The 144179-nt window shown below is 38.4% G+C and overlaps 3 protein-coding genes across 5 annotated transcripts in view; 1 reads left to right on the forward strand and 2 right to left on the reverse strand.

The window, feature by feature from the left end:
* The window catches only part of ints6 (integrator complex subunit 6), a 64857-nt gene extending 56397 nt beyond the window's left edge, over window positions 1-8460 (reverse strand). For all 3 annotated transcript variants that reach the window (XM_039745220.1, XM_039745222.1, XM_039745221.1), the window contains exons 1-3: window positions 8067-8460; window positions 7856-7933; window positions 6787-6936 (exon numbers count right to left, since the gene is read on the reverse strand). In XM_039745220.1, the coding sequence (XP_039601154.1) occupies window positions 6787-6936; window positions 7856-7933; window positions 8067-8177 (339 nt within the window). In that variant the 5' untranslated portion in view covers window positions 8178-8460. The remainder of the gene's footprint in view (window positions 1-6786; window positions 6937-7855; window positions 7934-8066) is intronic.
* A 16071-nt stretch (window positions 8461-24531) lies between these two features.
* On the forward strand, window positions 24532-120454 carry wdfy2 (WD repeat and FYVE domain containing 2). Its single transcript, XM_039745223.1, has 12 exons — window positions 24532-24839; window positions 40085-40152; window positions 48935-49008; window positions 58272-58326; window positions 67590-67740; window positions 67862-67974; window positions 70056-70182; window positions 77497-77602; window positions 78593-78694; window positions 110352-110482; window positions 114841-114949; window positions 118378-120454. The coding sequence occupies exons 1-12, from the start codon at window positions 24703-24705 to the stop codon at window positions 118405-118407; spliced, it is 1203 nt and encodes a 400-aa protein (XP_039601157.1). The 5' UTR covers window positions 24532-24702; the 3' UTR covers window positions 118408-120454.
* Window positions 120455-139870: 19416 nt separating this feature from the next.
* dhrs12 (dehydrogenase/reductase (SDR family) member 12) overlaps window positions 139871-144179 on the reverse strand; it is a 25299-nt gene continuing 20990 nt past the window's right edge. The window contains exon 10 of the mRNA XM_039745231.1: window positions 139871-140652. Within this exon, the coding sequence (XP_039601165.1) occupies window positions 140531-140652 (122 nt within the window). The 3' untranslated portion in view covers window positions 139871-140530. The remainder of the gene's footprint in view (window positions 140653-144179) is intronic.

Here is a 144179-nt window from a genome sequence, read left to right on the forward strand (position 1 = left end):
CTCACAATCTATTTATTTGGGTCTTCCAGATATGTTCAGCACTCACTCTATCAATCTCGGCCATCTCACCACCAAGTTGTGATAAGATGATTGATCAGCATCCCTCTTTATCCCAGAGTACAGAACATATGGCCACAGATCAGATGACACAACTCTGCCACAGGCTAAACTGGTAACAGGTATACTTGCAAATAATACAAGTACAGAGTCAGAAGATGGAACCTATCGTAACTTCTAAAGGTGCTTCTCTGCCTCTGAAAGGGGGACTTTATGAAACCTGTGCAATAAATAGTACGTTCTATGGAAATGAGATGTGTCTGATGAAGACAGTATGTGAAGCAAAGGCAGAAGGAAAAGTGATAGGCGGGCTCAGGTGAATGTGTAGAGTGTCAGAGGATGAGAGGAATATGAATGCTGAGTTAAGAGACAGACTTAGTGTGTTGGCGATAGTTATTGTGCTGAGGACAAACACACTATGGTGGTGTGGAGTGAAAGGCAGGTGACAAGTGACTGAAGATGTGCACCTGGCAGGACATGAAATGGACAAGGCCCTCAAGGATGGTGAAGATGACGTGGCTGGAGATGGCCTCAGATGATTAAAAAAAAAAAAACTGTATTAATTCTGAGCAATCAATAAACCTTGCAAGCTGAAATGTTAAAAGCTCTCAAATTACAATTTTTTGGGATGACATAATATTTTTACAGGAGACTCACCTATCAGTCTTGTCAGAAAATAGATCAGGTTGAATTTTTCTTATTAATCTAACCCACATAATTAAAAAACCCAAAAGACTACTAGAATTTTCTTGCAGTAATTGTTAAAATCCTTTCTTGCAGTTCATACTCATGCATTGTATGATTTAAACAACTTTCTCTTCGCTACTAAATGTTAATACTGCTATTGTATTAACAGGCCTTAACTGAAGAAATCAAAAGCAGATAATTCATAAAAGCTATAGACACAAACAGAATGCCAATTTTCATCACCAAATTTTATATAACAAATTTGCATTGCATCTGAATTTTTAAACAGCTACAATCTATTTTGAACATTTCAGTCTACATTTGTCTTTGTACATGATTAGTTTTTGTAAAATGTGTTAATACTGCTAAGTACTAATCCAAGAAATTACACAGCCATTATAATTCTTTAATCAAATGCACCTTTTGATACAGGTGTATCATGCCATAAAGCACTAACTTTACAATAGTGCATTTATAATAAAGTTAATCTTAGTTATCAAACGTTCTGCAGTATGTTTATAAATACGATCACAGTAAATAATCAGTCATGTCACATATCATACATAGAAACTTACAAAGATCAGTTCTTATGTGGATATTTTATCCATCATCATCAAACAATGTCATATATCAAGAAGATTAACATTTGCATTTGTATGTCGAAAGGAAGCATAACTTTGCATTTAACATTGCTGCTTTACAGCTGCAGAGTCTTAGTCTTTAAATCCTAGCGAAGACACTATTTGTGCAGAATATTCAGTACCCCAATATTTTTCCCATATCCCAAATATATGAATGTCATATAAAATGCAACTTTAAAATTGGTTCCGCACAAGTGAGTATAATTATGATGACAAGTGTGGCTTGCAATGGACTAGTGTCTTCTCCACAATTGTTTATGCTTTTCCAAGCAGTGTTGCTAGAATAGGCTACAGCTTTTACATGCCTAAATTGGATTAGGAAATGGATATATGTGCATATATCTGTGCTGATGACACCTAGTTCTAATTATTTATGAAACATTTACTCTTGAGAAAATTTACATTATATTTAGTGGGACGAAATTCTATAGTTGAAAACTGGGCATAAACGTTTAATAAATCTGTAGGAAATTAGAAGGATGTTTTTGACTTGGCTCTATTACATTATACTACTAGTTTTCAATCTCTTGCTTATAAACAAATTAATTGACAAAGCATTTACTGTTGTAATGATCTACTTTCAAACTGCTAAAATTTCCACCTACAGCTGACCTAATACCTGTAAGGGCAAGATGATACTGCTGGTACAAAATCATATAGTTTCATAAGCGGAGTCTTAGTCACACACAATTCACAGAAACCCATTCAACATTAAAGTAATGTAACATAACCTTGCAAATATAATCCATTCTATTCAGTAGGTGTATTACTCCTTGAGAATTGTTTTATTTTCTAATGTATTACTTCAGTAATATAGTCATATTCTTTCTTATTTACATTTAGGAAACATAGGAAATAATGATACAAATGATTCAAAAGCAAATGAGTCAGCTGAAGAGACTAAAGCAAAAGATGCTGCTCTGCCCAGCTTCCTCAGAGTATGAAATGCATTAACTAAGGAGAATATGGTAAATAATTTTTGTGCAAACACCCCCGCCATTTTCGAAACAATTTTATATGTTAAGGTAATGCAGAATGTTTAGCATCACTGCTTCACAGATCCAGGGTTCTAATTTCAAATTCCATGCCCAGTCATTGCCCGTGTGAAGTTTGTACTTTGTCACTGTCTATGTGTGTTTTCTTTTTTCGCACTTTGGTCATCCTTCCACAACCCCCAAGATGCCCTAGTTAAATTACTAAAACAAATTTGTGACTGGGTTGGAATGTGCATGTGCAGGCTAAGCAATGGACTGGCACCCTTATCCAATCAACATAAACAAAAACGTGTTGTAATGGGCTAATACCTCAAAAAGTTGAGCCTTGACTTTACTTCTTTTACATTCAGTAAATTGTATTATTAAATAACAAAAATTACTTTAGACTTACAAATATCTGAATGGTTTAGTTACCCTTTACATTACTTAATTGTTATACTTTACAATAAAAGGGCACCAGGCATTATTCAAATCATAATACTTCAAGACAAATTATTGGACAACAAAACTTTGAAATGAACTTCCAGGGAATGTCCCCTATAATACTTTCAGGGGCATAAAGATGAAAATTAGCATTTTAATGTAACCTACCCCCTTTAAAACCAACAGTTTTGTTGGCCATTCTGCATAATTGGTTGTCAAATTGTTTATCAAAATTGATTGCTGAGTGCCTCTAATATGTGCAGGTTCTACCGAACAGTGTCCCATAAGTGTGGGTACATCACGTCACACTGATTTTTTTTTTTTTTTATTTCCTCTATCTCTATCACAAATAGCATTGCATTTACAATAGATGTCTGAAGAACATGTACTTTAACCTCAAAATGTTCACTATGTCCATCTTCAATCCTGACCATTGTTTGTAATTCTTCACATGGACATATCAGAGCACATAAATGATTCATTCACATCTAACTTTCTGAACGTCCAACTTTCTTCAACAAAGGCATCTTATCTAAAGCTTTCCACATCTATAAATGTTTTAATGTGCACTCATTTGCTTAATTGGTCTTTTCTAAAAAATCTAGCTAAACTGGGTAAGAATGACCTGAGAAATAATTCATTTTGAAGGAAGCACTCACTTTACTGTCTTTACCACCTGCCTCAAAAACTTGATCACATGAAAAACAAACCTTTTCACTTTTTAACCAGACATTTTAATCACTTGAAATTTGCAGGAGACATTTATTAAAAACTTTCCTTAATTTGTTCTCTGTAAAAAACATCTTCTAGCCTTCAAAGTCCAGGCAAGTGCTCAAAATAAAGACAACTTTCCTAATTAAATAGATAAGACTCTGAGAATCTGTCTTTCTCATTTTACTGCAGAAAACAGCACACTTGTAACCACAGTTTAAAAGAACATAGGCAGAAATGTTTCTCCCACAGCAGTCAACCAGTGTTTTTATGTATGTCATTTTTGTGTCTGCAGCCAAGTCTATATTTCATTCCAGGTGTGTCTTTAGATACTTTTAAGTCTGAAACTGCTCAGCTTCTATTACCGGAGTTAAGACTACAATCAGAGCAGCCTGGTTCTTCCTGAAGTCCATTGGGTTACAGAGGGTTTAACCTACACCAGTCAATAAAGTTAGTTATCAGACCTCCATATAATCCTTTTCCTCATTTATAACACATATGATTTCAGAGTTGTGCAAGAACATTTTCAGGATACTATGCTACAAATATTTTAACAAAATGTACTAATAACCATGGGACAGTACAGTGGCTGTGCTGCTGCCTCACTGTAAGCAGACCACAGTTCATATCCCTGGTCCTCCCTGTGTGGAGTTTGCACATTCTCCCCGTGTCTGCGTGCTTTTCCTCCCACAGTTCAAAGACATGCAGGTTAGGTGGCTGGCGATACTACACTGGCACTAATTTGTGGTTGGTGTGTGTGTGTGTGTGTGTGGTCAGTCACCCTGTAATGGACTGGCACCCTGTCCAGAGTTTGTTCTTGCCTTGAGCCCTATGCTAGCTGGGATAGGTTCCGGCACCCCCTGCAACCCTGTTCATAACTAAGCATGTTAGACGATGATTGACTATTAACTGTCTTTAATCTCCATCTCCATGTTCTTGCTGAATAATTTATTACAACAGTCAGTGTAACTTCCACTGGCTCTCTTCGTCATTTTGAGCACTTCCATTAGGTCACCCTGCTTAAACTGAAAATATTTAAAATGCTCAAGTAAGTGTTTCCTGAAGTTTCTCTCAGGCTGTTATGTCCTTTTACAATATAAAGGCCAAAACCTATCAACTGCATTATAAGTCTGAGAAAAATCTTTGCTCACTTGTACTCAGCCAAGCATGCTATGTAACCAAATATCCCACTGGGTTTCTGTACATCCCCTAGTTATGTACAGTGGTGAATCCATTTTCACCACTAAATCTTCCTCATATGGTATATTTTCAAGTTTCAAAACCACAGAGTAATCATATCTGTTATTGTATTCTGTATGCAAAACTGTATACTTATGTACAAATATATGCGGGTTGGATAATGGATGGATGGAATTACTTACATAATTTCTGAAAAGATTTAGCCAATATTAGACCTAATAATTCACCTAAATTACCGGTAGTGGTAAACCAGATAGTTACATTGTATTTATTGATGCAAATTAAAAACATTAGTTGTCCCACATCTAATCCACAAGTACTAAATTTCCCTTTGTTACTTCAACTAATGTTAAAGAATATACTGAGATTTAATTCACCCATCATTTACCAAAATAACTTTTCATTTTCAATTATGAAACACTCATTTATCCACTTCACTACAAACATCTTGTCCCACGTTTTTCGGCCATAAGAGGATAACTGTCACATTAGTATCACTGTTCATCTAAAAGGAATACAATGTGTACTTTCTGACACTCCCATCAAGCATTCTAGTGCCTTTTCTCTTGCATCTTGGTTCTTACATGCAGAAAACAACTGTTCTCTTTCCGGGCAGCAATTCCACCATTTTGCCCAATTTTTAAAATCACACTGTCATATTTCAAGAACAAGCTAAAATATGTTTCTATGTCTACAATCTGTCCTACGCATTTTTTCTTACTTACTACCTCTTCTTGCCACAACCCGAACTACTCACAATGAATATTTTAAACATGACATGCCCAAACTGTAATGCAACAGTTTTTCTCTTACTTTGTCTTAAACAAACGGGTATCTGTGTAGTACTTTGCGATTTACCCTGATCATTTTTATATTAGTATTCTTTTTAAGAATATTTATTTAAGACCATCGATAGTTTGCATCCGCTATAAAGTATGCTGCAATAGCTTACAGTGTAAAAGTGGAATTTAATAAAATGCAGAAGCAGATCTCACCTTTCTATAACTTTAAACATATTTCTTTGGAATTCAGCAGATCCACAAATATGACCATCAGATCATCTGAAAACATTTTTTATTCACTTAACAACACACTTCTTTCAACTGTCCAACTACCACACATATATATATATATATATATATATATATATATATATATATATATATATAAAAGACTAGGAGAAAATATATTATTTTCACTAACCACAACATGTGGTTGCTGACAATAGTGCACTTTTTTTTTTTTTATCATTTCTGGATTGTCCAACTATGGTAACATTAGGAAGCTGGAACATTAGCCAGCAAACATACTCTTTTGGACTAGGAAATCTGAACACTTTTATATATTTAGTTGACAAAATGGACGGAAAAGAAGACCTCAGAAAATTGGGGACTACAGCAGAAAGGGGAAGAAACAAATCTAGTTTACAGTTGCTTTTAAACAAGACTTTAAAATTTCCTGAAAAACAAAATCCAAAATGTTACAGCTAGCAAAAGTACAAGAATATAACTTGAGTAATGAGTTGTATATACTATATGGTTAAATGTAGAGAAGAGCCAAGCAAAATGACACCTTTTATTGGCTAACTAAAAAGATTACAATATGCAAGCTTTCGAGGCAACTCAGGCCCCTTCTGTACATCTTGCCTGAAGAAGGGGCCTGAGTTGCCTCGAAAGCTTGCATATTGTAATCTTTTTAGTTAGGAAATAAAAGGTGTCATTTTGCTTGGCTCTTCTCTACATTCATAATGGCTAACACGGTACAACACCCTAGTACTATATGGTTAAAATAATATTAAAATGTGTATTCTGCAAGCAAATAATGCTATTTCAACCTTACAAAGAATGCCAAAAGAATGAAATGTATATAATTTACCATTATTGATTTACAAAGTCAAATATTATATTTAATGAAATGTTTTGTGTTGGTCTTGCTTGTTTGAACAGATTAGAAAATTAAATAAAAATATACAGTTGATGGATTATGTATGTTGGGGAGGGAAATGCTTGTAAAAACTGTAGGCTTTGGAGGGACTTGTTAGAAAATGCTTGACCTCACTGTGTATGACCTACCTGGCCATAGTTGTCTATTCCAGAAACTAATCTATTTAGATTTAATAAATCAAAAGCTGTCCTGAGAGATTGACCAATAGTTGTGAGTCCCACAGCCTGGAGGTTTTTCAATTCATTCATGAATGTTGCATGGTTTTCCTTCCATCCAGCCTGAAAATAAAATATGTCAAATGTAAATAAACATTTTTGAGACTTAATGTCAAAAATTATGATTGTAAAGCACAATTCCACAGGTTCAGTACTCACCACTGACTTCCTGTGTATGCCTGTAACAACTTTTAACGTGTGCAGAACTTGTTTAAATCTTAAGAGATCACTTGAGCTTTTTGGGGAACTCCACTTTCCTCTCATATCCCAAACTGTTTATACAGTATTAAGATTAATTGCCAACTTAAATTGGTCCAGTGTGGATAACTGTGAATGTGGCATCTAACAGGGAGCGGATTGCTATATTTTGTCCAATGCTGCTGGAACAGGCTTCTACATCATGAATACCATTTAACAGAAAAGGTTGAAGAAATGGATGGTGAATAGGTAAGTTGGAAAACTAGTCGATCATTCACTTCTTGAACCCCTTATATCCACCACAGGGCTGCAGGAGGCTGATGCTCACCTTAACAGCATACCAGTCCACAGACAATTTACCTGGTATGATGGAATATACGTGTCTGTTAAATAAGCATATGCAAAAAAAGTGCCATATGCATAAAGAAAACAATGTTACAGTAGTTGCCATGAAAATCCTGATATAAAGAATTGGTCTTCAAGGCAGTGATTTTACGTAAAACCTGTGCACCTTATAACACAAACAGAACTGGGTGCCTTATAGTGTCTGCTCCTTTAACATTCTTCCCCTTTAATGCAAAGTAAGCACCTCACCGGCTTTGACATTTCCGTCTGTATAAATACCACCCATAGTTCAGTGCGGTGCAGTCTAACAAAATGTCGGCCATATTTATTTACCGCTTGATGGTGTGCTGGTCGCTGCCAAACTAAGAAGCGTAATCGCGCCAGATCCCGATAATAAAATGTGCGATTAAAATAAGATCCGATCAGTAATTACGATTACCTTGATGCCGTAAGGCGGATCCTCAAACGTGACGAGCATGTACCTGTCTCCTCTACTGGCTGGATCCCTGGATCTGAGCTGTTGGAAACAAATAAACAAAATAAGACAGCTATGTTACACTTAGAAACATTTGCGAAACAATGAAAGGTTAGGTTCTTCGTGTAGGCTGATCGGACTGGAATCGCCTTTGTGCTGACATCCTTTACTGTACCTTCATAAAAGTCTCAACAGCGCCTTTAGCTATGTCCAGATAGGTAGTGCCCAGATAGGTGCGCTGATTCATAGAGGCGGACGTGTCTATCAGGAAAAGTAAAATGGGCATTGTGGTGGTAGTGAAACGTACTGCATGGACAAAAGGAGAAAAAGAAGCAATAAAGCCCCCAGACAGACAAACTTGTCTTTTGTTCGCCCCCTGCTGCTTCAGGAATCATGCAGGTTACACTTTTTAATTGGAGAAAAAAGTGAATATAGATGCCCCAAATCACTCTCTCTGAAAAGAAAACGCTGAACCCCTGGGGGGTGTTGGTTTATAAAGGGTTTGTTATTGTTGTTTGCAGCTGCTTTACAAAACTTTCCTGGATTATCTGACGTACTTTCCACCTCTATCTCTATCTCTCCCTGTACTGAAGGCTTGGTGCCTCACTCAGTGCTTTTAATCCCAGTTCGAGTTTTCGCACCGCCTTTGCTGGCCCGTGGGAATATCATGTGACGTAAATCTCTGAACTCTATTGGCCATCGTGATTTGTCTTCATTAACATACCTAAATAAGGCCTCTCCTCTGAGCAGTGAAGTGTTCAGATGGGTCTGACTGAAAAAGGCGCGCAGGCGCTGCTATAAAGGGTGAAGGGGTGGGGGCGGCTGTAAACGGATAACTTTTTTGTTTGCGTTTGCTGGCATTCTTTGAATGTTTTGTGCAAGTCTTAAAACCGTTAAAATACACAAAAACAAATTCTTCCGATAACGACTTGAGCTTTCAAATGGCAAACAAACAGACTGGGTAAACAGCTACCTGTTGTCGAGTAGGCCCTCGCACCTTCAGCCGCGGACTAGACACTCAACATCTGTAACTTGAGCAGACAGCATCGATGTCACAAGAATTTTTCGAAAGTGGCTCTTAAACCAGTGGTAATGGCGTGTGAAGTTGAGTAATTGCACTTAACACTATAGCGTTTTTGTGGTAGTTTTTTTTTTAAACGCGTCAACTTTGTTATCCTGTAAATCGTATATTTTTGAAGCTTACACCGAAGACTGAACGGTTTTTTACGTACGACACGTTACCTGCAATGGACTGGCGCCTTGTCCAGTAATCGATTTTGCCTTTTGGTTTGTGCTTGCTGGGATAGACCCCAGGTTCCTGCAGCCTTGTACAGGATTCAGCTGTCTTAAAAATTATATGGTATGTTATCAAACATTCAAAAAATATGCACATTGAGAATTTAATTTCACCAGTTCATTAAGTGCTAAGTGCGGAGAAAACACAGTGAAGCATCTCTTTGCCCCATTTCCCTTTTGTTTATCATAAAACTACATTGATTAAACCGGGAGTATCACAAAATAAAAAAAATCCCATCCCGATTAGAGTCCAGACATAGTTGTATTAACTAGCGCCCTTGATAGTAAACCAGTTCACTTTTACATGGACCTCCTCAAACTGATTTAAGGCAACACTGTCAGACCCACTTAGTCGTATTCATGGTTCCACTGGGCCAATTAAATTAACCAATATGTATTTGGGAGGAAAACTATATAGAAACGGAAAATGTGGCAACTTCAAACAGTCAGCGACTGGGAGTGAGAGAATGCTTGATTTGAGAGGTGACCTTGCTGCCCACTGTGTTGCCTCTAAATTATTGTTTATCACAATCAGTTTAGCAGAAAGAATATTGTTTTAAATGGACTGATTTCAGAATGATAAGTCTGATTTGGGAATTATAGACTGCCACAAGCTAGGTAAGTGTCAGTGGGACTTGGAAGACAATTAAGAGGCAATTGATCTGTACTAAATGTCAAATGCACTCATTGCCAGCTGCAAGTATATGGAGCATGTTACAGCCCAGGGACCCGGGGTGAGTCTGGATTGGTGTTGCCTTTTTTTTAAATTCAAGCAGAAAGCTAACAACATGCTTCAAATTAAGTACTGCTTCCCTGGTGCCATTTTTTACTTCTGATTTATTCATTAAAAGGCAACCATCATAGAAAATAAAACATCAATTAGAAAGGACTAATGCAATGTCTAGGATTGATTCTTTTTATGTGCCCAATGCAGCTGAGATAAGCTTTGGTCCTTTGCAACCCTGACGTGGATTAAGTGAAGGGAATGTTCTGTTATAAAAATGTATGGATGTATGAATGCCAAAGGGGCAGCATTAAAATGTAATGGTTAGTGCTGCTCCCTCACAGCAACAGGAGACTGTCTTCAAATCCTGGCACAACTACAATGCATTTGGAATTTGCACATTCATCACATTTTTTTAACATGTGGATTTCTCCTGGTAGACCAGTTTTCCTTCCTTTATCACAAAAGCACTGTGGTTAAGTTAGTTAGTTAGTCTGGGCTGGTCCCGTATGTATGAGTGTACATATGTGATAGACTTTGTCTGGGGGTAGTCAAGACACACTTTAATTGCCAACATGACATGGTTTTAACAAGATCTAGGAAATGGATGAAGGGATGGGAGGAGAGCAAAATTCAGACGAGGTACTAATTTACTCCAGTATATAAAAAAACTTGAAATTTCTAAGAAACTTAAAATATACATTGGATGAACCTTCTTTTTGACAGCATGAACAAGTAGCCTATTAAATGACAGATTACCTTTACTGCTACAGTTTGGGTCTAACTAAGGGATACTGCATTTTTGAATGAAAAATCTTCATCCTTGATGACTTTTCAGGGCCAGAACTGGCTTACATACTGTATGTTGTGGTAGCCGGCCCGGACACAGACAAGCGGACACGTTAATGTCACCCAACACACGTTTATTGTACATTATTTACATGTTCAAAGTACGCACAAACCCCAAAAGTCCCCAATGTCCTGGCCAACAACAATGCCTCGTTCCTTTTTCAGGCCGCCTTCTGCCTCCTGCCTACTCTCTCCTCCAGAGGCCTCGTCCACTCCACTCCCGACTCTCGCCATCATATGAAGGGAGGCGGCCCCTTTTATACACACCCAGATGTGCTCCAGGTGCTTCCCGGCAATCTCCCACCAACACGCCCCCGTGTGGCGGAAGTGCCGGCTGCGTACCCGGAAGCATTCCGGGTGTCCCCAGTCTTCTCCAGGGGTGTGGTGGAAGTGCCGAGGTCCAGGGTTTTCAAAGGCACCCTACAGGATTGAGCTTCCAAGCTCTGTACCCGTGGCCCCCAAAGGAACCAGGGTGGTCGCCCCCACATGGTCTGGGGAATGTATCAGCCCCCCTCCAGTCTTCCTAGGCGTCCCAGCCGGGTCGTCACCCCAGCCATCTCTGACAATGTTTAAATGCTATGAACGTGTATCACTAAGGTGCCTAGTCAAGTTCTGTTAAGAAGTAGGTCACAGTGATATAATCTCGAGCAAGACTATTCATTTTCTGAGCAATGCTAATTTTTTTGTTTGTTCATGATTATGTAATGTGGTTTATTAGTGTTTCAAGCATTATGCTATGCACAATTGCTATGCAGAATTTGTTGGATGTTCTAGGAAAATGCATTAATTCAAAGATCTCATCAGTCTATTTCAAAACATTATTTATCAATATATTTATAAAAACGTGAGTGTTAAGTATGATATCTAAAGCTTTTAAGGTTTATTAAATCATTTAGTAATATTTTTTGCTAAAGCAAGGTAAAGTCACTTGCAACTTCGTAGTCTCATGTTGTAATACAATTTGATTAAAATATGTTCAGCTATTAAGAGCTATACTTGTGAAAGTACAGTGGAACAAAGAATATTCATATATTGCCTTTTGTCCTTTTTCTATATGTTAAACTGTGTTTTCTTTCTAAATTCTGAACATTACATAAAAAGCAATTAATAGTCTGGAGCGAGGAACCGATTGCATCAATGTCTCAAATCCATTCTAATAGAAATGGCTCTTGTCTCTCAGATTAATTTTTCTTACCAATTAAACTTTTTTGTTTTTAAGATTAATTTAAGATGATATGGCCATGAAGTGCAAACTACAAAACAGTAAAAATTTACCAGTAGTTGTTTACTTTTTTAAAAGGATTTTATGCTTAATTTATTTATTAGCAGGTCCACATTACCTTTTAATAATTTGATAGGCAATGTAAATAATTAAATATTTCAGCACACTAGTAATTTCTTTGAATAGAAGTATCTCTAACCAGCTTGATTAATTTTGATCACTGTATAACTGTGTGCATCTTGCAGTATCTCAACACAGCCATATGACCTTGGGAAAATCAAGAAAGAAGCTGTGGGTTTGAAATTGAAAACATATACAATGTAGTCTTCCAATGTAGTCAACCAAGAAAATATGTCAGTCTTTACTTATATACTGTAACATTTCAGCAATAATATTATGACAAAATATTTTACAAGGGAGTTCATTAAGTGTGTGTAACAGTAGTTTCTACATATAATAGTAATCACCACATAAACCTATATTTTCCAGTGTATCCATACACTTCTCATTACCTTCATGTACTACTGCAATACTCGTGATTCTAAACTGAAATTTGATGTCAAGCACACACTGTATGAGTTGATTTCTCAGGGTTAAATTATGAGAACTCTGTTTTCTAATCAAATACTTTTAGATCAGTAAGGTACAAATGTCTATGCAAAATATTGGTATTGTTTAGAATAAATTAATGTTATTAAATTGCTTTAGGTTTCACATAAAGTGATACAGTATTTAAACTTACAAATGTTATTTGGAATCCTGTTAAGTGAAGCATTGGTGAATATCTGAAAAAGCAATAGTCATGATTAATTCAACTGTTTTTCTTCGATCATACAAACTTTGGATTGTTTGGAATTAGGATAATAAAATTTTCCTGACAAGGTGGCTATTTGCTGGTTATAAAACTGGCCATTTTGACAAATATTAAAATAGCATAAAATCCAGCTTTAATCTATTGACCCATTCATCACTTGCTTGTATCTGGCATATGTTCAGGCATGAGAAGTATGTAGGTGCAATACAGGACTGTTTATCTTGTTTTGTTTACATGAATGACCTCTAGTGGTTAGAAAGTGATTACTCAACCAGTTTTCTTTCTGAGATGTATGTATTAGATACAACTGTTATTGAAGTCTTGTTCCTGAAACAAGTCAACTGGTAATAGATAACAGAAGACTATGCTATGAAATCTGTAAAAAAAAATTTGTTCAGCATTTATAAAGCTGTGCAAATGTATTTAGTAAATAAGACATTGCAGGAGAAATATTGTACTACTTTTTAAAACTCTGCAGCAACTGTTGGATTCATTTCTGTTATCTTTCAGGTCACTGTCCATTTCGCTCTATTCCCACATCTCAATCAGGAAAGCAGTGTAATAATTTACCACAGAATTGCTTCAACATCTGAAATGTTTTGAAAACACTGATAAATGTTGTGTGTTGCATCTCATACACCTTTTTTTTTTAACAATTTCACATATTTTTGTTGACATCCAGCCAGTTTTGTCTTCCATTTTCTGTAATATATTTAGCTGTACTTACTCTATGTGATGAAAGACTAATTAAAAAAAAAAGTTTGTGATTTTGCTTTATTGTTAACACTGATTAAATAATGAGATATGGAGGTTATTTATTTTCATACAAGTTAATAACTAATATAGTAACAAAAGGTAGCAGTCATCTTGCACTCACACATTGGCCTTTAACAGTCTCAAAAATAACCAAGCCACAAAATGGTTCATTATCTCTTAATCTGTGAAAAAGAATTAGGCCAACTTAATCTACATCCATAGCCCTTCACATATTTATGGAAGGGTAACATTGTGCTCTGTGAATGTGAGGTTCAGCTTTTCAATTTTGTATTCGTTTTACTGGATAGATATGAATTGTCATAGCTTTACTTCACCCTCTTTCTTAAAGAGCGGGTGAAACAATAGCCCTGGACTGTTACTGCCTTTCTTTTAATAAAGCATAGGCGTGTGTCATGCACAGTGCATTACAAACATCTTCATCAAGATTTTACTAATCTCTCAAATCTGAAATGTACAGCATCATCAAACCACAGCAGCAAATTCAACCTCTTAATTATTTCTTTAATTTTCATCATAGTTTCATAGACTTTACTCAGTAGTGTTGTGGAAGAGGTCTGCATTTTTACCCTATTTTTGATATTTGGGAGCAATTTATTGGAGTATATGATTAAGGTTAGAAGTTGTCTGATTTAGAATATTTGTTGTTAGTAGTTCTTTTTTGCCTAATCAGATAATTACCTCTAGTGCACACTACCAAATATTTCATGGTTGGTATGACAACAGGCATCTTAAAATCTGAAATTATTCCTTCCTTTTTGGAAACAGATGATTCTATTGTGAGCGGAGGTGGAAACATTAGCAAAGTGCTAATATGCTTGCAGCTGATGAATTTATCTGTCATGTTTAAGCAAAAGCTTTTGACAGTGTGCTTGTTTTGATAGTCCATGTAACCCATCCATGTAGCTCTTAGTGATACTGCATCACTAATGGTATTCTGAGGAGACATTCAAATAAGAATTGTATTGTACCATGTGCCCATGAAAGTACACATGGACTTGTACTGGACTGTTGTCCAATGTTAGAGGATTGCTGAAGTAAGTCAGAAATGCATGTGATGTTACTGTTTTTACTCTTGTCTGACACTAAAACATTTTACCCTCCATCAGTGTCTCAAAAAGATTATTTAAGTAGAGTAGATACAGAGTGTTTAATATATTATGTATGTTGTACTAATATAAAAATATTTCTATGTGACTTTATTTTCTTACCAGCCCTTTTTTAAAGTATTTTTGAATAAATAAACACTTAACCAGGACAGGCAATAAAACAAAATACTATTATTATTGCTTTTGAAATATCACTTTTAAATCTGATAAATACTGTACTCATATCCATCCATCCATTTTCTAAACCGCTGAATCCGAACACAGGGTCACGGGGGTCTGCTGGAGCCAATCCCAGCCAACACAGGGCACAAGGCAGGAACCAATCCTGGGCAGGGTGCTAACCCACCGCAGGACACACACAAACACACCAAGCACACACTAGGGCCAATTGAGAATCGCCAATCCACCTAACCTGCATGTCTTTGGATTGTGGGAGGAAACCAGAGCGCCTGGAGGAAACCCACGTAGACACGGGGAGAACATGCAAACTCCACGCAGGGAGGACCCGGGAAGTGAACCCAAGTCTCCTTACTGCGAGGCAGCAGCGCTACCACTGCGCCACCGTGCCGCCCACTGTACTCATATTAAAAATGAAAAATTCACATTAATAAAACAATAAATCTTTTGTGTATGGTATACTACTTTTGATTCTTAGTACCTTATGGATTCTACTAAGAACATTTTGTGCTTTTCTCACATCCACATTACATAGTATGGTGCAGTTTGCTATACTTAATGATCTTTGGTTCCTGCCTTGTGCCTGAAGCTGCCAGACTAGAATCTGGCCTATTGCTGTCTTGTAAGTAGTGCGAAAAGGTGATTTGGACATTGTGGTGATATACAGATTCCAATTAAACTATTCTGGTGTGTTTGCAGAGACCAGAATAAAAGGACCATGGAGAGGGGTTTTGACCCTGCCTTCACCATTTAAATACAGTAGTTCCCACCATCCATCTTCTGTTACCTTTCCTTCAGACATCATTGTCTTATACAACATTTGCTGTCAGCACTATGCTTGCACGCATCTGTTAACAACTATCCAGTACATGGGGCTTTTCAAATTGGACCCCCCTCCCCTTTTTTTTTTGGATTCACACAACATAATGGAGATCTTATGCCAAGTACATGAGCATCATCCATCTATTGATTTTTCCAAACCCACTAATCCAAGGAACAGTCACATCATTTGACGTCTTTTTACTGGTGACAGATTTGTAAGGAAAGAATGTTTAATACCTTTTCAAATTATAGAGTAGATACAATCCATTTGAAAAGATTTACATTGCAACATTTATCAAACAGAAAAACAAAATCTATAACCATTGTGCTGTTGTCAGAGAAAAAAAGACCAGAATACTTACTGTAATAATTATTAAAATACTGTAAATCGCAAAAGTAAGTAATGAACATGGAATAAATACTAGTTACTATAACTTGCAAGTCAAACAAAAGGATAGATCAAACACCTACCACCCAATCATTCTCTTTCTTTTGTGTGCTGTTTTGAATCTTTGTAGGTCTTGGTGTTTGTTTTATCGTACTGGGGAGGAAAGGGGAAAGGTGTTTGGTTGGGGGGGAGGCACGTCCGTGCAAAGTGGATCACTAAAGAAGCACCCTGTCACCTTTTATGTGCATGAGGAAATACTGTTTTCTTGATCCTAATACACTTTTAGACTTAATCATTTGTACTTATCATCAGTTTTTTTGAATATTGGTGAAAATAGGAAGGGAGGAGAGGTGTCTAGGACCAATTATTTTAATGCTATTTTAATGCTATCTTTCAAACATCGCCCACCTCCCTTGCGGTGAAGTATGGCTATCATACCTGTTATAAGTCGATTGTTACAATTTCTTACTGTAACTTATACGTCATGACACATGCAAACAAATAATAAACACTGTACAAAACATGGTGTGACATCTGTGCAGGAGTAACACTATAGCTTTAAAACATGTACTTTAGTCTCAACCAAATGAAAGCAGAAAAAAATACAGTTCTTAAGAAGAAACTGGATAAAGAGAAAGAGGATGAAAATAAAGATGACGGTAGTAGCATTAAACCAAACCACAGCAGAAAGAATGGAAAAAAGGACGCTTTCTCTAAATAGTATAACATTGGCTGAGCAGCTAGAAGAGATGAAATCTAATAAAAGCAAACAGTCCTTCCCAGAATCCTCATGAACAAGACAACCACATATTGAAGGTAGGATTTAAAATGTTCAAGTATAATTACAAAAAATGTCTGACCTTCCAGTAACAGCTCAATGACCCAACCTACATGTAAAAAAATGAGGAAGAACACTGAAGCAAAGTGTGGTGCAACTAATTCCATGAGAAAGAAACAGCAAAGTCATCTAGTGAATCAGAAGGAATGTGAAAAAATATGGACAATGAAATGGTAAACTAAAGAGGAATGAATGCAGACTTCCTACATGATAGAATTAAACAAAAATAATTTTAAAATTGCAAAAAAGACAAAGAAACTGCAAAAAAGTTTAAAAGAAATCAAATGCCTTCTTATTAAAAACTCATGCGAGTAACATATGTTAGTGTTCAAATTATCAAAAATTACAAAGAGATATTTTTCACCTTCTCAAAAGACACTTGAGCAGACACTAAATTTCTGCTTGAATATGTATTCCATTTCCAAGAGTCCTGCTGTAAACTTTGGCCAAGGTTAAGGCTACAAGAAAGGCTTTTCTCAACCTAATAAAATACAGTGCTGAGTAACTGGTCAAGAATAATGTTGATGTAAAAACACATTTCAGAGAAGAGATAATGCAAATAAAACAGGCAATGATGGCATTTTATGCACAAAAAGGGAAAAAAATGAAGTTTCAAAGCAAGATACACAAAACAGAATAAAATGCAAAATGTACCTGTTATTTCTTTAAACAAGTAACAGAAGACTGTACCCCACTTTCTTGAGATATTAGGAACACATTCTTTATATATATATATATATATATATATATATATATATATATATGATGCAGAGGTATAAAGAAAATGCAGAGTTCAAAAAAGTTGCTGCTATAAACTGATTTATTTTCTGATTGTGGTTAACTGTTACCCAATAGGTAGATTCAATAATTAATTGCAGAGAAAGCTTTTTATGTGTGATAATTAGCAAATAAGGTTGCCATCACTATTCAACCAATTTCACCTCACAGGGCCCTGTGGCTGGAGCAGCTTGTCACTGGAAGATGATACAAATCAAGCTGGAGTCAAAACAAAAAAGAAGATCCATAAACAAACTTTTTAATCAAATGATGAAGCAATATCAAACATGCTGCCAAACCCTGGATCAAAACAGTATTTACATTTTGACACAGTTGTACATGAACATGATTGCTACATTGTTACCAACAGTTTGATTGTTAATATAAGAACGATTCCTTCAGCAATCTGAAAATGTCTGTTAAATATAACAGAAGCACAGTTCCATACAAGCATTTTTCTTTGTATACAACCACTCTGTCTATCATGTGAATTAAAATAGATTATTATAATTCTTAAATTCTATAAATCTGAAAGGCTGCTCTCAGGAAAACCTGAGCCCGTCACCATTAAGAAATTCATCTATGAGGTCAGGCTGACTCATTCTATTTAAATCAGTCACCGAACTAACATACATGAGTATAAGTTAGGAAACCTCACCTAACATAAGTGACTCCGTGCAACTCCAAGAATAGTAACAAATGTGATCAAACAGGCGAAGCCACATATACCAATGACAGAACAGGAACAAAAGTGAAAAGGTGTACATCATAGTATGCACATGCTTGTGAGTTTTTAAACCATGGACTGTCCATGCCCATGAGTTCTGCCTGTTTGTTGCACATTAAAACTGATCTAACAGAATCAAGATGCTTCAATATTCGCTGCAGTTGTACTTGGTTCAAAGCCTTTGTCTGTTTTACAATTACATCATTTTCAGCAGTCAAACAGTACTTATAGCCAGCAACTGCTCATAACTCCTTGCCGGCATCCTCATTATCATTCAGCAATCCCATATTACGGTGCAGTGGTAGAGCTGCTGCCTCACAGTAAGGAGACCTGGGTTCACATCCTGGGTCCTCTCTGCGTGGAGTTTGCATGTTCTCCCTGTGTCTGTGTGGGTTTCCTCCGGGTGCTCTGGTATTCTCCCACAGTCCAAAGACATGCAGGATAGGTACATTGGCGATCCTAAAAGAAAATTGTTCCTAGTGTGTGCTTTGTGTGTGTGTGTTTGTGCCCTGCAGTGGACTGGCACCCTACCCAGAATTTATTCCTGCCTTGCAGCCTGTGTTGGCTGGGATTGGCTCCAGCAGACCCCCATTACCCTATGTTAGGATATAGCGGGTTGGAAAATGACTGACCGACTATACCATATTACTATATGTTCTTTAATGTTGTCTTATATGTTCTTGTGCATAATTTTCTTTCTGTATGGTTTCACATTTAAACAGACATTTTTTTCTGGCTTAAAAATGGTTTAATTCAGAGGCTACACTGGGTTTATGTTTGAGTAATCATTTGATCTTCTTTTGAATGGCTACAGCTTCACAGAAAGACATATAACCAGAAATATAACTTTAACTGAGTTACTGGTATTCTCTGTTCCAGTCAGTACGTAATGAATGGTCCTGAAGTATCTTAACTCCTTTAACAGGCCAGTCTCTAAGCTTTGCATTTTCTGCTCTAGGTCAGTAAAAGCTTGATCATATTATGATCTGAATATCTGAACTCTAACAATGTCATTTAGAATGGTATCAATATTACCATAGCACTGACCTTCTGTAAGTGTTGCTTTTGACATATTCTATAGAGTCTGCCCCCTAAAATAGGTACAGAGACCTCCAGTAAATATATGTGAATGTGGAACTCCTCGGGAGTGGAAAATCAGCATTTTGAGACAGCAAGCTCTATTTCGAAAGCAAACTGCAATCAGCTTCATTAACAAGTTTGTGCTCAGGACTCTGAAGACCTGAAAATGAGCTCTTGGGACACAAAGCTGGGCTGTAAAACTCAGCAAGGAGCAAAGCAGTGGGCCACACTGTAAGAGACACAGTTCTAATGCAATGTATTTTATGCATTTTCCATTTTAAGTCTATGCACATTTTCTTTCATTGTTATGTACATTATAATCCTAGACTTAAAGTACCAAATACTACTCAAATACTAGGGAAAATTATTTTTATAAGGGAGCTACAGACACCACGGGAACTGCACAAAAACAGATCAAGCACCCTTGATAAGATGAAGTGTTTGACTTGTGTGATCAAAGCTTTTAGGCAGAGTAGCTAGCTAAATATCAGTGTGTAACATCACAAGGTATGGAACCGCACATCTTCTTTTTGGCATTTAGGATGAACAATCTGGGAAGAAAACAGAGACATCACAGAGTGACTTTCCATTCTATCAATGAGATTCCATTCACCTGGGGCCTCATGTACGCACAGAAATGTTGCGTAAGAACTATTCCACGTTCAAATCGCGATGTATAAAACCTACACTTGGCGTAAAGCCACGCACTTTTCCACGGTACCTCATGCCTTGTCGTACGCAAGTTCTTCGCTCGGTTTTGCAGACTGGCGGCACCCAGCGTCAAAGCAATGGTACTGTTCCTGTGTGATTACTCATTATTTTCCTGATGCGGCTTTATAAATACACTGAAACTAACCACATATTGTTTATTAGTGTAATGCATCTGATTGTAATTAACTTGTAACAAAATAATGGTCCAGGGAATAGCCATAATATTCCAAATACCATAACTGCTTTAGCGTTGTTACTCTCACTTTTCCTTCTTCTTCTTCTTCTTCTTTCAGCTCCTCCCGCTAGGAGTTGCCACAGCGGATCATCTTTTTCCATATTACTCTCACTGTAGCACTCGAAGTATTTATATCACTGTATCTAAATGTGAATCACAGCAGCAGCTGATCGGAAAGAGAATTATCGGTATGCAGCTTCATGGACACGCTGGCTCAGCCACTGCAAAACGTTTCAAAGCCTTTCCTGTATGGACCTTGCGGTTCAGAAACAGTTTCATCCCAAGAACTTTAAATGCACTCAATCAATTGCTCCTTGTAGAACTGTTTGTACTTATAAGTACAATCACCACACTGTAAACTTGCACTACAGTTATAATATCGCACAACCTGAGCCACTTTATAAAGCGCGTATTTTCATATGATGACGATATCATTTTTAAGGTGAAATGCAGCAAAATATGTTTATTAAATTATACAGATAAAACTTTAACTTCATTTAAATAATCTATATTCTTCACTGGGAGTGTCGTTAAGGATAGAATAATTAAACGTGTACTACGAAGATATTTCAATGTTCCTTAAACGTTTTGAAGAATCGGCGCTAAGCTTACAGATGGCTTAACTTCTATTACAGAGCTGATTGTATGGCGATCGGTTAGTTGGGGAAAGAAAAGCACTGACTGCAGTGACGGCTAAGCCAATATATATTGAATATAAATCAGAAAGAGAAAATAACAACACAGCTAAAAACGCAGCAACAAATTTCGGCAAAAGTTAAATGCTTGTGTCATGAGCACGAGGCGGCTACTATGCAGTGTCTGCAATGGACGTGGCCATCCACTGTGCATAAGCTACCTTACTGACATTGGCGGGCGAAGGAGCCACCAATTCTTCCTCTGCCCAGTACCACCACAAGCCTAGAGCCGCCCCGATACTGCTGCAATAAATTATTTCATCGAAGTGAAACACATGTTTAATAACGTGCTTTAACTCCTATCATCATGAAAATGATATCACGTATACATCTCAGTATTTTAGTTATTCAGAGCTGTAATATCACGAATGTAATGGATTCTGTGTCCAGTTGGAGGAAGAGAGCCAGTTTAAGAAGCAAGTAGTGATTCACACACATAGAGCACATAGAAGATCAAATACAAATCAAAGCATTTAACGTGCTACTTTAATTACGATGTGATTTGAGAAACTGGCTAATTAAACGATTTTAAGATGAAGTTTATGATGTTCTACTTTAATGACAAAATAAACTACGTGAATAAAGTGGAAATGTCGAGACTGAAGTTGACATTTCGTGCTTTTTCCCCACTGTGTACCTTTTTTTTCTCTGTACCCTAATAAGCTAATAAATTTTATGTACTGGTTACTGTTTGACATTAAAATTAATTTTCTAAACTACTGAGCATTATCTATCTGCTACTGCGATTTATATAGTCCTATATAATATACCGTATTATGTCATCAACATGTTTTAGTTGTCAGTACACAACGTTGCAGTGAAAAATTTTGTCAAAACTACCTTTTGCCAATTTCTGTTTCGATACTGCTACATTTCAGTTACCATATACAGTATTGCAATTTATTTGATATCATATCTAGTATTTAAATTCTAATAATTAGTTTATATTATGTATTATGTATTTTATTGTTCTCTGGTCATCGGTGTGAGCGATAATTAGTGGTTTTCAACTGCGATTATTAGTATGATGAAATAAAGTTATAAAGCACTGGACAGGAATTTTTCATATTGGAACATTTATAATTTATCGTTAAGTCAATGGAACATTTCAATCATGTGAGGTTTTCATTATAACCTTGGGTTATAATTTATTCCATTGTAAATGAGCAGTTTGATTATCGAGTTGAAAATAATTGTTTCATACCTGTAATCACTTACTTTGCTTTAGGCCGCCTAACCGCCTATATGGGTAATTATTTGCCATTGAATTAAGTAAAGTTGTATTAACAGGGCACTCGTCACAAATTTTAAGAAAATTGCAATGAATAATGGGCAGAGTGGGTCAACTTCATCACCTCACTCGTTGAAGGATGCCCAGGCCGGTTTTGAGACCCAGTCCGCTCCTGGTTATCAGCCTCCATTTGTGTAGGTTATTCTCGGGGATCAAGGTGCATCAGCCTTTAGGTCTAGGGTATATACAGGGACACCTGTGTGTTATTCATGCTAAAGCTAGAGAGTCCATATATAGAGTACTGAGGAATGACTGGCTATCCAGACATTACTCGATATTAGTGAGAGTAGCCTAACCCATAAGAAACGTTCCACTAACTCCACGATACTACACAGACTGAATAAGACCTGAGATAAAGTATACAACAAATATCACTGCAGGAGACTGAAGCAGCCCTAATAAACATTTGACATCATTCATCCATCCATTTTCTTATCTAGAGCGGGGTCATGGGGAAGCTGGAACCTATCCCAGCATGCACTCGACAAAAGTCTGAAACAAACCCTGACCAGGACAACAGTCCATCACAAAGTGAACACACACAAACACCAAAGCCTCTTTAGTATCACCAATCTACCTAATGTGTCTTTTGGACTATGGGTGAAAACCCATGAGAACACTGGATGAACATGCACACAGGGAGCACCCAGAACTTGAATCCCAGTCTTCGTGTTGCATCAGTCAAAAGTAAAATTATTCTTTTTTAAATGAGTGCAACTGGAACCTAGTTTTAAAAGGGTATTAACCCACCAAAAAAAAAAAAAAAAAAATCACAAAATTTAATAAAGTGGCTTCATCCTTGCCAACCTGTCTCTGCCCATTAAAAAAATTCAGGGTTTAAGAAAGTTGAAAAAGTGTGGAGGGGCCATAATGGGCTGCCATGTGGCTATGGATATCTCTCCTTATGTGCAGCCATTACTGAGCTCAGCCAGATCCATACCACACCTCACCCCAGCTTTTATGATACTGAAGGTGAACAGTAACTTGCCTGCTTATTTGCAAAGAATATGAGCTAGCAGTAAACTTGCACTTTGTGCACTGCTCAACAGTTTGAAAACAGTGCTTTTCTTAAGACAGAATGGGTTACATTTGAACTAGGCAGTGGTACAGCGGTGTCATGCTTTGGGGTGAGGAATTCACACCCTGCTAAGTATAAGATAAGCAAAACAAGAGAGTTTGTAATCAGATTACTTTGTATTCCTATGTGCTTTATAAAGAGCCATGTGACAGTGTTATATGTGAAACTAAATTTGCTGGATTGCCTCCTAGAAGACATTTATAACATGCACAGCTGAACTGATACTGGAAAAACCGGGTTTAGAATAAAAGATTAATGGCCGTCAACATAATCTGTTTTTTGTTTTTTTTTGGTAACAAAGGAATGTATTAAGAGGTGTTCTGTTAAACACGATGCTCATTCAGATCTAAGTGTTTGTAAATTCTGTGATCAGAACTATCATGATTCAAGAGGTTTTTTGTTTTTAACTTTCTTGAATTTTCCTTAATGTTACCTTATGTTTTACTAATCACTACTTTTACTCCTTACTAATAACACAAAGTGTAAAACAAACAAGGATCACGACCCCTGGCCAACGTAAATGTTTCTCTCAATTTCGAGGGATGCCTTTCTTGCTTGTTAAAATTTCGAATGCCACGTTTGCAAGGACTGTTATAATACAATAGACATCGGCTTTATAATTGGATTTGTAAAGTTATTTAAGATGCCCACAATTCCCGTTTCGTTCCTGCACCGGGTACTAATGAAAAAGCAGATCTTTTTCCTTCCTCTTTCTTTGAATTGGTTTACTTTCTTTTTTTATCTTATACAGGGCATATTAATAATCGTTTTCGTGCCGCCCATGAACGCCCCCTTGCACCCACGCCGATTATTGCCACTATAAAATATGGTGCACAATAATCTTGTTTAGGATCATCTTTCGCTGTTGATCATGTACCGCACCTTTCTATACTAAACCACAGCATTTACATCCATGACGGGAACTAGTTGAAAGTAAACAAAACAACACAGATTATGATATGAACTTGTCGTGTACGTTTACTGCGCAGACGCGGAACAGCATAGCCCACGCAAGCGCAGTTTATCCGCGCGAGGCTCTGACAGATCATGGACGCAGGCGAGTAAGCCGTCAGCTGACCAGTTCGTCACCCGTCAAGTAGAACCCTGTACAAAGGCGAGCGCCTACGTGAAGGAGAGTCGGACGCAGTGTTTGGGTGCTATGATCCCTTTATGTAGATGCAAGAAAAAGACTTAGTGCATCGCTATGGCAGCTGAAATCCATCCGAAACCACTGACGCGTCGTCCCGTATTGCTGAATAAGATCGAGGGGTCGCAGGACGTGGTTAACGCTGCGGTGATCATCCCAAAGGAGGACGGAGTGATTAGCGTTTCAGAAGACAGGTATATGGAGGATTATAGGCAGATATGTTACTGGGGGATGTATATTAAATGCACTATGTAATAATTGCTTTTATTTTCTAAACACAATATGATGATTAATACATGGCTCTTATAAGAAATTGAGATAATCACAACACAGTGGATGCACTTCTGTTTTTCTGTATGCGGCACGTTAAGTTAATGAAAGATCCAATGTTTATCGGTGAAAGTTATAAATGTTAAATGAGGGGAATGTTTATGGGGAATCATGTTTCTGTCGGTATGGTGATGGTGACAGTCAGCTAAAAGTTCGCTTCGTCAGAAATGAAACGTATGTCAGGTGACGCAACAGCAACCACGCACCGCTAAGGTGAGCAGGTGTCCGCTGTATGCAATACATCCCTGTCGGGCACTGCCACGGTCCACTTGAGGATGATCCACGCTTTTCGTCCACCGCAGAAGTTTACAGTGGGACCGATGAATCATGCATTTGACCCCTTACTCTCTAAACGTTTATAGGGTCAAAATATTACTTTACAATTTTGTCTTATTTTTGGTGTGCGTCTAAAAAGAAGAAAATGTAAACTGCCAAGGCTGTAGGGACCTTTAGTCTTTGTAGCAACACTGGCGGCGGCACAGGACTTGAGACCAGGACACTGTTGGTTACACACTTGCACTTGAATGGCATGATTTAGAGTTACCGATGTCATGCCCTTGCACTATAGGCTGATGCTAATCTCCCCTCAACAGCCCATTAACACTTTAAACCCAGTGTTGGGCAGGATGAATCACCGTGTCACTCTGAGTTGTACTTCTGGCTAAAACAAGCAGTGTAACAGAAGTCAACACATATATGTACTAATTAACAATAGAGACATGGCATAGCCATTAAGGCTCTCGTCTGCAAACCCTGAGATTGTGGGTTCCAATCCCACTACTGACACTGTGTGAAATCATGAGCAAGTCACTTCATTTGCCTCTATTTCACCTGGAAAAACAAAAAGAAATGTAGCTAAGATGTACATGACCGAATAAGTAAATACAGCAAGACTTTAGGGACTTTCAGAACTCAACTTGACTGAAACTCTGAAGCAAGAAGAAAGCAAATCTGAAAGGGAAAGTTTTTAACATAACATTCAGAATCCTGCCTTGATTCAATGTAAGGGCGTAGGGGGGCTGAATTCTATCATTGCGGGACTGAGTCCAAAGACTGGAAACAACCCCCCTGCAGGGTACTTGTCCTTTACATGAACAACTCACATATACGGGCCAGTCTGAAAAAAAACAATTAACCTAACCTGCATTTCTTTGAGGATGGGGGAGGAAAACTGGTGTACCTGGGAGAAACCCATGTATACTCAGAGATACTGTGCAAACGTCACAATGACTACGTGTGAGAGTGGGATTCTCACCAAGCATGAAGGAGCCATGCGGCAGGAGCATGACATCTAAAAATCTTTCATAACATTCCCAAATTGTACTGGGCAAACTCAGTTCTAGAAAGTAACAGTAGTTTTAAGTTTTAGTTCTTGCTAATCTGATGATCAGGAGCTTCCTTATACATGTAAGCAAACTACTTACAGTGCTTACCTGAAATACTGGCCTATTGATTTGTATGCCAGTCTTTAAATGGATACCATCCTACAATTTTCTTGTTGAATTCAGTCTTCTGTTTTTAGTCTTTACAGTTCCATTCAATCACTACTTTTAAAATGTACATATGCAACACAGATATGTTCAGATTTTGTAGAGCAAGCTTAAATTGTCCTTTGAACATCTTTTAAATGTAGAATAATGAAAAAAGCCCCTCCTTGAACCGTCACCTTATCGTGGTGGAGGGGTTTGCGTGTCCCAATGATCCTAGGAGCTATGTTGTCCGGGGCTTTATGCCTCTGGTAGGGCCACCCAAGGCAAACTGGTCCTAGGTGAGGGATGAGACAAAGAGCGGTTCAACAAACCTCTGATGAAGAATAAAAACCTTGGACGACGTTTTCTCTTGCCCGGACGCGGGTCACCGGGGCCCCCCTCTGGAGCCAGGCAAGACGTTCTGTCATATAATTGCCAATTTCCATCCTGGGTACATCATAGCCACAGTAGCCTTCCAAAAAGGATTATGCCAGCTCTCATTTTAAGTTGAGACTTACAGCATAGGCACAGATCCTACCACCAAGGTCTTTATTATGGGGTGACAGATTTGTAGTAACCATAGATGTTCTTCTTCTTTTGGCTGCTCCCATTAGGGGTTGCCACAGCGGATCATCTTTTTCCATATCTTCCTTTACATCTTGGTCTGTCACACCCATCACCTGCATGTCCTCTCTTACCACATCCATAAACCTTCTCTTAGGCCTTCCTCTTTCCTGGCAGATCTATTTTTAACATTCTTTTCCCAATATACCCAGCATCTCTCCTCTGCACATGTCCAAACCAACGCAATCTCGCCTTAGATAAGGGTGTCCAAAGAGGGCACTTTCCCCCGAAAAATATTGCCGGGCTAATCTCTCGCTTTATTGCACAGGATAGACAACTTACATCTTTCTTTCATATGTCCCTACAATCTCAAGCCCTCACCCTCCAAAACATTTTCATTAATGTTTGTGAATATCAGTCTAGAGTACAGGCAAAACATGTAACACTTAAAATATTACACACTGCACATTTTAAAGCATTGTACATGAAGTCGCATGAGTGTAGACTTATTTAGGTCCAATCAATCACCTTTTTTGCTGAAGGGACCCTGATACAGTATTTAGAGTCTGTCAAAACAGTAAAGGGTAAAACATGGAAACTGGCACTAAATTGAATGCCAGGCTATCATAGGGTAGTTGTGACATATTTTATCAAAGCTAATTTAAAGCGACTAATGAACCAGCAGAAAGCGTTTAGATTGTGTAAACAAACAAACTATAGAGCTCCAGCATACAGGGAGGAGAACATGTATGGTCTACACATCATGCACCCTAGCTGGACTGGACATCTAGCTAGGCGGCAAGTAGTTTGGTGGGTTTTGCTGTTTGTTGTGATTATTTTGCTTTCCTTGATTAAAATTCATTTGTTTTAAATGAAGTGGCGATTTTAAAGAAATAATGTTGCTTCTACTAAATGCTGAAGAAATGAAACAGCATTAAATTAAAAATAACAAAGTATTAAAAAGTAAGGCCTTTAATTTGCTGGGTCGCTGACTGTAGCATTTACTTTGTCCACCTGGGCCCCTATGGATTCTTCTCTGGCTACCTTGATCCCCCAAGTGATGTGCATAGTAGTGGGGCTCTAACATAGCACCAATGGAACTGCTCATTTGTAACTTTGACACTGTACCAGATAGACAGATAGATAGATAGATACTTTATTAATCCCAAGGGGAAATTCACAAATACCATACGCAGAGAGATGGGAGAGTCTTCTACTGCTTCCCCACTATGCAAGCACCTTTATTGCAGCTTTGTAATCCAGAATAGCACTTGTCCAACAGCCACCAAAGATCTAATACTTGGACAGAGACAATGTTACTGACTAGAAAATGGCCTCCACCAGCAGCAATGCAAAGTTCTATATGCCGTAACATGTTCACGAGAACAGACTTCAGTTTGTTTGTTGTGATAATCAACCAGTAGTACACCACTTTTTCACCAATTGCTGAATTGTGCACTTCACAGAATTACTTGCAATGGGATATTGTTCCACAGCTCCCTCACATATCTGCTCGAGTACACAGATCCACAACTGAAATATGCTTTTGTAATGAATGTAGCGTTTCTTCTCTCCAGCAAGCACTTGGATACAGCAGTGACAGAACTAGCAAAACAATCAATCCACTAGCGGGATGTCCAGCTAGCTTTACCTGACTTTGTTAAAGCTAAAACCAGTGTGGGGAACTTTTACCATGTGAGGAACTACGCTTGTGTGTCTCACACTATATTTCCTGCAATGGGCTGGTGTCTCATCCTATCTCAGTTCCTACCCTATACTTGATGCAGCTAAGATGCACTCTATCCCTGAGCGATAGGTTTAGTTGACGGATGAGAAATTTCTGTTTCTTACTTGATATTCTGTGATGCCTAAGTAAAAACACAGTAGCATATGGATAGAATTTTCCAAAAGCTCCTCATGTTATTATAGATTTAGGGGTTTAGTGTTTTTGCAGGTTTTATTTTAATAACCTTAGAATTTCAAAACCATATACTAAATAAGAATTAGCAGTCAGTACTTACCTTGTATTGCTTCTGTCTTCACACAGGAAGAATCCAGCTCTGCTGTAGGCATGTAGATAATTCTAGAACAAGCATGCGATTACCTAGTAATTTTAGGAAAGAATTTTAAGCAGCAGTAAAACACAATTCTGTGTCTTCATTTTGATCTGTCTTATTGTTTCATTCAAACTAGAGTACACATTAAGAAATAGTGTACTGCATAAAGAAGTGATTATTTGACACACATCACACGGTGAATATATAGCAATACTGTACAATGCGGTTGCCAGTTTACATAGAAGAAATGCAATAAATGAGTAAAAATACATTCTCACTGCATTACATTTTACTAAATACAGTAACCTCAAACTCCAGGATTTTCAAAATTATACTGCAGAAAGGAAATCACTTACTTTAAAATATTTCTGCTTTTATGTTTCAATTATTTTTAATCAGTATTATTTAGAAGTTAACTAACAACAATACAAGTTTTAATTTTTCTTTGAGTATACCAAAAAATATTAAGTTGTGAGTTCCGCAGGAATCATATCATATGAGCTCCACAGAAATGTTATCCTAATTTATTTAATGGTCAAAGCTTCTACCTTGAAAGATGTGAGCTTGTGGGGACCAGTCCTGCTGCTACCTGTCATACTGGGATTTGGCTCTCTCTCACTGCTGTAGATCAGTATTAATCTGAAGAGGCAGTGCTTCTGTGTGAATGTATTTTTAACATCCGTATGATGGGAAAACACTGTATACTGTCAAGCAGGTGCACAGATACGTCGTTCTTTCACTGTCTTTAAGATTTGCAATAGCTCTGATATGTCTAATTAAATAATCACACATACCTCTCCCAGCCAGATTCCAAGGCAAATATAAAATCCATTTGAAGAACATTCAAAAATTAGAATCACAATGTACTACATTAGTGATTTAGTATGCATTACATAAACATTACATTTACTATGCAAATTCAATTACTTTATGTAAGAAAACTAGTCTACTGAATGTGGCTGATTTTGTTTACTACATGGCCTTTTATTAGGGCCTTACTGAAATGATTTAAGAATACACAATTGAAACACTGACTTCTGCTTTATAATTCAAGCCCGATCCTTAATTAACGTTTCTTAATACTGAAATAATTTATATGCTATGTTCTAAATATTCAATTAATAAAATGTAACAATAGAACAAAATAAATTTAAATATGTTTCATTCAATTTATCAATTATATCCACAAAAGAAACGTTTACACCCGATAGGGTATACATATCACATCATATTACAAAAAAAATTATAATCCATGTATAAATATTTTTTACATCAGATGACAACAAGGGAACTGTGACATCCAATATAAAGATAATCATAATAATTTCTTGAAACAGGGAATGAAAAGATCCAGGGGACATTCCAATGAAAATGATCAATTGAGAATCAATACATTATAAACAGACAAAATGTGACCTAGAAGATCACCGTAAAAGAAGCAAACACATGAACAATGTGAGCCACAAATAGAGGTAATCAGTCCACAACAGTAGATACAATATCATAAAGTTTATAACCATATAACATCAGGAATATATTGGATTCCTGAGATTCAAAGATATGTGTAGATTTGGCCGACGCGTTTCAAGGACTCGCCTCTTCTTCTGAGCACAGCAACCAACTGAGAATTCTTTTTTGGAATTCTTTTACTTGTTTAGTGGTTGATTTTTTTTCTCTCACTTGGTTGGTATAACCATTCTTCTTTTTTTTATCAGTGTTTGAATGTGTGAAAATGTACTGGCAATACAGGCTGATAATCGTGTATTTCTCTACTAACTTAATAACAACAGTGTGTCCATTTGAACATCAACACTTTTTTTTCCAGATTCCCACTCTTTTATGCAGGATAACAGCTCTTCCTGTTTGACTCACAAAACAGGAAATGCTTCCTGTTAATGCAACATTTTGCCTTCAAAGTTTCTTCAAATTATACACTAGTAATGGAAAATGTAAAAATCTGCCTTATTCTTTATGTATCTTGAAGCATTTCAGTTAATTTACAGTAGTATATTGTTACAAAATATTAAAACAGGAAATTAAGATGGTTTTAATTTACTGTTAGTTTTCATCTTTTTGAATTACTACTGTAATTCGTAAAGGTAACAGCTAAAGGGTGGCATTTCTTTGTACTTCTGGGGATTTAAGTCCAATATTCTTTTGTACAACATAGTTTTGCTAATGCTTTGTCAGTCAGAAAGGGAAGCTTTGGTGAACTATATAAAACAGCTGTTAGATTGAACATTTTCTTGGATAGCTCGAGTGTTCTATGAATTCAATACCTTTTAATAATATACTACTGTAAAGAAGACAATATTCACATTTAATTTGTTCAGTCTAATCAACATTTCTTAGTTTTACACTTTACACTGTTCACATACATCCTCAAAGCAACTTAATGCAGTGCCTATCCCGAAAGCACAGGGCAAAGTGTGTCAGCTCATTACAGGATTATATTACTGTGGAAAGAGGTCAGTCCCTCGATATAACATGTATCAAAGTTTCTTTACAAAAAGCAGATATTCCAATCAAACAAACACCATTCAACTAACCCTGTGTTACGTTGCTGCTTACAAGACTCCAAGATGGCCTAAATAGTGTACACACAAAGCGGCTGGGGTTATGGCCTCAAATAATACATATTCTACTCACAAGACCACACTTCTATTACCCATCACCCAGGATAGCACTCAATATACACAATACTCTGAGGCATCCCTCCAATTTTGTCCTAGACTGACTTTCTTAGGAGACTGTTTTAATTTAAAGTGTGTTAATTTAAATGGCATAGTGCCATCCTTCACATCTTCTACAACTCTGTGATGGCCAGAGTGACTTTTCTATGTGTTGGGTTGGTAACATCACTTCAGGCCTATCAAATCAACTAGCCAATTAAAAGAGCAGATTTAGTTATGGGATATGCTCTCGACATAACGGAATTAGTGCTGGAGAAAAGAATGAAGCCAAAACCGATGACCATTATGAACACATACATATCCTTTCTGTGATAGCCTGTCATTGAGTACTTTTAGCCATCAAATTATACCATAAGAGCGTACCCAAAAACGCTATGGGGTTTCTTTTATACCTACAACAATACACTTTTAAAATGCACCTCTTATCATTAGACATTTTTTCTTCTTTTCATGTAATGCTTGTGTTTTTTATGGGGGGTTGTTGCTGTATGCTTGCTATTATATTTCTTCTGTAAAAGGTAAATTTGCTCCTGGGACAAGCTGCTCATCCAGCAAGAAACTACTGTATCTCATTGCTATAGTCAAGAGAGAGAGAAATTCTATAAGATCAGGACAGGTCAGTTTGGGGAGCATGCACCAGTACAGAGCATTGCTGTACCCTCCATATGATGAAACAACTTGGGATCCTGGTTGGCAACTCCGCCAGGCAGACACGCAGTCCAGTCCCACCCTCTGTAGCCAGGTGTTACGTGGGCATCCTCTTGCCCTGGTCCAGCCACTTGGGTCCTCAACAACAAGGATCCTGCGAGCCGGATCACCCTCATTGAATCGCACCACATGACCGCAGTGCCGTAACTGACACTCTCTCACAAGGCAGGTAATGTGCCTCCGTGAGCACAACAACAGCTGTGAAATTCCGTAAACAAAAGAATAAATGCAAAAGTTGCCATGAAAAGAACCTGGACAGTAGGCAGGAATCGGAGACGATTCATAGGTGGCTCAGAGCTTGTGTTGCACTAAAATAAATCTGGCAGTTCAGTCTCGCATAATAAGGTGCCACTCAGCATCCCTCTGCAAGAATCTTAACGTGTTAATGTGCCCAAGTTTCTCTTTTCTTCTCAGAATCAGAATCAAAATATCTTTATTCTCATTGTAACAAATACAAAGAAATTAGGTGCAGTTCCTGTGGTGTCAAAATATAAATAAATATAATTACAAAAGGATAACAAAAGATAAGAAGTAATAAGGTAGAACACAAACATTCAACATAAGACCTTCATTGCACATGAACACTATTGCACAAGATGTCATCTATTGCACTTCTGCATTAGAGGTGATTAGGTGGCATTCAGTGCCCTGATAGCAACAGGGTAAAAACAGTTTTTCAGTCTATTAATCTTTGGTTTGATGCTCCTATATCTTTTGCCTGATGGCAACAATTGGAACTTGTCATGAGTGGGGTGTGAGGAGTGTTTTAAGATGTTTTCTGCTTTCCTGAGGCAGCGAGAGCTGTGCAGTTCATCCAGAGAGGTTAAAGAGCAGCTGATGATCTGCTGGGCAGTCTTTACGATCCACTGAAGTGTTTTCCTCTGTGCTGTTGTGCAGCTGGAAAACCACACGCAGAGGCAGTAGCACAGGATACTCTCAATAGAACAGCGATAGAAGGACACCAGCAGTTTTTGGGGAATGTTATTTCTCCTGAGGGCTGAGACTTCTTCACCAGCTCAGCTGTGTTCACACCCCAGGACAGGTCTTCCATGATGTGGACTCCCAGGAAGCGGAAGTCTGACACCCTCTCCACACAGTCCCCCAAACCACCCCCCGCCCCCCGATGTTGAGTGGTTTAATCTCTGTTTTCTTTTTCCTGAAGTCCACAACGATCTCCTTGGTCTTAATTGTTTTCAGGAGCAGGTTGTTGTCAGTGCACCATGCTGTCAGCCGCTCCACTTTGTCCCTGTAGGCGGACTCATCCTCCCCAGAGATAAGCCCCACCACAGTGATGTCGTCTGCAAATTTGACGATGGTGTTGCTGTGGTGGGTGGGGGCACAATCATGTGTGTACAGCATGAAGAGCAGGGGGCTCAGCACACAGCCCTGAGGAGAACCGGCGCTGATGCTGATGGCCGAGGATATATGATGGCCCACCCTAACCCTTTGCGTACAGTCTGACCAATTCACTTGTCTGGGCTTAATGAGTGTTAATACTCTTTTGTCCCAGATTACTTTATCACCTGGGCTCATTCATTTCCTTCATTTTATGAACATTAAGGGAAGAGGAGATGCTATCCAACAGACATTTGACCAGGTTTCTGAAAGTATCTAGGGACAATAGATTTTATGCCTGTCCCAAGGTCTTGAAGCAGCTAGGCTCAGTAAATCTAATCTGCTGGCATTCTGTGATATGTGCTTGTGACAGCATCAGCAAGTTGTAAGTGGAGAACAGGCTAGGCTTGGATTGTTCTTCTTTCAGATGCCTCCTTACCCAAAAACAGAGCTGGTTAACCTTGAGTGAAGGTATGATGAGGGCATGCTCTGCAGCGGATAATGAGGCAAACTGACATAGCATCCACCACAAACCTTAGACATATACATTACAACTCTTAGGCCTCTGACAGCCGATAAAAAGAAACGGAACACCTGCATCAATCAGCAGCCAGATGGAATACAGCTGTTCCATCATTCATATCTGTAGTCTATTCAAAAGTTTCCTTAAAGCATGTAAGTTCCGTTCACCTGTGATTATTTTTACTAGTCAGTTTTGTCCTTTATCATACCTAACCTAACCTAACACACAAACGTAAAGGACCAATTTGGAGTCTTCAGTTAACATAGTCTGTGCATCTTTGGAGTTGTGGGAGCAAAACCCACACAGATACTGAGAGAGAGCAAGCAAATCCCATATGGGCAGTGACCAGACCCTTGATTCAAACTCAGGGTGCTAGATCCACTCTGCCACCCTCTTCTTCTTACGCTTTATATATTCTGTGTCCCTATCTTCCATTAAATGGTAATTTTCTTTATCTTATATTCTTTTTAACTAGCAAAATACCTGCGCTTCGCAGCAGAGAAGTAGTGTGTTAAAGAAGTTATGAAAAAGAAAAGGAAACATCTTAAAAATAACGTAACATGATTGTCAATTTAATTGTTTTGTCACTGTTGTGAGTGTTGCTGTCATCAAGGATTTGATTATCATTATTTCTTTCAATCAGGTTCGTATTTGGAGGATGTGCTGTTTTCAAGTTATATTCCGTGTTTGTCAACCGTTGTAAAGATAACAGGTTTCTACGATGTTGCGATGTCCACGGCTTTATTTAATGTTAGCTCAGACCCAGCACTTAAAAGTTTCTCTCGCACTTTCGCTGAGTTTGTGCCAAACACTAGTCTATCCCTGACCATCTCATCTTCGTTTGCATAAGCACAGTCTTTCACCAGCCATTTTAACTCTGTTACAAAGTGATGAAAAGTCTCGTTTATACCCTGCGTCCTCTCATTAAACTTGTATCTCGTGAATATCGTATTCGTCTTAGGCATGACAAAAGCCAGCAGCAGCGTGTTTATGAACCTAATTTAAAGTTAAGCTTTACACCTTGCTTTCCTATTCGTTTGCATAAGCACAGTCCTTTACCTGCGAATATTTAGCAGCAGCGTGTCTATTGGATTGCTGCCGACGGACGGCCTTATATGGGCAGGCACTCAATTACGTGGGAGGCGTGATGATGAGGGGCGCAACTCTGCCTCACACGGCGACCGAGCTGCAGGCTATGGCCGTATATATGTGCATAAGTAGGTTCCAGTTATGACCGTTATGCATAGAATTTCGAAATGAAACCTGCCTAACTTTTGTAAGTAAGCTATAAGTAATAAGCCTGCCAAATTTTAGCCTTCTACCTACACGGGAAGTTGGAGAATTAGTGATGAGTGAGTCAGTGAGGGCTTTGCCTTTTATTAGTATAGATTGTGTTCACTATTAAAGATTAACTGGTGGACTAAAATATTCCTACTAATTCATTTTCTTGCAGTCATTTAGCAGCAATAAATTTAGGTTCCATTTGTGCTATGCAAAAATCTGCAGTTTCTGGAAACACTGATTATAATACGGATTTCAATTTATTACTGTGTATGAAAAAAGATGATCAGCTGTGGTAATCCCTAATGGGAGAAGCTGAAAGAAGAAGAGTTGTGTCACAAAATTACACTTGTAAGCTCAGAATTCTGTACGTTTTTACAGATATACAGTAGTTTAGTTTGAATCCTGGCCCATTTACTATGTGTGTATTGGAGTTTTTTAGTCCTCCACTTGGGTGCCTGTCTTTTTTCTCCAGGTACTTTGCAAAGCGAGACAGGTGAATTGGCATCTTTAAAATTGTTTCTTTGTAGCATGTGTAAGCATTGGTTTGTGGATGAATGCACCCTATGATGGACTGGTGCCTCAACCAGAGTTGCTTTCTGACTTGCTTTCCGAGGCTGCTGAAGACTTTCCACCTCCTATGACCCTACTCTTTGTTTAAGGAGGCTCTAAAATGGATGGAAGATAAAAGCAAAAACAAATTAATGCAAAACAAGACACAAAAACACAGTAAAGAACATAAAACAGCATGCTTCTTTTTTTCCTTGCTATTGTACACAATTTCAACTTACCTTACACAATTTACTTACCTTGTCTCCAGCTAGAGGGAGTGATACAACAAAAGGCAAGAAGTCTGAAAAATATATAATGAATCCGATTATTATTGTTTACAAGCAAGCATCTACAGTACAGTGGTGTTTGTTTTGCATTTAGTCCCAAACATTTATATATTTTCAGCATAATTTTTACTTAAATTCTATAAAGTTGCCCTTTTTCATGTATGTGTCAGTATTATATTCCTTATTACTAATATTATTACTATTATTATCATTACCTATTGTATTATTATACATTCAACCTTCCCTCACTTATTTCTATTTATATTGAGTTTGTAAATTCAATTGTGTGAACAATGCAGAAAACAATGTTAAAGGAATACTCGCCCAAAAGCAATATTTTTTTTAATGAAAGAAAACGAAAAAACAAAAATGCAAATGGAAAACAACACCAGAAAAAAAATATAAAAAACAAATATGATTCAACTCCCTTCCAAAAGAAAGAGCAAAGGAAGAGAGTCTCAGGCAAAATGAAATAGCACCAAAACCATAATATCTTTTTAAGAGATGACGAAACAGGTTTTGACATTAGAGAGTCAATCATGGGCCCAGCATGTTTATTCTAAAATAGCAGTAATGAATTCTTACAATATTTCTAAAAAATAAAACAAAATGAACAGATCCTCTAAAAGAGAATTGGATTCTTTCTAATTTAAGGTAATATAAAACATTGTTTACCCACTGAGAAGGTAGGCTGGAATTTTTCAGCTGATTAGGATAAGACTGTGTGCTAATAGTGTGGTGTAGACCATTACAATCAGTTTCTCCTTAGGCACTTTAATGCCATCAGGGAGTACATCAAATATTGCTGCTGTTGCTGGAGATTGTAACAACAAGGCTGTTTCTGAAGTATGTAAAGATTTTGGTCCAAAAATTATGTTAGTATAGTGCATTCTCAGAACATGTGGCCTAGTGATGCTGGAGCTAGATGGCCGCACTCACAGGTTGGGTCTTAACCAGGGTACATTTTGGACACTTTTAATGGACATAAATGTGACCGATGAAAGACTTTTGATTGAAACAGAAATGAATGGTGCAGGCAGAACTACAGTATATTCTATGTATAGCGGAGTTCCACTTCTTTTTAAGTTGCCGATTGAGAGTTCCCATTCTCACCATTCCCTAGTATCTATGAGAGGTAGATTCTTTGAAATGTTTTCATATATTGTTGAGATACTGTCCAAGTCTTCATCAAGACTTGTCAATATGGACTCTGGGAATTCTATGGGTGTGAGATGTGGAAAGTTGGGAGGGTCTCTTTTAACAAAATTTCCAATTTAGCATATAGGAAAAAGGTGTGTAAGTGGGAGGATGAATTTGGAGTATTTTTCATCAACTGCAGATAAATTATCTATATAAAGATCTCTAAGTGCCTTAATCCCTTGTGGTTTCCTTGAGTTAAATACTGAGTACACCTGAGAAAGCTGAAACAGATGATTATTGTCTAAAGGAGCAACTGATTAAAGCTACTCTACCTTGAAATGTGTCCTGCATTGGTTCCATATTTTAAGTAACTGGTGGATGACTGATTTACTGCTGTACTAACGATAATTAGTATAGAGTGCAGCAGAACACAGGGCATGCAATTAAGATTTAGAACAGGATTTGTTTTCCATTGCAAGCCAGACTGATGTGAACTTATGAGTTTATGCTGATTTACGAGGTTTTATTATGTGTATATCTGCTGCCCAGTAGTAAAACTGAAAGTCAGGTAGTGCCATGCCATCTTCTGCTTTAGATCTTTATAGAGACACCTCTTGAATGCATAGTCAGACGAATCCAGACGAAGGTTGTTATAGCTGGGTCTAATTTTTTAAAGAACAATTTGTTTATGTATATAGGAATACTCTGAAATAAATATAGAAGGTTTAGGGAGGATGTCAATTTTGACAGTGTTAATTCTTCCAGCCAAGGTTAGATGGGTTTGGACCATCTATTAACATGTTGTTTGATTTTATCCAATGTACTTTCAAAATTACATTTAAAAAGATCTTTATATTTACTTATAATGGTTTTCCGCAGAGTTTTAAACTGTGTTGATATTCTGCAGAGAGTGTTATCCAGTCTAACATGATAAGCTACTGAGTTAATTGGGAAAAACACACTTTTATTCAGATAGATTTTAAATCCAGCTATTTTATGAAATGTTTAGAACTAATGGTAAACATGATTGTGTGCCTGATGAATAAAATACCATATCTTTGGCATATAGTGATTTTTTTTCTGTTCAACCCATTGTCTGATAATCCCCTTTACCTTGTGTTTCTTTCGGACTGAGGCTTCTGGACTGGTATAGAGTAATTTAATCCATGCAATCCCAAATCCGTGTGTTGTAGTAAACAGATAATCCCATTCAACTCTATCAAAGACTTTTTCTGCATCCAAAGATATTTAGCCTTCTGGTGAGTTGGATTTTGTGGGCGAGTATATTATCAGTTTGAGGCTGAGTGTCTGCCCTTAATAAATACAGTTTGATCTTGTGATATTATCAAGGGAAGCACTTTCTCAATTCTTCTAGTTAGAACTTTCATAATTCAGGAGTGAAATTGGTGTACAGTATATGATGCACATTGTAGTAAGTCTTCATTTTCTTTTGGAAAATCAGTTATTAATGTATGGAATAATGTATAGGGTAAATGTTTGTTTCTATAAATGGTTAGTTGATCATTTTTTTTAATCAAAACCCTCCTTAGCTTGTGTCATATCTTCTTTACACTGAGAAGAGTACAAAGACTTATAGTACTTCTGAAATATGTCATTTATCTCTTTATGTTTGTTGATTTTATTACTAGCTGTGTTGGTAAATTTGATTATAGAATTACAAACTTCTTGCTCATGGTTTTGTTGAGCTAGAATCTTATTACCCTGTTCATAATAATGATGTCTTGATTTACAGTGTGGTGCAGTGGTTAAGGCTTGGACTTCAAACTCTGAGGTTGTGGGTTTAAATCCTGCTACTAACACTATGTAACCATGAACAAGTCACTTGACCTGCCAGTTTTCAAATTGAAAAAAAAAAAAAGTACCATAAATGTATGATGCCATGAATTCCAATAGTGAGTATTGTTGCCCATTTCTTGTTAACTCCCATAGGCTTATTGCTTTTGGTATAACCATTGAATTATATCAAATTCCTTGTATATGGCTTGAGGAAGTCTAGTATCCAAGATACTGAAAGAATTCTGGTAGCATTGCCAATTGGGATTGCACAAAATAAGGTTAAAATGTTATTTAAAAGCATTTTTTTTGGAACTTAAAGAAACATTATTGTTTTTTTCAAAGGCAAACAAGAAAGCTAATAAGCTTAGAAGAGATATTTGATTCCATTTCTGTCTTCATGGAATTAAAAAGAATTCAAAGGCGTCCTCTTCTCTTATTCCACTCTGAAGTGGATGGGGGCTGCGTGTTGAATCTGATACATTACATATGGACTATATTATTTTATTGGATTGTGTTTTGTTATTGTGTTTTGTCCTTTAAAGAAAACAAACATGTACTCAGGAAAGCATAAAAGAAACTTGTATATAACCAGCTCTTATTAAGACTGAAATGTTTACTTTTGTAAATGAAACTTACTGAAAAAAAATGTAAAGACTTTGTAGGTAAGCATAAGAAGCTAAATTGCCTTCCATGTTCCCAACAGGACTATTCGTGTGTGGCTAAAGCGGGATAGTGGACAGTACTGGCCCAGTGTCTACCATGCTATGCCATGTAAGTATAAATATGCTTTATGCTGTCCTTTAATGTAGGTTAAATTTTGCAAAAACTTTAACAAACCTTTTCTTTCTTAATTTCTTTTGCTTGAATTATGGGTGTTTGTTCATGTAGTACTTCAATTTAGAATAAAAACACAATGAGAAGCTTAAAAGAAACTGATTTCATTGATGTAATATTGCATTCTTTGTAAATATATTATTATTTTCTATATTATAAGGATACTATATAATATCAGTATATATAACTGAATATTAAGGAAGAATGTATTTTCATCTTATACTATGTTATTTCATAATTTTATTTTTTCATTTTGGACTCTCTCTCTGCATTCCCCTCTGGCTTATTTAAGTAACCTCGCAGGAAGAGTTCTTACCTTGGTAATCATGCCAACTGAACTCCCATGCCTCGTTGCCCCCAAAGGGTCTAACCCTATGAAGAAGCTCCATGATCTCTCCTGGGAACCCTCGTGGCTGTACTGAATTCCCCAGACTTTAAATTTCCCTTCCTGAGCCTTTCCAAGATTATCTATTTTCATTGCTTTCCTTCCTAGTAAACACAGGGTGTGTCTTACCGTTTACAGTGCTTTTCTTCAAGAAGAGGAGGAAAGGCCATGAGGCATCTTAAATTCTCAAGCTTCTTTTTGTGGTTTGCTCTGCACCCTCAAGGTGCCTGACACTTAGTGGCAAAGCAATTTGCAACAGTCTATATTTAGTTGAGACAGAATTTGGTGCTTGTCCTTTGTTTTGTATTTGTATTTATGTGTTAAAATTCAAAGCTAAAGTCACTTTTCTGTGTTGGCAGGTCAGCTCTTGTATATTAAATCAGCCTTTTTGGAAATAGTAAGGGAAGAGTTTCTTGTTAATATGACTGGATTGTTGCTGCAGTGATGTGATGGCAGGTTATTTGCATAATTTTTTATTCTGGTTTTGTTGTTAATTAGACCTTTATGCTGATGCAATTGGCAAGCCTGATATTTTGTGTCCTAAATCTGTGTTTTGTAGGAAAGTAAGAAGAGCAGATGGGCTGCACATTGTACTGTAATCGCCTATTGTTTCATTTGGTTAGAGGATGACGGTTGTTTTGTGGTCACCTGTGATTTTTTTTTTACGTTTTTTCAGTTTATATCTTAATGACAAGATTAAGGTAGCTTTGAAAATGGTGCAGTGTATTTTAATGAACCATATTTGCTTATTCACTTAATTTCTCCACTGCCCTTTTCAAATATTATATGCTCACATTGCTTGTGAAAGTTGCCACCTATAATGCAGTCACATAAATAATTAAATCATAACATCATTTACATGTATGAACTCACCTTTCAATATGATTAACATAAAATCCTGACCCTATAAGTCAAATTTATATTGAATTACAATAAAAAAATCCGTATGGTCAATTGACAACAGAGGAAAAGAAAGCAAACAACAAAAAAAAGTTATCAGATTCCTGGAGAGGAAAAAAACATTTGATTGGTATCATGGTAAGTTATAACTGACAAAGTTACAATCAAAATCAGACAAAACAACTATTCTTTTGATCTGGTCACCCACCACAACCTGAGCAATTCACAATATAAGTGTTGTGTGATGGAGTCACAAACATAACACAATGGCTTCAAAAAGTACCACAGAAGTAGGCTAGGGCCTTCACTGACCTACCCAGAAGAGGCTCACCTCAAGACTGCAAGCCCCCAAAACACGGAGGAGCTTGGTTTAAAAGTTCAAAATACAAAGGAAGTGCTACATCTTACAAAAATGTCTTGCAAGGGAATGAACTGTCAAAATTGGGCTTATAGAGACAATCTATTCATCTTCCCAACCCACTTATTCAGGGCAGGTTCACTGGGCAGCTGGAGCATATCCCAGCATTCATAGACCATAAGGCAGAAACAACACCTTTATAAATGAAAATATTTATTAACAAAAACAAAAAATGAACAAAATGTTCAAACGAGTGGCCTAAAAGGCAGGCCAAAGAAAACAAGTCCAAAAATCACAATCCAAAGAGCAGAATCCAAAAACTGTGCAAATAAATCATGAAGCTGGTAAATCCAAGAAGCACAATACTTAGAAAAGACTCCACTACAACATCAATACACCACTACTGAGATCCTCTTCCGTGGCTCAATATAGAACCACAGTGACATCTCAGGGGGGTACCACCCACATAAAACAAGGAAGAGATACAAATTTAAAGTGACAGTACATACAATTACTCAATTATACATGAACATAACAGAAATTACATAAAAATATGAAAACTAATCATTCAAAAACAGCAAATACAACAAATAAATACAAGCCAGTGAAAAGAAAAACCATGGATGAAACACAACAATAAGTAGCAGTACTGGGCAGTCCATTATGAAGACTAAGTGTTACATCCTTGAATTCCAAAGCTCCCCCTGTCTCAGTGTCACTTCCGATGTGCAGGAATACGTCATGGGTTGAATATTTTTGTTATGGAATGGAAGAGCCATTGTGGAGTGGTATATTGCCCTGGATAAGATGCTTGATTTGCTATTTCCGCAAAAACCACTTTCTAAACACATAGCAGTAATTGTAATTTTATCCTACAAAAGACAATTGACCAGTGCTCTTATTTTAAGTTCCCATCGGAGGCGTGACCACAGGGGAGCTGGGGTGGGCACTGCCCCCAGAGACAAGCCGTGCCTACCCTGCGAATTGTTCTGTCGTCCAATGAAAACTCTGGAGAAGAGTAACATTTTATTTTCAAAGTTCACTTTGCAGCACGTCTTGAACCTGTTGACCACATTCTTTAATTAAAACAGCATATACGTTCCATTCTTCTTTTATTTTCTGGTTGGTTACACCAAAGTCTATGCATAGGTGGCTTATTTAAAAGTTGACATCTTCAACCTCTGTCCCTCCGCAAGCTGCTGGCTCCACGGTTGAGCCCAGCACCGCTGCTACCAACACGCAGCACAGTGTACCCATGTCGGGAACTGAAACTCCAAAAGATGTAGATAAGTCTACACAATCCTCTAGCTCTGTGCCTGTGTCGGGTACTCCAAACCTCTGCCTTCAACAAAATATACAGTCCGGACCGCCTGACTTAAATATGGATAGCACGTCCCATTCCATTTTAATTAATTATCCCAAGCGTGCATTCGGAAAGACACTCAGATGTTTTAGTGCAATCTGGTATCAGTCTCGACCATGGCTTGAATATTCTATTGTCCGACCGTGATGCCAGCTTTTGCTTTGCCTGCCGCAAATTTAGTATTTCCAATTTGGACCACGAGGACATATTCACCAAACACGGCTACACTAATTGGAAAAAAGCTCTAGAAAAAGACGGTGGCGACTTCCACAAACACGCATCTAGTATCCCGCACGTTAGAGCCATGTCTGCATAGCAAGAGTATTGGCACTGGGCAGAGACGGGTGAGAGCATAGTTCAACTTCTGGGTCCAATCCAGATAGAAAAGAATAGATATTATGTGAAAAGCATTGGGGAGGCCATTCAGTTCCTTGCAGTCAATGAACTGGCTTTGCGTGGTCACAATCACTAAGTTGGGGAGGAGGGACTTTTCCTTAAGTTCTTTGATTACACAATCAAAAAAGATGCCAAACTTGTAGAAATTGTACATCCCAGACAATGCAAAATACACATCCAATGTAATTCAAAATGAAATAATTGAGGTTATGGTGGTAAATGATATCAGGACCATTATATGAAAAAAGCTGACTCTCCTGGGGCCTCATGTATAAACGGTGCGTACGCACAGAAATGTTGCGTAAGAACTTTTCCACGTTCAAATCGCGATGTATAAAACCTACACTTGGCGTAAAGCCACGCACTTTTCCACGGTACCTCATGCCTTGTCGTACGCAAGTTCTCCGCTCGGTTTTGCAAACTGGCGGCACCCAGCGTCAAAGCAATGGTACTGTTCTTGTGTGATTACTCATTATTTTCATGACGCGGCTTTATAAATACACAGAAACTAACCGCATATTGTTTAATAGTGTAATGCATCTGATTGTAATTAACTCGTAACAATATAATGGTCCAGGGAATAGCCATAGTATTCCAAATACAATAACTGCTTTAGCGTTGTTACTCTCACTTCTTCTTCTTGTTTCAGCTCCTCCCGTTAGGAGTTGCCACAGCAGATCATCTTTTTCCATATTACTCTCACTGCACGACTCGGAGTATTTATATCACTGTATCTGAGTGTGAATCACAGCAGCAGCTGATCGGAAAGAGAATTATCGGTATACAGCTTTAAGCACACGCTGTCTCAGCCACTGCAAAATGTTTTAAAGCCTTTCCTGTACGGACCTCGCGGTTCAGAAACAGTTTAATCCCAAGAACTTTAAATGCACTCAATCAATTGCTCCTTGTAGAACGGTTTGTACTTATAAGTACAATCACCCCACTGTAAACTTGCACTACAGTTATAATATCTCACAACCTGGGCCACTTTATAAAGCGCGTATTTACATATGATGACGATATCATTTTTAAGGTGAAATGCAGCAAAATATGTTTGTTAAATTATACACATAAAACTTTAACTTCATTTAAATAATCTATATTCTTCACTGGGAGTGTCGTGAAGGATAGAATAATTAAACATGTACTACGAAGATATTTCAATGTTCTTTAAACGCTTTGAAGAATCGGCGCTAAGCTTACAGATGGCTTAACTTCTATTACAGAGCTGATTGTGTGGCGATCGGTTACTTGGGGAAAGAAAAGCAAGGACTCTTGGGCGCCACGCCAATATATATTGAATATAAAACAGAAAGAGAAAATAACAACACAGCTAAAAACGCAGCGACAAATTTCGACAAAAGATAAATGCTTGTCATGAGCACGAGGCTCATGAAACACATGTTTAATAATGTGCTTTAGCTCCTATCATCATGAAAATGACATCACGTATACAGTATTTTAGTTATTCAGAGAGCTGTAATATCACAAATGTAATGGACTCTGTGTCCAGTTGGAGGAAGAGAGCCAGTTTAAGAAGCAAGTAGTGATTCACACACATAGATCACATACGAGTAGAAGATCAAATACAAAACAAAGCATTTAACGTGCTACTTTAATTACGATGTAATTTTGAGAAACTGGTTAATTAAACGATTTTAAGATGAAGTTTATAATGTTCTACTAAATGACAAAATAAACTACGTGATTAAAGTGGAAAATTCGAGATTAAAGTTGACATTTCGTGCTTTTTCCCCACCGTGTGCCTTTTTTCTCTGTACCCTAATAAGCTTTCATATGACACTCAGACAGTGGGCTTACAACTCTTCTTTTCACGGCAACTTTGATATGTGACTTCTTTTTTATTTCCGGCACTGTGCGATTTTGTGAATGTGAGCTTTCAAGTTTCTCCAACACGCTATGTCACTCGATCAGCTTCATTTTGTTGATTATACCACGGCTTATTTGAACAAATAGTATGTTTTTCCTTTGCCTCCACTTGGTATTCGCTGAAATTCTTATATTTTCCCCGTGCTTTTCCCATTGTCTTTTCACGGAAGGCTGCGCTTAAGGGCGATTTATATTGATTTGCATATTCAAATAGGTGTAATTCTGGGAGGATTTGGGGCGTTACAAAATGCACGTGCACGAGCGTTAGTTTTCACGCTGATCGGGATTTATGTAACGAAAGAACGTGGAAGTTGGAGTACGCACAGATTCCTGCATCTGGATTTTTCTGTGCGTAAGCACATTTCGGCTTTTGTGCTTACGCCATGTTATAGTGCGAGTTCTACGCACGGCATTATACATGAGGCCCCTGGACTTTGTATTAAAAGTGATGGTACCAGGGATCACTGTAACATTGAGAATGTGTCTGTAGTGATTAGATTTGTCCAGATCTCCATCCCTGAAGAACACCTGATTGGCTTTATTGAACTGATTCAGCTTGATGCTGAATATATTTGTAACCAAATTCAGTCACATCTCTCTGAGCTAGGTTACAGCCCAGACAATTTAGTGTGTCAGTGTTTTGATGCCATGTCTGGGGCAAGGCGTGGTGTCCAGGCTTTGTTACAAAACAAAGTTGGTAAGTACATTCCATATGTAAACTGCTACAACCACCAGCTCCATTTAGCAGTGATACATGCAATGGAATCAGAACCTCTGGCTAAGAAGTTCTTTGGCTAGTCAGATTCATTGAACACATTTTGCCACAGACATTATGTTTCACCCACATACAATGCAGCCCCACTGAAAAGACTTCTAGAAATACGATGGACCAGTCATTATGACATCACAAAGTCCATTGTGAACAATGAGGAAGCTATAAGGGGGATTCTCTCAGAGGTAGCAGAGGCTGACACTGCCCCTTTTGACATTTGCATAGAGGCATGTGGTCTTTTGACCCAATGAAAAAAGCAGATTTTCTTCAATACAGGAAAATTCCTCCTTCATGTGCTTGGTGTGCTGAAACCAGCCAATGCAATTCTACAGGCACATGCAGTGGATTTGTGCACTGCTGGGGAGGTGGTGACAGCTTCACTGGCCACACTGAAGGAGATGAGATACCACTCATTCTAGGAGGAGCATCTCTCTCAGTGTGAAAGTAGGCCTACCAATTCGCTCAAAAGGAAACAGAAAGTTAACTCACAGCTTGATGATAGTATTGTCATGTCTACGCTTGGGCATGGTGACTCTGATGAACAAATTGCTCCTAATCAGACTTTTAAAAGGGCTATGTTCAGCATTCTTGATAGAGCTATTGTGGAAATGTAGACAAGATTCTCGCAGAGAAATGTTGAAGTATTGAGGGCCACATCGCTTCTCCTGCCAAAATCAGAATTATTTCTTGATCATTCTCGCCTGAAACCTCTTCAGGCACTTGCAGGGACAGAGCAAAACAGCATGAGCTTGCAAAATGAAATGGCTGTGGCAAAAACAATGTTGATCAATAAACTGCCAGCTGATGCTAATCTCTCTGAGGCATGCAAACGCATTCAGCAGTACAAAGAGGCCTTCCCTATGTTGCATTCGCTATGTGTCACAGCACTCATCATTGGTGTGTCTTCAGCTGCATGCGAAAGCTCTTTCTCTACTTTGAACCGCATTCTCACTCCACTCCCGAACAATGCTGCATTCAAGGAAGAGAAATTTAGTCATTCTAGCACATGAGAAAAACATCACAGAACATCTAGACATGAATGAATTTATTTCAGAATTTGCCAAGAGTAACCGCAGACTGGTCCTGTAGATAATATCCAGGTTAAACACTGGAAACTAATATCCTATTGCCTTCCTAATGACTACAATGAGCCCTGTTTCTGTTCTTGCTCTCATATGTTGTATACATTTGACTTTACTGATATTTACCTTGTAGATGTAGTTCTATATTTGTTCACAAAAAATAATAATACAAGTTATATTGCCTCTGTTAATTTTATTGAACAATAGGTTATGATTTATGCCACAATTTTTGCTTTTATATGTTATTTAAAACTATGTTGTTGTTATTATTTGACCCCCCTACAAAAATGGGGATGGATGGATGGATATTTTTTGGGCCCTCAGACTATTAAGAAAAAAAACTTCACTGGTCTGGTGAAACCAATATTGATCTAGTTGACCTCATTTCTAATTGTCCTGTCTGAAGACAAACCAGACACCACTCATTACTTGTGCGATACTTTTCCACTGTGGAGGCAACATCATGCTTTGGGTTTGTTTCCCAATTGCAGGGACTGGTAGACTAGACAGCATTGAGGGAAAACCGAACAGGAGGGAAAACTGAACAGTGCAAAGTACATAGATACACTTAATGAAAAAATACTCCTGTGTACTCTGGACCTCAGACTAGACCGAAAGTTCAGTATTCAAAAGGATAATGAACCTAAGCACAAAGCAAAGAAAACACAGGAGTGGTTTCGGGACTGCCAGAGCCTGGGCTTGAACCCAAGCAAACATCTCTGGAAAGACCTGAAAACAGATGTGCATTGATAGTGTCCATCCAGCCTGACAGAGCCTGAGATGAGCCGCAAAGGGCAAAAAATCCCTAAATCCAGGTGTGCAAAATCTGTCATGCCAGGTTCCAATGGTGCTTTAAACAAAGTACGTAGTAAAGGGTCTGATTATGTTTTCAATGAAGTATTTTACTTTTTTTATTTTTAATAAATTTGCAAAACAATTGAAAATCCTGTTTTTACTTTGCAGTGCTACATTTTGAACGTTGCTTGATGTGGAAAAAAATTAATTTACATGATTTTAGTATAAGGGTGCAGCATAACAAAATGTGAAAAGAGGTCTGAATACTTTCTGAATGAACTACATAAAGGAGAGCAAGTTGAGTAGAGTTCTGCAAAAGAGTAAAACACATTTACGTCTTTATTCTTTTAAGAGTATCACTCACCACACTTACACAGATGGGAGAACAATACCAACAACAAAGAAGAAAAGGCACGATCAGAAATTTCCTGGACTAACTCTTATATGATTAAAAGACATCTTTGTCAGTTCAGGGATTAGTCTTGATTTAGTAACTCAATTCATTCAGGCTGAATTAGCACTTCCTAAAACACAAAGGTAATTAAAACAGTTACTTAACATTTTAAAATTGGTGACTTATTGTTTTTCAGGGAAATGGGCATTGCCTGCCAACACGTATTTACATTCAGCAAGATAATTAATGAAGTGACAGCTTAGATCTAACAAAAGCAATGTGAAGAAAGTGGCTGATTGGGATTTTGTGTCCTGCTTGTTGTACAATTCTGTATATTAGTCTACAAACTGTACTCATACTTAGGCTTACTTATATTTTCCACAGTTCCCTGTTCCTGCATGTGTTTTAATCCTGAGACCAGAAGGCTGTCAGTGGGCATGGACAATGGACAGATCTCTGTAAGTACAGACAGTCAAGAAAACATTTTTCTTTATCAAAAAACAATGTCTAGAACATATATGTACACATTTTTATGCAAACAAATATTGCCATGCTTTGTAAAGAAAGCTTTGATACTTAAAAATGCATATAGCATAAGTAAGTTACAAAATACAGATGGTGCCAGGGTGTCTGAAGACTTGGGAGTACCTGAAAATCAAAATTGAGTAAAAACAAATGAAAACATGGTATAGAACTTTAAATGGCTCACTGCCCATGACTGGTTTAGCAAGAAAATATTTCAGCAGCCAAGGAACATCTCTCCACTGGCTGGGCACATCTAGCCCTTTTTTGATTACAGGAAATCTAACAGGGAGGGGAAATGCATACATCAGAGAAAGGGGCAGAGACTTTCATAAGAAACTACTAAATATGAGCCCTATGCAGTCAGTAATGCTTACTTACATTGTTTTTAGTGAAGTTGCAGAGTGCAACAGTGGATAGCAGAAAGTGTCAGACATTGCTGATACTGTGATGCAGTGCTCGTCTTGCAGAGGACCACTGCTTTATCCTAAAAATACTGTACTTCTTAATTTTAACTCTTAAATTATTTACTAAAACTGTATTGTAATTACACTTCTCTTTGTGACGAAACGTCTATTTTAGTGTTGCACACACAAGCATCTAAGTGTATCATTAATGTGATGCTGGTAAGAAGTACAAGGTTTAATTATTGCATACCTGTGCATGATGTGATTCATTACCTTAAGATAAGCAAGCTCTAACTGATAACATACTCTGTAGTTTAGTTTTTGGTAATTCCAACAGCTCGTAAGTGTTTCAAATTTGTTGTGTTTCGCAAAGTTCATACAGATTAAATTACTAGTACAGTTTTAATACTCTATCTGCACTGAAAACTCTCATCTACAAAAAAATAAACATAACCAACTTTTAATTATGGCAATGAACAACAGAAAGTCTGTTCAACTGCACAATCATTCACATACAGTAATTCACTCATGCATACTCAATATGAAATCGTCAAACAATCTAACAAAATTCATTTGGACTGAAAAAGAAAACCAGGATGCTTGGAAGCGATTTTCATAAAAAACTTAATTTTACATATAGTGAAGCAATCTTCTATATACTGACAAAGCTACTCTATGGGAAACTTACTCTTCAGCACCATGCTGCCAGGATAGACAGATATATATACATAGTTACACTAAATCAAACTTATTTAATTTTCCAGGGGGAAATTTAGCTTTACAGAAGATCAATACATATAGAAATATTCTAACAACCCACAATAATTACAAAAGAGAAGAATAAAAAAAACTTCAGATCTGACTTAAAATAAGAGAGCAGTCACAGCAACACATTATAAAGATGCATTTCCATAGGTATAAAGGAGCCCTAGTAGTGTTTCCTGACACACAACTGGCTAAAAGTAATCAATGATTGTGTTACAGAGAGGACGTGCAGTGATGTTTATAATGGCACTCTATTTTGTCTCCTCCACTACTACCTCCAGCGAGTGGTGAGTGTGTCCCATAGCTGAGCTTGTGTTCTTACTTGTTGATTCGGTGGTCCTCTCTTGAAGTGATGTTACCAGCCAGCACACCACAGCTTAGAAAATAGCACTGTCTGGATGGTTGGATGGATTGATAGAACGAACTTTATTTCTCCCTGGGGCAAATTTTGGCTTTTTACAGAAGCTCTTAAATAAATACATAAATAGGTAGATACGTAAGTAAATAAATAAATATACACACAGACCTCAGTCTGAACACACACTGGAATAAAAGGAAAACATCAAAACAAAGAAAAATTCTGACATGGCTGTCACACTCACATTTAGGCATTATGCAGATGTACTGCTGTTGGTATAAAGGAGCCCCAGTGGCGTTTCATGACACACTTCTGCTGAATAATTTGTTGGCTGAAAGTCCTCAGTGTTGCTATGTCAGAGAGAGGATGTGCAGCATTGTTCAGAATGGCACTCAGTTTTATTTTAATTCCCTCCTTTGCTACTACCTCCAAGGGGTCCAGAGTGCATTCTATAATCAAGCTTGGCCCTTTTAATTAGATTGTTGACTTTGCAGGCCTCTCTTGAGGTAATATTACCTGCCTAGCACACCACAGAATTGAAAATCACACTGGCCATCACAGAGTTTAGGATGTGAAGGATGTCACTTCTCATATTAAAGGAACACAGTCTCCTAAGGGAAAAAGAGCCTGCTCTACTCTTCCTTATATAGTTCCTCTGTGTTCTGAGACCAGACTAACCTATCATTAATGTGGATCCCAAAGTACTTGTAGGAGTGCACCACCTCAACATTCAATCCTTGAACGGTGACCGGACATAGAGTTTCTTTGGTGTGGCAAAAGTCAAAAACGGATTCCTTGGCTTTACTGATGTAGACAAAACTCTTTGCACCAAGAAATAAATTTTTCCGCCTGATTCCTGTACTCTGTCTCATTCCCTTTAACAGTAAACCCCATAAGTGCAGAATCATCTGAGAATTTCTGCAGGTGACATGACGTGGTGTTATATTTATAGTCTGAAGTGTACATAGTATAGAGAAATGGAGACAGGACTATTCCATCAGGAGCTTCAGTGTTGCACACATTCGTATCAGAACCATAGTCCTTGGATCTCACAAACTGTGGCCTGCCCAAAAGATAGTCTATTATCCATGACACCATAAGCTTATCCATCTTCATATCTCTGAGTTTACCCATTAACATGAATGGCTAGAAGGTATTGAAGGTGCTGGAGAAACATAAAAGAAGCAAAAAACATAATCCTCACAGTGCTGCCAGCTTTCTCCAGGTGGGAATAAGCATTGTGGAGCAGATAGATAATTGCATTCACTACTCCAATCTTTGTCTAATAGGCAACCTGCAATGGGTCCAGGTGGTCTACCACAAGATGACACATATAGACCAGTCTCTCAAAGGTCTTCATGATGTGAGATGCAAGTGCGACTGGTCTATATCATTAGGTGAAGAGCCGCCGGCCTTCTTTGGAACAGAAACAATGCAGGATGTTTTCCACAGCAGTGGCAGTTTCTGAAGCTATGGGGCAGACTGAACAGGTGATAGAGGACACAACAAAGTTGATCAGCACAGGCATAAAGAACTCAAGGACTGACTCCATCTGGTAACCGCAGCTTTTCCTGTGTGTAGCTTCCTCAGTTGTTTCCTTACTTGGTCTTCAGTTATGGATAGTCCAAACTGGTAGTCAGAGGTGGACTTATCACTAGTCATTCCAGTTGATGTGGTAGGAGTTGTTGATGTAGTAGGGATGGTGTGAGGAGACCAGTCATCAGAAGAAGGTGGAAGTGGGAGGGAAAATTTAAAAATTGGTTCAGGGCATTAGCTTTGTCTACATCTGCTTTTAGCACGTGATCCCTTGATTGCTTGAGTCCAGTACCCAGCCCATTTCAGACATCCTTCATTTTATTCTTAGCAAGTTTGTTTTCTATTTTAGCTTTGTAAGCTTCCTTTCCTTCACTCAGCTTTTTCTTTAACACACACTCTACATCCTTCAGATCCTGTTACCGGATTTGAATGCTCTCTTTATCTCATTCAAGAGACCTTCTTAATTCCTTAGTAATCCATGACTTTTTTGGAAAGCAACATACTGTCTTTATGGGCAGCACAGTGTCAACACAAAAATTCATATAGTCTGTGATGAAGTGACAGAGTTCTCAATATTGTCTTCTTTTGACTCACACATTATTTCCCAGCCAGTCTATCATTTGGAAGCAGTCAATCAGAGTTATTTCGGCCTGCGGGCTCTACTTCATCACAATTCTGGCAGTAACAAGTTGCCACCCAATGACAGGCTTGCTGCTGGGAATAAGATGAATCAAGTTGTGGTCAGATTTGTCTAGAGGAGAAAGTTGATTACACTTAAAGGCATCTTTAACATTTGAATACAGCAGGTCCAGCTTGTTATTTCCTCTTGTGTAAAGGGTCACAAACTGATAGAAATTTGACATTATTTGTTCCCAAGGTCACATGGTTGAAGTCACCATATATTATAACTGCAGGGTCGGAATGAGTCATCATTAAAGTGCAAGTAACAGAATGAAGCATCTTTGTTGCTAGGTCCTCAGGGAGGAATATAAACATTAATAAGGATGATGTCATTTATCTCCCTGGGTAAATAATGTGGATGGATTCCAACAGCCAGAATTTCAATGTTTGAATTACAAGCTGTAGTTTTGACTGTAATATGCTACTTTCTGCATCCTTTCTTATTTATACAGATGACTAGTCCCCTTCCTGTCTTTTTTTTTTCTACAAAGCATGGGGTTTCTGTTTGCTTGAATAAGATGAAATCCATCTGGCATTAAAACAGTGTCAGGTATATTAGGTTTAAGCCAGCTCTCCATGAAGCACAAAATGTCACTGTGCTTGTATGCACTGTGCTCCGCTATAACTGCAGACAGTTCACCCATCTTATTTGATAGCAATCAAACATTTCCCATTAAAATGGATGGTAAACCACTTCGAAAGCATTTTCTCCTTGCTTGAACTCTTGTGCAGGCATGCCACCTTCTCCGTCAATAACCAGTTGGTTTTCCTAATGTTGAGCTTACAGACACTTCTTTTTGCACTAAGAAGCAAAGTTCTCCACTTGAGTCTTAATACTCGGATTCACCCCACCTCTTCAATACCTTCTATTAGCATAGATACAACTGAGAATGTCTGCAAGTGAAATGACATGGTGTTATATTTCAAGTCCAAGGTTTACATGATGAACAGAAAAGGTGACAGGACAGTTCCATATGGTGTTCCAGTGTTGCTTACATCCACATCACAGACACAATTCTTTAGCCTCACAAACTGCAGTTTGTCCATTATCCAGGACACCATAGGCTCATTCACCTGCACATCCCTGCACTTCTCTCATTAACAGCAGTGGGTCCAAATGGTCTTTCACAAGAGAACTCCTCACTTGGTTAGCAGTCATGAACAGCTCATAGTGATGGTCAAATGTGTACTCATCACTGGCCATGCTAGTTTAAGGGGTAGGTTTAAAAAACATACACGGCATTGTCGAAGCTGTAGCAATACTGTGAGGGGACTGGGGCATTAGCCTTGTCCAATTTCTGTTTCAACACCTTAGCCCTGGATCGCTTGAGTTCGGTAATTATGCTGTCTTTTATGAAAGTCTTTCATGCAACTGTATTTATTTTCTATTTTATCTTTGCAAGATTCCTTCCTTTCACTCTTTTTTTCTTTACAACTCTCTGTACACCTTTGAGAGCCCATTTGATACCAGATTTGAAAGCTGTTTTCTTATCATTCAGTAGACTTTTTAGCTCCTTAGTAATCCTGGGCTGCTTGTTTGGAAATGTGTGCACTGATTTCAACACAGAAGTTAATGTAGTCGGTGATGCAGTGACCAAGTTCCTTGGTTTCATTCTCATGTGACTTACACATCATTTCCCAGTCTGTCATTTACAAACAATCATTCAGAGCCATTTCAGCCTCCAGGGTTCACTTCCTCACTATCCTAGTGGCATAGGGTTGCCTTATAAGAGGTGGGTGTATGACAGATAAGAATGTGGTCAGTTTGGCATTAATGTGCTAGTAGCAGAGTTAATTATTTCTGTTGCTGCATCTCTTTTGGGAGACGGAGGAATATAAACATTAATCAGAATGATGCAACTTATCTTCTCAGGTAGATTATATAAAAAGTTCCTTCAGTCAATATTTAATTGTCTGGATTGCAAATTTTAGATTTAACTGTAATATGGTCCCTTTCTTTCAATTCCTTATTCACAGAGATGATCAGACACCCTGTTGCCCCTTTTCCACTCTGGCTGTAATTAGATGAAATTCATCCAGTAATAACATATTGTCAGGAATTTCAGGTTTAAACCAGCTCTTTCGTAATCCATAAAAGTATTGTGGCTCACTGTGAGAGTTCACAGTTCATCTATTTAATTTGAAAGAAAGTGAACATTGCCCATTACAGTGAATGATAGGCCAGTTCTGAATGCTTTCAGCCTTGCTTTTATTCACTTATCACTTTGTCACTTTACTCTCTCCATCTTCAAATGAACAGCTTCTGTGGTAAGGTAAAATGGAACTATTTAGGAGCTCAGAATCACAGTACTAGCAGCACATTATGGAAATATTTCATACACTCCACTTTTAATTTGTCAGTGTCTCTACCATTTTCAGGTCTTGCAGATGTATAATATTTTTTTTTCTTCCTGTGATTAGATCCAAGTATGCATCTTGTCAAAGAGGCAGTTTAGACAAGCTGATGTGGGGGTTTGTGATGAAAGCATCCATTAATACAACTTGTATTGGCTACTTTCTGTGCCAAGCCAGATCATAGCTAATCCTAAAATTTATAAAAACTAGTTACTGAAAGTTAAAAAACACAATGGAAAAGAAAAAATACAGACATTCTGTAAAAGGTTTCTCCCTACACAGTGCCTGGAAGAAAATTAAATATTAATTTGAAAACTAAATATGGTATTTACTTTGATTAAAAAAAAACAATATGAACTATGGCATGTATAATACACTAAAGGTACTGGAGTATGACATTAAAAATTCAAAAGAAAGGAAAATATGACTCAAATCCAATGTATGTTTTTATTATACTAATAGTAATAATAATAGCAGCTCACTAGTCAAAACAGAAAATGCAGGGAAGGCCTGGGATTGAACCTGCAACCTCTTGATTTAGAAGCAGCCATCCTTACTTCTAACCCAGCCATGTGATTGATAAGTGGGCTTCGGTTTTTAATATTGACAGCAACATGTAAATTGAATAATTTGGGTTTTTTTTTTGTGTTATACGCTTGAATAAAGGTGCACTTGTTTTGTTATACCTTTTGTGATAGTATTTATTTGATATTTTGACCAGTCTTTACACATTATACACTTCACATCAACACTCTATCAGTTATTACCATAACATAAAAAAGTTCCTGTTTTAGTGATGTGTTCAACATTTCTTGCATTGCATTTCCTGTCATCCTATATTTACCCAGATTGTCGTAGACACGGAACACACATAAAATGTACGTATTCCAAATAACAATATATAATTTACCCTATACAACTCCAGGCACCTCACAACCAGTGGGGGATGAGATAGCAGGCTGCTTGTGCTGATTGACACATTTGGAAAACAAAGACGCTGATGTGGAGGTGCAAAGGAATTTAAGGTGGCCCAGCATTATGACTTTTTTCGTAGGCTTCAGGGATTCTAATGTTAATTGTATCCAACTGCTAAAAACACTAAATGCTGAAGGGGAGAAATTAATTCAGGAAAACATTGCAGAGCTTAACCTGCATTTAAGACAAAACAGTTAAAATAGAAAATATAAATAACCAAAACACAGCTTAAGGTGAAATTTTGCAGTTTGTGTTATGTGGTTTTAGCCATAAGAGAACAACTAAGGAAGAGCTAAAAATAGCAAAGGTAAACTACAATATGCAAACAAAATAATAAATGAGCTTATTCAGCATTTTCTAAAGTTGCTAGCAGGGTTAAAAGGCTAAATGCAAGAAAACTGGCAAGACAAAAAACATTTAACAAAGACTGCTCAGAGAAGCTGGTGATTATAAATTGTTTGCTGCACTGAGCATTCACGTCAACAAACAATAACATAGAAGACAGCACTATTATACCAAAAAAGAAAATTATTTAAACAGTGTAAGTAATGACAGCAGGAATAAATAAAATATAAAAGGGTAAAATAACAAACACATCTGGGCCTCAGGGACTATATAGCCAAATAAGTGACTCTCTTCCCGGTGGAGTGCCTAGTCCACATACCCACTGAATACTTTTGCTATTCTACTCTCCCTCTTGCCTTCTTTCCTTGCACCACCTTAGCCCTTGTCTAAATCTTACTCCCACCTCCAATGTCACAGGTCTGTGGACCAAGGTAGTCTTTTAAAGTTCTGGCCCTGAACTTATTCTGGATAACTTTTTATAAACTAGTTTATATGAATGAGGGAAGACTGTGTTCTGCTAGTAAGAAAGAAATACATTAGATTGTGGAGGTAAATACCGTATATTATGTACCTTGACTTCCAGCAGTTTTTTGACGAGTTAACTCATGAGAGGCTAGTGATCAAAATATTAAAATCGGTGATCTAGGAAACATTTTGCTGCTAAGTGTAGAATTATTGTAGCATAAGTACAGAAAGTAACATGTTATGATGCAAGGACGTTTATAGTGTAGTCCATCTAGGATCAGTAAATTAAAATGTTAGTTAAGTTTTAAGGAAACATTATATACTACTGTAGGTGGATTAATAGATACACTAGATTTTAAAAAATCACCATAGATGAGGAACATATACATAACAAGTCATGTTTAATTTATTTAATTTATAACATTTAAATTAACACAACAATGAACAAAAATAAATTAAAAATACAGAGTAAGAACAGTTCTTTACAAATATGTACAGACTCTTGGCCCATTGTTTCAGGGAGATTTGCTCTGGTTAGTTGAATGACGCCTGTGCTCTGCCACTTTTACATAGTGACAAAGATTCTCAATCAGACTGAGATGAGGGCTTTGACAGGGCCATTGTACAGTAGAACAAATACCTTTTTGTCCTTGAGAGTCGTGAGAGGTGCTGATAGATTCCTTGAGTGTGAGGTATGATCTAAGAGGAAAGATTGATGATGAGCCTTTCTATTTTAAGCACAAGGGCTAAGAAAAGACATGATTACTCAAAAGTAGGAAGGACATGGTAGAGTCAATATTAGTGTTATTTTAAAACTGTTTTTCAAAAAGAACACCAGGGCAGTGACAGAACCTGGTTAATGGTGAATTCTGGCAAGTAAATTTAGTGTAAATGTAGTGAAGTATTTGTACATTCCTGGAACAAAAATTCATGTTCTTTATTAAAAAGAAGCAGCTTGGGGACATTCAGTTCTAAACTTGGCACTACTTTAAAAACTTTGGGTGAGGAGGAAATGACAAACCTTGATCTGCTGAAAATGTTTTTTAATATTCTTATGTACTTTAAGTTGCCATCTCATAATCAAATTATTTAACTTGTTTTACTCAATTAGTCACCTTTACCTGTATCAATAAATAGACCATCGCTAACTGGATTGTATACATTCATTGGCTAGCCTTGGTGTTATTTAATGTAGCCAATCAATAAGCCTGCAGTTTCACCACTCTGAAGGAAATGCATTTTGCACAATACCATGATGCCTATCCAAACATCATTTTTAATTATTTTATTTATATTTTGCATTTCTTTTCAGGAATTTGTTCTATCTGATGACTATAATAAAATGACTCAAGCCAGAAGTTACCAAGGTAAGAGCAACTTAAGCAAAGAGGATCTCAAAACAGGAAATATCCTTTCATTTCACCTCTTTCTGATCAAAATTCAAACTAACATCATATTCATAATCTCAGACCTTGAAATAGTGTAAAATGTTACCCATGTGCTTATGTTTGAAATTTGTTATTTTTAACCTTCTGGGAGTGGCTCATAGAGGACAAAGACCACCAATAAAAAAAACAAATATCAAAAATATTACATTTGGGATCAGTGACCTTGAAATATCATAAAACAGCACTACACATACTATATTACTGATACCCATTTTTTTCAAAGTTTTGACTCCTAATATCCCACTAAAGGGTTAACCCCTGGGGTCGACTGATGCAGCATGCACAGTTTCAAGTCCTTCTGATCATTTTTACTGAAGACATCTATTGGCTTACTATTTTCATAGGGGTGAAAATTCTTGTACAAAGTGTAGAATAAAACTGGGCCTGAAAATAAAGGTTATTAAGGTCTTGAGGGTCAAAAATAAGGGGGAACCCCAAAAAACATAAAAAACCTGCACATCAAGGTGAGCCAAATGGTATATCAGTCAGAGAGTGACATAGAAAAGTTTGGGCATCTTTACTTAACATGTCTCTTACTGTGAATAGTTAACATAAGATGAACTGATCACCAAAAGGCATACTGTTAAAGAGGACCCTTTTTTCAGCATTTTATGCAAGATTAGGGTATTGTTGTATTGTTTATGTTTTGTACAGTTGTACAGTGAAAAAGGGAAAGGAGCACCATGCACAATTATGGGTACCCCAAGATATCTGAGGTCTCAGATAACTTTTCCTAAGGTCTCAAATCTTAATTATTGCTCATTAGGGATATGGATTGTTCACAGTCATTGTAATGAAACCCCAGGTGATGCAAATTGCAAAGTTGTATAAAATCTCTGACTCCTCAAACCTTGTCCTAACAACCAGCAGCCATGGGCTCCTCTAAGTAGCCACCTAGCACTCTGAAAATAAAGTAATTAATGTCCACAAAGCAGGAGAAAGCTGCAAGAAGGCAGCAAAGCATTTTCAGGTAGCCATTTCCTCAGTTCATAATGTCATTAAGATATGGCCGTTAACAGGAATGGTAGAGGTCAAGAAGACCAAGAAAACTTTCTGAAAGACCTGCTCGTTGAATTGCTATAGAGGCAAATAAAAGCCCACATTTGACTACAAAAGACCTTCAGGCAGATTTAGCAGAGTCTGGAGTGGTGGTGCACTGTTCTAATGGGCAGTGATGCCTGAACAAATATGACCTTCATGGTAGAATCCGCAGAAGAAAACCTTTTCTGCATCCTAGCCACAAAATTCAGTGCCTTAAGTTTGTAAATGAGCATCTAAATAAGCCTATAATGATGCATTTTGGAAACAAGTCCTGTAGACTGATAAAGTCACACCATGTGCAAAGGTATGTTTTAAGAAAAAAAGAGTGCTGTAATTCCAGAAAAAGAGCACCTCTCCAACTATTAAGTGTGGAGGTGGATCAGTCACGCTTTTGGTTTGTGGTGCAGCCAGTGGTACAGGGAACATGTCTGTGCTAGAGGAAAGAATGGATTCAAATAAACACCAGCAAATTCTGGAAGCAAACATCACACCATATGCCAAAAAGTTGAAGTTAAAAAGAGGATGAGTCCCAAGACAACAATCAGAAACACACCTCAAAATCTATGATGGAATACCTCAAGAGGCACAAGATGATGGTTTTGCCATGGCCCTCATAGTCCACCGACCTAAACATCGTTGACAATCTGTGGATAGATCTCAAAAGAGCAGTGCATGCAAGACGGCTCAAGAATCTTGCAGAATTAGAAGCCCTTTTGTAAGGACGAATGGGTGAAAATACCCCAAGTAAGAACTGAAAGACACTTAGCTGGCTACAAAAAGCATTTACAAGCTGTGGTACTTGCCAAAGGGAGTGTTACGAAGAACTGAGAATGTCGAGTGCTGAAACATTTGCCTAAGGCCCTTGTAATTTTTTTTTATCATTTTGTACCTGTGAATGATAGACAAAAAAATAATAATTTTGCTTATAATATTAAAGAAATATGTCATCTTTAACCTTTATCCCTTTTGGTGATCACGTCATCTTCTGCTCACTTAACTATTCACAGTAGCAGACATTATAAGCAAGGGGGCCCAAACTTTTGCATGCCACTGTATGTGGAGGCTTCCTTGTAACAGTGAATCAAGAGGCGTAAAATAATTAATGTCATTTTTATGAGCACAAAATATATACAGTAGCCTATATATATTCCTACTGTATTTGTTTATACAAGTAATATTTAACTCAGTACATGGAGTTCTACAGGTTGTTAGTATATCTAATTTGTGATGCTTATTGAACCAGCATAATTTATCTTACTGCTTTCTGGGCTCAGTCTGAAGAATCTAAATACTTTCATTGTTTGTGGTTTAAAATTTTAGAAAGCCACAGTTTTATTCAATAATTTGCTTTCAGATAATTTTGTTGTGGCTCTTGTACCTGACATGAGTGTTTTCTAAATAGCTTTTAAAACTGAGAAATCAATGGAAAAAGACTCAATTTTTAAATTAGCCTAAAGAGGACCTGCTCGCAAGCCTGTTCATTGGAAATTGACCAGCAGTTTAGAAATCCGGTTTATTTGGTTATTAAAGACCTAGCAAAAGAGCATATGTAGCCACCTGGACCACTGTGTCACAACACTCCTTCACATTGCAAGCTTTTACTGAATTCTGCAGCTGATTGGAGGATTAAGAAAAAATCAAAACGAAACTAAGGAGTTTAGTTAAAACTGGGAATTATTATTAAGAGAGAACCATCAACTATCATGATCATCCTTGAGCTGAGCAACCTCACATGATATACTCTACTCAGTTTAAAGAAGAAAAATTGAATGTTTGCATTCCTGTCAGTCAATCATACTTTTTTATAGTTTTGAAGTTTAGCGGTGGTTTTTATAATAAATTTGGCTATTCCAAATGAATAGTCTATACATATTACTTATACAGTGGGATGCAAAAGTTTGGGCAACCTTGTTAATAGTCATTATTTTCCTGTATAAATCGTTAGTTGTTACGATAAAAAATGTCAGTTAAATATATCATATAGGAGACACACACACAGTGATATTTGAGAAGTGAAGTGAAGTTTATTGGATTTACAGAAAGTGTGCAATAATTGTTCAAACAAAATCAGGCAGGTGCATAAATTTGGGCACCATTGTCAGTTTGTTGGTTCCAAAACTTTTAGAACTAATTATTGGAACTCAAATTGGCTTGGTAAGCTCAGTGACCCCTGACCTACATACACAGGTGAATCCTATAATGAGAAAGAGTATTTAAGGGGGTCAATTGTAAGTTTCCCTCCTCCTTTAATTTTCTCTGAAGAGTAGCAACATGGGGATCACAAAACAACTCTCAAATGACCTGAAGACAAAGATTGTTCACCATCATGGTTTAGGGGAAGGATACAGAAAGCTGTCTGTTTCCACAGTTAGGAACATATTGAGGAAATGGAAAACCACAGGCTCAGTTCAAGTTAAGGCTCGAAGTGGCAGACCAAGAAAGATTTCGGATAGACAGAAGCGACGAATGGTGAGAACAGTCAGAGTCAACCCACAGACCAGCACCAAAGACCTACAACATCATCTTGCAGCAGATGGAGTCACTGTGCATCGCTCAACCATTCGCACTTTACACAAGGAGATGCTGTATGCGAGAGTGATGCAGAGGAAGCCTTTTCTCCACCCAGAGCACAAACAGAGCCGCTTGATGTATGCTCAAGCACATTTGGACAAGCCAGCTTCATTTTGGAATAAGGTGCTGTGGAGTGATGAAACTAAAATTGAGTTATTTGGGCATAACAATGGGCGTTATGCATGAAGGAAAAAGAACACAGCATTTCAAGAAAAACACCTGCTACCTACAGTAAAATATGGTGGTGGTTCCATCATGCTGTAGGGCTGTGTGGCCAGTGCAGGGACTGGGAATCTTGTCAAAGTTGAAGGACGCATGGATTCCACTCAGTATCAGCAGATTCTGGAGACCAATGTCCAGGAATCAGTGACAAAGCTGAAGCTGCGCCGGGGCTGGATCTTTCAACAAGACAACGACCCGAAACACTGCTCAAAATCCACTAAGGCATTCATGCAGAGGAACAAATACAACGTTCTGGAATGGCCATCTCAGTCCCCAGACCTGAATATTGATTGATTTAATTGAAAATCCGTGGTGTGAGTTAAAGAGAGCTGTCCATGCTCGGAAGCCATCAAACCTGAATGAACTAGAGATGTTTTGTAAAGAGGAATGGTCCAAAATACCTTCAACCACAATCCAGACTCTCATTGGAACCTACAGGAAGCGTTTAGAGGCTGTAATTTCTGCAAAAGGCGGATCTACTAAATATTGGATTTCATTTCTTTTTTGTGGTGCCCAAATTTATGCACCCGCCTGATTTTGTTTGAACAATTATTGCACACTTTCTGTAAATCCAATAAACTTCATTTCAATTCTCAAATATCACTGTGTGTGTCTCCTATATGATATATTTAACTGACATTTTTTATCGTAACAACCAACGATTTATACAGGAAAATAATGACTATTAACAAGGTTGCCCAAAATTTTGCATCCCACTGTAGGTTACAACCCATGCTTTTACCCAGTTGGACGTATACATTACAGATGTACAGCACATTTTTGATGTTTCTAAATTGGCAGTACTGGCAAGTTTAGTAATTCAATGAAGATCACCCACTGAGTGAATAGTTGCAGTGACTCATCTGGCATAAACGTGGTTCAGTGCTATACACACTAGACAACTCCCTGCCCTATACATTCTACTTAAAGAATAAACAGTTTTAGAACTGTTTGTGCAAGTCTCCATACCAATCCACTTGCAATTTTGCCTGGTGAGAAAGAGGAAGATAGATTCTACGCTTTAAACTTGTGGTTGGATTGAACCTTGTATTGCTTGCATTTCCTGGTCCACAGACAGCTGACAATAGATGTGAAACAAAAGCACATAACTAAAGTATTGTTGTCTAAGTGTCCTGCATCCTCCTTCCATAATCTACGCCTACTGTATCTGCTCTACTCATTTTGTACTTTAGCAGCACAATACTTGGTATGCATAATAGTGACCCTATAATGGATAAATATTTTGCTGTCTTCTTAGCAGATTATATTACAACTTCTGTTTTAGCATATCTTGAGCCAGAGAACTCTTACTATCGGAGTGATAAATTTTATGTTTGCTGTCTTCTCTTAACTCAGAGTTTTGATGGAAATGACAAAAATGGCTCAGAGTTGCTTAAAGAATTGCCGAGTGCATCTGTTGACTCTTAAGTTATGCAAAGATAAGAACAGCACCTAAACTCTACAAACAAAGCATTTCATCTTGGAATCAAACCGAGGCCCACATCATTTGAGATTACAAAACTATTCAGTGTGCTGCCTGTCTTAATGCTGAATTTTGACAATGTTGATCTGTATTGATTTAATTATCTACACAGTTATTTTATCACCCCGAGCGTGATCCGGCTCATAAGATCATCATTGTTGGGGATCCAAGAGGCTGGACCAGGCCAAGGGGTCGCCCACGTAACACCTGGCTGCGGCAGGTACAGGGTCATTTCCAGAGGGTAGGATTGGACCGCATATCTGCCTGGGGGGTTGCCATTCAGGATCCTGAGTTGTTTTGCCATGTAGTGGGTGTGGCAATGCACTGTACCAGTGCATACTTCCCAACTTGACTTGACTTGACAGTTATTTACTAATCTAATTTTGCATAAGATCTGAAGATACATTGTAACCTATAATAACTCAGGTTTAATTCAAGATTAAAATCAACAAAATCCTTGTCTTCACCTTGTAAGATTTAAGCATTTTTCAAAAGCAAGCTTTCACTGCATCTTCCTTTATATCAAATAGGGGCATCACATTTTAAACACAATGTTACAAGGCACAAATCATTTAAGATTGACATTCCCCACTTATGTTTTGATGGACCAGATATTTCATGCTATACTTTTATGTATAATTGGAAAGATTTCCTCTAAGGTTATCCTTCCATTGACTGGGCTAAAACCGACATATTTGAAAATGTAAGTAGACAAGAATACTTGTGAAATTAAAATTGCTTGAATCTCCCAGATTCCACCCAGGTAAATAATCTGAATATTTATATAATAATGAATTGGCATTTTTGTTACTATTTTATTCTAATTAAAAAATAAATAAAAACCTGATATCCCAACTGTAATTCAGATTAATGTAATGGTTCTATTTAGCTTTTCTGGTCATGAAACCATGAATGTTACATTAAGATACCCCCACAAATTAGAAATGTATTAAAAAAAGAAAGGGTTAAGGAGTTTCACAAGTAAAATACACGTAATTTAGAAATACTTTCTACAATTAATTCATTAAAGAAGGATTCACATATTTACAAATACATGTGTGACACTCCTAAGGCATTTTTATATTCAAAGAGCTGTAAATACATTTGTGAAGGCACAAGTACATCAGTGAATTGTGAAAGTTGTATGTAAATATGGAAATGAGGATGGCAGGTTTGACACAGTTTGACAAAGCCTCTCTTAAAAGTCTGAGATGCAAAACAAAATGACATTCTTAAGTTTTGTATCTTCACAAGTATTTTTTTAAAACACAAGAAAAAATGACTTTTTAACAGTGTTCAGTGCCTGCTCTATGATATTGGCTTATTAAAAATAATTTATAATTATGTTTAACTGTGTAAATATTTTTTGCATGGAAGTTCAGTATATCAATAAGGCCAATATGTAAAAACTGAATCTCTAACTTTATTTTAGGATTAAGAACTACTGAAAGGAACATATTGTGCATAAAAACATCAAAATGTAAAAGAAAAAGCCCTTTTAAATAAAGTATGTTCTTATTAGCCATGACTCATATAACTACTTGCGTTATTTTGAAAGATAAAGCATTTACAACAGGAAGCAAGGGTTAAAAAAACTACTGACCAACATAAAAAATAATGTTTTATATAATGCATAGTGCCTCCACCTATAGTATAGTTTGACGGATAAGAAAAGTGACATTTATCTTTTTTGATGGTACAGTGGTTAGCTCTGTTGTTTAACACATCCATGAGACTGGGTTTGAATTCTTCCTCTGTCACTAACTGTGTGATTGGGCTGAAGTGATCTCCCATGTATCAGAGTGTTTTCCTTTTAGTTGTCATGTTTTCTTCTAATGGTATTGGGTTTCCTGGAGATTCTAAGTGGCCCGATGTGATGTATGGTAACTCTGTCCAGAGTTGGGGCGTGTCTTATATCTAGTGCAGCCAGAATAGACATAAGCTCCTTTAAACCTAAAATGGATTGAGCAGTTTCAGAATATGGAGGGATGGATGAAGGATTATTCTATTGTATGCTATAAAATATTTGTCAATAAGGAATTATGATTAGGAAAATAGTTTTCAAAGAACACGTTTTATGGTTGATACCATATATGAGAATCATGGCTTACAAGATGATCATTGTTGTTTGTTAACATGAAACCTTTCATTAGTGCTCCTTTAAAAAAAGCTATCTATCCACAGTAAATGCTAATGTATTTCTGTTTCTTTTTACCCATTCAAAGAACCCTCAGCTCTCCTAGGGACTTTCTGAAATTTGCAAAAAATTAGACATATATAAATGAAAGACCCTGTATGTGTATGGAGCTGTTTACTCTGCTCATGTTTAACCACAGCCAGTAGATGGCACATGCATGCAGTTTTGAATTTTTTTAGGCGCTTACATGCAGCTCGCTTCTCACTACGAAAAGTATGTGTGCAGCAAACGGCAATGCGCAGCAACAACGTTGTGCTAATGACACTGATGAAGAGACAACGTTGAAACGAAGCAAACGGCACAGCTCAACAAAGTGAAACACCTCAGCAACGGAGGGCAAGGCTTGAAGTTTTCACTAAAAATATTGTCTATCTGGAGGTATTTTCTCAAGACAAAGATTAATAGAATTCATATGCCAGCGATATGGCTAAGAAATGTTATTACCAGTGTCTTATGAAAGCCAGTGGGAGTCCTCTGCACTGGGTAATTCTTAAGAGTTAGCTGGTGCTTCTCCAAGTTCACAAATATATTAAAACTGTGATAGATGACCGGCCATTCATCCCGGCCAATATCCCCACGCCGCCAGGTGGGGCCCTCCCTGCAGCATGGAGGGGCCCCGAATGCCAGCAGGGAATTATGGACTTTGGAGTTTTCCTTTACAGCCCTGCTGGATACCATGGGAGCCACTAGAAGGCACTGCAGGGAGGGAGCAGTGACTATTTTACCTACGCCCCAGAAGTACATATGGACAAGGGGAATGACGTGTTTCCGGGGTAAAGAAAAAGGATTTTTATCTGACCCGGAAGTGTTCCTAGTCACGTGGACAGAGACGGCAAAACAGTTCCGGGACAAGGACTATAAAAGACTGAGAGAGACACCAGAGCGTTGAGCTGAGCTGGGTGGTAAGAAGGCAACACGTCTGGGAGTGGTGGAGAGTTTATTGTATCTTGAATTTGAGTAATTGAATGAGAATTGTGGAGGAGAGGGTGCTTTGTGCACTGTGCTGCGTTAATAAAGTCAACATTTGGACTTTTACTTGGTGCCTGCAGTCTTGGACAGGGGTTCAAGGGAGCAATAGCACCCTCTATCTGTCACAACTGCTATTTAGTCTCTAGTTTGTTTTTTGTCCTGAAGATCACATGCATCTAGTAATAGATATTCCAAAGATCAAGCAGGATGATTACAATTTTACCATCTGAGTTAAAATATATGAAAAAAAAATATTTTGACTTTCTTTTCCTCAAATCATGTTATCATATTGTGAATAAGCACAACAAAAGATGAAGTTCCTGTGATGATATGAGAGTTAAACTTTTTGTTTTAAAATGAATAAAATCAGAATGCATGAGTAAATAGTGTAATTTAATAAGCCATAATATTATTCATTTTTGATATCAGGTGAAAATATACAAGTATATTTCCACATTTATATCAAAATAATTGGACATTTATGAGTTTTCAAGTATCAATTCTAAGGTACCAAGTATATTTCCCTGCTCCATTACATAATTCAAAGATGGTTAAACAATAACCTCTTGAAGAAGTTACTCTCTCTCCGCTGTACTGTAGAACTGACTTTGTGAACCCTTGCATTATTTTATTACAATTTACACCAAAAGCATTACCATTTATATTTTTCTAGTACCTTTCTATTGTGTTTTTTTACAGCTCACCAAAATCGAGTGACTGTTGTTCTATTCGTGCTAGAGATGGAGTGGGTGCTAAGCACTGGACTGGATAAAAACTTTACCTGGCACTGTTCAGAAAGCAGTCAACGGTTAGGAGGATATCGGACTACTTCCTGGGTGTCTTGTCTGCAGTATCCTTTCAAAATTGCTTATATGATATAAACAAGTGTCCAATAAATTTAATTTCAAATCACAGACTTTATAACTAACAAGAACATGTTTTGAGTTAAAGTACTTGACTGATGCTCCCAGATTTGATGTAGAGACGCGGCATGCTTTTGTAGGGGACCACTCTGGCCAAGTCACCATTATGAAACTTGAACAGGAAAGTTGCAGCCTTGTTACCACATTTAAAGGACATACAGGTAAGAAAAAGCATAACATTAAAAGGGATGGCCACAAGTCTACACCAGGAGGACTACATAGCACAGAATATTAAGTCATGCAGATTTGTAGTTTTGTTGGCAGTGTCCATGGTTAGAGAGAGACTTACAATATTCTTGATGAACAAAACCAGAATGCATGAAACACACCAGAAAAGGCATCCAATAGGAAGGCTTAGTTACTCTACGTGAAAAAACAAAAAGGGGTATCAGGTGCTATTGCAGCCCTCATCAGGATAAGTACAGTAAAAAGATGATGAGGATGATGATGACGTATATCAGATAGAAGTTACTGAAATACTAAATGAGTTGCATGCACGGCAAGAAACTTGCTGACACATCAGCAAATTGTGGACATTCCAGCACCACCCCCACCTCATTTTTTATGCTGCCTGAACTTGTACCAGGTAAGTTAAATAATCCTCAAAAACATCCAAGAAAACTTTAAGTAAGGAAACCAAAATGTGATTTACTTGTAACTTACCTAGAAATTAATTAAAGAGGAAAGCATTCAGTGGGCACCTATTCATACAGTAAATAAAACTATTCATATTGTGACAAGAAGAGACACCAGACATCACAAAGGTTTGGGGCAGCCACCCGTATAATATGTTCCTGGCTGCAAAACAAAGTAAGGCTATTCAAAGCAAGGAATGGTTACAAGTCAGAGTCCAAAACAGAACTGAATTCCAGAGGAAGGGAGTGAGGCTTTATAGGAAGTCCGGAGAAAGTGATGTCATCCTCGGGGCCGGGACAGGAAGTGATTTCGTCCTCAGGGTCGGGACCAGAAGTGATGTGTCCCGAGCTGAGGCACTGGCTTCTGGCTGAATTTCCCCGGGAAAGGTCTGCAGGAGATTTAGAAAGAGAGTTAGTGCACCCCGCCGCCCCCTGAGCGGATGTATTAGTAGTAGTCTCTAAGCCCTTCAGCTGCCTCCTACTCGCACGTGTGTGACAATATTTTATGATACAATAAAACAACCTTATGACTGCTGTATCTGTACATTTTAATATATTTCAGTGTCAATTTTTCACTTACAGAAAATGTTCCACAGTGATGATTTATTCATAATGGTGTCACAAAAACGAGACATAAACAGATAATGGTTTGGGGCAGCCACCCGTATAATATGGTATCCCAGCTGCAAAAGTCGTTTTTATCCATTAATCAGCACTGAAGTGCATACTACTGAGTCCAGAACAAGACTGAGGGAAAACGGGAAAAGGGTAGGCTTTTAAAGGGGAAGACAGGAAGTGAAATCATAAGGATCGGGCCCATGTTTGTCAATCATTGGTTCGAGCCTGGATGTGACATCACAGGGGCCGGGGCCGGTAAGGTCTACTTCCATTGGCTCGGTCCCGGAAGCGACGTCAAGAGAGCCAGGTGGAATCTCCCAGGAATGGCCTACAGAAAAGGGAGAAAAAGAGTCAGTGCACTCTGCCACATCCCGGCATGCCTCAGAACCACCTTCACTCAAGCCCTTTAGCTGCCTCCCATGCGCACGTGTGTGACAATGGTCAATACCACTGCAGCCACAGACTTCAACATACTGTAGATTTTAACTCTTTATCAAGGTATTATTTAAAAAATATGGGTTTAAGAAATATGAAATGCAGTTAGTGAAAGATCCACCACAACAAACAACATAATAATAGCACATAAATCAATAACATTTTAACATAACTTGAGTTGGAATCTGGTGTCCATGAAAGCTATTTTAACTGCTACAAGCTAATGTAAGCTTGGCTTTTAAATACAAGATATTGTAAAATAAAAAACTTTACTAATACATGTAATTACATTATCAATTATTTTTGAATATGACTCAGAGGAAAAAATATTCAATAAAAACATGTAACAGCTGCCTCTTTTATAAAGCAAACAAATATTTAAAATGCTACAACTTTCAAAACAGTTAACTAAATCCCAGAATGCACCTGAATGTTATGCTATGTCTACATTTTATAACTTCTGATTTGTTTCTCTGTGTTGTATAATTGCTGCTGTGATTTTTACCCTTTTTGTTCAGGATTTAATGTAATCTAATCTATTTGTCTCTTTCCAGGTAGTGTTACAGCACTCTGCTGGGATTCAGTCCAGAGAGTCCTGTTCTCAGGTAGCTCTGACCATTCCATCATCATGTGGGACATCGGAGGCCGAAAGGGGACAGCCATTGAGCTTCAAGGACACAAGTAAGCACTGTTTAAAGTAGCCCTGTTATTTTTCACCATCAGAACAGAGATACTCTATTATTTGTGACTGATTGATTAGTGCTGCATCTTACCTTACTAACATGTGGGATTTACAGTAGATTCAGACCCATGCACTTTCTGAACATTTTATTGTGTTGTAGATTTCATTTTAACTTAATAAATGCTGCCTATCAATCTACTCTCAATAACCCATAATAAAAAAGTGAAAACATCTTTTCAGAAAGGATTGCTGTGACGCTCCAAATTGTGGTCAGGTGCATCCTGTTTGCTTTAACTATCCTTGATGTGTCTAATACTTGACTGGAGTCCACCTGTAGCAAACTGAATTGTCTGGACACAGTTTAGAAAAGCACATACCTGTGTATGCAAGCTTCTACAATTCCCATAGCATGTCAGGACAAACACCAAGTTAAAGGAACTCTCAGTAGACCTCCATGATCAAACTGGAGTGAAGTATAGATTAGGGCAAGGGTATGAAACAATTTCTAAACCTCTGAGTGTTCTCAGTAGCACAGTGGCTTTAATAAGTGTGAAACGGAAGAAGTTTAGAACCGCCAGGATTCTTCCTGAGTTTAGCCAGCCAGACAACCTAGAGTAGTAATAGTACAGTAGGTGGGTCACACATAAAGTCTTTATTGTATCTTTATATCCTCTCCATTGAAATCATACCTGATCTCATTTGAATAAGTTATTGCACTGTATTTTTACTGATATGTAATTTATTAATTTTAATAAGTTCTTTAAAATCAACAATATTTGAAAAATGCATACAAGAGAGGAGATGAGATGCATTCTTTACAGAGATCCATGCACATTTTAAGCAGATAAAACTTGATGAGAAAATCTGAAAACGGCTTTAACTGAATAATCAGGGAACTGTTTGGCACGTAGCATTAGCCCTGGCTCCTCATACTATTGTAGCACCTCCCATAAGATACCATGAGATATACAGTTGTAACCTTTCCAAAAAACATACGTGGACTGGACTGGAAAACTCTCATGACTATCTGAATAGCCATGTAAGGACAAACCTGTGGTATATCAATCTAGGCCAAGGTCAAAATCTGCAAATTTGTCATTCCAGTACCCAGCGTAAGGGAGGTGCACACTCTCTTGACCACTTTTTGTATACCCCTGTTTTCTTGTATTTAGATTATGACCCTAATATTTGCCTTTGAATAATCCAAAAAAACAGACCCCCGTGACCCTGTAGTTAGGACATACCAGGTTGGATAATGGATGGATGGATGGATGGATAATCCAAAAGGCCTAATTTGTTTTTTTATGCTATGGTGAGATAATGATTTTAACATTTTAACCATCATAATTCAGGTTATGTTACTTGGTTATAAGGTATGCCATGTATTTCAGTTGACAGTCAGTTAAACTTTTATCCACAGCTTAGCCAAATCTTTCATAAGAACATTTTCTTTTTACATTTGAAATCTGTTCCTTGTAATGATTAGAAAATGAATTTTTTATGGATCTATTTTTAACTGTTAAGGCTTTTGAAATCCTGATGTTGTGCAATATTTCTAGTAAGTTTGTGTTCTTAAGTATAAACTCGTGCCTTACCCAAAAAACTTACAAAATTGGAACAAAATGTGCAGTAAAATATTATTCTGGCCTTACAGAAAACCTTAACTTTCAGTTTCAGGTTTCTGTTACTGTTAAGCCAACATTTATCCTCTTTTGGGGTATGGGCTCATTACCAATACCAAAAATATACTTTATAATAAATTTAAGCTGATCCCTACATCCCACAGAAAGTTTTTCAATGTTAAAATTCACCTTAACTAACCTACAAACATACCTCCCTCATTCCCATACATATAGTAAACCGTATATGCTAATAGCTGGGATTATTTATTAATATTTAAATATTTTAAAATTAATTCATATCTTTGTGTTGTTTATGTCTTCTGGACAAATCCTATCAGCTTACACTCTGGTTATATGCTTATTTCCTTTCTTAAAGACCAATTATAAGCCAGTGCTTCTTCATGCTACCTGTGAACACAAATGGAAACAGTTAAAGAGGTTATGAGAGATTTGCACAGTCAGGAATAAGATCTTTATTTGATTTAAGCTGTTAACCTTAAAAAAGATTTAGCTATTAATACCAGCTTTTTAATAGCACAATAAACCAATGAGATTTTTAAGGTTTTTAAGTTGTTCTGAAAATGAGTATTATGGAAGAAAATGCAAATTATTTAAAAATTCACACAACATGCATTTTAGACTATCTGCACAGGCCTTGCTAAGAGTCAGAAAGAGAACAGACCTCCATTTATTTAGATTGGTTAGGTAATTATACTTGCTAGTAGCAATGTGTTTTTTTTATCATTTTTAGACAAGAATTGAAATGCAGATGCTGTAAATCTTAAAGTTGCCCATTTCTTTTTTCTTTAAGTACTTTGTCAACCCTGTTGCAAACATTGAAAGAACTAGTGCAAATATCACACTGCACTATTCAGAAACACTCCATATCATACTTGCTAGGGCACTGCAGTCACTTTGAGGCAGTATTTAGGAATACTGCCATATTCTGGTAAACCATACTGCCAACCACAATCTCAGCACTCAGCTTGGCAACAGGATTTCCCTTCTGCCATCATCTTACTCTAGGAAATTATTGTTTTAACAATCTCACTTGCACATCCAAAAATCTCAGTCACCAGCCTGCACATCACTGTAACTGTCCTTCTGCCTTTCTCTTTTGTTCAAACATGTACACCTGTTTTACTGAACAAAAATAATCTCAAGTGAGGAGTAATTACAGAGAGAAAACAAAATACAAGTAAAGAGAAAATTATACAAAACACTGCTGGTGCTAAGTGTAACCTGGATTTATCCAGTAGGCTGGTGTGTCCACTTTAAAATTACAACAGGAAGCTTCATGGTCATAATACTCCCAGTACAAAAACACAGTGTTAGCCACCTTCCTGGCTTTACCTTTACAAATGTACCATGCCCTATTTCTCATGCTTGAGTCCCAGCTAAGTATCATTTTTAGGGACACATAATGAGTACAGGGGGTACCACCCCTAGTAGCCCCAAAGTTCCCATATTAGTATCTGTAGGCCCTCAAGCTTTACATTGGACCTAATAGTACCCTGTGCTATCCCTGTGATGGCAGTACTCCTGGTAAACCCTACCAGCTGAGCACCCTACTTATAATAATCTTTCCACAGAGATCTCTAATAACTTTGAGAAGTCTCTTCCGTGTACTAAATTGCTTTAGCTCAGTGATCATACAGCAGAGTATGTTATGTAGTACTGCTTAAAAGTTTTTGAACCTTTACTGTTGTCCTTTAAATGTCATATTTTTCCAAATAAGTCTTTGTTTATGTCTTTTCATTCAAAAAATACTGCTATTTGTCCTAAATATACAAAGGGCCACCCAGATGATCCTGTGCATTTGTAGAAAAAAATTCTTCTCAAGATTTTTTTTTTCTTTCAAGATTCAAGATTCCTTATTTGTCACATGATTATTTGTCACAGTGATTATTGTGCAAAACCAAAGTTAGACCGGTGTATAGTTAAATGACAGACCAATTCCAAAACAAGGTAAGGGTAGATGGCATAGTACAACTTACAGTCCAGTCTAAGTATGTGGAGGGTCATGGATGAGATGGCATGTTTTGATTTAACAGTCTTATGGCTTCAGGATAGAAACTCCTTCTGAGTCTCTCTGTCCTGGCCAGGATGTTACAAACAAGTTTAAAACTGATCTATTTGACTACAACAAAGACCACCATGTTGGTTATCCCACCAACCACCAAAATATCCTCAACCTTAAGCATGGTTAAATTGTCATGTTTTGGAGTTTCATTTTTACTTCTGTATTCACCATCACTGAAGGAACAATTTAAGACTTGTACTAAAATATTCTAGTAGACAATATGAGGAACTCTCTTCATGATTTATAAGCGTAACTCAAAATGGGACCTGGAGGATGGCAATGAACCAAAGCATACCAGCAAGTCTGACAAAGAATGGATTAACGGGAAGGAATATTTTGTTTTAAAAGAGATGATTCACTGTCTCAATCCAATATAAATTTGGAAAGAAGTGAAAGGAGAAGTTCCACTAAGTCAGAGATGTCTGGAGTAGGTGAAGTAATTTTGAAAATAAGACTGGGCAAAACATCCTCAGAGCGCATGTCAAAATAATTAGTAACTACTGGAAAATTGGTTGATATTGTAGCTGTTAAGGGATGTGCCACTACTCACTGTATTAAAAGGATGACTTGTATTTACAATAGTTAACCATTCCATTTCTGTTAAATAAGTTTGTTTTCTTTACTGAACAATGCTGAACAATGGTATAACACACACACACACACATATATTATATATATATATATATATGCCCAGCCGGGCCCCTTCTGTGTATGTGCCAGGGGAGCAGGCATGGGCTGCACAGTACCTCCCCCAGATCACTTGGTGGCAGCTCCCCTGGGTGACTGGTGCCTCAGATACCCGCAGGGCTCCAAGGGAGATGGAGTTCTCCACAGCCCTGTTGGGATCTGGGGTGGCCACCAGTGGGCGCTGCAGGGGTTCCTGGGCCTGTTTGGGCTGTAGTTCAGCCTTAACCGGAGATGCAATTAGAGACAGGTGGTCAAGCACCTGAAGCACTTCCGGGTTAACTATAAAAGGGGCCAGCAGCCACCACTCCAAAAGCCTGAGTCAGGAGACAACGCTTGCCGGGAGGAGTGGTGGTGCAAAGAGTAGTGTGTGTGTGTGTTTTGCTTTGGTTAGTGCTTTTGGGACTGGCACTGCCTGTGGGACAAGGGGAAGACGTGCCCCCCAGGTGAAGAAAGATAAAAGTTTATTTATTTTTATACATGCCTCCGGTGTCAGTCTGTGTCGGATCAGTACCTATATAGCACCTTTGTTTATATGTTTTATGTTTGGTGTTAATAAAATTAACAACAGGTGCACTACAAGGGCAACAAAGAGATGACCCCCAAAACAGGAATGGTTTAACAGTTGGAAGCCACTGACATTTTTCCTTTCTCATCTTTTCTGACTGTTTTTTCACTAGTTTTGCATTTGGCTATGGTCAGTGTCACTACTAGTAGCATGAGGCAATACCTGGACCCTACAGAGGTTGCACAGGTAGTCCAACTTCTCCAGGATGGCACATCAATATGTGCCATTGCCAGAAGGTTTGCTGTGTCTCCCAGCACAGTCTCAAGGGCATGGAGGAGATTCCAAGAGACAGACAGTTATCTAGGAGAGCTGGACAGGGCCGTACAAGGTACAACCCATCAGCAGGACCAGCATCTGCTCCTTTGTGCAAGGAGAAACAGCATGAGCACTGCCAGAGCCCTACAAAATGAACTCCAGCAGGCCACTGGTGTGAATGTCTCTGATCAAACAATCTGAAACAGACTTCATGAGGGTGACCTGAGGGCCTGACATCCTCTAGTGGGCCCTGTGCTCACTGCCCAGCACCATGAAGTGTGATCGGCATTTGCCATAGAATACCAGAATTGGCAGGTCCACCATTGGTGCCCTGTGCTTTTCACAGATAAGAGCAGGTTCATCCTCAGCACATGTGACAGACGTGAAGGGGTCTGGAGAAGCCAGGCTAGACAACAGCACCGTGACTGCCATTAGGTATTGGGATTAAATCCTTGGACCCATTGTCAGACCCAATGCTGGTGCAGTGTGTCCTGGGTTCCTCCTGGTGCACGACAATGCTTGGCCTCATGTGGCAAGAGTATGCAGTTCCTGGAGGATGAAAGAATTGATACCATTGACTGGCCCCCATGCTCGCCTGACCTAAATCCAGCAGAACACCTCTGGGACATTATGTTTCGGTCCATCCGACGCCAACAGGTTGCACCTCAGACTGTCTAGGAGCTCAGTGATGCCCTGGTCCAGATCTGGGGGAGATCCCCCAGAACTGTATCCGTCATCTCATTAGGAGCATGCCACAACATTATCAGGGATGCATGCAAGCACGTGGGGGGCAATACAAACTACTGAGTACGATTTGAAGCTGCTGCAATGAAATTTCGGCAAAATGGACTAGTCTGCCGTATCATTTTTTCACTTTGATTTTCGGGGTGTCTTTGAATTCAGCCCTCTGTAGGTTGTTTTTCCATCAAACGATGTGCCATCCTTTCATTCCTAACACATTACCCAGTCCATATAGAATATAGATATCCAGCAGGATTTTTTTCCCATTGAGATTTGATGTGTTTTCAAAGTGTTCCTTTAATTTTTTCTGCAGTTTATATATATATATATATATATATACACACACACACACACTGTACTGTATATCTGTATGTTAAGTATATATACATATAATATTTAAGTATGTTTGTTTCTCAAGTTGATTTTGTTAAATACTGAAAGCAGACTGTTTATATTTTGTTGCACTTCACAATCATGGAAGTGCACATAGTTTGTAGCATTTTAGCATTTTATTCTAGGTCAAGGAACCCTCAGTGCCTCTTCAAAGTATTAAAAGGAGTCATGCAGTAAAAACAAAAGAAAACATGAGGCTTGCATCCACCCAGAGGAGCTCCATTGCGTAATGCCAGCTGTATACTTGGTTAAAGACTGTAAGTGACAGTGGCAGTAGCTCATTAGGCGGCTTGTGTAAACTGTTTTTGACCATACTTTTTGGTGTTGACAGTAAATTAGCTGTATACTCTCCAAATCTTAGCACTAAAAGGGTTTGTATATTTTTATCTGTGTATCTCTCTCTCACTTTCTTATTCCGGGAGGCAAGCCCACAACTGACCCTGTTTCAATCATCTTCCCCGTACTGTGCAATACTACCTAATCCATTTCCATGATCACACCACAGTCATAACTTATCAGCTGCAAACTAGAAGCCATGTGTACAGTGTGGATGTTTGTGTGAGTGTTCCTTGTCAAAGACTGATGGCTGCGTGCTGATGTTGACACCAAACTCCACACAGACAATAGACTCAAACCCAGACTCCTGGAGCTAAGTACAGTATGTAGTGCCATTTCATAGTTTACACTGCCTCAAAGAAATTAACAACATTACAGTTATAGGAGGAATTCAGCAGTATTTTGAATACATAGTACATAAGAATATGTTGGGCAATAAAAGACACCAGAAAAGTGCAGCAAAAAAGCAATGATAAGAGAAACTACATGTCAGATAAGACTTATGAAGAACAATTTTAGAATATAATGAAATCAGCAGTTTTGGTCACATAACATTTTAAAGCTTTTCATTTTGCAGCTTTTTATCTGTTTCCTATTTCTGTCAGCATGATGATATTTAATTTCCTTTCAGTGAGAAAGTTCAAGGGCTGTGCTATGCACACCACACAAAACAGCTCATCTCCTGCAGTTCGGATGGTGGAATCACAGTCTGGAATATGGATGTGAAAAGACACGAGGTTAGTCAACTGCACTTCTCCCCTCAGATGGAGCTTTGTTAAGGAAATTAGAAAAAGGATACACAAATGTTGCTTTTACCAAGGCACAATTTCTGATGCCTTTGGAAAACCATTAGTACTTTGTTAAATGAGTTTTTGACAACTGACTTTGTTTAAATTCACATGTTTGAGCACATGACAATGCTGCATTCTTCTATTATTAAAATAAGCAAATTACATAAAATAATTTCAGTGCTTAAATAAAAGTTGTTTAATGGAGGAAGTACCTTTCTCAGAGTAACCTTTACTTTTCTTAATGCGCTGCACATATGTTAAAGTTAAAAATGTTACAGACCTCTTTAGTTTGTTTGCTTTTTCCCCATGTCTAACAAAATTCAGTTTCCCTTACCTGTGTTCATTTTCACCTGTTAAAATAATGTTCATTTGCATATTTGGTTGGGCCAGGTAGAACATAACCTTATATGCATAGTTGTTATCCTTTTGTGTAACAAAGATGCATTTAGTGAGACCTTTCCTACAATGGTCCCTACACCACAGTGAGATGGAGGACCTTTGGATGGACCCACAGACATATTCAGACAGTTTTTACATATTATTGGACTGTGGTAAAGCGGAATGACATTTGCAATAACAGAGGAAGGGGTCAAAATGCATAACCATGTGGAATTAAAAATTGTTTGAGAGACTGTTGAATCTTTAATGAAGTAGGACTCCCTTATAAGTCACCATCCTAAGGTAAATGCCAAATCAGTACATATCCAGGAATGATACTGATACTGTAGTGGTTAAAATGTAGATCAATAGGCAAAAGCATTAACAGATTAAAACTAAGTATACACTGCTTAGGTGTATAGTTCTGTGTCTGAACATATTTTCACCTTGTAAAATGTCCTCACTTTGTTTGTCCCCTTTATGTATGTCTGGTACATTGTCTTCATTTTGGCACATGTGGAGGCTGTTGATTTATTTATTTTTTATTCTTCACTTTAGACTCCAGAATGGTTAGACAGTGATTCTTGTCAAAAGTGTGAGCAGCCATTTTTTTGGAACTTCAAGCAGATGTGGGACAGCAAGAAGATTGGACTGAGACAAGTAAGAAACTAGGCTGGTCTTGTTATTAATAAAGAGGAAGGCAGTCCATGTCCTTCTTCAATTCAGTGCATTGTACTCCATGTCCTTCTAGTGTGTAAACTGCAGATCTGTGTAGTGGCTTGTTTACCTTAAAGAAATTCAAAAGGAACTTTAGGACTGAGATACTGAAAATAGCACTAAGTGCTACCTGTGGAATTATAGATTAATGGATTAGATAGATTAGATAGATAGATAGATAGATAGATAGATAGATACTTTATTAATCCCAAGGGGAAATTCACAAATTATATATTTTATTATTAGATTATATAGTTGTATATACAGTAGAATAATGTATTTCCATTAATTAAGGTGGGAATAAAAACTGTTATACCGATATGCAATTTGTACTTTGAATACATAATACAAGTCATTATAGATGTGTTTCAAAATTTAGTAAATTAGTTTAAATATCATTATAAACCTTACTATTCATTTATTCACTCATTGATAGAACAGTCTATACAGCATGGCTAGTTTTGATTCAGCATTTTGAATGATAGATGCTGGTGATGTGCTGATGATCAAGACATGGTATACTGTACCTCTGAGGAGTGGAGACTAACTTATAAACCAGCTACTGATCTTACTGAAAATTAGTCTTACAAGTACAGTATGCAAGTGACACAAAATTAGATGCCACTGCTCTTCTGTCTGCTTGTGGCAGACTGCTGACTGCTACTAACACTGTCCATACTGAACTTTCATTTTATTTGTGGAACTCATCTGCTCCATATTTTTTAATACTATATGTATTTTTGTTTAACAAGTATATGCTGCAGACACAGAAGTGAACTAAATGAATTATCTTTAGCTAGATATTACAATAGAAAGCCCAGGGCCAGTTTTTTTCTTCTGAATATCTTATGTGTTTTTATTTTCCCTCGTCTTTGAACAGATAATTGTGATGCTGCTGTTTCTGTCCACATGCCATAAGTGCTACATTTTTCAAATTATATTCTGAAATTTTATTTATTGTAGAGGTGCATAAGTGTTGAATTGTGTAAATTCTCCTGTTGAAGCTGTCATTAAAATTAATAGTATATACTCTAATTGTGTAGTGAAAAGCCTAATATTAAGCAAAGTGACAAAGTGTGAAGAGGCTCAGATCAGAAGTGTACTGAAATTATATATCTAATACTCCTTAGGTGTATAAAAACTAGGGCTGCCACACACAATTATTTTGTAAATGATTGATCTATCAACTATTTTATCAATTAAGTGATTAAACTAACAACTTTTGTCCAAATAATTAAGAAGCATAGGAATGAATGCAAGTTGCATGTAAATAATGAATAATTTTATATATAGCTTGAAAACATAAAGATTTAAAAAAAATAAAACTAAAATAACTCCAACAAGAAGGCAAACAAGACAAAGCTGTTAATAATAAACTAAGTAAAAAAAAAAACCTAAAAGTAAACAAAATATTTTTTGATTAATAATGAACATATTAGCGTAAGCAATTCAACATAAAACATGACCAAATAATTAGGCTTTTGGGTTTTTTTAGACTTCATTTCACATATATTTTTTTTAATCAGTCTGAAATTGAGATGAATGTTACTAATACAAATTATAAGTATAGCTTCTAGGCATATTTGGCATAAAGCAGCTTAATATTGCTTGTAAAGTATAAATGACACCAGCTAAAATCATTTTGCAGGAAACAGGCAAGTGAGGTACAACCCACCGTATAGCATTGAACTTTTCAGTAACAGTTCATTTTTTGACTGCCAACTTCATTCTAAAGGAGCAATGACTGCACAATGAACACTTCTAAAATTCCAATCGCTTGTTATTTCCATCATTATGTTTACAGTTTTAATAATTATTTATGAAAATGGTGACAAGCAGGGCTGACGATATGCACAAAAACATTCACTTTAAATTCCTGATGTTCATCCACAACTTTTCACTTTTTCAAAAGCAGCCTACTAGATATCTCAATCAGTAGGTTGCCACTAAGTCTGCATTAATAATCTATGAAGAATCCTGTGGAAATTGTTCTGTGCAACACACAAATGATTTCTCTCATAATAATTGTGCTGCTAAAAAAATGACATTGTTTCAGACATAGGAGGAAAAGTGAGAAGTGGGAGAAAATGTTAACATTGAGGAACATTTCACAGGCAGCATTCAGTAGAACCCACACGTGGTTCTTATTATGCTTCTTTATGAAAGGACAAGTACAGCAGGATGTTCATCAGCTTTTTATCTGAAAATGTGGAAAGAGCCTTTTTAAGACAAGCATACCTTTTTAATGTTAAAGCCAGGAATTTGCTGAGCTACCCAGTCTGTGCATTTGGCAATCCAAACTGCAGTAGAAATTATGTTTCTTTCTAAAACAGCCAACTTCCCAGTAGCAGCTCACCTACAGACAGGTAGATGTGTGCTGCTGTGCCACAAACTCTCAATTTGTATCATCCTTGTCAACTCCACTGGATTAATAAAAATACACGTTAGTGAGTCAGCCTGACCGTTTTAGAATGTGATTTATTTTTCAATTCAATGACTGGAGAAAAATACCTAAAGATATTTTGTAAAGCTGACCTATGTTTATGCAGAATGATATTGCTGCACAATTTTGACAACCACTAATAGCTAATTTTCATTTGGATACATTAGCACAGGTTTACATGCTGCCAGCACTGGTATAAGTATCTGCCAATGGGTGAAAATGCAACTCTGCCTGAAATAAAGCTGGCAAGTGCATTTAACAGACTTGTCCACCATATTTTGTTAGAATAGGTACTGAAAAATTATTTAGTCCAATTGTGAGTAACAGTGGTGCCAACTGACCACTGCATTTAGCAGATGGTTTATTTGTTCTGTCCAAAGAAATATCATGACTCTAATCTTCTTCCAGACACTAGTCACTAGCATGAATTTCTCAAGGTAACCAGCTTCACAACATTAAAAGATTTCTTGTCGAAACGCTAAGTAGATACAGTAGTATTACTTGCGGCATTGTTGTCTTATCCTGTATTATACTTCCAGCAGTGCTTTCTCTTCAGATGTTTATGCATTGAGCTACTGTTGCTTTGAAATGCCATTTGTTTTTTTACAAAATGAACAACCATTTTCTCAGATTTTTGGGTGAAATGCTCTCACACAGGTGTGAATTTTGCCCAATGTTTGGAGGAACCTTCTTCTGCTGAATTTGGGGTGGCTGCCACCATGATTAGCCTATTATAAAACAGTATAGTGAATCGTAGCATGCCAAAGCACAATGTAGGACAGGGGCAGGAACAGCTAGTCCATTAGGAAAATACAATTTTAAAATACAGTATTCAGTTGATTAGTTGATTTCATCATTTAATTACAAAAGCATTAATGAAAGGTCATGTAATATTATAATAAACATGTCATACAGTTGACACTCATAAATATAATAAATAGCCCTTCTGTATAGCATGGTTAGGAATCAAGGCTATATTGTGACCTGTGCCTAACCAGGACATCAATGGAAAGTGGTTACTGGCCTTTTGGGGTACTGCTAAATGTGAACTGTGAATTTATATATTCTGCAAAAGATTTATAATGTGAATTAAGACTGAAATGAATGAGTGTAGGGAGGGGAGGAAAGCTGCACCTATTAATAACCAGCACATGTAGAGACATTCTCAGCAATATCATATAGGTGTGTATTAAATACTGAATCTTTTTGTACCACACTTTTAAATGTGTGTGTATATATTTACATTTATGTTTATTGTACAAGTTATATATATGTATATATTGTGTGTGTGTGTATATATATATATATATATATATATATATATATATATATATATATATATATATATATATATATATATATATATATGTGGGTGTATGTTTATATATGTGTGTATATATATTGTAAAAGGACCGAGGAGACAGCAATAAGGGTTGGGGTTTCCGGCCCCGTATATTGTACAGTATTTTCGTACACAAAATAAAGAGAGGTCAAAAGCATAAACTAAACAGTTCATAGCGCGCCGTCTCCTGGCGTCGCCCATTTTATAGGGGTGGAGCCGGAAGTGGAGGACAGCTGGGAAGGACCGCAAGGGAGGATGGGAAGGATGACGTCAGGGCAAGATGGCGGGGGAAGGGCGGAAGTACCGACTGCGTCAAACCAGGCCTATGGTGCTGGAAGGTCTCTTTTCTATAAGGAAGCAGAGGGAGAAAGTTAGTACCCGCCATTCCCTGGCGGCGAATGTTTTCCCAGGTGTTCTCGAATCAGTCCGCGCCTCCTAATCGCTCGTCGCGACACGATCCCCCTTAGCCCAGGACCGCCAGGTCGGGCGGACCTAACCGAGAGGTCGTGGAATACGAGAGAGCATCGGCGTTGGCTTGAAGGGTGCCCGCCGATAAGTGACAGTGAACTTATACGGCTGCAAGTCCAGAAACCACCTAGTGACTCGCGGATTCGACTCTTTGTGCAGGGACATCCACTGAAGTGCAGCGTGGTCAGTCACCAGAGCGAATTCGCGACCCAGCAGGTAGTACGGAGGTGGGTCACTGCCCACTTAATGGCCAAGGCCTCCCTCTCCACCGCCGCATACCGGGTCTCCCGGTCCATCAGTTTCCGGCTAAGGTACATCACAGGGTGCTCGACCCCATCGACGCTTTGGCTCAGCACGGCGCCCAGGCCTGTGTCCGCGTCGGTCTGGAGAATAAACGGAGCCCAAAATCGGGCGTCCGTAACACAGGTGCCGGCGTTAGGGCCTTCTTTAGGTCACTGAACGCGTTCTGCCTTGTCGGTCCACACCACGCCGAGGGAGCCCTTTTGTCAGGTTAGTCAAGGTTGCTGCTCTTCCGGAGAAGCGGGGAACAAACCGGCGGTAGTAACCCGCAAGCCCCAAGAAAGCCTGCACCTGTTTCTTGGTATTCGGACGGGCCATTCTAAGATGTCTTTAACTTTGGAGCCCTGTGGCGCACCTGTCCTTGTCCCACGAGGTAGCCTAAATATTTGGCCTCCTTTAATCCAAAAACACTTCCGGGGTTTATGCGGAGGCCGGCTTTAGCCAGTGTTCGGAGGACAGCGGCGACCTGCAATAGATGTTCCTCCCAGGTGCCGGAATAGATGACTACGTCATCCAGGTAGGCGGCACTATAGGACTGATGGGGCTTTAGCACTCTGTCTACCAGACGTTGGAAGGTCGCCGGGGCCCCGTGCAGCCCAAATGGGAGGACCTTGTACTGCCAGTGCCCGCTAGGGGTGCTAAAGGCCGTTTTTCCTTTGCGGATGCCGTTAAAGGAATTTGCCAATACCCTTTGTCATGTCAAGGGTAGTCAAATATCGAGCCGCACTCCAGCCGCCAAGGAGGTCGCCAATGCGGGGCATGGGGTAGGCATCGAACTTGGAGATCTGATTCAGACGCCTAAAGTCGTTACAGAACCTCCAGGAGCCGCCTGGCTTGGAGACGAGGACAATAGGGCTGGACCAGGGACTATGGCTCTCTTCAATTATGTCCATGTCCAACATACGTTTCACCTCCAGTTCGACCTCTGCGCTTTGCCTCCGGAGTCTGTAGGGCCTCTCCCGGACGATTACACCGGGTCCGTGACTATATCGTGGGCAATCAGCGAGGTCCGCCAGGTGACTCGCTCACCACCTCGGGATGGCACGGAGGGTCTGGGCTAACTCCTGCCGCTGCTTGGGGTCAGCTCTTCTCCGAGGTTAAGGGCAGTTGTGCTCGTGAAGAGGGAGAGCGACCTATGGGAGCTGGGAAGCTCCTCTCTATCTCTCCAGGGCTTTAGCAGGTTGACGTGATAGATCCTCTCGCCGGTCGGCGATTGGGCTGTTTCACCAAATAGTCGACGAGCCCTTCCTCTCCTTAACCTCGTAAGGCCCTTGCCAGTGAGCGAGCAGCTTCGAGTGGGAGGTCGGGGCGAGCACCATAACTCGGTCCCCGGCGGAACTCCCTGAGGACGGAGTTGCGGTTGTAACACCGGCCTGCGCTGCTTGCGCACGAGTCACGTGCTCTTTTAGGAGGGGCCTGATCTTTGTGAGTCGGTCGCAGTTGCGCTATGTACTCCAAAATGTTAGAGGAAGGAAGGGCCTCGCCTCCCAGCCTTCTTTAGGATGTCGAGGATTCCCCGGGGTTGTCGACCATATAACAATTCAAATGGGGAGAAGCCAGTAGAGGCCTGGGGTACCTCCCGGTAAGCAAAAAGCACGAGCGGGAGGAGCTGGTCCCAGTTCCTGCCGTCCGCGCTGACTACCTTGCGAAGCATCTGCTTAAGCGTCTGGTTAAAGCGTTCCACCAGCCCGTCAGTTTGCGGGTGATAGACAGACGCTTTCAGGTGCTTTATCTGCAGTAATTTGGCTACCTCCTGAACGTGATCCGATGTAAGGGCGTACCCTGGTCCGTGAGGACCTCCTTGGGTATGCCCACGCGTGGCAAATTAACCAGTTCCCGTGCGATGCTTTTAGTATTAGCGGGCGCGGGGAACCGCCTCTGGGTACCGGGTGGCATAGTCCACCATGACTAGAATATATCTGTGGCCACGGGTTGAGGGCTCCAGGGTCCTACCAAATCGACCCTATTCTTTCAAAGGGTACATCGACTAGGGGTATAGGGACTAGAGGAGCACGGTCCCGTCTGGGAATCTGGCGGGTCTGGCACTCGGACAGGATTGACAGAACGCCGGACCTCCTCATTAATCCCAGGCCAGTAAAACCGGAGTTTAATTCTCTCCAGCGTTTTTCGGCCCGAGGTGGCGCCTAGGAGGTGAGCGTGCCAACTCGCATATCTCCCGCCGGAAGGTGCGCTGAATTAGCAACAACTTCCGCACCTCGCCTCATGGGTAGCCACTTTCGGTACAACAGATCATTTTCGAGGACAAAGAAGGGTTCGCGGTGTGGAACCGTCCGCTGGTGAGCTGTTAGGCAGAACAACGCATTCGGGCAAAGCGCAGGGAATCATCATTCCACTGTTCCCTCTTAAAGGAGGCGGCGTGGACGAAACTGATGGTCCAGGCCGCCGAGAGGGTCTTGTGGCCTGGGCCTGGGAAGAGTTCCCTGGCTAGTCCCTTCCCCGGCGGAGTCTTCCGGGTCAAGGTCCGTGGCCAGGAAAGTCCCCGAAACACCAGCGCCATAGGGCCTGCCCTTGTGCACGGCGTGGAGGCCGCGGGAGGGTTGCCTTTTCCCCTCATCACTAGATCCAACAAGGCCCGGGAGCGCGAATGGCTTACCGCTGATTCTTTTAGACCAGTCTTGTCCCAAAATCACTGGGAAGGGGGTTCGGTAACACAGCGACCGTCATTTGGGTTGGTTCCCCTTCCAGGTGACATAACAGTGAGCGGAGCGATAGGATCTAGTCCCCCCATGCACACAAGTGACCAACAAACGCTGGTTTAACCACTGTTGCGGTAAGACAAAGCGGCGACAATGGTAATGTTGCTGCGGAATCAAACAAAGCTACCACGGCGTGCCCATTTAGCAACACCACTCCCGTGTTGGACTCGCCAAGGGATGCGGCGGGATACAATACCTCTCCGGCGATGTCCAGGTACAGTCCATAGGCTCCGGGCGATGTTGTGGGGCAGGTTGGTAGTAGGTGGCGGTCTCGCCACACTTGAAACAGCGGCGGTCCCGGCTTCTCTCTGGCTCTTGCTGGCGCTTCTGCAGCGCGTCGAGAGGGCTCGGGGGTGGCCGCCCGTCCCTGCCGGTTCCCGCGAGCAGGCTTTTCTGACCCCCCAAGTCGGAGGACCGCCAGCTGACGCTCCAGGGCGTCTAGGAGGCCCGACATGTTTTGGTAGGCGTGTCCCGGACCTGCTGGGCGAGGAACTGGGCATGGCATTGACCAGGCCTTCACAGGCCACCTGCTTGACCACTTTCCGCCCTGGGGTCCCTCTGGCGTAGCCAGCGCCCATCTTGCCCCAGAACTCGAACGCCTGGGCGCGAGCAGGCTTTTCAGGGTCAAAGACCCAGTTCCGCCATTCGGCCGCCTGCTGGCCGGGCTAATGCCGTGGCGGGCCAGTATTTCGGGCTTGAGGAGGTCGTAATTAGCGGCCTCCTCCTCAGGGAGGTCATAATAGGCCCTGGTCCCTTCAGATATGGCGCCAGGATGGGCGCCCACTTTCGGACCGCTGCCACTGTTCGGGTGGCCGTCCTCTCAAACATGCCCAGGTAAGCATCGGCGTCCTCCGAAGGGCCCATCGGGACTAAAGGAGGAGGCGGCTGCCTGGGCGGGTCTGGTCTCGCCCGTTGGGCTTCTACTAACCTGGCCTTCGTGGCCTCCAGCTCCCGGGTGGTGGCGGCTTGCGCCAGCTGCAGCGCCTGGAGCTGGTCATTCATTGCTTGTAGCACAGTGTTGAGGTCCTGTCCCTCCGTCATCTCGGGATCTCTGTATCCTGCCGACTACGCCAATTGTAAAAGGACCGAGGAGACAGCAATAAGGGTTGGGGTTTCCGGCCCCGTATATTGTACAGTATTTTCGTACACAAAATAAAGAGAGGTCAAAAGCATAAACTAAACAGTTCATAACGCGACGCCGTCTCCTGGCGTCGCGCCATTTATAGGGGTGGAGCGGAAGTGGAGGACAGCTGGGAAGGACCGCAAGGGAGGATGGGAAGGATGACGTCAGGGCAAGATGGCGGAGGAAGGGCGGAAGTACCGCACTGCGGTCAAACCAGGACTATGGTGCTGGAAGGTCTCTTTTTCTATAAGGAAGCAGAGGGAGAAAGTTAGTACCCCGCCATTCCCTGGCGGCCAATGTTTTCCCAGGTGTTCTCGAATCAGTCCGCGGCCTCCTAATCGCTCGTGCGTGACAATATATATATATATATGTGTGTGTGTGTGTTTCTATATAAATGCAAATAAATGCATACTAGCACTATTTGATGCTGAGTTCTGGGCAGCACCAAGAAGCATTGATGTTACCTTTAGTAAAAACGCCATTATTAATTCTGTATCAATCTGCAGTTTCTCTGGTACACTAAGAATAAAATAAAGTATGAGCAAACTGCATCTCATGCTAATGACCTGAATGATTATCTTCAGTTACATGTTGAATTTAGTTATGAAGGAATATCAATCTACTGTATAATAAAACATGTCTGCGTATTCAGTCTCTCAGTACAATCTGATTGGTCATTTTGTCTTTGGTGACGTGGAGCAGGAGGAAGTTCGAGTGTGAGATGCACAAGAGGAGAAAATGCACACGTTGAGACAATCTGCTTCAAAGACAGAAATTATAAAAGCAAACAGGAGGCAAGACAGGTGCCTCCAAAGTAATGACAGAATCTCAGAAGCAGGCTTTACAGAAAGGTTTTCGAGAAAGGGAGCATTGGTCAGGAGATCTTCAGACACATGCATATACAGAGGACAGGCACTGAAATTACATATGGAACAAAAGATAGCAAATACTTTTAAATTTTCTATTACCTGTCTTCAAAAGGAGCCACGGCTGATGAAAAGAAAGGACCAACAATATATATTTGTCTTGAATGTCTATTCTAGGATTACTTTTCAGGAGATGAAGATATTTTCTGTCTAGTTTACAGTAAAGATTACATTTACCCAATTTAACTCTAGCCTCCTGACAAACATTACAATTTGCTGTAATTCCCCCAACCCCCTCACTATTTCTGATATTCTTATTTCCACCAGGAGAGGGAGCAAAATCCCAAGAAGAATCAATCTAATCTGAAACAAAATGCTAGTGTTCTTTTGCAGAGACACATCCTCTTAGTGTATTGTGGTTTATTAATGCAAGAATGAGGCTGGAGATCAGTATGTAGTGTTCTTATATCTGCCTGCTATTATCAGGCTGTACTACATTTTGTTGTAGCTGTGATGTTAATTGACCAATTAGCAACATTTTCTAAATCAACAGTTTTAAGCAAGTCCTACGATTATTATATTAACCTGTTACATGTTGTTTGTATAATTTTAAAAAAGCATATAATTTGGTGTCACTAAGTGGGCTTTGAAAGTGTTAAAGGGGGCTGTTTAAGATTTTAATATCAGTTGAGATGGGACTGATTGAATCCACAAGATGGACAGTGGTTCCTGGAATGGTCGGTCTCTAGCACTTCTGACACAGATGCTGATCTACTGTAGTGCTATTCATCAAAGTACTCTTAAGTAGACGTCCTAGAAATCTTGAAATATCTAGTTCCACCTATACCCACGTAATTTGTTTTTGACAGACAGTTTATAAACCAAGTGTTCATATAGCCAGTGGAACACTTCTTTTATTTTTATGGGAAAAGTTGTAATATGTTCCCGACACAGTACAGGATCACTCCAAAATGCTAAAAATAGCCTAAATAATAATATCATAATGCTACTTTGCAATATATTTTCATAAAAATTATGAAGGAATATACGAGGGATATCCAGAAAAAATGGTTACAACAGCTGTTAAAAATCGAAAAATGAATATATTTCAACCAAATTTATAGGGTATGTTCCAAAATATGTTTTTATTTCTCAACATAATCGCCGTCAACTTCGATGCACTTCTTCAGCCTGGGCACCAGCTTTTTTATACCCTCGTCGAATACGCTCCGCTCCACCTCCGAAAGCCACTTCTCCACTGTCTCCTTCACCTCCTCATCGTTGGAAAAACGTTTCCCACCCAAGAATTCTTTCAGTTTGGTTTCCACAAGCTGACGATGGATCTCGGCTGCAGATTCGCGACGCAAAGTGAGGAACTTGATGACCGAACGAATCTCGCATCGGCGGCGGTAGGTGGCGCAAACGGCCTCAGCAGAGGTTGACGAACTCGCTTGCTGTGATGACATTTCACAACTGACTGAAGCGGTCCCGGGCTTATTTTGACCGTTAGGACCCCCCTACACGTAGGTATGCCAACCTTCGAAAAAAAAAATTCCCTGCACCCTCCAGGGCACTTGTAACCACTTTTTCTGGATATCCCTCGTAAATGTAGAAATAATAATAATAATAATATTAAAATCATGCTGTGTTGTTTGGAAAGATGGCATGTATAGCATGCACATGTGGCATAATTTCCTTTCCGATCAGGACAATTGCACTACACAACAGTACTTTAAAAATAATAAAATGATGAACACTACTGCGATAAAAAAGCTAGTCATACCAGACATGTGTAGCAAGAAGTGTTCATGTGGTGGCATTTGGAAGTGTGTTGAAGGTAATAGTAAAAGTCAGCAAGATGAACTTGAATCAACAGACATTGGCAAATTAGCATAGCCTGCAGGTTCAGTTTTTGTTTCTTTCTCGACAACAGCTTCTGTTCCAAAGGGATCAAAAACCTGCTTAATGCAAGTAACACAGCCTTGCAGAAAAACAGGAAGGAAACATTCTTGCTCCCATTCTCCTCAGAATGATGTGTAGTAAACCAGTGAATAAAAGTACTCATAAATACCATATATACTCGCGGATAATCAGGACTTGATTTTATCGTATTATTTCTGGTATTTTATAATGTCAGTCGTATAATTTGAATGCGGAAAACTCACGCTATTGGTCCAAGAGATTATGATATGCTAAACGCCCACTTGAGAGAGTAACCATGGAGCACACTGCTCTTTTTTTTCTATGTGGGTGCGGCAATGTGCTGTATCAGCGCGTGCTCCTAACCTCTCTCTCTCTTGCCTATGTGACCACGCGGTAATACCTGAACTATTCCTTCATACACCATCGTAAGCTGGTTTTAAATTAAACGCTATTGAAGTAGCGAAAGAAATTGGTAACTGCGCTGCTGCAACAAAATTTGATGCATCTGAGAAACTGATGCGAGATTGGAGGTGGCAAGAAAATGTAAAAAAAAAAATAAATTTGAGGGTCGTATTTTAGAACAGACGTATAAGTCAGGGTCTGATTTTAATGATCGATTTTTCGGGTTTCCAGACTCGACTTGTACGTGAGTATATACAGTAAAGGCACAAGAATATGCATGTGTTGTACCACGCTGCACGTTTCTTCTATGTTAAACATATCTGTATATAGTTTAAATCAGGCTATCACATACTTAATTTTAGATAAAATGTTTTCTTGTTTAAAGTTTGTATAATGGGTCATGGCTGTGTGCATACATACAGAACTGCCTGATTTGGTGATGTATGCTCTATAGTTCTTTTCATAAAAACAGCCTATCCCACAAATTTATCAGTACATTTCTGGGTCAAGGGCATTTGTAAACACATTCTGGGGTAGATATCTCATACTGCTACTAGAATACGTTGCTGCAACATACATGGAAGAAAAGACACAAAAATGTCAAGATAACCACACACAAGTTGTGCAGACATTAATGCAAACGTACCAAATGTATGAGACTAGTAGGATAGAAGATTACACTTAAGTCTACAGTACAACTAGTCTTATATATTTTCCCAAACAAGTGTGTGGGAATTTGTTTGTTATCTTACCAAGTTATTTGTAAAATGTCTACATGCAGATCATTAGACCAGGTATACAGCTGCTTTGTGGGCTTCACATCCACTTCCACCTTAGTAAATGGAATAATTATCTCAACCCCAATAAGTGCATTGAAACAATAAAGAAATAGACAGCAGAAGGTGCTAATCTCATGGAGGCTAGGGTTTAAGTAACTTTCAGAAACAGTAAAAGAGTTCTTCAAACCTTGTGTGCTTCATATTTGACTATTTGATTTTTTTTCAGTTTCTCAACGTTATATTTAGGTAGTTAAAGTGTCTTTAAGTACATTATGCTAAAAATGTATTTTTCTGAGACACAATAGTAATAGTCATGAAGCAGTTGATCATTGTTTGTTGCTAGTCTGTTTTCTTTTAGAATATAGGAACAAAAACAATTTATGACTTATGTGGCTGCTGAAGTTTCACTACAACTACAGATATCCATACCTCTAGAGCTATCATAAGTATGCACTATACAGGGTGGTCCATATCTAATTATGCAGATCCAGATCGTCTGAATGACTTTGATTTATGCGGGGATGATTCCAGTTTGGCGCAAAGACGATTCTTCATGTCATCAGTTCGCACACTTCTCGATGGTCCGGGATTTTTCGGGTGACTTTCTGCGTAATAAACTTAATAAGTTATAGCGTAATGAAAATTGCATAATTAGATCTGGACCATCCTATACATACCAATATATTGTATTTTTTTGTGAAATAATAGTGAAATGAGTAAATCCAGCACATTTTTGTGATTTATAAACTAGGGTCTTCTTAATTTTTGCAGTGTGAACTGGGGACATAGCTAAGATAACCTTGAACCCAATAGTGTTAAAAACAGAACTCCTTGTACTGGTGTTGGTTGCCAAAAAGTTTAGGTAGATAAGGTATAAAAACTGATAAGAAAACACGTGGTGATGTGATACTGTATAAAGAAATCTCCAAAGAACGGCAGATTTTAAGATAGATTATTGTTTCTCGAGAATGGGAAATTAAGTCTATAGGGTAGTCACTTACATAACAGATAAACAACACTATGTCAGGGCACATACAACTCGAATACTTTTAAAAAATGAAACTACAAAGGAACAAGAAAAGAGTAACAAACAGATTTGCAGGGTTTCAGTGCCAAACGAAGGTTGTGACTGCAGAACTGAGACACTGGACTCTTGTGGAGGCAACAAGTCATGTGGCGAGGAGAAGCAGGCTGAGGTGCTTAAAATGCGAGAAGAAAAGCTTAGGGAATGGCTGGATGATGATTATGTGGACAGTGAAGGAGATAGTGGAGATAAGCAAAGCATGCACTGACACAGCCATTTATTGGAAAACATAACTCTTCACAAATACATCACTTTCTGTGCATGGAAAGTAACGTGATAAAAGACAAGAGATGAACTGTGACACATCACATGCCTGTAATGCATAGATTAAACACATACAAAATCTCTCATGATTACTTAGCAACACTTTAAACACACTTGTTATTTTACTTTACCAAACCCTGTCCCATCCTCCAGCCAACTGCTCCGCTATGTACTTTTCTGGTTCTTGAGCGCAAAAGACATAATATCAGTGTTCATCTATGTTTTATATAGGTTTCACAAATGAAATTACTGAATGTACTAAATGTTGCATTGTAATGATCTTTAAAATCCTTGGTGTTAACCCTGGGTGTGACTTGGGTTTGGAATTCTACATTATCACAGTTAAGCCTAAGTTAAACTTGAGGTGAGTGTAATGATCCACTTAACAGCTTTAAGCCTGAAACTCCATCTTGTGAATGAAATAACATTATGCAGCAAAAAAGATTGAATTCTATGCATTCTGCCACGTTGCAGTATAGCCATGGTAACTCATCCAGTTTTCATGAGTAGGGCAGAGCCTTCAACCAGAAGCACAATGGCAAATAAAAAGTTGTAAGGGTAGTTTTAGGACAAATTGAACCTGAACCATTGCTCGAATAGTGATAGTGATGACAATATGAATTGGTCACAAATGTTGAAATGGATAGTGAAACTGATGCATACAGTACTGTACAACTGAACCACACTGATATGCCTGGTGACTTCATTTGCATAAAGCTTCACTGTGGTATGACAATAGTTTGCATGGAAAAAAGGTCAAACACTTACAATCAAGTGCAAGGACAAGAAAGACTTTAGGCCCCCTTCAGCACCTTTCACAATGCAGCAAGTGCCAAAGGTTATGTCAGGGGAAATATTAGTCACTAAGCTTTGTGCTGTAGTAGCTTATAATAACACAATGGGCATATCGATCATGCAGATTGAAGACTGATATTCTACCATTTAACGAGCAAGCAACAGAAAAATATAAGTATACAATGAAACATGCTTGTACTTTCTCAATTGCAACGTCTGACTGTGTGTTGATAACTCTTTCAAAAAATATCACACAAAGGACATGTACTAAGTCTGCATCAGTACAGCAGTGGATACTAACCATACTTTTCCTACTGTATTGTATGTTGATGTTTTGTTTTGGTATTTACATGTTTCTGTAACACGTAATAATATTTTTTTTCTTGTTGAAAAAAGTTCAATGATTTTGGATCATTTTTCTGGGGGTAAACATAATGCTAAGGAGGCTACATATTTCCTCCTCATATTTTTTAATCGACAAACCCTTTCAGTAAAAATTACGCTACTAAATAAAAATTTATATACAGCAAAATTTTGAAACAAATCACAAAAAGCATTGGTGATAGAATTAAAAAGAGGCAGATCAAGTGTGTGGAGCAGCTCAGTTTGATGGGTTTGCAGAGCAAGGTGCCAGTCGAGTACTGTAACATAATCTAGTGGTCAAAGAATAACATATGATTGAAATATATGGGATTTTCCCCTTTTACAGATTCAACAAAAATAAAACACATGTAACCTTACTACTTAAATTTCATTATGACTTTCTCTTAGGTATTATGTGTCAGGCAAGCAGCCTCCAAAAGACATGAGTTGGATTAGCTTTCCTGAAACGGAAAATGTTCTTTAAAACAGCCATTTTAAAAGCTGTTATGCCATTTTTCCCATTTTCCTTTTTATTATTTTTTCCCATTAAGTTTAGTAAGGAAAGGAAACCAGTTCATGTTTTGCTATGATGAATGCTTGATGATTTTAATATAAACAAGATCAACAGCAAAAGATTTGTAGGGTGCTGAAGAAGTGTTTAAAATCTGTTTTTAGTATGTCCATAAGCTAAAAAGTAGAGCAGTGCAGTAGAAAAATCTGTACATTTCATAAATAATGATCAAGCTATCAATTACAAATAATAAAAGCGGAAGTAATGTGTAAAATGAACACAAAAAATGAAGTACTGCAGTTTGGTGTCTGGAGTAACACAATGTTGAAGTTAGTGTTCTTTTACAATCAAATGTCATTGTTTGCCTTCGAATAACAATTTTCTCATAGAAAAGAGTAATGTTTGATCTGACAGATCTGTTCTCTGTTAATGTTTAGCCATCCTTGAATTTTAATGAAAAATATTATATTGTCTGCGGTGGGCTGGTGCCCTGCCCAGGGTTTGTTTCCTGCCTTGCGTCCTGTGCTGGCTGGCATTGGCTCCAGCACACCCCCGTGACCCTGTAGTTAGGATATAGCAGGTTGGATAATGACTAACTGACAGACTGACATTATATTGTAAAGGTTTCTGGTACACATACACACTCACAGTATATAATGCAAAGGACCACATTTTGTTTTGAGGGCTCACGACCAAATCTAACCACATTTACATGGATTTATGCATAACAATATGGACATAAAGAAGATTATTTGATTTTTCCTACTAATTAAAACCGTAAGTAAACAAGTATAAATAAAATGTGATATTATGGTAACTCCAGGACCACTACAGATAACCTGTCTTTTGCATGTAAATATGTCTTGCAACTCAGAGTGCTAAACCTATGAGGAATACAGTAAGCGCTAAAAGCTGGACCATCATGCCAACCATATAAAGGAAATGTAAACCAAAAAACTGCATACATGGCAATGCTATTCTGCCTTGCTAGTTATAATGTGCATAAGACTAATACCATCAAAAACCCTGGCTGTGACCAAATATAATTTAACTGCAATAATACATAAATGTATTAAGCAAACTGGTCATTAAAAAGACAAATTAAGATCCAAAAAAACATGAAACATACAAAATGCATCATTCCAAAATATAAAAATTTAAAAAGTCAAAACACTAAAATCTAAATAAAAAAAAAACACAAAATGCATAGTTAAGAACAAAACAGAAACAAGCTCATGATTACCAAATTCAAAATCCAGACTAGTAATAACAAAGCAAAAATTTATTAAATCCACAAAAGCCTACAGTAATCCCTCACTATATCGTGCTTCGACTTTCACGGCTTCACTCTATCGCAGATTTTATACGTAAGCATATCTAAATATATAACGCAGATTTTTCGCTGCTTCGCAGGTTTCTGCGGACAATGGGTCTTTTTACTTCTGGTACATGCTTCCTCAGTTGGTTTGCCCAGTTGATTTCATACAAGGGATGCTATTGGCGGATGGCTGAGAAGCTACCCAATCAGAGCACGCAGTTAAGTTCCTGTGTGCTGATTGGCTCAGTAACAGAGCGCCAAATTCGATTCTGCTGCGTTAACCAGGAAGTCTTGTCTCGCTCATTTAGCATCAATGTGTTTCGCTATGTAAAGAGTTAACTTTTGTGCTCTTTTGTGTTTATAGTCAAGACCTTTGTTATGCCTCCAAAACGATCTGCTCCTGCTACTGCTTCAGGGGCCGTGCCCAGGCGCCAATGGAAGATGCTAACGATTTCCGAAAAAGTAAAAGTTTTGCATATGTTGAATGAAGGGAACAGCTACACTGCTGCAGGATGCCATTACGGCATCAATGAGTCCACGATTCTTTTTATTTAAAAAGGAGGAAAAGAATACGGCCACAGTGTCCTTTAACCAGGGCGCAAAACGAGTTGTAAGTGGATGTAATAAGGTGGTAGTCCGGATGGAATCTACTTTAGGGGTTTGGATTGAAGACTGCCAGAAGAAGAACAACAGCAGTGCTACACAATTGCCTGAAGAGGCTCCTTTAGAAGAGCTGTAACGCTCTCCTTTGTTGCGCAGAAAAACGAAACTCATCGTTATCGGACAAGTCGTCATGTTATTGTTGGTGAGTAACCATAATTAGTTTTCTACGTACAGTACTTATTAAATGTACATACATTTAGTGTCACTACACACATTTTACTGTATACAATTTTTCTTGCATTGCAGGTATTTATTGCTGGTGGCCTGTCTGTCGTAATGGCTGTAACATATGTGATATCGGAGACGCTCGATATCTTTAAAATAATATTTAGGTTTTACTGTATATAAACAGTGTGTTTACATACATCATTTCAACGAATCTTACCTAATATCTAAGAGAAAACAAAGGGTTTATGCTGTATAACTGTGCGGGAAATGTTTATAATAGTGTGGGAGAGTTTATAAGGGCTTAAAATATATAAAAATAATCATATGAACATATGGTTTTTACTTTGCGGATTTTCACCTTTCGCGGGGTTCTGGAAGCAACCCACGCGATCGAGAAGGGATTACTGTAATCTGATTATCAAAATATCACTTTAGACTCCATCAAGTGAAAGGCAGAAGTAAACAGAAGTAGGAAACTAACTACTGACAGAATGCAGTGACAGAAAGAACACCACATAGTCCCTGAGTGCCAGTAAAAAAACTACTAAATAAAAAAACTTAAAAATAAAAATTAACAGAAGACACAAGGGATGAAATAATCTAATAAAAAGAATTCTAAAAATAATGAATAACAAAATGACTAACAGAAATAAAACATACAGCTACTTATCAGCCCCTTCTACTGACTCATCTTCCACAAATCCCTTAAGGTACTATGGCTACATTTGTAAAAAAATATGGAACCAATTGTTCTATACTGTTTCCATCAAGTACCTGAGGATGGTACTAACTCTGTGGCTGAAAAGTATAGCCACAGGAACTGAGTCTTATACAGTAAAGAAAACGGCATGATATATTGCATGACTGAACGTGAGTGGAATAGCTATATTAGTTATATGGAGATATCTGGCACCAGCAGTCTTCTTGGGATATTAATATATTTAAATGAAAAGAACAAAATGGTGATTAAAAATTTCCACTGTCAGAATAAACATCAAATGGTATGTTTTTTTTTCTTAGTATTAATTGTTAATCCTGAGAAAAACTACACTTGAAACAAAGAAAACTATCCAAAGATTTTTTTAATACTGTATTGGGATTCTGATAGTATGTGAGTTATTTTATTTTCCTTCCATGTATACATACATCTCTATATATGGAATGTGTACAGTGTGGCATAAAGGACTTGCTTAATCCTGTTTTATCTGCTCAATAAATCGGTCTGTTTTTTTGAAGTATTAAATAGAAATGATATGCATTCAGTTCACTGTAGCAGATGTGAAGACTGCCTTCTTTATTAAAATCGTAAAAGTAACAAAATTTCTAAGTTTACACTCCCTGCTGGTCTGCTCATTAACAGAGTTTGACTGAGAATATGATTTGCAGATGATGCATTTTACTTGTTTTCTTTATAAATGCTGCGTTGACAGTTTGTTCTGAATGGAACAAAAGAGTGCTGACTGTCCTGACCAAATCAATGAATACAGCCAGGCAGGAAACAAAAGAGGCCTTGTGTATTTATGAGAGGTGACTTTCAGTTTTCAGTGGAAAGGGTGGCAATTGTGCAACATCTTCAATAAATTTACTGATTTAGTTTCAATCATGTTATTTTGAAGTCAGTAAAGGCATTTGGGGTTTCTCCAGTTGGTACCAAAACATACAAAGATTAATTTGCCGTCTAGTTAGAAAACTGGAAATATTTTTCTGTGTGTAATAATAATGTGATAAACAGTCATTCGTATGATGTTTTCAACAGCATTTACTAAATGGGAAATATTATTTGCTTATTTTGTTAATTTCTTTCTTTGACTCTCAAACTCAAATGCACACATGGTTTGAGAATGGTAAAGATCTGCCAATATATGTCCATGAAAGAGTGGAACATTTTAGCATTATAAACAGATGTAAAGGCTACTAATGGCTCTATAGTATGTGCTCAACATAAGGAAAGCACCAACAGAGGACAATGTGGCCAATTGCAGAGCAGTAAATCTATTCATTTCATTTAGGGTTGAGGATGTATGTTTGCCAAGAACATTATTTAAGTAATGGGATCTGTAGCAATAGTAGGAAGCAGGTGGAGGAGACCCTGGAGAGGTGGAGATATACTCTAGAGAGGAGAGGAATGAAGGTCAGTAGGAAACAAGACAGAATAATGTGTGTGAATTAGAGGGAGGTCAGTGGAATGGTGAGGATGCAGGGAGTACAGTTGGCGAAGGTGGATGAATTTAAATACTTGGGATCAACAGTACAGAGTAATGGGGATTGTGGAAGAGAAGTGAAAAAGAGAGTGCAGGCAGGGTGGAATGGGTGGAGAAGAGTGTCAGGAGTAATTTGTGACAGACAGGTATCAGCAACAGTGAAGGGGAAGGTCTACAGGACAGTAGTGAGACCAGCTATGTTATATGTGTTAGAGACGGTGGCACTGATCAGAAAGCAGGAGACAGAGCTAGAGGTAGCAGAGTTAAAGATGCTAAGATTTGCACTGGGTGTGACGAGGATGGATAGGATTAGAAATGAGGACATTAGAGGGACAGCTAAAGTTGGATGGTTGGGAGACAAAGTCAGAGAGGCGAGATTGCATTGGTTTGGATATGTGCAGAGGAGAGATGCTGGGTATATTGGGAGAAGTACATTAAGGATAGAGCTGCCAGGGAAGAGGAAAAGAGGAAGTCCTAAGAGAAGGTTTATGGATATGGTGAGAGAGGATATGCAGGTGATGGGTGTAACAGAACAGGATGCAGAGGACAGAAAGATATGGAAGAAGATGATCCGCTGTGGCGACCCCTAACAGGAGCAGCTGAAAGAAGAACAAGAAGTATACAGTCAACCCTCGTTTATCGCGGTTAATCCGTTCCAGACTCTGCCGCGATAAATGAATTTCCGCGAAGTAGAAATTTTTTTTATATATTTTAAGCCCTTATAAACTCTCCCACACTGTTAACATTATTAGAGCCCTCTAGACATGAAATAACACCCTTTAGTCAAACGTTTAAACTGTGCTTCATTACAAGACAGAGATGGCAGTTCTTTCTCACAGTTAAAAGAATGCAAACATATCTTCAAAGGAGCATCGTGAAGAGCAGATAATGTCAGAGAGAGCGCTCGCTAAGAAAAGCAAAAAAAAAATCAATACATACTTTTAAGTATGCAGAAGCACCGTGATAAAGCGTCATTTTGTAGAGGAGCGTCCTATCTTCTAGGCAAACAGCCACTGTGTAAACAGCCCCCTCTGCTCACACCCTCTCCGTCAGGCAGAGAGAGTGAGAGAGACAGAGAGAAACAAACAAAACAAGCGCCACGCGGAAAGCATATCTTTTAGCATTGAGGAGTTTTAGTTAATATGTAATACATGCTCTGATTGGGTAGCTTCTAAGCCATCCGCCAATTGCGTCCCTTGTATGAAATCAACTGGGCAATCAAACTGAGGAAGCATGTAACCTAAATTAAAAGACCCATTGTCCGCAGAAATCCGCGAACCAGCGAAAAATCCGTGATATATATTTAGATGTGCTTACATTTAAAATCCGCGATAGAGTGAAGCCGCGAAAGTCGAAGCGCGATATAGCGAGGGATTACTGTACATAGATCCTAGTAAATATATGGCTTTGTTCTCTTTGCATGTTTGGAAGTACCAAGACCACCTTGAAAGTCTTTCTCAAGATCTTGCTGTTATGGTTTGGAATTATCAGGGGTACTTCAAAATATTATCATGAAGCCTAGGTCACTGGATGAAAATGTACTGCAAACCAAAAATATAAGTAGGGTGAATGCTTTCTGTAGTATATATATTATGTTTTTGATCATATTCCTATAGGCAAAAAACATTTTACCTAATAAGAAAATCCCTTGAATCAATCCATACCACTTAAATATTATTCAGGATATATACAGTATAATGCATGCTGCCTTAGAAAGGCAAACAGCATTATTAAAAATTTCAGTCAACCTGCACAGTCACTTTTCTCTGTCTTCTGTTCCAATAAGTGATAAATGACCATTAGCACTTACACCAGTACATTCAGGGAGTTTTTATTCAAAACTCAAAAGGTTACTCAGCAGCCACTAATAATGACAACTGTGTGTGTTTTCAATCAGCTTATGATGATTCTTTTTTGTCTATTGTTTAGATTTTATTACTGTCACTAGTCTGTGGCAGATGAGCAAGTAAGAATTTCACTGTACATATGCCAAATATAGACGGACATGCAGATAAATCTTATGTTACATAAACATGGAGAAAAAAGATCCTAGAAGCAAAATACACAAATTACCAAGCCTATTGTAATGGACAAGTATAAATATACAGCATTAAAGTGACACATTGTATAAATCAAAACTCAACATATTCATTTAAAAATGTTTATATTCGTTCTATTTCTAAAGAGGAAGAGTAACCTTTATCTATCTTTTAATAGCTAAAAGTACTCTTCTATGTGGGCACTTTGAAATAATAATAATAATAATGGCACGAAATGGTGCAGCCATTTTTCAGATAAATCACCAGAAATGCAGCAAATCAGTGACATCGCTGGTCTAATATTGAGAATAATTAAAATCACAAGAATCAATGTTTCCTTATAATGTTATCGTGATCATTTCTGAGCATGAAAACTGAATATTAGTACATGGTTTAATCCTGGTATTTCAGCTCAGCTAAAAATGTGTGGTGCTAAAAATAATCTTATGCAAATCATAATGAGCTTTCAAACTTCTATGATATGGTGGTGACCACTACAGTTTGTTTCTCTGACACTTGGCTCTGTCACTGGTGGACTAATTTTCTTCCTTCGAGTCTGAGGTCTTGATCCAAAGCTAGGAGGTACTGGTTTCAATAGCAGCAATGCCACGCTCTACAGCAGGATACTTACTATATAAGAAAATGAGAATGAAAATAAAAATTATCCCTTTAATTGCTACAGTTTTAGATTATCTAAAACAACACAAAAAACATGGCAGTCGAGATGTTAAAATCTAATCAGATTTAAAAAGTAACCCTGTTGGGTGACTTTATTTGTTCAATATTAAGATTTGTTTTATTGCATTCAGTGCTTTTGTTAATTATCATTCAGTTTATTTTAAAATGTGTGCAGTGCCCTCAGCTTTTTAATGGAAGTTCACCATAAAAGAATGAAATGAACTGAACCAAATTAATTTACAGTTGTGCTTGAAAGTTTGTGAACCCTTTAGAATTTTCTATATTTCTCCATAAATATGACCTAAAACATCATCAGAGTGTCACTCAAGTCCTAAAAGTAGATAAAGAGAAACCAGTTAAACAAATGAGACAAAAATATTATACTTGGTAATTTATTTATTGAGGAAAATGATCGAATATTACATATTTGTGAGTGGCAAAAGTATGTGAACCTCTAGGATTACCAGTTAGTTTGAAGGTGAAATTCGAGTCAGGTGTTTTCAATCAATGGGATGACAATCAGGTGTGAGTGGGCGCCCTGTGTTATTTAAAGAACAGGGATCTATCAAAGTCTGCTCTTCACAACACATGTTTGTGGAAGTGTATCATGGCACGAACAAAGGAGATTTCTGAGGACCTCAGAAAAAGAGTTGTTGATGCTCATCAGGCTGGAAAAGGTTACAAAACCATCTCTAAAGAGTTTGGACTCCACCAATCCATAGTCAGACAGATTGTATACAAATGGAGGAAATTCAAGACCATTGTTACCCTCCCCAGGAGTGGTAGACCAACAAAGATCACTCCAAGAGCAAGGCATGTAATAGTCGGCGAGGTCACAAAGGACCCCAGGGTAATTTCTAAGCAACTGAAGGCCTCTCTCACATTGGCTAATGTTCATGTGTCCACCATCAGGAGAACACTGAACAACAATGGTGTGCATGGCAGGGTTGCAAGGAGAAAGCCACTGCTCTCCAAAAAAACATTGCTGCTCGTCTGCAGTTTGCTAAAGTTCACATGGACAAACCAGAAGGCTATTGGAAGAATGTTTTGTGGACGGATGAGACCAAAATAGAACGTTCTGGTTTAAATGAAAAGCGTTATGTTTGGAGAAAGGAAAACACTGCATTCCAGCATAATAACCTTTTCCCATCTGTGAAACATGGTGGTGGTAGTATCATGGTTTGGGCCTGTTTTGCTGCATCTGGGCCAGGACAGCTTGCCTTCATTGATGGAACAATGAATTCTGAATTATATCAGAGAATTCTAAAGGAAAATGTCAGGACATCTGTCCATGAACTGAATCTCAAGATAAAGTCCTGACCTTAATCCATTTGAAATGTTGTGGAAGGACCTGAAGCGAGCAGTTAATGTGAGGAAACCCACCAACATCCCAGAGTTGAAGCTGTTCTGTATGGAGGAATGGGCTAAAATTCCTCCAAGCCGGTGTGCAGGAATGATCAAAAGTTACCGGAAATGTTTAGTTGCAGTTATTGCAGCAAAGGGGGTTCACGCCAGATACTGAAAGCAAAGGTTCACATACTTTTGCCACTCACAAATATGTAATATTTGATCATTCTCCTTAAAAAATAAATGACCAAGTACAATATGTTTGTCTCATTTGTTTAACTGCTTTTTCTTTATCTACTTTTAGGACTTGAGTGAAAATCTGATGATGTTTAGGTCATATTTATGCAGAAATATAGAAAATTCTAAAGGGTTCACAAACTTTCAAGCACAACTGTAGCTTTGCAAAACAAAAACAAGTCTTAATGAGAGCAAGTTAAATTTCCTTAGTGCTAAAGGCTGAGAAACCTTCATAGACACCTAGGCACCTAAGGTCTCTGATGCAGGCAATTCACTTTTCCATTTTGTGTGTGCACTTCAGAGAAATTTTCAAAGGTGTTGTTAGTATAGAATTGGAACATGACTTCATGTTGGTGAAACAAGCACCCACATACTAATGTTAAAAAGAAGCCGATTGCGTGCAGATTCTTGAAGAATGCCACAGGGCCTACAAAGAGCCTGGATTTACTATAACTGCTTGTTAATGCAAATATCTATTCAGCCAATCACATGGCAGCAACTCAATGCCTTTAGGCATGTAGACATTTTCAGGATGACCTGCTGAACTTCAAACCGAGCATCGGAATGAGGAAGAAAGGTGATTTAAGTGACTATGAACGTGGTATGCTTGTTAATGCCAGATGGACTGGTCTGAGTAAAACTGCTGATCATCTGGGATTTCCACGCACAGTCATCTCTAGGGTTTATAGGGAATGGTCCAAAAATGGGAAAATATCCAGTGAGCAGCAGTTCTCTGGCCGAAAATGCCTTGTTGATGTCAGTGGTCAAATGAAAATGGCCAGACAGGCTCGAGCTAATAGAAAGACAACAGTAACAACATTTGTTACAACTGAGGTATGAAGAAGAGCATCTCTGAAAACACAACATGTGGAAACCTTCAAGCAGATGGGCTACAGCAGCAGGAGACCACAGTGGGTTCCACTCCTGTCAGCTATGAACAGGCAACTGAGGCTACAATTCGCATTGGGCTCACCAAAATTAGACAACAGAAGATTGGAAAATGTTTCCTGGTCTGATGAGTCTCAATTTCTGCTGCAACATTTGGATGGCAGGGTCAGAATTTGGCGTCAACAAAATGAAAGCATGGATCCATCATGCCTTGTATCAATACTTCAGGCTGGTGGTGGTGGTGGTGTAAAGGTATGGGGGATATTTGCTTGACATATTTTGGGACTGTTAGTGCCAACTGAGCAAATGCGACAGTCTACCTGATTGTTGCTGACCATGTCCATCTCTTTATGACCACAGTGTACCCATCTTCTGATGGCTACTTCCAGCAGGATAACACACCTTGTCACAAATCTTAAATAATCTTAGACTGTTTTTTTGAACATGACAATGAGTTCACTGTACTCAAATGGCTTCCACAGTCATCAGATCTCAATCCAATACAGCACCTTTGGGATGTGGTGGAACAGGAGATTTGCATCATGGATATGTATCCGACAAATCTGTAGCAATAGCATGATGCTATCATGTCAATATGGACCAAAATCTCAGAGGAATGTTTCCAGCACCTTGTTGAATCTATCTTCTTCTTCTTCTTCTTCTTCTTTCAGCTGCTCCCATTAGGGGTTGCCACAGTGGATCATCTTCTTCCATATCTTTCTGTCCTCTGCATCTTGTTCTGTTACACCCACTCTCTTTACTTTCCTCCTCTCCTCCGGACACGTCTCCCCCCTCTTCTTCTCCTTCTTCGGACAATGGTAGCCCAATTTCTGCCAGCACCCTGTTGGCTAACAGAACTGGTGGTAGTCATTGATAACCCAAGGCTCGACCGATCCGGTATGGAAATTTGTACTGTTGTCCACATATTGATTTGGCAAAATTTTACACCGGATGCTCTTCCTGATGTAACCCTCCCCATTTATCCGGGCTTGGGACCAGCACGAAGAAACACACTGGTTTGTGCATCCCCTGTGGCTGGGTTACCTTGTTGAATCTATGCATTGAAGAATTATGGCAGTTCTGAAGGCAAAAGGGGGTCCAAACCGGTTCTAGCAAGGTGTACCTAATAAAGTGACTGGTGAGTGTAGTTTTAAGTTTAATTTGCTTGTTGACTTCTCTTTGGAAAAAAGAGGTATCTATTGTGTAAACAACAATACATAGTAAGTACATTTACTGGTAGAGTGTTGCTAAGCAGTACTAAAGAAAGAGAAAATGATTGCTCTGGTTTGTGTTTATATTCTCTTGAGTCCTTGAATGTCTGCTGATTATACCTGAAAGCCCTAATCTGACCCCGAATATAAAGCAGCTAAATTTTTCTAGACCATCTGGAAGCTCCATAATACTGTGAGTTTATCTGTTTCCTAAACATTTTTAGTGACATCACACTAGATGTTTTTTTTTTTTTAAATCGGACTATGTCCATCTTTCAACAGTGTGTGCTGACCTTGGACAGTTTCTGACATTTATCTAAGAAGAGTCTTCCTGTTGCAACATATATCTCTGAATTGGTGAAACCACCAAATTCCTGCCTTTTTCCACCTTTCTGATGACCTTGACATTTAGGAACCCCTGACAAAGAACAAAGTTAATATACACTTTGCTTCTTTTTACAAAACAGTAAACCTCCTTCCAAAGTTTCTTGTAAAATCTGATTCTTTGAACATTCCTCAAAGCAGGATCTTTAGTAATCTGTTTTCACTTTATATGTTTTATTTGATATATGTTTCATGGCAGCATATTTTCCTCATAAGCAGCCAAAGCAGCAGCAATTTCATAGCATTATCCAAAGACAGTTCTGGGGAGTTTTCACACTGTCTTTATCAACTTATTTTATTAAAATTCATGTCCACTGGAGACAATTCAAGTGACTCGTTATCTTTATTTTTCAGTATTTTAATTTATTTAATTGTACCAAAAAGATATTGCATATTGTCATTTGCTGATGCACTGTTTAGTGGGTTAATGATTTAAGCAGTTTGTAATAGCAGTTCTTTTCCCATTTTCAACAATTCTTGTTTTTGTGCAGAATATTTCCTATATATAACAGTGAAATTTGTTTTTGTTTTTCTGTATACTGATTTTTTTTATTTGTAACCAATTCAGGCTGTCATTATGTAAACAATCTATGTGACCACCTACAATTTCTAACAAAAGTACTAGTGTTTACATTTTTTTTCTCTTGAACTTTAATGGCATTTGGTTTGTGTTGCATCACTCTTGTATAAAATTAACCATGGTAGCTGATTATTTTATACAAGATACAATAAAAATACACATATAAATGAGTTTGCTTTGAAATAGGCTGTGAACTGTAATAAAGTTACTCTGCTATTCTGCTATTAACAAATGCTGGATTTTGAAGAAGGCCCATCACACTCGAATGTTTTTTCCGTGTTTCATAAGATGGTGTGTGATGTAAATAGGTAATGATCACATGTACAAACACAACACACTAAAATGCACGCAATTTCATTTTACGTTCGCTTGAAGAAGAACCCATCCTGACAGCAAGAGGTACAAGGCATGAAGCAACCCAGTCCATCTCAGGACCCACTTGTGCCTACTCAGATCCTCACACTGACAATATGAAATTGCCTGTTAACCTAGGCTGCATATCTTTGGGAATATGGAAGAAAACTGGAGGAAAAGGTAGAAAGATACAAGGAAAACATACAGCTACCATATTGAAATGATCAAGCAATGCATTTAGAGAACTATAAATTATTGTTTTGTGGATATGTAACTGTAATTACCAAGAATAATGTAAAAGCCTAACTTTGCCTTCTTATTGGTAATGCTGCAACTCCACTTGTATGGTGATTCTCACCACTGAGCCACAACTGTAACAGTTGAGTTCTTGGAATAATTAATAGCAATTATCACTCTTTGCAATTTTACCTACTTGCAATGTTGCTGTTCAATCATTAAAACAATAAATCAAAAGTTAAGGCAATAAGTGTCTTATCCTTAAAGAGAATAATTATCCAGCAATTTAAAAGCTTGGCTATTCAGTGCTGTGTTCATATAGTACTAAAATGTACTTAGGCAAATGAATAGGTATTTATTATTTGTTAACACTGTAAACCACAAAAAAGAACACCACAAACACACACAATTCATTCAATATGGTGCATTTGATTGAAAATTGGCATAATGACTACACTGTAACATTTAACTTAAATATCTAACAATATAAATTCTATGCTTATATTCAGTTAGTAAAAAGGTTCACAGTACATGAAAATTTGACGCTTGTTTTTCAAGAAATGCATGTTATTGCCACTAATACAAAGCACATACTCTATCTATTGATGGCGCACACGAAGAAGCAAAAACAAGACTTTGAAGCACCCTAACCAACTCCCAAACTCAGTTACTCCGGTTCTTTGCTTTGGGACCACAGCACATCCTGGGTTCAGGTCCTGCCAGTCTACTGTATTCTGCGCACACACACAAACTGACCCACAATCACTCAAATGCTCCCAATTTAATGTCACCAGTAACAGAGAAAATGTGTTGCGACAAAAGGTGCTATATCTTCAGTCCATACTTGTTTCCCCGGACCATTTATAGAGGAGGTGTCCCGACCGTCCGCCACAGTGTATAGGTAAGGGGAGAATGTGCAAACTTCCCACAAGACAATGGCTACAGTGGAACTCCAACCTAAGACTCTAAATCCTCTAGGCTGCAGTACTACCCAGAGCACCAATCTTTATAAGGATATTTAAATGATACACAGTACATTTTATTTATGTCACTGGATAAAAAAAACAAAAAAACAAAAGAAACAACAGAAAGGTAACTGCTGTGGACAGTTTTTCAGGTGATGGCACCAAGAATGATATTTTTTCCCACCTACAAAATCTTATGCAAAGGATTTTAAATAGTTAAATGTTGTTATAAGCCATTTTCATGAAATAACAACACGGACATAACTTTCTGCATATTAAAATAAAAAAAATCTCTGTAGAATTGTCCAGCATCACAAAGGCAGTGTTTTATTTGATCAGTATTTTAAAAATATACTATTAATGGTTTGCTTTCATTTTTAAATTGTGTTTTTTTAGAAAATATTACAATCTTAATACAGTTTAGGTTACATGATGAAAAAAGTGATATTGTTTTTGTAGGGGATTTAGATACTGTAATTGTGTGGTTAGCTGTGCTGCCCAGCAGCTCTCTTAAGAGTTGGCCCAATCACTGTCTCTATGGGGCTAGTTTTCTGTCCTTATGTCTGCTTTGTGTTGTCTCCAGCACTTTTATATCCCAAATACATGGAAGTCAAGTGGACTGACAACACTCAATTAGCCTGATATGAGCCTTATGAAGACAGAGTTTATGAATTTGGTAAAGAACTTTGTTTCTTGGTGTAAAAAGAATTTTTTCAACTCTTCATCAGCAAAACCAAAGAACTGGTTATTGATTTTTTCAGCATCAAAGAGCATCTACATCAAGCCACTATTAGTAACAAAGGAGAGAATGAAGACAAAACTGACACCCATTGTGAACAATGTTGCATATCCTCTCTGATGTACTATCATTAACTACTTTTAGCCAACAAATTATTCAACAGAAGTGTGTCAATAAATGCTACTGATGCTCCTTCATACCTATAGCAATATGTCTGTTATAGTCTCAATAGCGTGCCCAAGAATTATTTTGAGCAAAGGCAATCCAGGAGATGATACAGAGACTGAAAGACAAGGTCAGAGGCAAGCCAGGAAGACAGTCAGAACCAAACTGACAAAATCAAAGGGCAAAAATAAAATTAGATGTCACAAATACAGCTGCAGTCAAAACCAAAATGTTTACACTTGGTCCTACTTGGTAAAAAACTCCCAGTTACGTTTTCATTTTATATAAGATACCAATAATGGCGCACTGCGAATACACTTGACTTGAGCATTCCTAGTTTTCATACTCTTTCTCTGTACATTTAGCATTCATTTGTTCAGAGGTTAATGCACTTGCTGCTTCATGAGCAGCTCTTAATTTTCTCCACCCTAGTGGCCCACTTCTTCTCTTCTTCATTCTGAATCTTTTTGCGTTAAAACTGATTAAGTCAGTGTTTGTTTTGCAATTATGTAGTATGTTTTCCTTAATTTTCACTTAAGCTGGCACTTAAGTCTTCAGTCTGCCTCAAGAATGATTTAGGATATGAATAGGTAGGGGAAGTGACAGTGAAGGTGGTAAGAAAATGAGAATGGCGCCTGTATGCATGAGCCGCGTGGTCACCCTCCTGGCCGCTGATGAGAGTTGATTCTACAATATAATAAAATAAAAATAAAAATATGAATAACCTTGTAAGTCAGTCAACCCCATGAAAGCGGATAGTAGACGTCACGTAGTGTATGTGTACCAAATTTCAGGTCAATTAGTCAAAAGGTTTGCGAGCTACAGGTGATTTAAAATCCTGGACAGACAAACGAACAGCCACGGTAGCGTATTATATATAAAGATTCACCCAAGAGCTATCAAACATGCCATGCACCATTGTATTTATAGCTAAGATAAAGAGGACGCCACCGATCCAGAATCTCATGACAGCACAAACAGGAAAGTGATGACACGCAGAAAGTAAGCTAAGAACACAACTTCCTTAAAACTAAAACAAAAATGACACCTAGTAAGAAATTAAATCTACATATCAAACAGAAAAAAGCCAACCTGGACAAAAAACACACATATAATAACAGCAAAATACTACAATGCCTTTATAATGCCTCACTTGAACTGCTCTCTTAACTTCAGTCAAGTCAAAAATGTTTTCTTTTTTGTATGTGTTAGGGAGACGGTGGGGCATGGTGTTACAATACAATACAGTTTATTTTTGTATAGTCCAAAATCACACAGGAAGTGCCGCAATGGGCTTTAACAGGCCCTGCCTTTTGACAGCCCCCCAGCCTTGACTCTCTGAGAAGACAAGGAAAAACTCCCAATAAAAACCTTGTAGGAAAATGGAAGAAACCTCGGGAAAGGCAGTTCAAAGAGACCCCTTTCCAGGTAGGTTGGGCGTGCAGTGGGTGTCAAAAGTAGGGGGTCAATACAATACAATATACACAACAGAACAATTCCTTAAGACAGCATAATAATAAAAATTTTAGAATTACGGTTTAACAGTAGATGATATGACATAATTAGGTTTCGATATTTTTAGAGTCCTGGAGACCTCATCCATCTAGCTGCATCTCCATTTGGCCATGCCACGGCTGAAACATTGCTCCGATGAAAGGACCCCTCTTTCCCATGATTCCTGTGATCCTCCATCAGGGATGACTTTTCAGTTGTCATTAGTTATATTTATATCTCCTGACTTCTTCCTTAAGACAAATAATGTACAATCCATCTATCTACCTATCTATCTACCTATCTACTTATATTTCTATTACTTCTTACTACTCCCTAAATTAATACAAAACCTTTGTCAAAGTGTTATATAAATCATTTTCATACTCATGTTAAAACAATGGATTTTGTCACATTTAAAAAAAATCATAAAGATCTCATTTTTGTATTATTGAATCCATTTATTTGTTTGTTGTTATTTTTTGTCACCTTGTAATATTCAAACATACTTTTTTTAGTTATATAGTAAGCTTTTCATTTTTTCTGATTCCACAGCATCACTGTCGAAAGTGTGGAAAAGCAGTGTGTGGAAAGTGCAGCTCCAAGCGCTCGACAATCCCTTTGATGGGTTTTGAGTTTGAAGTGCGGGTCTGTGACAGCTGCTACGAATCAATAACTGATGAGGAGTAAGTGGCCCTTTTAATTTTCTTACAAAATACAAACTAGGGTATGACAGATTGTTTTGATATTGATGTGCTGAATGTTGTTGATATGGTATTAGCCAAAAGGTGACTTGCTAATTCTGAGGAATTAACATTTGATTACTATTTCATGAAATCGATAGCTCCACCTCTAGCATTTATGAATATAGTGGGTATTTTTTTCAGTTTATTTTCATACTAGCTGTGTTACCCAGCTTTGCCTGGGAAATTTCCTAAGACAAACTGACTCAGTCATAGTGCTATCAGTTAATCAAATCTATCAGAAGAAATATATGTAATATGTGACTGAGTACTGAGTATACAAATACAGCAAATAGGAAATGAAGGACATACCACTGTTATCTTTTTTGTTGAAAGTAGAGTAAATTATTGTGTAGGCTGAGAGGGATTCCCAAACTTTTTAATATGACAGTATCTCTCTCTCTCTCATATTATATATATATATATATATATATAGATAGATAGATAGATAGATACTGCGGTGGGCTGGTGCCCTGCCCGAGGTTTGTTTCCTGCCTTGCGCCCTGTGTTGGCTGGGATTGGCTCCAGCAGACCCCTGTGACCCTGCAGTTAGGATATAGCGGGTTGGATAATGGATGGATGGATTGATATAGATAGATATATATAGAGAGAGAGTTTCTTTTTCCTAGTAACACGTTTAGCATGCTGTACACATTTAAAAATATTGTGTGGGTTTCCTCCGGGCACTCCGGTTTCCTCCCATAATCCAAAGACATGCAGGTTAGGTGGATTGGCGATTCTCAATTGGCCCTAGTGTGTGCTTGGTGTGTGGGTGTGTTTGTGTGTGTCCTGCGGTGGCTTGGCACCCTGCCCAGGATTGGTTCCTGCTTTGTGACCTGTGTTGGCTGGGACTGGCTCCAGCAGACCCCCATGACCCTAGAAAATGGATGGATGGATGGAAATAAAAGACAACAGAGACCTGAATAAACACAAAAGACCATACAGTAAAGTGTTTGTCTAATCTGACTATGTATACAGAATTGGATACTAGCATAAAATACGTTACACTAATTCTGCTTGCATTTATGGAAAGCTTTAGGCTTTTAGAAAAAAGTAAAGTCAATTTCTATATGACAAACTGGACATTCATATGCTCAGTGGATAGTCTGCAATGTGTTTAGTTAGACAGTTGAATTAATTGTGATGAATGTGATAAAGACCTCTAAGGTGTATGGCTGGGCATTTTTTTTTTTAAATTATTTAATTTAATCTAAATGTTTTAAAACGATATTCAAACATGAAAATTGTGATTTTTTTTCCTCAATTCTGATTGAATTGATTCTATCATTAAAGTTTTGGCTAAAGTTTACAGCCAGATGCCCTTCCTGATACTAACCCTTTCTCTGCATATCCGAGCTTGGGACCGGCACCAAGTTCAGCTGGTTTATCCCTTGGTGGCTAGATTACAGTGCCAAGTCAAGAGGTCTGGAGGTGCATGAGGGTGAAATGAGTACCAAAAAAGTATATGAGAATTGTCCACAGTATTTATGAGTGTGTGATTTCTTGGGTTAAAAGCAGTATTGGGGTAACAAACAAGATTCCAACTATAGTAGGTCTGCACAAAGGATCTTAAATACTTACCTCTTTGATTTGGTTAGGGATGTGTTGAGTCATGGGATTAAAGACCCCTGGTGAATGCTTTTTGCTGATGACACTGTGTTGTGTAGCACTAGAAAAGAGGAAGTTGGAAGAATGGAAGGAGGGCTTTGGAAGATAGAGCGTTGAAGATAAATAATAAGACAGAATATATGAGGTTTGATGAGTAGGATTCAGAAGTTAGCCTGCAGGGAAAGGTACTGAAACGATTTGATAAATATAAATATCTAGGATCAGTGGTAGTCCGAGATAAAAAAGTAGATACAGAGATAATCTGTAGAGTGCTGTGTGGATAGAACAACTGGAAGAAGGTATTAGGAGTATTGTGTGATTGAAGAATTAAGACAAAATTTAAAAGGTAAAGTTTTTAAGACAGCAATGATATATGGATCTGAGACACGGTGAGTTAAGAGAACGCCAGAGAAGATGTTCAGTGTGGCAGATATGAGAATTTTGAGATGGATGTGTGGCACTACAAAAAAGGACAGAAGAAGAAATGAGACAATCAGAGATACAACAAAAGTGGGAGAGATATCTAAGAAAGTACTGGAAGTTAGGCTGAAGTGGTGTGGACATGTGATGGAGAGAGACACTGAATATGAGGGCAAAATAGTGATGGGAATGAAAGAATAAGGGAAGAGAGAGAGAGAGGCCAACGTGGAGGTGGATGGATAAAATAAAGGGACATCTGAAGGAAGAGGACTGGTGAGGAGATACAGGGCTGAGAAATTTGGAGAAGGTTGCTCAAGCATATCAGCCCCACAAAGCAATGTGAAAAATGAAGAGGAAGAAGAAGAAAGTACAGTGAAAAATTTAAGCAAACACTTATTTCAATCAGCTTGTCACATGTATACAGTTAAATATAGTGTAAAAATCTGGCCAAAAATCTCCATGATGCAGGGTGTCCTCAACAGCCAAGTCTTGACAGTAGGCATGCAGATAGGGCTCAGAGCACTATTTGGGGACAAGCACAGAGGAGCTACATCAGCCCACTCTCTATGCAAAGCAGCAGCTTAGATGCTTGGGATACAAATATGGGGTTGAAAACAGGTTGCTAGGGGTAACTGGTGCATTTTTCAGTTGGATGGTAATAATGTCACAAGCTAGGCTGTGTGCGGGACATTGAATTTGCCTGCTGTGCCACAGCTGAATTGATCCTGTGGGACTGCAACACATGTCCTGCGAACTGCTATGACTTTGAAGCAAGAGGCTGAAAAGCTACAAGAATGAGAATCTTGTAAATAGTTACTGGTTGTGTTATTGGTACTTTCAGGGCATTTTCTAGTAGAAATAATCCTTTTGCGATTTCTGCACAACAAACCATTTTTAAGGTTTTGTTCTTTACATCTGTAGTAGTAGTAGTAGGGTGTTGTACCGTGTTATCCATTATGGATGCAATGAGAAGTGAAGCAAAATTACACCTTTTATAGGACAACTCAACAGATTATAATAGGCAAGCTTTCGAGGCAGCTCAGGCTCCTGACTACAACTTGCCTGGAGAAGGGGTCCAAAATGAAATGTACTCAAGTAAAGCACAAACAGATGAAAAATGTAATTAAGTAAAGTAACGAAGTAGTCTTACTTTGTAAATAGATAAGGCCTGTACTTCACTTGAAAGAATCCACACAAAACACTGATTTTATCTTTGATAGGGATTTAGCCTTCAGTTGTCACACACCTCTCTTACTAAAAACTAATTTTTTCCATGTTAGAAACATTGCAAAATTGAGAAGACTTCATACACAGAAGAATTAAAGTAACACTTTATGGCCAGGCAGTTCAAATCATTCACTTAAACTACTTAACCATGAATTGAAATTAGCAGGCTAGATGGATGGACTTTTTTATGGTAGAAGTTTAGTGTGGACAGTAGAGGGCACCAGAGCGCGCCCATCCCCAGACCCAACCTCAAAGCCCCGTTTAAATAAAACCAGTTTATTCATACAAGCACCTTTCACAAAGGTTCCAATAGTACAATAAACACAATTCTCTTTACTTTTTCTCTCTCGTTTCTCCTCCTCTACACCTCCCAGGCGAGCTTTGTCTACTTCCCCCCGACTCTTACTCGGCTGGATGAGGTCGAGCGGCTTCTGTTATCTAGGACCTGGGAGTACTTCCGCTACTAATGCATATGCCCATGGAAGTACATCCAGGTCACACTGAAGTACCACAAAGCAGGGATAAGGAATCCCTGTAGCACCCCCTGGCAGCCCTTACGGAATCCGACAAGGCTGTTCTAGGGAACTGCAATATCCAGAGTGCCTTTTGGAACATCCACAGAGGTAACATTGCCCAAGGAAATCATCTCCAGATGTGCCGGGGGAGCCTGTACTCCTTCCATAATGTTGTCTTCCCGGCATGGCATTATCCCAGTGTCCATCCCAGCTGGGATGCCAGTGTACCCACTCTGGCATTTATCATCTTTGCCCTATGTCCTCTGGTGGCATAGTGCTAGCCTCCCATCCACTTAAGGAACCATGCTGCATCCTGGCGGGGATACCCGCCCATGCGTGTTGTCCATCACATTAGTTTACCAAACATCTGAAATTTTTAAACAAGATCATTGTTTAGCAAATTGTAAAGTCTGGTAATGTCTTAGTTAACCTTTGTTTAAATGTTGTTTCTACTGGAAAGCAAACTGAAATGCCTCTGTGGGCAGCATACAGTATTTCTTTGTCAGTGTTTTTCATTGTTTCTTTTTTCAGACGTGCACCAACGGCTACTTTTCATGATAGCAAGCACAGCATTGTCCAAGTTCACTTTGAAGCAACAAGGGGATGGTTGTTAACATCTGGAGCCGATAAGATTCTGAAGGTGAGGAACAAACACTGTTCTTAAAAGCCTTTTGTGTGTCTAACCTAAGTAGATTCTAGATATCCTAAGTGTTTAGGATATATTCACAGTAAAACCCTACTTTAGTTTCACCAGGATGACATACCATAATGTACAGTAGCTTCTGTGAAAATAGTTACTGATATTCTAATTTATTTTTAAATTAACACTTATTTATCAAAACCAAGTAAAATAGCACATTACAATTGTGAATATATTTGTTTGTTTGCAACTAGACAATATGAATAGGCTTCCTTGGTTGACACATAAAGTTAGTTCAAAGCAATTCAGTCTGTAGTCTTTTATGTTGCACTCCCAATGTTTTGCAGCTAGGCCACACTAAATGATTGCAAAGGTTTATGGTAAAAACAGCAGTTCAAAATTGCTCCATCGGTCCATCCATTTCCCAAATTTGATTAGTTCAATTTGGGATTGTGGTAGCTGGAATTCCTCTGGAAGCAGTGTAAAGGAGTTGCTTCTGAGGCTCTATGTAATTCAAACTTTGTTGTTTCGTGGCTTTCAACTGTCAGTGACCAGGTGAAAGAGCTCAATATCAGGACTGGGATGGATCATGGTGCGATTCCCCAACAAAGCACTTGGTGAAGTTGGCAGCATCTGCACTGTGAATGTATAAGGTGGAGTGATGGTGCTGTGCAAAAAGTGGGAGCCATGTGAGAGAAAGCTCAGTTGATATCACAAGGAAGCATTCTGCTTGCAGTGCTTAGAGTTACTCCCTGCATGAACTAGTGTAGGAGTTCTCCTATTGCTCATGGCATAAAAGGAGCTTCAGAAGGCCTTTCTAATCTAAATGTCATGGGTTTCGTGACCCAGGTGTCCCTGGACAGATACCATAGTGAAAATGTTTTCCTGGGATGAATTGTTTTTGTAATTCCACAACAAAATCAATTTGTTCCTATTAAATGCACTTTCCATAGCATGCTATATAGCAATTACAATTATAGCATAAAAATTAACATCACACAACATAAGCAAAAATATACAGTACATATATTTTCAGGTTGGTGTTAAATCCAAATTTCAACTACCTCAAGCCAGCCACATTCTGAAAAGATTTAATTAATGGGTAGAAAATGTCCGGAAATTGGTTGTTCTTATGTAATAACACATCCACTCCATTTTAACATGGTCTGGATAACAAAAATTTAGGTAGAAGGTTCACTATATGCAAAAAAATGTTTAATTATTTTTGTATTACTACCTAATCATACAAAGCATGGTGAACCAACCTGGGTTTTCTACAGCACTACTGACTGCATGTAATGCTTATGAACATCCTGTCCATGTTCTCCACTCATATTTTTTATTATGGAGTGGTGAGCAGCTGAAATATATCATATCAACGCCATGCTCTAGGCAGGGAATCAGTCCACCATATGACTCCCAAAAACAGACATACCGCTTGAATCTGACAATTAACCTACGTGATGCAACATGTCAGGGTCTATGGCAGTGCAAGGTCTTTTTTTTTTAATTGTGTGGCTAAGGCTTTGTGGGTGCAGGTGCTGATGGTGGAAAGTCATGCGTCCCCAGATTATTTAATGGTGAAACTGGCTAATTGCTCATTCAATAGCAAGTGTGGTCACCCCAGCCATTCCTCATTTACACTCCATGGGTTGTTAACAAAAGCACCTATACTCACAATAATAAAAATAGTCTTGAGTATAGAATGAGAAGAATAATGAAATTCAGAAATGAGAAAACCCAAAAGAGAAAGTGCAGAATCGTGTGATAATGTCAGTGCAGAGAAGAGGAGGCAAGGAGGTCAGGTGGGCTTGTGAAAAGAAGGGCACTCCAGGGACAGGGCACTACTGTTGAGCAATAGGAGGCGCAACAGCAGCTGACTGCTCCAAGGGTCACTTGCAAATGCTGAGGGTTGGTGGTAGGGTGACGGACTTGGGCTCTGAAATTATCAGCAGTCTCTAGCTGAGGTGGCTAGGATGAAAGCTGGAAGAGGGGCCGCATTTGTCAGTGCCTCAGCTCAGGTAAGGACACCCAATGTGTGAGACAGAGAAGTACTGGAGAGGAAAGTAATGATTCTGACTTAATTTTTATACCTGGTTTCAACATATTTATTGGACTAATGTGTTGGTTTTTATCTTCACCAAAACACTGCTTTTATGAATTATTTATTGGAAGATTTTGGACACTCCATTTGGTTTTAATAAACACACAAAGCACTTTGCACCAGTAACTGATTTGTGTCTTCATTATCCAAGTCCATCATGGTTCATGAATATCAGTGTCCCAGGAGACAGAATATGCCAAGGCGGCGGGCACCCAGGTCATCACAACCTAACAATGCACATCTTAGAGATGTGGAATATTATTTTTAAAAAATAATGCAAACTCCACAAACACAATGATTAGGTAATAGGATTTAAACTAAGATTCCTGGAACCGTGAGGCAGCAAGTGTCTGTCATTCATTTTCATGAACAGTGTAATACTACAACAGAACATTATATGGATCAAATAAAACAGGTGTGAGGTCCCGTTAAAGTGTGTCAACCAGTGAGGCAACACTGGGATTTGGAGTTATAGTGCACTGACAGTCTGTCAGCTAACTGACAGTGGCAGGATTTCAGCCAGTGTTCGGATATTCATGAATTTAAGGCTCATCCACTGTAGATGTATAGCATTGGTAGTGAATAAGGCAGGAAGTCATAATCCTAAACAATAGAACTGGAATGGTGAGCAGATGAACATCAGTGAAAATGAAATGAAGTGGAACTCTTAACTCTTTAGAGACATTCAGTTTCAATAAATGCAGTGACATCCATTAAGCTTTTCCTCAACAGTCTTGCTGTTATCAATAAATGGAGATTGCCAAGTAGGCCACTAGCTGAAGCCTCAGAACTTCAGAAACTTTCTAATGTAATAATAATAATAATTGTTTGCATTTATATAGCGTCTTTCTCACTACTCAAAGTGCTCAGCAATTGCAGATTAAGGGCCTTGCTCAAGGACCCAACAGTCCCTTTTAGCATTTACGGGATTTGAACTGGTAACTTTCCGATTGCCAGCGCAGATCCCTAGCCTCAGAGCCACCACTCCGCCTCTGACTGAATAGAATGCTTTTTATTGTCACTATACACATGTACAATGAGATTAAAAGCAGCTCCTTCGGTGCAGACATACAGTATATGTAGAACACAAGTAAATAAACAAATGGTGCAAAAAGTTGCAAAAAAGTTCTGCGATGCTATATACATATGGAAAGAATAATAACTATTACACTACTGGGTTACTGCACATTATTTAAATACTGGAAAGAATAAATAACTATTGCACTATTGAGACTGGTATGTGAGAGAGCACCATGGTACAGATCAATTTGCTTAGCCTCCTGTCAGTGCATTTATCTCACATTATTCTCTGTCTCCTTTGCAGCTTTGGGATATGACGCCAGTGGTATCATGAGGAAAATCAGAAGACCAGAGATGAAATTTTCTACACAATAGTATATCCACACTTGGACAGTGCATTTTTTTAAGAGAAAAGGAGGAAAACTTTCAACTAGGGAGTGTGACGACTTCTCGGCTTGCAAAAGGCAGACCAAGTTTGCAAAGAGGGCCAAGGCAGAGCAGGCATGTCCCAAGTTGGTGGCTAGTGCTTGCCAATCATGTTTAGCCTGGATATTTCGAGGTGTGTTTTCCTGACATTGCAAAAGCAGGTGCCATCTCCACTAACGTTCCTGTGACAGGACTGGACATGTGCTTCAGAAGTTTATTTTTTCTTTCCTTCTTTCTGTCTGTACTTTTACCAGTGAGGTGCTTTTTTACTGCCTCCTATTGGAACAAAGGACATTCCACCATGGAAAATAATCAAAGTGTGACGTGAAACCCTAATTTTCCAGTTTCAGTTTTTTTTTCTGAATACTTTTAACCAATCTGTATAAATCACTGATACTCAGCCACTGAAAATTAACTCATCATTGCATGCTAATGCCATCTCAAGCAGCAACTCAACAAGCTGCACTGCCTCTCACAGTGCTTCTTTTTAACAGCCACACATGAAGTGGAGAGTCCTGCAGACCCAAAAAAATCGCTGCTCAACAACAGAGAAAAAAGGGCTAAACTATGGTACAAACTTCGACAGAATAAACACTGAAGTATTTATTGATACATGGATATTTAAATTCTTCTTGGAAAATTTGTGCAAAGTATTTTTATTAAGACACTGCACTTTTTATTCTGTTGCTTTTGCCTGTATAAAATATATTTTAAAATCTAAAACAAACTTGAATGGGGACATGAAAAGGAACCACATAGTGTGATAAAAACGTAAGCTGAAAAAAACGTTTTGAATTGCAAACTGCTTTTTATTTCTTTACTGATTTGTAGGTTGAATTTATAATCTAGATACTGACTGTGCAGTCAGCAGGTGACGTCTGACTCCAGCTTGATTCCTATTTGTAGTGCCTTCTTTGTGCTCCAATTTCCTCCCACCATTTGAGGGCATGCTATCAGATTGCCTAATTCTAATTGGTCAGTATGAGTACATGTGAGTGTGCCGTGTGATGGATTTCATCCTGATTTGGTTCCTGCCATGAGCCTGATACTGCTTTAATTGGCGCAGTCTCCCCATAATTTTGTAACAGACAGCAATTTCAGAAATGTATAGAAGTGTTTATAGTCTGACCCAAATGGACCTGCACTCTTGAAAAATGTGTAAATAACATAACATACTGTATAAATTACATGTATTTTACACTGCAAACCTTTAGCACTTAATGGCTGATGAAGAGTATTATTGGTACTAAGATGTAGACTTGAACCTTTAAAATAACAATACATCATCACCCAAATCTGTTTTATTTCTGCTGCTTAATGTTTTGAAAATAATCATGAATCTTTCCATGTATACAAAGGGGCTGAGTCCTATGCGTCTTGGTAAAGTCTTCTAGAATATCCCCAAATGGTATTTTGTGGAAAGTTAGATGCATCATTACCAGGTGTGATGGATCAGTAATGGATTAGTGAGTAAATGGTAGTATTGGTAGGAAGGCAGTCATTCATTATTTATACCCACTTTGTCCAGTACACAGTGGTACAAATCCTTAAAACTGTGATGCAGTAATGTTGTAAAACAGTGGTAACAATTACTATATTTCCACATGTTATTGATTTTTTTGATCCAGACACTCCTGACAAACTTCCACCCCACTCCTGTCCACTTTCTCCAACTCCTACAACAATTTCATCCCTTGCCGATGCATTCCTTTTTACCCCCTCCAAAATGCAAATATATTGAGCACATAACCTACGTGGATTATTAAAACAACAGAATAGCCTAGGTGAATTATTAAAACGACAGAATCAATGATGGATAATAAAACACTACAACCAATAATCAGTATTGTTCATCTACCTTTACAAGCTGCTATGTATATGCACCAGAATGCCTGTAATAATTCCTTTGAAAACTTGCTTTAAAAAAAAACTAAAATTCCACTGTGTCATAGATATTTGCATGGTATCTTTTTCTTCTTTTCCTACTGTATGTGGTTTTACAGTGAAACATTATCAATTACAATACTGTTCAGTGTATTTATTTTACAAAAATAAATATTCTCACAGGTTCATCTATGCTGTGGAGGCCACCTCTTGGCCACATGAACAGTCTAACTGTCCACATCTGCTTAAAACTCTTATACTAAATATTTAGTTATGTGATATCAAAGTCTTGAATCAGGAACAGCAGGATTTTCACAGGAGTACAGACTTCTAGCTCTTATTATGTGTAATCTTCCACATCAACTAAAACTGGCTGACATAATTTTCTAAACTTCTTCTTCCCAGCAGCTGACCAGGCAGATCAACTATTAGTAAAGTCTTTAAATGGTAACACACTTAAATACTGTCACACCAAAGCAGTAGAAAATATATTATTTTTAATAACATGAAAGGAAAGCTCACAAGCTGTTGATGTACCGTACAGCATATTGAATAAACTGATATTTTTTGAATTAGAATTGTTCTGTAATGTTAAATGAGTGGATAGCCAAGATGACCAGAGCCTATAGCAGCTTGCTCTCACATTTGTTTACTCCCATCTAGTCTCTTTGGCATTGATTCCCAAGTTTTTCAAGTTTTGGTACTCCTTTTCCATTCCTCAGACTCTGTGTGTACCCCTTAAGTAAATATGTTGTCTCTCTATTATAAAAAAAAAAATCTTGGAAAGAGACGAGACGTGATTTTCTCGGAGAGACACATATACGTCCCACGAGACGAGTCCATGCCCAGGGCCGGAAATAAAAGACAAAAAGGAGATGACAAAGTAGAACGTTGTAAAAAATTCAAAAATGTTGCCATGGTGTATATGCAGAGCAGGTTAGAGATAATGGAAGTACGAAAATTTGAAAGTCTCAAAAAAAGGATAGGAAAGATCACATTAATGCAAACAAATGGAAATTATTACTCGGTGAAATAAAGGAACTGTGAAAAGAGATCAAATATATTGTTCAGATTTAAAATTTAAGTCAGAGACTTGTAGATCGTATAATTCGAATTGCCAGTGAGAATTAAAAGATTCCAAAAATGTTGGAGCAGTATGAAGTCCCATGAGACGGAGACTTTTAACAGGAGATTCTTTCAAGTCACGCCCTACTTACAACTATTTTCAAACATGACCACGGTCATCTAACCTCAGTCGTGTGAATGCTTTTGTCAGACACAGTTTCTGTGCTCTCAGCTCTTATAAATTTTATCAGGACAATAATTTTATATGTTCTAGATAACACGTCAACGACTAAGCGAAGAAGAAAGAGCATGGACAAACATTCGAAAAAGTCATTTCATTTATTAGAGAGAAAGAAAAGATATTCACTCACAGGCAGTTATACGTTGCGTTGTCATGATGTAAGTCCGAATATGGAATCAAAATTCAATGCAATCTTGAAGAAAAATTAATTCCAAATATTGTTTTTACTGAAGTTTTAAAGTAAAAGTGAAAATAATGCATATGTAACAATTTCCATGAAAATAACAATCTCTTAAAATTGTATATCCGGTAAACCAAACCTGGGGGTGGGCGAGCAAATCGAGTAAAGGGCTGAGCCCCCTAGTCTTTTCAGAAAAAAATGCAATGTACACACTATACTACCAATAATTGGAATGCACTATATAGCTTTTACACAATAACAAAAATCATGATTTATTTTTAAATGTATTATAATTGCTAATGATGTGATGCATGGGCTGGCTTCTTCAAGCACAATTTCTGCAAGTTTAGTGAAATTCATGGCAGTTTTAGGCTTAAGCTGTTCTCAATTGAAAGCCTATGTCAATATATCAATATGGACAGAAAAAACACAATCACAGACATAAATGGTTGATAATGGCAAAAGAACCTTCACAGCCATATTTGAAAGCTCTGGATATTCAGCATGTGAGCTATTTGCACAGAGATGCTCTTTGATGTCTTGTTCTCATAGTCAGCCTGGTCAAAATTTTTTTTCAGACGAGTTTGATCAGGGAGGGTAAAACCCCTGCATATTGTTCTACTTTGAACATAAGCCAAAGTTCATGCTTTTTAATTACTGCCTCCATTTGATCATGCTCTTTAAATATATTGGAGTTCTTGAAATGATAAAGAAAAGCCTAAAAAGTAGCTCAGCTACAATAGCCAATTGATGTGCAGTCTTATCTTGCAGTCCAGACACAGAACTTTATAGAATACTAAAAATGTAAGCTAAGCAACTGCTCAAAAATAAACATATATGGCATAGATGAGTGAACATCAGCTTTATAATAATGAAGAGAAAAATATGGAATTTGTAGTTTAATAATATTATTTCTGAAAATGATAAATATGTTCTGAGATTTTTCAGGTAAGGAAGATTAAAGTTTTAATGTGTGGTAGTTATACTCACTAATGGTGCTGCAGATTGGTGACATGTTGCATGTACACTCGCACATGCAACAAAGAATTTCATTGAACTCTGTACACATGACAAGAATGTCGTATAAAACCTATCAACAAACAACTTAACAGTTTCCCTCATGAAAGTCAACAAACTTTACTGTGAAAACACAGGCAATCACTCTTTCAGATAAAGGTCAAGCCCAGCTCATACTGGTCATCATATTTACATGTTTGTCGGTCGTAGTTTGTTTTTCATTTGGGTCACTTGTTTGGTGACCTTCATTGGTTGGAGATGTCCACAAAAGCCGTATGGAAGGTCTACTCAGTCCATGACAAACTCCTGGCCTCAGCTGCTGGTTTGGTCTTGGTCCAGGTAACTTCACCTGAAAATATGGACTTAGCCAATGTTAGCCATTTATCCATTGTGTTTCAGAACTTAGATTTTTTTTTTTTTTTAATTTAAATGAGGTGGTCTAGTTGTGGACTAGATATAACCTGGTAGAAGGTTTTATAACTGGGAGAAGGCCATGGGGCAGACCCAGGACACGCAGGAGGGATTATATCTCCCGGCTGGCCTGGGAATGCCTCGGGGTCCCCCCAGAGGAGCTGGAGGAGGTGGCTGGAGAGAGGGAGGTCTGGGCTTCCCTACTTAGGCTGCTGCCCCAGCGACCCGACCTTGGATAAGCGGTGGACGATGGATGGATGGAGTAGATATAACCTGTCTAGTCTGGCAGATATTTCCTTTGGATTCCACATGTAGTCATTCATGCTCAAATTTTTTTTCACTGGAACAGTTAAAATAAAATCATGGTTCTAAGTAATAGTTTTCCTTACACTCTACGCACACGTGTGGTACTCCACACAAGAAAAATAATGACTGTATAGACAAAGCATGTTATATTGATAAAATATATGTCAATCATTTTACAAATCTTCACATGCCCCTGAGGGTCTTCACATACCTCTATGGCATACAACACTTAGGACCCATTCACACCCGTGTTTCTAGTGTTTTAACGCTAGACCAAAACGCTCCTAAACCACTTGTAAATTTACTTGCCATTATTTTCAATGACGCTATTCATATTTAATTGGTTCAGCAATGAGTAGTTTAGAAAAGTCCACCCTGCAGCAGTTTTTCAGTGATTTCTGCCAAACACTTGTTCAACTGAAATAAAATAATGCTTCCAAAATGCTGGTTAAAAATGTCAAGGGGCGTTTTTACAGGAAATCACTGCATCTTCCTGAATGAGCCAGATGTGAAGCATCTCATCAAAAATAGAAAAAAAAATTCTAGTGTAATTGTGCATGTGCGTCTACTGACAGGTATTAAGGGAACAGTAATGCATACTTGTAGCTTGCAATCAAGTGACATGAACTGGACAGACATTATAAGTATATGTTTAGTTTTATTCGATTTTAAGCTTTGTAAGTTTAGTCCAGATGTTTTAACATAAAGAGTGATAGTGCAGAACTATCATTCTTGCCTTACAATGCCAAATAAAAGGAGTTTGCATGTTATCCCAGTGCATGTCTGGATTGATCAGTATTAGAGGACTACCTGCTTTAAAACTGAATACAGTGGAACCTCGGTTCACGAATGACTCGGAACACGTACAAATTGGTTCACAACCAAAAAGTTCGCCAAACTTTTGCATCTGTTCACGACCACACACTTGGTATACGAACAAGACAGTTTCCCTTTTGGTTTGTGTGTGTCAACGATTTCCATATGTGTTCAGTCTCTCCCAGTGCATTCCTTGTGCAGCGCGCGAGAGAGAGACACGCCCACACACGTGGGGAGGGGGGTGCTGGGCACATAAGGCAGAGAAGGCAGTTAAAGAATGCACCAGGCTTGCTTTTAAAGAGACAGATTCGAGCATTGTTTTAACCTCGTATTTAATGAAGCCTTTTTTCTATTGGATTTTAACCTCCAGTTCACTTCTGTTTACAGCGATCGGTTTGTAGCATGCATTGCTGCAATGTTACTTTCCTTAGTGGTTTATTAAAATACGGATTTTTCAAATGTTCATTTTTTTCTCTATGCTTAAAACTCATTAAAAACAAGTGTTTTTAGCAAGCAGTTCTTAGCGCTATAGCACGAACTCTTGCAGTGTTAGTTTTCTCTGTTGTTCAAGGTTTTCTCAGTGTTATTCAATGTTATTCAGTTTCCCTTTCGGTTTGTACAAGTTCAGTCTCTCCCTGTGCATTTCCTGTGCAGTGAGCAAGAGAGAGAGAGTGAGAGAGTGCAACACACACACACACACAGGCAGCGCGAGAGAGACCGACGCACACACACAGGCACGCGCGCGCACACACAGGCAGCGAGAGACAGACGCACAGACACACAGGCAGCACGAGAGAGATTGATGCTGTCATATATATATATATATATATAAATATATATATATTTACACACACACACATAAACATATATATATATACATATCTAAAAATATACACATATATACACACACACATATATACATACATATATATATCTACATATATAAACATATATATACATATACATACATATCTACATATATACACACACAGCTATTTCAGATCAGTGCAATACGCTGCTTGTTAAAGCGGATAACTCCCGCTCTTACGTGCAAGTCTGCGTGGATATTATGAACTATCGTATTTGTTCAAGTTCTATTTAAATTTTAAATAGAAGGAATTTTTATTTAGTGGACAGAAATATCTTTGGTAGGAATGGTAAAAACAGACAGGAATATTATTCGTGAATAAATCAACTCAAACCTTAAACAACTTATAATATTTTGCTCTCCATAAAAATATATCCTGTCTAAATTATACAAGTTAGAAATAAAGTAAACGTTAAAAGAACAAACATTCAAATTTCTTTACTCTTATGTAATTTTATATAAAAATAAACTTAGATTTTAAATATCCCAAAAGATTTTGCTCTCCATAAAAATATATCCTGTCAAAATTATACAAATTCAAATATGAACATGCTGCATAACAAAACCTGGAAATATAAATAAAATGTGTTCCTTTCAGCAATAACAAATCAAATCATTCAGTTGTCTTTGCTCATATGTCATTTTATCAGACCTGGACCCCTGGCATCTTTTTTTGGCCACAGGTTTGTTTCTGTTTGGTGTGAGGTTCTGTGTTGTGGAGATTCTCAGGATGGATTGCAGGTGCTCATCAGTGAGGCGACTCCTGTGTGCTGTTTTGTTAGTCTTTATCACTGAGAAGAGCTTCTCACACAGATATGTGCTACCAAACATGCACAAGGTTCGAGCCGCATGTAGACGGACTTTTTTTGTTCTTCAAAGTCACCAAAGCGCCGTGCAAACTCAGTGCGCTCAGTTTATCAGCAAAGTGCATATTTGGGAACACCGTAGTGACGACTTGGTTCAACATTACTTGGCAACAGGGAAAGTGGGGCAAGTTGCACTTGTGCATTTGTGTCTCCCATAAAGCAGCTTCACTTGAAATCACTTTGTGATTGTGCACGGGTAAAACGTCCGCTGAAGTGTCAGATTCTTATTTAATTCTTCTGCTTTCTGTATCTTCTGCATTGCATTCAGGTCTTTCAGGTTACCCTGATGTTTTGTTTTATAGTGCCGTCTTAGATTAAATTCTGTAATTACAGCCACATTAGCTCCACAAATGAGACACACGGGTTCAGTAAACATATACTCAGCCTCCCATCGGTTTTAAAGGCTCTATTTTCAGAATCAACTTTTCTCTTCAGCATCGTGTGAGCTAGCCGCAATAACTTGCAGCATCATAAGCTAGACTTGATTAACGTGGTAAGTGTTCGGCAAGGCAGCTGAAGCGCTGCATTATGGGATCTGTAGTTTATTGTGTTACCAGCGCTTCATATACCGGGCATTAATAACAATAATACAGTATATAAAATGATCTCGGGGCGGATATAATTACACGCTGGGCGGATGTGGCCCGCCCTTGAGTTTGACACATATGGACTAAATAGAACTTGAAAAGATATATTTTTCAAATGTGATCGCGCAATTCAGATAGAGTTGACGCGCACTACAGCCTGCATGCCTCAATAAGTCATCCTCCCCTCGCTCTTACTTTTTTACCGTTCATCTAATGAATACACTGAGTATGGCTTTACCAAAACAATCATTGATGGCGAATAAAGTATCCATTATTCGAGTATGTAGATCGGGTATATATATACATATATATATACCCGCGTATCGCAGCGGAGAAGTAGTGTGTTAAAAAAGCTAGAAAAAGAAAAGGGAACATTTTAAAAATAACGTAACATGACTGTCAATATACAGTATTTGTTTTGTGAGTGTTACTGAGTGTTGCTGTCATCAAGGATTTGATTATCATTATTTCTTTCAATCAGGTTCGTATTTGTAGGATGTGTTGTGTTCAAGTTACATTCCGTGTTTGTCAATCGTTGTAAAGATGACAGGTTTCATTCATCGATTCGTTTCTTACTGCATCAATAAACAGCTCGTCTTCTTCTTTATCTGAGACCTGACACACTGCATGCATGGGTTTTTTTACACTGTCTTCCTTTAGCGGGACATTGACTTTTTCCACCGTGTGCTTTGTTTCCACAGTAGCTGGATTTATGAATATGCTTGTATGTATCAGACGCTTCATATTTTTGCTGCCTTTTCAATTGTGTAATTCGTTTTTGTTCAGCGCTCTTTGGAACTGTTGCTTTTTATCTGTGCACTGCGTCAGTTCACGTGAGCCGCTCGGTGTACATGCATCGAAGGTTCCCAGCTGTGCTGGTGCCATCTCGTGCTATGTCCATGGCTGTATTTAATGTTACCTTAGTCCTGGCACTTAAAACTTTCTCTCGCAGTTTCGCTGAGTTTGTGCCAAACACCACCCTGACCATCTCATCTTCCTCTGCATAAGCACAGTCCTTCACCCGTGAATATTTAGTAGGAGTTTGCTATTGGATTGCCGCTGACGGACGGCCTTATATGGGCAGGCACTAAATTACAAACGCCAGCGGCAGCCTGTCTATGAACTTAATTTAAAGTGTAGGTTTACATCGTGCTTTGTTTCAGTAGCAGAACTCATGAATATGGTTGTATATGTCACTCGCTTCGCTTCTTATTGTTTCGCTGCCTTCTCAATTATATAATGCATGTTTTCTTCAGCGCTTTTGGGTCTTCCTGGTTTTCTATGTACTGCGTGATTACGTGGAAGGCGTGATGATGTCACCGAAACTCTGCCCCACGGGTTTCAAGCTCATCTCCATTACAGTAAATGGAGAAAAACAGCTTCCAGTTATGACCATTACGCGTAGAATTTCGATATAAAACCTGCCCAACTTTTGTAAGGAAGCTGTAAGGAATGAACCTACCAAATTTCAGCCTTCTACCTACACGGGAAGTTGGAGAATTAGTGATAAGTCAGTGAGTGAGTGAGTGAGTGAGTGAGTGAGGGCTTTGCCTCTTATTAGTATAGATATGTGTGTGTGTGTATATATATATATTTATCTATATGTATGTATGTGTATATCTATATATGTATATGTGTGTGTGTATGTATGTGTATATATATGTTGATATGTGTATATATATATATATATGTAGATGTATATATATATATATATATATATATATATATATATATATAGATATATATATATAGAGAGAGAGAGAGAGAGATATGTGTATATGTAGATATGTATATATGTATATGTTGTAGCAGATAGAGGCGTGGTCCACCTCTAACACCCTCAGGTACCACTCTGAACACCAGATGAAAGTATAATAATTATTATTCTTTATTATAATCACAATGTGCACCAAGCACTCTACACTACTCATAAACCACAAACAACAATACTACAATTTTCTCTCCTCCTCGTCCAGACACTTCGCCCTCCTACCCCCCAGCTCAGCTCACTGTCTGGTCCTTCCCACAATCCTTTTATACACCCTGACCCGGAAGTGTTCCTGTCCAATCAGTCCACAATTCCTTATTCCTTCCAGGTCAGGGCAAACAGTCCTTTTCTTCACCCCGGGAGCACGTTGTTTCTTCCCGTCACACGACTATGACGTACTCCTGGGTTATAGGGCACATGTGAGCCCATGAGCCCTCCTACAGCGACGCCTGGTGGCCCCCAAGGTATCCAGCAGGGCTGTGTATAAACACTACAGTCCATGGTGCCCTGCTGGAACTCGGGGCATGATCATGCTGTAGGGAGGGCTCCTCCTGGCGGCCTGGGGGTGAGGGCCGGAGTAACATGCCGGCAATCCACCACAATTTATATATGTTTATATGTATGTGTGTCTCTGTGTGTGTGTGTGTGTGTGTGTGTATGACAGCAACACTCATAGCAGTGACAAAACAATTACCTTGACAATCATGTTACGTTATTTTTAAAATGTTTCCTTTTCTTTTTCAAAACTTCTTTAACACACTTCTTCTCCGCTGCGAAGCGCGGGTATTTTGCTAGTACAAAATATAAAGTAAAAATAAATAAAACAAATTAACCTGCACTTTACCTTTAAAAACAATCATGGCTGGTGTGAGAGAGTTTCTAAACTCTTGTGTGATTCCACCCAACGGGACGACATGCGGAAGAGTGTCCCAAAGTAATCGCAGTCTCCCAGCGCTTTTGCAGTTTGCCGTATAGGCAAATCCGAAAAGATTGCGGACATGCTATAAGCGCCTGCCGTCGATGGGTGATACAAGGAACAAGGAACATTATAAATGCGCAGGGCACAGTATTATTTGGCCACGACCCTCCCTGACTGCTGTATCTGTGTATAGAAGAGTGGCAGATCCTGCTACATTAAATAACCTCCCTGTTGCTGTTTCAAGCTTAATAAAGCTGGTGTTGCTAAAAGTACTGAGACTCAGTGTTTCGCGCCTACTTTTTTTTTAATCTTTTGAATTCCAGTTTTCATTATCTCTAACCTGTTCTGCCTTTGTTTGGACCCCTTGTTTTTTAACCTTTTTATGACTTTTTCTTTGTTTTCTACTCTCTTTTATTTCTGACCTCGCTTTATCCTGCTTTTTGTTTCAGTGACACCTGGTCCGTGGTGATTATTTTCCCTTTTTCGAGTAATAATTTCCGTTTGTTTGTGCTCCTGCGATCTTTACTTTCTTTTTTTATACTTTCTAATTTTCCTTCTTTCATATTCTTTAACTTTCTCCACATGTGTATCGCACCAACTTTTTATTTTTTGAGCCTTTCTAATTCCACTGCTTTCATAATCTCTAACCTGCTCTGCATGTGCATAGCGCCAGCGTCCGGATTGAACGTGCTTTTTTTTTCAATTTCACTTGTTCTGGGCTGATAATTACTTTTCTTATTTTCTGAATTTGCACCTAGATTATTCTTTTTCTTTTTCGTCTCTCCAATGCTTTTGAGTCATTTTCTCCGCACTGCTTTCTTCTTTGTTTAGTCGTCGACATTTCATTTATAACGTATTGTCCTTATATGCTTTATATGCGCTGAGAGCCCTGGATCTGTGTGTGCTCAAAGCCAAAACACGACTGAGTGTGTTGCTGGCTGCCCGTGCTCTTGTTTATTTGTAAGTAGGGCGTGTCTTGCAAGAATCTCATGTTCTACGTCATCGTGAGACGGTCCTGGGTCAATCTCTTGGCACAAAGTCTCATTTTTAAGGTTCCAGTGAGACGCTCCATGGCCAATCTCTCTAGTCTCACGGGTATTTTAAGTGTCTTCCGTGATCTTAACATGAAGATCATGTATCATCGCCCTACTGTTTCTCTCCAGGATTTTGTGCCTCCAGTTCCTCAAAGGGAGTCACATTTGCATGTTTTCCTGGTAGGTTTCCACAGTGTGCTCAGGTTTCCTTACATAGATATGCAGGTTTGAGGATATGGTGATGCTAAAACGATGCTAGTGTATGTGTGTGCTTGTTTTCACCCTGCGATGAGCTGATGCCCTGTCCAGGGATTGTTTCTGCCTCATGTCCAACGCTAGCTGGAATGGGAGCATCTCTGGATTGTTGGATTTAATCATTAAACATAAATCCTTTTCAGAGATATTGTGGCAAGGTGTCCTCAGAATTTAATGGATGTTTCAGGCAATTCACAACACAGTGAAGCCGAACGTGTTCTCACTGTGATGATATCTCGCACTGCCACCTGGTGGAATCTTCCAGATTTACACAGATAGATAGATACTTTATTAACCCCAAGGGGAAATTCTCATGCTCCAGCAGCAGCATACTGATAAAAACAATATTAATTAAAGAGTAATAAAAATGCAGTGCAAGTTAAAAAATGCAAGGCAGGTATAACAGTCTATAAACTTGTGTACTGTTAACGTTTACCCCAACCCACCCCCCGGGTGGAATTGAAGAGTCGCATAGTGTGGGGAAGGAAAGCACGCCAACAGAGTGTAATGGCAGACCCAGTACCTATGATGACCTGGATGGTCATTAAATGCCCCAACATCACGAAACGCCCTCAACGTCAGTCACGTAACACGCACCGTATTAGACTATGATTAACATTAGGGATCCGTTACACTATGGTTAAGACTGGAGTTGTATGACGCTTATCCGAGTCAAAGGGCGTTTTGTGACTGACGTTATGGGCATTATCTGATTTACTGTATGTCATAGGTATTACAAGCAGAAGTTAGACCCTTCTCAAGCACGCGCGCAAATATATACAGTACAACACTTGCGTAGCAGTAGCGTCCACAGGCTCATGCCTCGCGTCGCGATGACAGTTCGTTCACGCTTGAGATCTTTACTTGTAATTTTCAGAGGCAAGCGTAACTTTGAGATGCGCAAGCTTAATTAACACGTGTGAAATGTAAATGTGGCGTAAATGATTATTTTTGATAGTGATCACACTCTGTATACCTGCTCCTCAGTATTGCGATCGCCAGAATTAAAAGCGCTAAAAGTCACAGAAGACATTCTGAATACACAGCAATCACCTCACACAACAGTAAAAGAAAATGATGTCAAACATATTTTTCCTGCAAAACGCTTAATTGAAAATGCTATAATATGCTTATAAAAAGACATTGATATGATTGAAAGCGTCACATAATCCCTGGGAAATTCCAACACTCAACTTTGAATAGGGCTTGGGAAACCATTGGTGTGCAGCATCCTGAAAAGTCACAGAACACCTTTGTAAATGGTGATGACGTCAAAAAAGTTTTAGATCGGGAATCAGACCACAATCACAAAAAATAACAGTAAAACTTGAGAGCACTGAGTTTAAAAAATGATGGTTTAAAACTTGTCCTACATGCTTAAACTAAATTTTTACTAATTCTTTCCCCATGTATATGATTCGAGACCACAGTGAGCTAGAGTAGCCATATTGTCGAGCGATAATGACCAGCGTTTTAGCATAAACTAAGCAAACAGAAAAGTTGCCATGAAAGAAGGCCGACAGATTCTGTGATTAGCAAACTGCACAGGCATTCTGTCTAAATGTGTCCCTAACTCTCCACCTCGTGAAAGCGTAAATATCGAAAGAAATTCACTTAAGTATTAACTTTTTAGCAAACGTTGCTAGTCACGTCTTTTGCAATAGTAATCAGGTTGCACAAGAGCAGAGTGCAGAATTAAGATTTTGTGTTTAACGAATCCCAATTGATATTGCAACAGAGTTCAAATACTGCCCACTACCTCACTAAGCCCAGGTAAGAACATATATGTGTTACTCATTGCGTCTTCAGTATTTTCCGCCAACTTTAACAACAAAATCTCTCTTCCTTAAATAAAAGGGTGTAAAATGGAAACATATTATGACAACGAATAATTCTTGCATGTGCGATATGAAATGTACCACAGTCACACGCAACACACAAAGGGGGTCTGAATGAATGTATTTTATCGTGGCGTAATGTTAACAGCTCATTGTACCTACTGGTGGGAAATGCTACCGACCAAACAGTTCTCAGTACATGAAAAATCTCCGCTTACCAAAATTGCCGTTAACCTCGGTGAATATGTGTAAGGGCGTGTGGCCCCACTGCCTCCTCACCTTGTTTCGTAAAGACCACTTTCGTCTTCGTCCCCCTGCTCCGAGACACACAAAATTGGAGTCAATATATTGTAGCCCAGAAGAGCCGGATACTGTATCTTCTTCGTGCTTGGAAAATTATCTTATCGTCCTTAAAAATACGCTAAGCCAAAAATGAAAACCTCTAAATAAAAAAAAACACGCCCACGTTTCTGCCAGTGATTTACATGACACTTCCGGTGGTCGTTTAAGATGCAAGTACTGTAGTTGGCTGCGCATCCCATTACTTCAAAAAAAGAGATAAACAAGAAGACAAATATTCAGACATATAAACGTGCAGTAACAATTTCTGACATACGCTATCAAATGGATAGGGGTGGGTCAACTGGGACAGGAGCCTATCAGACGCAGAAAAAAGAAAGCAGTTAAGGTAAAGGAGTCGGGCCGACACGACCGATTGGCGCGAGTCGCAAAAGAGCGTGCGAGATGGTTTTAGGTGGCGGCAATCTACGGTATGCTCATTTAGCTGAACATTCCAGAATTGTGGATTACTGTTAAAATCAATATAACGTAAATAGGTGTTCACAGAGAACGGGCTAAATCTGTTTTTTGTTATGTTTGATTTGATTGTATGGATTGTTATTTGCCTTTAATTAAAGTTAAAAAAGAAATTTGTGGATAACTGCACATATCTTCGTTTCTTGAACAGGATCAGGCTTCTTTGGTGTCAGAAACAAATTATTGGCAAAGTCCAACTTAGGTAATTAGTTAATGTTTTGAAGTTGTAATAATTATGAGCAGAGAATCAAATCAAAGGACAAAAGGGTGCTGTCAGAAATGCTGGTCTGAGCTGCAATGTTTTAAGAGGTTGAGAAAACCGACAAAATGTTTAAAATGCCCAACGACAAATCGACATTGAGGGACAACTCTGACTAAATACTGTCCAGAGCAGAGAAAGATCGGACCTCGAACAGACATTCAGGCTTGCAGTACCTGCATGAACGTTAGCCTTTTTACATCGGAAACCGCTACATTCTGAAACATGGCAGCTCCAATTTAAGACATTACGGTTTGGCGCTGCCATCCATGCAAATTCTGAATCCTTTTTTTTTTTTTGCCGAACGTCAGGTTCTCCGAGATGCCATGACATATCCGCAAAGCGATGGTAAGCTGGGCGATCGGAAAAGCGTGCCTAACTTTAAAGTGGCGCCTGCACAGACAGATCGACTTCCTGTGACGGAGACAGCCAAACGTATACCTGTAGGCTTAATAATGCAGTTTCAGTTTGGGATAATTTAAAGCAATAAGGCAGATGTTTACCTAACTGTACTTTACTACTCGTACGTCGCTTCGGATAAAGGCGTTTGTTAAATTGATATATTTGTATTACGGGATTTCCCAAATTGACATGCAGCTTTGATGAAACGCTTTATTTGTATCGAAGCCCCAAGCGCGAATGATGGGACAATTGCGTTGTTCAGCTCTTTTATAAACATTACGCCAATGGCGTGGAAGAGCAGGGGAAGAAAATTCACTCAGAGTATTGTCTCCCCAAAACGCTAGGTGGCAGCCCCACCTAGTTACGTTACCACCGCGGATTCCCATAGGGTACTTCATTTACTCAGCCCTGCTAGGTTCCATGGATGCTGCCAGGGGGCACTGAGAAAACAGGCAAGTCCTACATTGTGGGGCTCTAGCCTCACCCCGAGGCACAGTTTCAGGACACCAGAAGTGCTCCCAGATTTTACATAAAAGTGGCTCAGAGAACCAGAGTCAGGAGGAGGAAGACAAAGCTTTCCTGGAGAGGCAGAGGAGAGAGATACATAGAATCAGAGTTGTGGTTGTGGTGTGGGAAACACTTGTGAGAAGAGTTTCACACAAAAAAAGTTTTGTTCTCATTGGAACTTGTGTCTGAATCTTTTTATCAGGAGTTTGAAAAGCTGCAGTGCCCCTGGTGACCAGACTGTGTAATGTTTACATGATTTTAACCCATGAACTGTTTTGCATATTCTCTTACATTGCTATTTGTTCACACCATCTCCCTTTTTTTGGCTGCTACTGATTTGCACCTCTTTTGGAGGACATACCACTAATCTTTATGCAGTGCCAGCAGTGACTCTTGGTTCTGCTGCTGCTGTTGTGTGTGCATTTAACCAGCCAATATATAAAATAATTCTCATGCTAAATATACAATAATAAGTATGTAAGACAACTTCAGTTTCGTATCTAAAAAGCCTCTCATGGTCTGTGACCCCCCATCCCCATTTAACTATTTGCCTCATCCCCTTTGAAAATCTGAAAATCAGTATTGTGGGGAGTCCCACGTTTAGCAGATGGCTCTTTACTGGCTAAGCAGGACTAAATGCTTGAGGGCCAGGGAGGGGAAATGTGTCTGTTGACATGCCTCAAGAAGATTTGGGAAACATGGTGGAGAGTTTCAGAGAAGAAGTATAAATAGGAACCCCATGACAATGTCTCAGTGATGCTGAAAAGTGTGACAGAAGAAAGTGACGAACAGAATCTATGTTGCCAGAGTACTGCTTTACCCTTGTGATTACCTGCTTCTGCCTTCCATGCTCTTCACCAAGTAAAGCTGTAGTGCTGGTCTGTGGTGGGATGCTGAATTGATCAAGGAATGCAATTACCTTAATCCGCATGGTGAGATAGCCATTTTGGTGTTGCACACACACAATTTAAGTACATACATCTCAAGAATAGTGGCCGTTCCGTGAGGTGCTGCTCAGCAGTACAAAGTCGAGTGGCTTTTGTTTGGAGATTGTTTATTCATCTGCTTAAAATACCCATATTTGAACTAATAGCTTGCTCCATGCTTAAGGTATTGTAAGAGTAAGATTTCAGCCAGCACAGGAGTAAGTGTGATGGGAACCCCTAATTATTACAGGGTATTTCACACACTGCATGTAAATCCTGTTGATGATGAAGCATGTTTGAAAAATGGATGGAGTGATAGCCCTCATGTTAATTAATGAAGAGATTTGATTCACTTAACCTGTTAGGGCAGATCAGATGCACATGTTTCCTCTGCTCATCCCTCATGCTCTGATTTTTCTGTTGGGAGTTCTGGTTATAGGATATGATGACTTTCCACTCTTCTGCCTTTTCAAACCACGTCATACATGCACATTGCAGACAGAAACGTTAAATGTTGTCCGTCTGTCCAAGTTGCAGATGTCCAAAACAAACAAAACACTGGTCATCCCACCCAGACAACTGTGAAGGAAAGAGGCAACAGAGGGATTGTTTGTGATTTGTTTTTGCTATTTTCTGCAAGATATACCATCTGTATGGCCTGAACAAAAGCTTTTTGTTCTCTGCAAAAAGTCTCTAACAGTCACGGGTCTGCCTGGTCATACTGACCATCTTCCAAGTGCCCTTCCCGAATGCGCTGATGGGCTGCATTCGTTTCCCAAATTCATCACACCAGATGTGCATAAACCTCTGCCAAGAATATGTTGTTTTTGCCTAAATCTTAGGATTTCTCAGATGTAAAGGTAACACCATTTAACAAACAGAAAGGCCGATCTGTAACAAATATGCCTACAAGTGTCCCATTACACTTGTCACTAAAATTATCAAAGTATGATTGATTTGGAAAATGTACTATATATACGGCATAACAATCAGGTGCTTTGTTAACTGATTTGACAGTTGGTACATTTTTAAGATTTATTTACTTCACAAAGATACCACACTTTTTATTAAATATCTTAAAATAATATTCAGCAGTAATGGTGATAAAGAAATTAATTACGTGTTTTAGTATATCATATACATGATCTTTAATAGCACTTTTTAATTTCAGGTAGTTAATTACAATGTCAAATGAGTCGTTGTCTTAGACAGCAGATTCCAACTCTAAAGATGTAAAATTCATACCAATCGATGTTCTGTTGTTAGTTGTGAGGGGTCTATTACAAACTGTAGTTATTATTTCTTTGGAAAACAACTTTATGTTTACCCCAGATATGTAAACTGTAATATGATGTGGTAGATAATTTACTGGGAAAAGCACACTTTGATTCAGTTTAATTTCGAACCAGAGACCTTATGAAACACTCCTAACATGTCTAAGGTTAATGGTAGAGACAATGGTGGGTATGATATATAGAGTGCCATGTTGTCTACATATAGTGATATCTTCGGTTTGAGTCCTCCTCTGATAATCCTTTTTATCTCTGGTTGCCCCTTGAAATGAATAGCCAGTGGATCCATGGCTAATGCAAAAAGTATTGGTGATAGTGGGTAACCTTGTCAAGTACTTCATTCTAATTTGAAGTAGGTTTGCGTTACTATTATGAATTAAGTCTTTAGTCCATATCTCTTAAACATAAGATTTTTGAAAGTACCTGAAAGAAACTTACAGTTGAGTTGACTGATTGTTACCAAGTCTTAAGTCACACTTTCTAGAACTCAGTAGTGGTGCCACAAATGCACTTTCACTTCAGAAGATCTCAGTACACTGCTTTATTCTCAATAGTGTGTGCTGATTTTTATGTTTTATTGTTATTTACTCCTGTATTGCAGTATCAACGTCCAAGGCATGTTCTCCTCTTGATAATGTTTTTAGTCACTTTTCTATAACTTTTTTTAATCTTTAGTCTACAGTGAGTAAACTGTACTCCTGACCCATAAATGAGGCATGTTGGCATTTCTTCCATTCAAATACTCATATATTTCTGGGCACATTCTGTTTTTATTTAGGAGAATGTTTTCTGGATGTGTCTCATCCACCTTAAAAAAGGCTATCATTGTAGCAGTGTGGTTGCTCTGGCTCTGTCATTCCAAAAGATGGCGCATCACAAACATTTTTAGTAATGAACTGCATTACATCTGTCATTCCAACAAATGGCACATCACAAATACTGACACTGCTTTTATGAATCCCATACCAAATGGCATATAACAGAGGCATATGTATTGCATGGTGCACTAAAAGAGTTACCAGGGAGGTCTATGTTAATTATTTAGATTTCAACCTGTCTTGGATGTATAGTACAACTACCGTATATACTCGCAGATAAGTCGGGACTTGATTTTATCGTATAATTTCTGGTATTTTATAATGTTGGTCGTATAAGTTGAATGTGGAAAACTCACACTATTGGTCCAAGAGATTATGATATGCTAAACGCCCACTTGAGAGAGTAACCACAGAGCACACTTCCTTTTTTTCTCTCTATGTGGGTGCGGCAATGTGCTGTATCAGTGCATGCTCTCCCCCTCTCTCTCTCTCTCTCTCTCTCTCTCTCTCTCTCTCTCTACTGTGGCTACATGACCACACGGTAATACCCAAGCTATTCTGAAAACACGTTTGCACTGATTTGTGTTTTTTGTATCTCACACTTTCATATACCTTCATCGTAAGAGCATCCCTTATCTATGGAGTGTTCGATCAGAAGAAAATATGAAGATAGTTTTAAATTAAAGGTCATTGAACTAGCGAAAGAAATTGGTAACTGCGCTGCTGTAATAAAATTCGATGTGTCTGATAAACTGATGCGAGACTGGAGGAGGCAAGAACATGTTAAAAAAAAAAAAAAATTAAGTATCACATTTTGGAACAGGCATATAAGTCGGGGTCTGATTTTATGACAGATTTTTCTGATTTCAAGGCCCGACATATACTTGAGTATATACGGTAGTTTAACAATATGTTTGTAAAAAATACGTTTGGAATTTTGTGAACGTAAAACTGGATGACTTGACATGTGTATTATGCAACATGAGGAACATGAGATTTTTTCATGTTGTTTGCTACTGTCTATTGTTGGTAACCATAGAGCACTATTATATCAGATACATTGCTGTCTTTGTTGTGCATGAAAATATAAGATTGCTGAAAATTGTAATCGCCCTGAACTTCATAGGGTAAGAAAATAAAAATATATATATCTAATTTTTGGGTAGGGTATATAATATTCAATATCAAGGGCAGGTACTACTTTTATATCACATATCGTAGGTGGCCTACTACTAATAGAAATAAAAGTGCCCACATTGGCCCAGTCTACCAAAGTTTGGCTTTTTTCAACTCCACCAGCGTAGCATCTTTTCCATCACTGTTAACTGCAAATTACATACAAAGCAAACCGTTCTAATTGTACGCTGACATATTTCTTTGAACAAAGTGGAATTAGCATTATATAGCTATGTTTCCATTTAAACAATCTCCTGTACTTCCTTACCCATAGGGGCTTTGTTATGAAGGGCCTAATGAAACCTAAGGAAATTGTGTAAGTAATGATTAAAGCTTATAATGCATTTGGCAGAAATTTCAGATCACGAATACAACTCATATTCATGTGTTGTTGAAAAGCTGCAGTTTGTTTGAGTGTAAAAACGCACTAAACAAATTGGACAGATTCAAAAGGGATTAAACAAAATGTATTCTATGATCAGGAGCTCATAACCAAACAGAAAAATAAAGATTGATGAATAAGTGCTGTAAGGAACTAAATGGATTAAAATGGATAGACAGATACAGCAATGGATCAACTGAAGTGGTATCAATGTCTTGAAGCTTTCAAAGTTCTTTGAATTGTGAATATTTTAACAGCATTTGTAACTGAATAAATATATAGGAAAGAGGCATAAAAAGAATATTCCACAAAACAGCCTGCAATACAAAATAATACAGTGATCGTCCCAATAAATATAAACCAATTACAATAAATACAAACCACTTATAATACTTGATGCCATTTTAGGTTTCCAACATGCACAAGACTGCTAGGCAAACTGAAAATACACTGTTCCTTGGTTTCTCTTCTTATCAAATGTGCAAATGGAAGATACCTGCTCTTGAAAAGTTTTATGCTGTAAGCAAGTACACAGTTAGTTACATCCACTACAGTAAAAATAAATTCTCAAGGGCAAACTCAAGGATGTCTTTGTGCAAACAGGATGTTCAGCAGATGCTGGAACTTGCTTAGTGCTGTAGGTTCAACCCCTACACAAATTCATGGAACTGTCTTCTCTGTGAAAAATGTCCCTCCAATGTAAAATGCCATAAAACTGCTATGAATTAAGCAACAAGTTTTAAAATGATATATCCTGAGCTTTTATTTAATCAAACCACTAAAAGTGTTCTTTAGGACTATATATATTTTTTTAATCACACAAAATGCAGTATTATGTGTAAAAACAGAAACAATACTGGTATGAACATTAAATAAATACAGACAAAAAAACAGCTCATCTCTCGTGATAAAGGTATTGTACATGGAAACCATCACAGGGAAAAAAAAAATTCAAAGCTCTTAAACAATATTGTTTTTAATTCATTTTTGCAATTGTTACTGTATATCATAATTTTACTAGCTTATGTAACATTTGCCAAGAAGCTTAATGCCTATGTGGAAATAAATGTAAAGATTCTATTAGCCCATATTGTATTAAAAAAAACCCAAAAAGACTGCAGGAGTGCTGCAGGAGAGAGCAAGTGCAAGTAAATATTAGTAGCAAAACACTATGCAACATAAAAAGCAAATTTAATTCCTGTTACAAACCAAATAAGCAGAAAAGTCATTCAAATTATATACAAATGGAACATAGTTATTAAAAAAGTAATTTAAAAATAGTTAGAAATATGTCCAAAATTGTAAATTCAAAGATTATGTAATTAATTACATAGAAATTGCACTGTTACCACAGGGTGTAGTGTGGATAGTCAAATTTGACAAAATTAAGGCAAAAATTAAGTACTTTTAGATCTGAAGCTCTCTATAAGTTCATCCAAAATTTTCAATAACTTCTGTTCATCTGCAGATGAAGATCGCGTAAATGCCAGAGGCAAGTGCGTGGAAACTGGACATCTGTCTAGAATGTGAAAAAAAATCAAATATATTTAAAATTTTATGTAGTACTTCATAACATTTAAAGAAATTACAACTCTGATATGAAAACATAAGTTGTAAATGTGCACTTTTAACATAAAACTGAATTGAGATGAACATTTCAAGTGGCTGTCTTCAGAAATAAGCAGATACTTGAAATAACCCTTCTCACTCATTTTCTGATGGCCTTTTCTACAAAAAAGACGGATAGCTGCCCTGGCTGGAGTGGCAGGCTATTATCTGGAGTTTTTTTGTTTGTTTGTTTGTTTCCTCCTGGACATCAGACCTTACTTTATTCTTTGTTACTTAGTATTGCCTAATTTATTTTTATAATGTTTCCTTTTTATTCCTACATCTTGTAAACCACTTTGAGCTATATCATTTGACTGAAAATGTAATATATAAATAAATGTTGTTGTTGTTATAGGGCACAATCAGTTGCACCTTATTTTCAAAATTAGAAATTTACATTGTAAGAATAACTGAAAAAGACAATTAGAACTGAAATTAGACAACTGAGAGCATTTCATGGAGCTGGTTTGGTTATCTAATATGAAAGTGATCCCAAGATTTCTCCCTCTTCAAATACACGACTTGCAGGATTGTTTCAGATCCTTATGCCCCTTTCAATGAAGAAGTGCTGTCTTCCACCTCAAATTAACCTATTTTTTTCTCCTACTGTTTAAGTATGAGATTCACATATGCATTTATCTTTAAAATCCATTACCCACTGGTTTTGGTAAGGCTTTTTTTGAAAGCTGAATAAGCACCATGAGCATGTGAAAGGTGCTGTAGAAAATAAAACATATTATTATTATTGTTATTATTCAACATCCAGCCATCCATTTTCCAACCCGCTGAATCCTAACTACAGGGTCACGGGGGTCTGCTGGAGCCAATCCCAGCCAACACAGGGCACAAGGTAGGAACCAATCCTGGGCAGGGTGCCAACTCACCGCTGTTATTCAACATTATTCTAATCAATTATTTTAAAAGATTTTTACTGCAACAAATACAGCAAGAAACATTTGTGTTTTGCTTTGCTCAAGGTGTACTGCATTACACGAACATCAACTTCATTTGAACATTTTAGAAAGTAAAACAGTGGACCTCCATTTTCTGAAAGCATAAGATGTGGGAGAAAACTAAAGAACACAGAGAAAATTATACAACAGTATATACAAGACAGAATATGAAAACTCCACACAGACAGTAATGAGGTAATAACCAAATACTGGTTCCTGGCATTGTTAAGCAGCAACACTACCCGCTGTGACATTGTGCCATTCATTTTAAGCAACACATAAAATAACATTTAAAAATTGTCTTCAAGGCCATATAATTCTATAAGATTAATTTAGATGTTGTAATATATGAACAATAATTGAAATAATTATAACAATAATCACCAGTGCTAACAATTCAGACAAAATACTCTATCTTCAGGTTGCTACAATAACTAGTGAGGAGTTCTGCCACAATAATCCACATCATTTCAGTCTAAAACTCCAGCATTGTGTACAAAGTGGCAATCTCCATAATGCTGTGGTAGTGCTTATTTTCAACAACAGTTTTCTAAATCCTGGCCTATAGAATGCACCCTCACATTTTTTTTCCAAATTGCTGCTAGCGAATTCCCCATTTTCATTTTGCCTTGCTCCTAACATTTCTGTCCCACAGAAATTTGGAATGTGTATAATTTGTGATGCTCTGATCGATCAGCTACCAATCTAAATCTGCCAATTCTCACAATTAATTGGTGATCTGTAAATTGGCCGATCACAGATAATTATTTTTTCAGCATCTGCTTTTCTTTGCTTTACATTCATTTAGTTGTTCTTCTCCTTTACACAAAGCAGTACAGTATCTGAGTTAGTGCATGTCTCTTTTTTCTGCTGTGAACTTCCACTAAATAGCGACCTGTATAATGTGAATGCTGGCCCGGACACACACAGACGGACAACACAGTTCCACCCAACACACGTTTATTTGTACAATATTTACAAATTAGTGCAGTCACAAACCCCAGTGCTTCGAGCACCGATTCCCCCAATGTCCAGGCCACACAGTCCTGTGCCTCTCTTTCTCCTGGCCGCCTCCAGTCCTCACTCCAGCTCCGTCCTCTTCCACCCGACTTCCGCTCATGACTGGAGGGAGGCGGCCCTTTTATAGGAACCCGGATGGGCTCCAGCTGCTTCCCGGCAATCTCCCGCGGACACACCCCCGTGTGGCATCCGGGTGTCCCCTGTCGTCTTCCCCCCGGCACTTCCTGGTGTGGCGGAAGTGACGGGCTCCTGGGATAATCAGGCACTGGGGCGCCGCCTGGCAGTGGCCACGGGTCCCTACAGGGCTGGGCTTCCAAGCCCTCTACCCGAGGCCTCCAGCATAACCAGGACGGACGCCCCCTCCCGGTCTGGAGGAGGCACAAGCCCTCCTCTGGTTCTCCCGGGCGTCCCGGCCGGACCACACGGGATATACCGGCATCGGTGGCCACGGGTCCCTACAGGGCTGGGCTTCCAAGCCCTTTACCCGAGGCCCCCAACATAACCAGGACGGACGGCCCCTCGCGGTCTGGAGGAGGCACAAGCCCTCCTCTCGTCCTCCTGGGCGTCCCGGCCGGGCACCACAATAGGTAAGACAGACTTGACCAGAGAGAGAGAACCTTAGAAAATTAGCCATTACACTAAAGAAAGCGGAGTAATAAACAGAGAACAAGGAATAAGAGGAGTAGTCCTATGCAATTTGACAAACGGCAAGAAAAGCTATTTTAATGAACAGAGCTGTCTTTTAATAAAAACAGACACCTTATGAGTCTGGATAGCGAATCTGTGTTAAGTGCAGCGGCTTACATTTTTAATTGGCAAAAGGAAAGATGAGGACTAATTTGAAATTGCTGCATAAAAAATTTAAATAACTCGCAATTATGAGAAGCACTTTGTTTTCTTTAATGCTGCATGTATAATGGATATTTATTTTCTCTACATATATTATTAGTTACAAAAACTATGTATTTTAAGGGAATTTTATTTTATTATTTTAATGGTCACTGAACAATCTGCTTACAGACTTTCATTTTCTTAATAAAAAAATAAGCAGATAACATCTGTGGTCTATTGTCTAATTCTAAAAATATCAAATTTGACACATTCGTATAGAACATAAGGCTCCTTTGTCTCTGGAGATATTTAAAAAGATTTTTTTTTAAAAAAGATAAACAGAAACAAAAAAGTGGAATTGGCCAAACCAGTAACATGATTTTAGGGTTTAGGATTGACCCTAAATAACCTGATCAGAACATCCCTACATACAGTACAGGCTAAAAGTTTGGACACGCCTCCTCATTCAATGTGTTTTCTTTATTTTCATGACCATTTACAGCACTCCATCACTCTCCTTCTTGGTCAAATAGCCCTTACACAGCCTGGAGGTGCCTTTGTCCTGTTGAAAAATAAATGATCGTCCAACTAACCTGACTTCTGCACAACACAACTGCTGGTCCCAACCCCATTG

This window comes from Polypterus senegalus, chromosome 2, assembly GCF_016835505.1.
Source record: "Polypterus senegalus isolate Bchr_013 chromosome 2, ASM1683550v1, whole genome shotgun sequence".
In the NCBI taxonomy this organism is placed as follows: Eukaryota; Metazoa; Chordata; class Cladistia; order Polypteriformes; family Polypteridae; genus Polypterus; species Polypterus senegalus.

Bases quoted from the DNA above. Each gene is read 5' to 3' on its own strand.
- wdfy2 (XM_039745223.1), top strand. From the start codon at position 24,703: ATGGCAGCTGAAATCCATCCGAAACCACTGACGCGTCGTCCCGTATTG. The intron at 58,327-67,589 runs GTAAGAGCAACT...GTTTTTTTACAG, and splicing joins TCAAGCCAGAAGTTACCAAG to CTCACCAAAATCGAGTGACT. The intron at 77,603-78,592 runs GTTAGTCAACTG...TCTTCACTTTAG, and splicing joins TGGATGTGAAAAGACACGAG to ACTCCAGAATGGTTAGACAG.